Here is a 142,068-nt window from a genome sequence, read left to right on the forward strand (position 1 = left end):
GGACATTTATTCCTCCCGTTGCCTCAGCAGAGCAGCAAACATCATCAAAGACAGCTCCCACCCTGGTTTTGACCTGTTCAACCTGCTTCCCTCAGGGCAGTGGTGCAGGTGCATCAGCAAAAAGACCCACAGACTGACAACTAGATTCTTCCCTGAACTCACACATGCACCAACAACACAGTTCCACAATTGATTTCCTGCTATCCAAGGACTTTCCTCTATACACAGAATACACAACTACTATCACCACCAGTGTTGGTCAAGTTACTTGAAAAAAGTAATCAGTAACTAATTACTGATTACTTCCCCAAAAAAGTAAGCCCGTTACTTTACTGATTACTTATTTTCAAAAGTAATTAATTACTTAGTTACTTAGTTAGTTTTTAAAAACACAATTTACAACCTGAATAGGTGATAAAGCGATAGATCTTTCAGCCCAATTCTACTTTTTCTGCATAATCCATCATACAAAATGTAATCAAATGGAAAAGTCTCTTCTTAAAACTTGTTTTATTAGTTTTAATCTTTTAACTTTATGCATCAAGCAAAAATTAAGTTATATGCAACATTCTCTGACTGGAAGAAATTTGTTTAACATTTAAACCTATTTTCTGCACATTCCAGCACATAAAATAAAATATTTTTTTGTGTTTACACTCACTCTTTCAAATAGATGCAAGTAAAACACAGCAGAAAATAAATAAAGTCAAAGGCTAGTTGCTCTATTTTCACCTGTAAAGCAGGACCGGGGTAGGCGGAGGTTTACCCTGGTGCAGGTGTGCCGCAGCGGTCAGTTGAAGAATCCGCGAGTTTCTCTGTGAATTTCCCATTACAGTCGTAGTGCACTCGGCGCTTGCTTGGAAGTTAAGGGGGGTTTTTCGCTGTAAAAAGAAGTTTTCTTCCCACGCACAACGGACACTAATGTTTTTGTCACTTTTTATGGAATCAAACTCAAAGTAAGGTCAGTACTTCCACGCTTTAAACGCTGCACGCTCATACTCTCTCCCGTACTTGATATATGATCCATTGTTGATCTGCAGACAGCTGTTGTCAGGAACGTCGCACTCGCTTACGTCACTGTCATGAGACATTCTCGCAAAAAACTCACGGTTTTAGTAATGCAGTAACGCAGCGTTCCTACGGGAAAGTAACGGTAATCTAATTACCGTTTTTGCAATGGTAATCCCTTACATTACTCGTTACTTGAAAAAAGTAATCGGATTACAGTAACGCGTTACAAGTAACGCGTTACTGCTCATCTCTGATCACCACTGTGCAATATTTAATTTATGTGCAATAACCCAGGCTTTAAATATATAACCTGATTGGATATTTGTACATCTGCTATTTTTTGAGTACTTTTTGTAGAACTGTGCACCTTATGCCATTTATTTCCCCACATTTCTTCACTGATTAGGAGATGCTCTGTAGCTCATTGTACATGTGTATAGTGACAATACAGTGCATTGTATTCTATTCTATACGGCACACCTCATTTACCGATGTACACCAGGACTTTTTTTAATGCTTAAGTGCTTACTATCCAACATTCAAAGACATTAATACTGTTAAAATCTCCCAATTCTTTTAATCTTTGGGCTGAAGGAAGGACAATACTCGGTGTATAAATGCTCAATCAACAATTATTTATTTCCATATAATTCAACACTTAAGAGCATAAGAACCATCATGATGGGGAGACCTGCCTGCAGAGGGTCACAGCAAGTCTCAAAATGGTGACGGGTTACTCAGCTTCTTATAGCCTCTAGTGGCCCCCACCTAGTCGTAAAAGCCTAAACATTGACATTCTTTCTCTCACACGGCGCCTAAGTTATGACCTCGGCTCCCTGTCTTTCTGCTCTCTGTAAAGGTGGGGGTATGGAATGTGGTCTTCTCTTCTATTCTAGACACAAGGTCTTCTGCACACAACATTCTCTTCATGATTCAGCAGTATGAAATGTCAAGAAACCATGTAACACATTCAACAGTGTCGAGTAATACAGGTCAATCCAATAGATCTAATGATTTTCACACTCTTTTAAGTCAGAAGTATAATGCAAACTAAAACTACATACTGATCACACACTCTATATTAAGAGGTATAATATGATCTACAGCAGTATCATAATTCAACTACTTTGATTACAGATATAAGGTAACATATGATAACAGAATAATCTCACAATTCCCCCTTTTGATCTCTTTTTTAAGAGATCACCTATAACATACACTCCAGCATTGCAAGGTTCAGTTCTTCTTGGTCCTGAGGCCCTCTGTCCCCCTTTAACGGGTGGACCATATGTGGGATGACCTCTGTGTTTAGCAGTTCAGATGCAAGAAAAATTAGATTTACAACAATAACAGCAGTTACAGATGACACTCCCATCACTCCCCAATTCTCCCACAGCTTTATTTTGGTGCTACAGTTTCCCACTCCCATTTTTGGTGCCACCTTATACCTTTCAAATGTACTCAGACTAGAACCTCTGTCTAAGGAGCTTTTAACCTTTATTTTATTGCTGCAGCTACCAGTATCTTCCAGTTGGGTGATTCTCAGCTTCTTTCTTCGACCTCCGGGGTTAGACCACCCTTTAGTCGTTGCACAGATCAGGGGATTATTCTGCCCCGATTTCAAACAAAGATCTGTGTATTCTGGGGTCACAGCTGTGTCCCCCTTTTTACCAAGATCCTCTCGAACCTCGTTGGTCTGGTGTTCCTAGATTTTGGCCAACCCCTTCATGGTTATTGCTGTGTTTATGGGATCCATCTTCTCGAGGAGCCCAAACGCCATGACACTTGACCCCAGTTGCTGTCTCGGCAGTCCCTACGTCTGTCTCTGCTGTGAAGGTCCTCATATCTCCGTAACCTCGTCTGGTGTCTGTTCCTTTCGCTGTAAGAGACAGAAAACCAAAACACCTCTCTCCCCCGCCTTGATAATCTAATGTTGTTATCCATTGTTCCTCTAGTGATTCAAAGTTGGTTTAGAATCTCATGTTCAGGTCTCTCTGACCCAGGGACTCATTCTAATCCTAATTTATGTGTGTGTAAGCGTGTTGGCATTTAGCCCTCTGCACTCAAAGTCAATACCTACAATTTATCAGTCCGGACAGTCACGCTGAACGAAGCTTATGACCTTCAAAAGACTGAGTGTCAACTCATTATGAGCACATTTGCAATGTGTTTATGAAAGTGATTATAACCACTTAGTTTAGTCAAGAAATCAAAAACAAAAACAAATTAACCATTTTTTTTATTCTAACACATTATAAGCTTACCATACCTAAATTATTAACCACACAAATAAAGTCATAAAAATTTTTATATAACCATTGTTTGATGTTCAAACTCAACTTCCATTGTTTGATGTTCAAACTCAACTTCCACTCCCCCCTTTTTGACACACTCCCATGTGTCAATCCATCGGAGCTAGAAAATTAAAAGAGAAGGTTAGTGACATCATATCTCAGAACTCAAAATTAGCAACCAACGGGTTAAATCTGCAGTTCCACACTCTCATGTGAAGCTACCGTCTCCTCCTCCGGTCTCTCTTATCCTCCTGCTCCTGCAAAAACAAAACAAAGCGAAGCATCCACCCTTCTCTTGCCGGCTAGGTGAATTGTTTGTTGGCATTTACTAATCCTAAAGTTGGTGCAGTCATTGTCTCAGTATCAAGTCAGTCAAAACTTTTAGTCCGTCCATCACAGTCCAGTCACATGCATTCATTCACACCCATTCATACCAGATGTTGCTGATAATGGAGTCTCACGCGCGACCTATTCGAGCATCCATCACCAGCAAGATGACGTCATCATTTTAAAGGAAAACAATTCCTTGTTTTTTAGACTGGATTGACTCGCTGCAATCCTTTTAGACTCAGGACTTCTCACGTGATCAGTGTCCCCTATAAGTGAATTTCTCTCAAGCCAATTACAATCATGGAGAAGCACACTTTGCAACTGTTTACAGTAATAATATTTTATAGCGCTTTAAATCTCAATCTTTCAGGCCTGGTTTAAAGAGCTGATTGTTAAATCATGAACTCACAAAATATCACCACCGGTGGATCACACCTCTCAGATGTTTTTCCTCAGTGCACTGTAACAAAAACGAAAACAGATGTAACCAACAAAATACTAATAAAATAACACAAACTAGGGCCCGTTGCAGACATGTCCAAACATAAAATCATCCCTCTCTCGCTTAGAGAAAGAGCACAACCCAAAGCTCACTGATAAAATCAAGCTAGCGCTAAGCAAAACCCAAAAATCAACCAGAAATTCACAGGAACGTTTTGCTTCCTGCCAGGACAATATTGTGTAGGAATGAGAACCTCAGGTACCGTAACACCTTTTGTTCCTCCTTGAATTAAATTTCAATCACAGAAAATGCCGTGCTCCGACCTGAAACTTACACTATTAGTTCATCATTTTCACTCTGTGCCACTGTTCCTCACCAGGCTGTGTGAAGCACAGCAAAGAATTCAGTCAAGGCCTTGAACCATAAACAGACATCACGCACAGACATTGTTTTCATAACCAAACTGTTTCAGACCTTATTCCTTAAATCTACATAAATGTACTCTGGGTGACATAAAACACATTTTAAGTAATCAATGGTAATCAATGGCTCCTCATAAAAATTATGTATTGGGATGTTTGTGTGCAGCATTTTGCATATCAGCATAAGCATTTGTTAGCAAAGCATTCTTCATTGCATCAGCATGTATGTGTGTGTGCGCATCACTCTTCGTTGCACAAGCGTGTGTATGTGTATGTGTGTGGATCACTTCTCAGTGAATCAGCATTTCGATGTGTGTGTGTGTGTGTGTGTGTGTCATTTTTCACTCAATCAACGAGTGCACATATGTTCGTGTGTGTTTCTTTTCATCAGTGTATGTAGATGTGCGTGTGTGTTTGTGTTCATCACTTTCCTGTTCTGGTGTTTTGGGTAAACCACGGCCTGAAGCGTCCCCTGGGGTCCTGCCCTCCTCCTTTTCAGTCTGTTTGTGACCATTGCTGCTGCTGCTGCTCAAAGTTCAGTCCGTCCTGGTTCTGACCCCAATTGGGGCAGTCCTTTCTCCAATGTCCATGCTCACTGCAGGTGAAACCTGCATCTTCTTCTTCTGTGTTTTTTGTCCATTCTGAGGTGCCTTTTGACCTCAGTTGCTCCTTCGGTCTCGGTCACGCCCATTTCGCTGTTGTGTTGGTCCATCACTGTCCTGTACAGTGTTAATGCAGAATTGTTAAGATCAGCATCCTTGTGCTTGACCTTACTTTTCATTCGGGCTTGGCGGGCGTCTCGTCACAGCTCTGTCAGCTGAAGCTGTCTGAGAATTTTCCCCCGTGTAGTGAACCGGGCCTTAGGTTTAGTGCTCTCCATCTCTGCTGCATGAGATCGCCTTCCTGCAGCACTGTTGACATTTGCAGGTTGTTGTTGTGGGTCCAGCTGTTGCAGCATTTGGTCACGGTCACGTAGAGGGGAGAGCTGGAGTCCAGGTCAGCCTCGGCTTTCAGGGCCGGCAAAGCAGCCTGTAATTAAACATAAAGAGAAAAACAAAAAAAACAAAAACAAAAACAAATTGAAGTGTACGAACAGGAAAATGATGTTGTGTTGGCTGTGTTACAACGAGAGGGGAGAAACACCAGGCCAGGCCCTGTGTCAGCCTTCTCTCCCCCTTTTTTTTTTTTTTTTTTTTCTCATGATATAATCAACTCATAACCCACCAAGTTGACAGGACAACCTGCACATGTTCAAATTCTTAAGATCATGTTTAAACTCACAAAAGAGAATTTTCTTTCCGTCAGTAATCACTTGTGTTGTTCAATCATCAGAAAACATCTCACAATTTGACTGTTAACCACTAAATTTGTTATTTCATCACTAGTTGGTCATACCAGTCTCTTTATTTTCTTTTTCTTTGAAGTTAAATTGTTTAAATTCCAACCTTTATAGAAAGGTAAGCAGAGATTATTTGTGCACGTAGTGAATGCACTTTAGAGGGAGGGGGCGCTCTTAAGACTCTTCCTTTTGACTTCTGTGCAGCTATGCTGTCATGCCTCGAGGGCCTTGAGCAGATCTGCAGTGAGACCGGTATGTAGGTAATACAGCTGATGTTTTGCTTTCAAAATAATAATAATAATAAAAAAACATAATGGAGTTGGCTGTTTGTGGGCAATCTGATCAGAGACGGTAACCAAAACCCAAGATGAAATGTTTGCTGACTGAGGACAAATGTGTTGCATGCAGAGCTGTAATCAGTGCAAAGGATTCTCACATATGTTTGTGTATGATCAAAAGTGCTACATCAGGGCCATGCTGATATCATCTTTTGTGGATTTATTTCTGCAATCATACAGGTCCTGGGTATAAAAAAGGCACATTTTTCAAATAGCTTCATCCCACATATATAAATGCTGTTTTATTCAGAACTGGGAATTCTTAGTTGTTATGGGTTTTTAGAAACAGTGATATCAACACACCTCCATTGTTGTATTACAAAACAGGCTTGTGTTTTATCATGGTAACCTCAGGGTTATCTCTGGGTTTTCTTTACTTCAAAGGTGGTCCACTTCTTACCAGGGGTATATCCTTATGTTAACTTATCCTGCAATTCTATCCCAGTCCTCCTCCAAAACTACTTTGGAGCAGGTTATGTTTGCCATTAGCGATCAACAGATATCCACTTACCACCTACTGACCAATCATTTCTCTGGAAAACAGCATAGCTCTGTGCATGGATAGTAGGAGGGACTGAATTTTATAATAACATCTGAAGACTTTGTTTGTTACCAATGAGCATCAATAATAACTATGCAGATTCCTAGATCTTATTGTTTTATAAACATTATCACATCATCACAGAACAGAATAGTCTATGTTTGTATTTTCTATTTGTTTTTATTGTTTTACTCTCAGACCATTAAATACAACCAGTGCTGCAGCTGAAAGAATTAAGACTAAAACCATCTTTTAAACTTTTATTTAATAAAGTAATTGATTATAATCTCTCAGGTTCTCCCATGTCTTTATGATACACTTCTTGTTTTGGTACATCTGTTAACTTACAGTGGACAGCTGGCTTCTATGGCAGATTTTCTTCCCATTTTCAAATAGGCAAAACATACTCATAAGCAACTCTTTCCCAGTCTTACTGACCAAAACTTTTAAAGTGCATGTACATTTATATAGTATATTTAAGACTGAACTAAAGTAAACTAAACTGAACTTAACCTTTGCTCTTACAGAACACACACTCACACAACTGCTTTATCTGCAGCAGCTGTTTTACTTTTGGTTTTTATTATGTGTTTAACCTCTTCAGCTTTTTTGTAACATTGTGGTTTTATCTTCCTTTGTAAAATCACCAACAGTGCTGCTGGGACACTTTTTCATGTGAACCTGTCTGGTTATTAGCTTTCCAAGTTAACCTTGCAAGTTGGTAACCAACTTCATGTCACTGCTTCTCATTATTACAGATGTTAGGGTAAGTAAATCTAATTATTATTATTATTATTATTATTATTATTATTATTATTATTATTATTATTATTACTTCAGTTTTGGTGATGGCATTTCTACTATTTCAACAATCTTAAGTTGCTTATTAGTTTTAGTACAAAAAATGTATGTTTGCATGCTAATACATAAAAGTATAATGTAAACATCACTAATAAATAAATAAATATTAAATGATTAAAAGTATTGAATGCAGCATTATTCTGCTTTTGTTGCCTCTTTCATAGTGAAGTGAAACACTGCTGGTAACTTGAAGGCAACAACTTCTTTGAAAGTTATTTTTAAAGGTTTAGCATTGCTTTAAGTGCAGAAAGAAGCCACACAGGAAAACGCCCCTGCTTATTGCTTTTTACATTTGTCACTTGCCGACACAGTCAGCAGCACGGCATCATGGAGGTCAGAGCTATGTGCATCAAATTATGTAAGTACCACGTCTATTTCCACATAAAAAACAAAACTACAGTAGTTACAAGATGTTATGATACCCTCGCCAGCAGCTGTGGGAACCAAGAAGAGTTTTTTGTAATCTCTAACTATTTTTTTGTCTCTTCAGTGATCCTGCTGTGTACACATTACCAGGAAGTTGGTGCGTATCATACATTTGCTTGTTAATATGAACAATGTTTACTCTTTTCTGCTTGGGGGAGCAAACAATGTATGAAAAGTATGGAAAATAAATGATCTGTGGTGTTTCTAGTGAACGGGCTCATTTGGTACATGTAATTTGGTCATGAGTCACTTCTTCAGTTAATTTGCTTTCATTTACTTAAGTGTTATTTTTTTCATTGTTTAACCACAGCAGTTTTAGTTCAAGTCTAAACTGTACCTTTCTTCTTTTTTTTCTTTTTCTCAGATGCAGTTTCTCTTCGTATGGTTCCAAACAGACTGCAGTTCTTTGAATATGAATCAGTGACATTTTACTGTGAGGATGCTGTTTATTGGGAAGTTGTGCATAATTCCAAAGGGAAAATAAACTCATGCAGTCACACCAACCAGGGAAAAGCAGGATCATTGTGCATAATAAAAAGTGTGTATCCAGACGACAGTGGAGAGCGCTGGTGTGAGACTAAAGGAGCAAACAGAAGCAACAGCATCAACATTACTGTTACTGGTAAGTTTGCACCGAGACAATATTTTTTGTCAAAATTAGTTTAAATAAATTTCACAGCAACTAAATCTCAGATTCTTGTCATTCAGCTGGATCTGTGATCCTGGAGAGTCCTGCTGTTCCTGTGATGGAGGGTGAAGCTGTGACTCTTCGCTGCAGAAACAAAACTGCTTCCTCCAACTTCACCTCTAATTTTTATAAAGATGGAGCTCATGTTCACAGCAACGCCACAGAAGACATGATAATCCAAAAAGTTTCAAAGTCAGATGAGGGACTTTACACGTGCAACATCTCAGGAGGGGGACAGTCACCGGAGAGCTGGCTCAGTGTCACAGGTAAGACACTGAAGAGGTCACACCTTTTTCTATATTTCTTTTTAATGGCAGTACTGTTACAACTGCATCACTTTGTAATTTTGAGCTAAGCCATGTGCCAGGAGGAACTGTGTATGGTATCTTTTGTGTTACATTTTAATATAAGGTTGGTGCAGACGTGTGATGTAATTGAAATGTAGACACATTTTCAATCATTGATTTTTAAGCAAAGCCGTTGAATCTATTCGTGTTTTAGAAATATTATGAAATATAAAAAATAAATATTATGATATGTGCAGAATATACCTTCTGATATTATCAAATGTGAAGTGAAGTTATTGGGGGGTTTTTGAGTTTTGAATGCAGATATGGCATGTTTATGTTCCCCTTACAATTTTAACTCTTTAACATTTGTAACACAGCTCATTCAGAAAGTTCCAACGAGATTCCGTCACCATGTGTCACATCTTGGAAAACTGCCACTATTTCATTGAGTGCGCTGTTGTTGTTGGTGGGACTGCATCACCTTGGTAAATGTCGCCAGGGCGGAGGTAAAAAAAAACACAAACAAAAAACAACAAAAAAAACCATTTCACATAATTTTGTGTTCATGGCTTTTGGTTTGCTACAAGCAATGCAGTTCTGTTCATTCAGAAGTATATTATTTTAAGCACTGGAAAGACGGAATCACTGCAGTGTAACAATTGTTACATAGAAAATGTGCTAATTTAAAGTTTATTAAAAAAAAAGAGAAAAGCCATGTACTGATGAATTTGGGGGCACGGGGATTGTTGGGTTTTTGTTGTTTATTTTTTTGTTTTTTCCCCCTCCCACTGCAGTGTCACTCTGTCAGTCAACAAAGGTAGATGTCTCTCGCTCATTCGAGGATCAAACAGGTAAGAAAACAAACACTATTTCAATATTAATGTAATAGTAATAGTAACACACTGGTTTAATATCTAGAATAGAACTGAAATTTCCTATTAGAGGTCTGTTTTCAGGAATTAAAGTGACTTAAGCTAAATTCAAATGGGGCAACCTAAATGATTTAGAAATAGTCGTTGCATGTTCTTTTTTTCCCCCAGTTTCAACAGAAGCCAGTACAGTGAATGTAGTGAAAGAAACATATGCTGTTGTAAGACAAAGCAAAGGTAATTTATGCTGTATCTTTTTGTTTGTTTTATTTTCTATGCTTGTGTTTTCTCTCTTAATATTTATTTTCTTGTGTGGTAATGTCTGGATCTAATTTATTTATTAATTTATAATGGACAATATCATTTTTATGACTATATAATGATACATTTTGTTTACTTGCTTCTTCTGTTTCAGCATCGCTCTGTCAGTCAGCAAAGGAAGATAGTTTGATCGAGGATCAAACAGGTCAGAACACACAATGTTTTTAGTATTATTGTATAAAGAAATAAAAAAAATTACTCAGTGAAACCAATTCAGGGATTACCACTACAGCAGGCAGCAACCTGTTAAATGTCCAGTCACCTGAACAACAGAAGTACTGAACTCTCAGTGTCCACAGCTTGTCCTGAAATGCTGTAAAATCCTGCTGAAAGCGGGATTTTACAGCATCCTTTCCCACCAACTAATCAAACTCACCACCAGGTGGTGATCAGTTGATAGCTTAGCTTTTTCTCTTATTACTTACATTTCCAGACAATACAGACCCAAATCTGATCATATGACTGAAAAATTGATCATGGGTCTCGACCTGGATCTGCAAATTATGAAATCCCTTATGCTAGACCATGGTGTTTTTTATGGCCAAACTGTGATTAGCACAGAAGTTCATGAACAAAACACCACTCTGGTTCAGAGTGAGTCACAGTCATGCCTCTCCAGATCTCACTGCCCACACGAGAACTGATGTCTCTCAGTAGGACAATAGAATTGCCAGGTGAAGAAGCAACTTCAAGAAGGCATGGTACTCTGCACATATACACAGAATGACAGTTGAAACAACAAGAAACCCTCTGATAATCAGTAAGGCAGAAGAATAAACAATACTCAGTCCTCCACACTGCCTTTCACTGAAGACAACTCCATAGTGGAACAGAGCCAAGCCCATCTTTTAGGAGACTGCTTACAAACTCCAAACTGTGCATTGACACACTAGTTCAGGCTCTTTCACAACCAGAGAGTTGAAATTCCATGGCCCCTTAGCCAGGGACCACCAGGGGCACTGCCCTTTACCGCCTCCCAACATAAATTACACCCAATCCATACGACATCTCCTGCAGGTGGTGTGCCATTTGGGCTAATGAATTTTAGTGACTTTTCTTCTCAGCAAAGTGGAACTGCCAGGCAAATAGAAAGCAGAAACACCATTAGAGATTCACCTTTTTTGTTAGCAGAGGGCCCTGTTAGCAGCACCTTGCATATAGCGAAATAAATGTTTTATGAAATAAACATTTTGGCTAGCAACTAATTTAATTCCATCTGTTGCTGAAGCAGAACCGGGACCCATCACAAGGATGCCCTCAGCATGTACCAGCCAACCTGTATCAGCAGATCCCTTCTATTCTGTAATATCATAGGTAAGATTGGCAATAATAGTTCCTGATTGTCACATTCAGATAATGCGCAATGGTGAGTAAATACTACAAAACATAGATAACGAATATATATACACACACACACACACAGTGGAACCCCAACTTACGAAATGAATTCGTTCCCGAGGGTCTTTCCTAAGTCGAACATTTTCATAATGGGCAGAAATATTGCCGTTAAGTGCCTTCATAACTTTAAATTTTTCGATAAATGGGAAATTATTAAGTCGGGGTTCCACTGTATATCTTTGTGAGGTTTCTTCTTTTCAGAAGTCATGTGTAAGATGATTCTATCATAATACAAATGCAGAATTAATTCTTGACCCACCAGAGACGATAAGAACGCTAATGTTTCAGGTCAAATATATTCATTCTGTTTTTAACCCTAAAGTTAAACACTGGTGTTTAATATGCCCCAAAGCAATCTCTTTCCATCATTAAAAATAAATAAAGAAAATAAATGTATAAAATATTCTTTTTTGTAATTTCTGTGTGTCCTACAGGTTGCTGAGAGAGCTGAATAAAGACATAATTTCAAATAAGAGAGCGTGAAAACAACCCAGAATTGTACTATTTTTTTTTGTAACTGAAGAAGCTGTACACATTGTACATTGAGTTTGGTTTGCATGTCTATAAACTGTTATAGCTTGTGTGCATTCAGTTAAATAGACCCATGTGGTTCAAAGTACGTAGAAAGTTCAGTTACCAAGGCAGACAGTGTTCTGCTTTTCTCTATGTTTACATCTAATTAAAACTAACTTGTGGCTTCTGCTTTGTCTTTTCACATATGTATGAACACTGTTACAAGAAAAGACTGGTTGCAGCTCACAGGCACTCACTGTGGTGAACTGCTAATCTGATTGTTGCGTTGCCTTTTCTGAAACAGCTGTGTGGTCAGGAGTAAAATATGACTTTGTGGTTTGATATAAAGCATATCTTTAAGTAAAGTGTGGTTTAGTACACAGACAGAATAAGTTGTAGCTTGTTTTGTCTTCCAGAACTGTAATAACTTCAACTGTTCATTGAAGTCAAAGGTGAGACTATCTGCATGGCCAGTGTTAGACTGTGTCTGATAACAAAAGAGAGCTGATGAAACCATGAAAAGCCAAGAAAAGAATATGATTTTGATGGTGGAAGGTGGTGCTCAGTTCTCCGGAGCCTGATCTTAAGTAATTACAGTAAACATTTGACAATCTCTTAATTATTACATCAGAATTTTCCACCCACACTTCATGATTGATTTTCACACGAAAAAGAGGAAATAGCTCTCAAAAGACCAGAGTGGGGTCATAATGAAAAAGCTTATTTTTGACATATTAATGCTGTAGGGGAGTTAACAGAACACAAAGTGACATTACAGAGTTGCATTTCTTTAAAGTAGTAGCAGAAGAAATTTGTCCTGTGCAAACTGGAATAGCTGTGGTTTGGTTTAAAATCTAGAATCTTTTTTTAATTTAAATTAGACTGGATTATATTTGAAAAATATCAGCATTAAGAGGTTAAACTGAACATGTGGGTGGTTTATGTTTCTTCTCTCATATCATTTTTTTTTCTTTTTATTCAAACCATCATTTAGACTCTGGGTTTGCCTCTTCTGGCTGTCAAATGGTGGAGCAAAGTCACCAATCGTTTGACAGCCAAGAAAGATTGATGTACTGTTACCACCATTTTCTCATGACCACAGTCAACTTCCAGAAAATAGTGACCAGTGCAATTTGAAGCAAGTCATCCCCAAAGCGCTTTACACATTTAGTCATTCACCCATTCACACACTGGTGATGGCAACCTACATTGTAGCCACAGCTGCCCTGGGGCGCACTGACAGAGGCGAGGCTGCCGGACACTGGCGCCACCGGGCCCTCTGACCACCACCAGTAGGCAACGGGTGAAGTGTCTTGCCCAAGGACACAACGACCGAGACTGTCCAAGCGGGGGCTCGACCTGGCAACCTTCCGATTACAAGGCAAACTCCCAACTCTTGAGCCACGATCGCCACCTCTAAATGCCACATTGTTTCAAAAAGTGGGTACAACCCTTGGCCCTCACTAACACTACCATATCAGGGTTTGCACTAGTACAGTTCGCATTACTGGAAACAACTACCATGTCAATTTAACAGCCTGGAAGGGAGTTACCTATGACTCTTTCTCTGACAGCTTCCACTGTGACGGTTACTGGATCCTACTCAGGTGGGTTGGTTCTGTTCTCATATTGTTCCCCTGCCACTAAGAGTACACCTTGGATGGTTCATTAGAGAGAGAGTTTGTTCCCCTGGCTTTTATCTATATGGTTAGCTAAGGTTGTCATCAATGTTCCCTCTAATTTTTCATGTGTATGAGCGAACGCACAAACTCCCTGAGCGATCCCTTGGACCACTGTGAGCGACAGCAGACGTGTGCACTGTGGTCACGTCAGCATCGAATCCATCCAAGTTACATGGTTTATTAAAATAGTCAAATTACAGCATTTACATTTATGTTAGACTACTTTTAATTAACTGCTTTAGCCCACTTACAATGAAAATTAAAAAAATCTTGTTCATGACCTGTGTAGTATGTTAACACTATGGAAGTAAAAATAACTTGAACTACAATTTTGAAAACACAACTTCTTTTTTTTTATTTTTAAATAAAGCTCTGACTTGTATTATGAGTATGAGTCTGTGGTCTGGGAGAGAGTCTGTAACTCTGTCTGCAAAATACAGTATATAATGGCCAATGTTGGGCAATTAATTATATAGTTACTACTTCAAATAAGTTACTGAGTTTTGCAAACAAAGTTTTTTGCAGCTGTTTACCTGAAAATGCAGCCAAGGCGTTTTTTTAAATGAACATTTCAAACTATTTACAGAACAATGAGCTGTTCTGCATCAAATCTGATGCCACACAAATTATTTTTGCCACTCCAAAAAATAATTTCTGTCCACTATGAGATAAAGAAGAACAGCCTGATACCTGCAGGCCTGACAACAGGAGATGTATCACTCCTGTAACATTCAGCAGTCGCCTCATTGTTCTGACACACACAACAAACCTATTGACTACACTACACACTAACTACACACTAACTACACAAGATTTGCACTAAAGATCGCAAAACTTTCACATCTCAAAACACCGCCGTCACTCCTAAAACTTCCCCCCGTTTCTTAACAACTAGATGCCATTTTTTGATTGGTCGACATGGTACATTTTTCCACCAATAGGAAAGGGTTGGGGTTTTTTTTTGGTTTTGTCTTTGCTCACAGGCGGAGAGTGCTTTCCAGCGTTTTCCTTATAAAACGCAGTTTTTACCGTTTCTTCCCGCAGTAAATATAAACAATGATAGTATTCAGGAAGAAAACCAAACATTGCAGATATTTTTATCATAACTCTGGTTTTACGTGGCCTATCAACACAATTTAAAACTGGTATAAAGTCCACACTTTTTCCGTCAATTGTTCCGTCTGTCCTGCTCACATCTCCAATGGTTGTACACGTTGTCATTAACGTGGCTTCACTCCACATCAGCCATGGCGCTTTGCTAGCTAAAACACCGGTGTCGGCACATAAGGACGCTGTCATAGCCTGTCAACGATGTTGATTGGCTGCATATATACGAATGTGAATCGCATTATTGGCTGGACTATGGGATAAGGTGGCATCGTTCTAATCCTATACTGGAGCAGCCAGTCACTTACTGACTAACACTGCAAAACAGAATTGTTAAGGTACTTACTTTAATTTCAATTCAGGCTAGAATTTTTTTTGTGCGCAACTCAGATTTTTTCTGCGCAGAGACCGTGCCAGCAGTGCGCAATTGCGCACGCGCGCAGCTTAGAGGGAACATTGGTTGTGAGTCTTTTCTTTTCTTTTCTTGTCTTTTCTTTTCTTTTCTTTTCTTTTCTTTTCTTTTCTTTTCTTTTCTTTTCTTAAACACCCTTAATCCTCACCACTACTCCTGCGTTTGGGTCCCCTCTTCTCCACATCCACACAGCAACCCCTGACACAAAAGAGGATTACTCATAAAAGTCTAGAGGGCCTTGGTATGATCACCATGACCAGAATTAGCCTTTTGGGATTTACTCACCTGAATGAACATGCATCATGACAAAAATTGAAACTGCTCTATGAAGTGAATAGTAGTATGTAATATGCATCATAAAGAATGGTTTCTAATCTTTTAAAATTTTTATTCTCCAATTCCTGCAACTTTACAGGTTACAAAGAGACTGAAGACAGTCACATCTGAGAGAGTGACCCAGATAACCCAGATTTTACATATTGTTTTTGTAACTGAACAAGCTGTGTATTTTCAGCTTTGGTGTGCATCTCTATAAGTTGAGATAGCTTGTGTATGTTCCATTAGGTACAGCTGGATGCCAGACCCACATCATTGTGGACACATATAAAATTTGATTGTTAACAAAAGCAGCCATCTGTCTGTTTATAGGCTGAACTTAAAACAGGTTGTTCCACATGCTTTGTCCTACAAGTGTATGAATGCTGTTACAAGAAAAGAGTTTTAAAAAGGACTCACTGAGGTTGTCCACTCATCAGAAACATCAACTTTGTGGTCAACAGTGAAGTATACCTGCATAGCCTGAGCATATCCCTGATTAAAGTAAGGTTTAGTACACATACAAAGTAAGAGTGTCTTTAATTCAACAGTAATGCGAAAGTTTCAACTGTTCAATAAAGTCAAAGGGAAGTCAGTTTTCTACATTTGTGTGTTTGTTATTAGACTGTGTCTGAAATTAAGATTTGCAGGTTGAGTGAATTGGTGAAAGTATCATGAAGTTAAGAATGTGGTTCACATACTCGGTGGTAATACTTAGCTCTTCTGGGCTTACCTTCCTTGATTACTTCTATTTCACTTCTTAAAGTAAACTTCTACTTAACATGTTAAAAAGGTCTGTTAAAGTTTTCTATTAATGCCACAACCACCTCATGTCCGTCATATGCAAAATTAGAAACCTTTTTTTCAAAGGTCAAAGTGGGGTCATAACAATGAATGAGTGAAGCCTCGGCAGGGAATTTAGGGAGTTAAGCACAACACTGTAAAATATTTTATTAGTCAAACGTATTTTGTGAGATGAAGTTACAAAGTGACAATAAATATGCAATTGAACCAAACGCGTGACCCAAAATGTGCACTTGAAAAAAAACCCCAAAAGACTTTGTTACCTTACCCCTTTGTTGCTGTAAGTAATGACAAAACTTTTTGTACCTCACAACCCACACGGAAATATGTGCTCTGTGTTTGAGGGTCAAAAGCTTTGTCCAGCACTATAACTGGGCTGAAATAATGAAGGGTAGCTGTAGTAGTGCAGAGGGATTTGGAGCATGCATACACATCACATTTGATAATGGTTATAAGGATATTCTCTGGGCCAAAGGAAGTCCAAACATGATGTCCTCACCTAGATTTTAGACTCAGTAGAATAAAATGGAATAAAATAGAATAGAATAAACCTTTATTATCCCATGGATGAGAAAGTTTGGTGTTACACAGTTCTTATAGCAAAGGGAATATAAAGTCTAAAAGGAAGACACAAAGTGGTCCTGTATACATAAGCAACTAAAGTTCATATATACAGGTAACAACATACAGAAATATGTATAGAAAAATTGCATGGAGATATCTAGAAAATGTGCAGGGCTGTGTATAAAATGTAAAATGAACAAACAAGCTGGTGAGTAAGATGACCTAAAGATTGTTAAGCTGCATTATAGAGTCTGACAGCTGCTGGTAAGAATGACCTGCGGTAGCGCTCCTTCCTACACTGTGGGTGTAAAAGTCCACTGCTGAACAATCTGCTCAGTGCTCGTACAGTCTCATGCAGGGGGTGGGAGGTGTTGTCCATGATGGATGTTAGCTTAGACAACATCCTCTCCTCCCCATCCTGCTGGATGGACTTCAGTGGGCAGTCCAGGACAGAGCTGGCCCTCCTGACCAGTTTGTTGAGTTTCCCCCTGCCCCTCTCTGCCATTCCACCATTCCAGCAGACCACAGCACAAAAGATAGCAGATGCCACCACGGTGTCGTAAAACGTCCTTAGGAGTGTCCTGTTCACCCCGAAGGATCTCAGCTGGGAGATGTTTTTGTGTCTGTCTTTCTGATTCCAGGAGGGAGCAGACACAAGGTAAGGTCGGATATGGATAAAGAGGATTCATATGGAGACATCAGGATGGGTTCTGGAAGAAGACAGACATAATAGTGAACTGTTATTGTCGCAGTATAAAACTGAGGTCATCCACTCTGTGATGACAGATGGCTGCACTCACAGGGAGGTCCAGTGCTGTAACTTGTAATTTCAACTGCTGATCTTATTTCCTTCTAAAAACATTGGAACAAAAATACTAAATATTAATAAAAAAAACCTGAATACATTTCTGAAATCAAGGACTGAACGCATTTCACTTGAATGGAAATTATGTAAATCTCCATATATATTTATTTGTCTACTTTTTAAATTTTCTTTTCTGTCTTTTTGGGCAAGTGTTTCTCACTGACACAAGTCTCACTTGAAACACAAATATAACTCGCTCAGCTTGTTCTGTGTTCTTGGTGAGTTCTGTTGTTCCTTTGTTAATTTAATAGAAGATGCACTGTAAGCATAACCTTTATAAACATCTGCAAAGTACCCTCAGTACTGCTGCTTCTCTATCAACAGACTCTGTGGGAGGTTTGTAAACATGTATGACTTATCTTGTACTGAAATATGTGTCTTCACTATCGTGCATTAGGTTTTTTGATAATCTTTTTATGTTTTTTTTCATCCATCTTCTTCTGCTTATCCAGGGCCAGGCTGGATGGTAGCAGCATCCTAAACAGAAAAGCCCAGACCTCCCTCTCCCCAGCTGCCTCCTCCAGCTTGTCCGGGGGAACGCCAAGGTCGAGCCGAGAGATATAGGCCGTTTCTCAATTCTCAAGTACGCAAGTACGTACTCGCGTTCTCGGCGGGTACGTACTCCCATGCGTTCTCGGCGAGTACGTACCCGCCGAGAACGCGAGCACGGACTCGCGATATGTACAATTGGAACACCTGCGTACGTGATGATGTCACAGGTCCGGAGTTTTTACTGCCGTCCCCTCCTAATTTAACTGTGAGTAACATGTTATGAAGCTTAACTGTAATCACAGCCAAACCGGTTTACTCAGGAACAAATAAAACACTGAAATAAACCAAACATTAACATTTAGAAGTGATCTAAGTGACTTATATATCATTTTTAACCTCAGTAGTGAAACCTCTATTAATAAAAATAGTGTACATGTACATACGTGTACATACCTTAATAAAAACAAGCAGGTGAGATGTTAGAACGCTTTTATTTCTATTCTAGTGGACACTCAATACTATAGACAGCTGCTGGGGTTTCTTTAACCTGAGTAGTGAGAAGACCGCAAGCGGGAGGGGCGGGGGGTTGAAAACGATGTGCCGGGAGTCCGCTGTTGAGTTTTGGACGAAATGCATTCTGGGATATTTAGCTGTACAAAGTCCACACCGATGCATGCTCGATAAAACGGGCGGAGCGAGAACACATCCGGGACTTTTTCGCGTTCTCGGCTTGATGCGTACTTCGAATTGGAACAGTACTTGGTCTCCGACTGATGACGTATCACGAGTACACGAGAACGCAAGTACACATATTGAGAAACGCCCATAATCTCTCCGGCCTGTCCTAGGTCTGCCCCAGGGCCTCCTCGCGGTGGGACATGCCCAGAACACCTCACCAAGGAGGCGGCCAGGAGACATCAGATTTGAACATGTTGTTTCTGGTTCTCACCGGTTCACACTCGGCTGCAAACCGTTCCAGTGCGAGCTTGAGGCCACCACCTCTATGAAGCCAAAAGAACCACATTGTCCATGAAAAGCAGAGATGAGATTCTGAGACCACCCAAGTGAAAGCCTTCCACCACTTGGCTACGTCTAGAAATTCTGTCCAAAAAAACGAACAGAATCGCTGACAAAGGGAATCCCTGGCAGAGAAAATAAAGAATTCCCACATCAAAAATTGGGGATGAACTGTTTGATTATTGTAGGAAAGTCATAACTGCTCTACAGTGAGAGTTGGGAAATTTTAGTGTTCAATTTTTAATTTTTAACTATGCTACTATGCTAATATGGACCAACCATTTAGTTGTTGTGTGAATCAAATAACTCAGTATACTGATGTTAGGATTAGTGTAAATAATGTGAATCATCAGTGTTTTAAGGAAGAATAAGATGGTGAATGTTAATTATATACAGATAGTATTTAAAACACCATCAGACTGTCTTTCTGTCAGGTGACTTACCACAACAGCAGCTCTGCTGAAAACTATTTAGAGCGGTTTCAAATATGCCACAAAGGAAGAGTCTGTTGGTCAGTCTGCAGGAAGACATCATGGAGATCAGAGCCCTCTGCATCAGACTGTGTGAGCATTGTCTTTATCTCTACATTAAGGTTGAACTATAAAGACGTTGTCAGAGTCAGCAATGTTGTGATTTGAATGTTTCATGTAGGGGAAACATTTGATGACACCTTGGAGATGTACAAAGATTTTAGATGTAAGAGTCAAAAAGGTGTGAAGTCACATAATTGTATTTTTTATTTGTGTCTCTTGTTTTTGTCTCTTCAGTGATAACCATCATAATCATGCTGCGTGCACATGCTCAGAAAGTTTGTGAGTATCACTAATTTTCTCACTGATTTGAATGTTAATGTATTTTCATTTGAAAGAGAAAATAATTTAGAAAAAGTCAAGTTGCTATATTTTGGACTTATTTTGTAATTTTATGAATCTTTTTCGGTGAGTAAGTTATGATACATATGTTTTCGTTGTGTATCTAAATATTAACTTTATTTTTATTTACCATGTTGTTGTTCAAGTAAAGAGCAGTTTTCAATGATAATGATAATCTTCAATGATGAACTGAAAATTTCTTTTTTTCTCCTGTTTTTCCTAAATGCAGTTTCTCTTCGTGTTGTTCCAAACAAATTGCAGTTTTTTGAATATGAAACTGTCAGTTTTTACTGCGAGGGAGTATTTCATGGAAACATAGTACACAAGGTAAACGGGAGAACATCCCAGTGTAACAACGGTGGTAACAAAACAGCACAAGGATCGTTGTGCATTATGACAAGTCTTTATTTGAATGATGGTGGACAGCACTGGTGTGAGATTGAAGGAGGGAGGAGAAGCAACAGTGTCAACATCTCTGTCACTGGTAAGTTTGAATAAAGACAAATTTATTTTATGATTGTTTTAAATGACTTGCATAGCAAATAAAGCTCATCTCATGTCATTCAGCTGGTTCTGTGATCCTGGAGAGTCCTGCTGTTCCTGTGATGGAGGGAGAAGATGTGACGCTGCGCTGCAGAAACAAGATGATTTCCTCCAATATTGCAGCTGATTTCTATAAATATGGGCATCACATAGGGAACAGCTCAACAGCAAACATGACCATCCACAGAGTTTACAAGTCTGATGAAGGACTTTACAAGTGCAAGATCTCAGGAGGTGGAGAATCACCAGAGAGCTGGCTGTCTGTCTCTCTGCCATGTGTCACAGGTGAGAAACAGCAACGTTTCAAAGTAAGATTAGTACACGTGTGATATAAATGATTACTTTTCCCACACTTTAGGAAAAGCTGCTGAGTTTATTTGTTAGTACCATTTTTGAACTATTCTGGAGTATTTCCACAAAGTTGCTAATTTAAGTTACTAAAACCACTGGTCAGTCACTGTCACACTGAGGAGTTATATCTCAATCATAAAGGCAGTAACAGTAACAGAGGTGATAGTAAAGTGACAAAAGTTTCCCAGTTATTCGTTCAGACCTTTAAATCAATAAGCGACAAAATAAATATCGGTCGTTGTCCTATTTTCAGTTCACGTGAGCTGAGAAACAGATGCTTTCTTAGACACTCAGCATGAGATGAGAAGTTAACTTTGGTGATAAATACAGATATGAAGGTGAATAATCACATAATCAAGAATTAGCCAAGGTGATGAAGGCCAGTCCATTTAAGCTGTTCAACAGTAATTTAGCATGTGATAATATTTTAATCACCAAATTAGATATTTTTTTTTTTTTAAATGTGTTAAACAGACTTAAACTCGGCTGTGTCTCACACATGTGACCATCTGTGCAGCCGATCACACAGAGTCTCAGAGAGACCACTCGTCTAACCAGGGCTGCCATATTTACCTCGTCTCACGGACTGTGTTCACTGTGGCGATGGTGGCGCTGCTGCTGGTGGTGGTGGGACTTCTTCACTGTGGGAAAGTCAGAGCTAGAACAGCTAACAGTTCACCCAGATGTAAATGTAACTGTAATTATGACAAATAGAGCAATGAAAGGATAAAAGTACTTTTTGTGTTCCATGTTGATGTTTGTATTCTTTAAAATTTTTAAATGCTATGATTAAAATGATAAAGCCAGAAAACATTTATTACATTATATAATTTTATGGTTTTCCTGATTTATATGCTCTCGGTGGCAAATTGTATGGAAAAAAAATATGTGTTTCTGGGGGAAGAGTCAGACTGAATTTAAACAGTGTCGTGTTTAGTGTAAAGGTACTGTTGTATACTGCTGTTATTCTGTGTTTTGTTACTTCCTGTTTTATTTTGCTAGTCTTCGTTCCCTGTGCGCTGTCTTCAGTTTTCCAACTGTGTTATGGATGTTTTGCCACAATTGAAATAAAGGTCAGTTTCAGTCAGGTTCAGTCTTCTGGGTTTACATCTGGATCTATTTCCACACACTATGACAGAAAAAAGTTTAACACCATCTACAGGTAGGTTTTTGACCTGTGTTAGAGAAGTCCAAATGTGAAAACAAAAACACAGTAAAAACAGTCATGAAACACAGATGTACTGGGAAACTTGCCAGTCACATAAGCAGCCTCTCACATGTCACAGCTTCTCAGGGCACAATTTACATTTTTAAATTTACATTTGTTTGCTGCTTTGATCCTCATCTTCATTTGTAAATCACAAAACTGTACCCTTTGTCATCAAACACAGAAAATAAATGGTTCATTTCACATTCCTGTATGACTGTTTCATCTTTGGATGCAGATTAACACTTTTATTGTGCATAGAAACTCTTAACACTGTTCAGTTTTCACTGCTTGTTTCTGAATATTCTGTGTTGTAGGTGAAAACATTAACAAACTGTCACAGAGCACATGAGACTCTATGTTACTTACAGATACCGAATAAACTTAAAACAGCAGCAAGAGGTGAACAGGAAGCCAGCTGGACTCTGATGATACAGATGAAACTCAGGTGATTTTAGATGATCATTTTAACTGAAGCAAAGTTTCTGAAGGTAATGTGTGTGATATCCTGTGAATATTAGTAAGAATTTTCAGAGCTGTTGCTGCCACGCTCAGAACAAAAAGTAGTCTGCAAGTCTTCACAGGACACATGAGAGTATTGCTGCGCAGCGATGAAGGCTTACTGTCTGTGGCAGTCAGGACATGGTTTAGTGCAACACTTCTGTATAGCAGATAATGAAGATGATGATGATAATGAGCTTTATTTGTCACTTGCAGTCGCCTGCAGCGAAACAGGACCCTCTTCTGACCATAGACACATTACACAAACATCACATTGGGAAGACAGGTCAGAACAGGTAGCTTAAAGAAAAATAGTGTGTGCATGTTTATGTATATCCTGAGTTCAACTGAGAGAGTGTCCTTGCACCTGGTTAAGCGAAAGTAAACAGTCATCCAGCCAACCCAGGTGGCCTTGAAGGGTTTAGCACAGAGAGTACTAAACACAGTCCCGTTATCAGGGACAAGAATTTGTTGTTTTCAGCCAGCATTCAGCCGCGATGTGGGTAGCCACATGAGAGAAACGATGGTTGTTTGGGCTGCATCCAATTTCACAGCAGATTTAATGTCCGTCACTGGTCACCAGGTCTGTCAATTTCCTGTTGAAGAGCTGTGAGCTTCTCCAAGATCTTATACATGTTGCGTTCAATAAGCACAGTCTCAATACTCACAGCTTTCTCTGTCACTTCGATCATAGCAGCTAGCCTTGTAGGGTTCTGAAGAGCTGTAACCACTTTATTTAATCTTTGATAAGCCAGGGCTGAGCCAGCTCAGATCAGCAAGAACCCTGTTATCATGGTTCCAAATAGGTATAAATCTTCTATGTCCCCAATCAACAGTCCCACCAGACACACGACGTGACAATGCTGACGTGACAATGTTAACAACCCTCTAGGACAAAGTAGTGGCGTGTGTATTCGTGAGTAACTTAAAACTGCTTCATCACACACAGATGTATAATCTGTTTTACTCCTTAGTCGTTTCAGTTCAACTTTAAGCTGTGATACCAACACAGCCCGATTGTTGTCAATAACAGTCCAACACGTTTGTCCAAAACAAGCCTTTGCTGTAACTAAAAGTTAACTTATTAAGATGTTTTGTAGTAGAGCAATGTGGGAATATCATGATATGATAGAAATAGAATAGAAGAATGAATGCTTATTAGTGAATACCCCATCACTCTAGAGCTGTATTTTTAAGGTTCCAGAAGCAGGTGCATCATGTGGTGTCACTGTTTTCAGAAATGAAGTCATTAGATTAATATTAAGTCACGTTTGCAATTTTTAAAACACCTGCTGTAACTCTGGTCAACTTCAAAGTAACCACAGTGTTGCTGCTTCTCTATTAATGGATTCTGTGTGGTGTTTGTGGCCACGTGACCTGTGACTTTTTACAAACTTAAATCTTTCATTTTTTTCTGATTGTACTTGCATATTTTGTATGGCACTACAATGCTCATAGTGGCCACATACACACTATGTTGCTCTGCAGACTATTTAACTTTAAATCTTTCTTGAAACAGATGTTAATTTTGTGGGATGCAAAAGAGCTGCATTGCTCCAAAAGTAATGTAATATTATTATTGTTGTTTTCAGTTGTGAAACCCACTTGAGATCATCTTGGGTTGTTTGTGATCCATGAAGTGTGAGTTTGATTATGTTATTTGTATCATTTGGAAATAGTGACAAAAAATTCAACCAATCTGCAAATTGTTTTCTTTTGAGGGAGAGTGCATTTGTTTTTGTGTGATTTATAGTCTGCTGTAATGTTGTACATCAATATTTATGGTCAAAAGTCCAAAACTTGAGTTGAATATTTATCAAAATGCTCCCTGATAGTCAGAAATCCACATTTCTTCCTGTTCTGATGACCTTGTTTGCATTTGTGGGACTACTTCCTCATCCAACTGAAGTCAGGTGTCCTCATGTGCCCACAAACAGTTACATAACTCTCTCTGTTCTTACTTTCAGTTTAAAACTGCTGCTTTGTTTGGGAACTGAAAGCATCTTCATCTGAAAGGACTGCATTTATTTTTTCAAAAGTTGTGTTGATAGACAAATAACATTTTAAAATCATGCTCCTAAAACACATCAAAAGCATTCAAACTGTTTTGATTGTGAAACATCTCTAATTAAAATTTAACTGGTCATCATACTTTATTGGAATTGTTGATTCCTTGAAGAATCTGTAACTGAATGTGTCTCAGTGAGCAACCTGCTCACTTTTTAGCAAAAGCCATCATTCTTAAAGATTACAAAGCAGAAAGCTGTTTTATTTATTTATTTATTTGGAGAAGAATTTTATTAGTTCAGATCGTATAATTGTGACACACGATCTTCACGCTTGCTTTTGCTATATACATATACATGTCTGTCTGTATTCTCATCATGACATCAAGTCATTCAGCATTTTTTATAATTCCGAATACAGAAGCTATCTCTCGCTTTCCCTTTCGATCTGTGTACGTGAGCCAGAAACCCTTTCATTGCACTGCAGCATATGCTGAATTCACTGTTCAAGAACAAATAACTAAATGTTTAAAAATGTGGTCACACTACATGGCAATAATGTTTAAATTAACTTTGCTGTGACTGAAAATAGATTCAGTGTCTTTGGTGATTCGCTGAGTGCCCTGAGGATCACCAGCAGGGGCTTGTTCACTTTTGTTGCCTATTACAGAAAAGTTCATCAGACTGAGGATGTGATCATGGGAAACATGAACCAGCCTATAAATTGCATAAAAACATGACTAAGTCTGGACTGGTTCCTTATTCTGCCCACTGACAGTGAACTGAAACAGTGAGGCTTGACTGACACAAAAGCAGTTCAGCTTCTTTGGAAACTAATTATATAAAACTAGATTATTGCATTATATCACCAAAATGTTTATTTAATATTAAAATTATTTTAGTAAATGCTCTTTGCTAACTGCTGTCTCCAGTCTGCATCAAAACATGGAGTCCAGATCTCTCTGCATCATACTCTGTGAGTATTTTATCTATTTCCACAAGCTAAGTTAAAAACAAATTTACTCATAGCTGTAGGAATCAAAAAGTATCTTAGTAAATCTTTAGTTCTTTTATCTCTTTTCAGTGATGATCATCATGATTTTGCTGGGTGTACAGGATAAGGAGGTTGGTAAGTATCAGCTGTTTGCTTGTCTATATGAACATTATTTAATATTTAGAGGAGAGAGCAATTCAGAAGAAAAGTGGGAAGCAATAAAATTTGTTATTTTATTTAGCTTTTGAGCTTTTTTTCTTTCATTGTTCAAGTCTAGCACATCAGTTTTAGTAGTAAAACTAAACTCAATCTTTCTTTCTTCTTCAGATGCAGTTTCTCTTCATATTTGTCCAAACAGATTGCAGTTCTTTGAATATGAAGCAGTAACATTTTACTGTGAAGGAGTCGATTATTGTGAAGTTGTGCATAAATTCAAAGGGAAAGTAAAATCATGTAACAAAACGAATGAGAGGACAGCAGCAGGATCATCCTGCAAGATTAAAACTGCTTATACAGACGACAGTGGAGAGTACTGGTATGAGACTGAAGGAGGGATGAGAAGCAACAGTATCAACATCTCTGTCACTGGTACTTTTGCAGAAAGAATATTTAATATTTAACGATTCATTTTAATTCAGTTAATATAAAATAAATATCAAATGTTTGTTGTTTCAGATGGTGCTGTGATCCTGGAGAGTCCTGCTGTTCCTGTGTTAATGGAAGAAACTGTGACTCTGAGCTGCAGAAACAAAACTGCATCCTCCAGCTTCACAGCTGATTTCTACAAAAATGGATATCTCATCCATAGAGGCTCCACAGGAAACATGACCCTACAGAGAGTTTCAGAGTTAGATGAAGGACTTTATAAGTGCAACATTATAGGAGCTGGAGAATCACCAGAGAGTTGGCTGAACGTCACAGGTGAGATTGTGAGCTGTTTTAAAACAAGGTGTATACATACATCTGATATAATGATTGCTGATGTACTTTCTAAGTAAAGCTGTTAAATCTGTTTGTACAGTATGTTCCTTGAAATACTGACCAATTTAAACGACTGTTTTTAATTTGAGTAACAAGATTTTAAATGCATCTGTATCGAGAAGCTGAAATGAATATTTGGATGGTTAATCTTTCTTTTCTCATTTCAACTTCTCTGTGTTTTCTAACCATTGTTTACACTCTCAAGATGTAAATTACATAACTACTCCAGATGGTCACCAAGACATGAGCCATTCCTCCTCTGCTGCCACACCCTGGATCATTTGCATCATTTTATTTACTGCTCTGTTGGTGGCAGTGGGACTGTATCGCTTTGGAAAAGGTTCTTACTGGGACAGAGGTAACAAAAATAACATCAACATTATATTTCATTCATAACTTTGAGTTGTTTTTTTTGTGCTGCAAACTCACAATATGTAGTGTTAAGCCAAAACTGGATGTTTTCTAAGCACCAGTAATCTGGAGTCACTGCACCTTAAGTACTGTTAAATTGAAAAAACGTTCTAATTAATTACATTTTGCATATAACGTATTAAATACTTTTTACTGCAGCATTGTGTTGTCAGTCTACAAGGGTAGACTGTGCAGACTCAGCTGTGGATGGAACAGGTCAGAACATGAACATCTTACACATCAATTATTATTATTATTATTATTATTATTATTATTTGTGCCTGGTGATTCTGTCAGACAGATATGTTGATAGGTTTTTGCAGAAAGTGAAGGTTGTAAACTAAATGGCTTGAACTAAGAAATTGTTTATTTTTTTAATCTGTTGTTTCAGTCTATATAGAGGCCAGCACAGTGGATGCAGACAGAGCAACGTATGCCGTAGTAAGAAAAAACAGGAAGAGGAAAGGTATGTCACTGAGCAGCAATAGTTACTATGAAGAAAAGATTGCTTTAGATTTCTTGTGTGGTAGTTGTTGTATCCTTGTTTGACGGGCACGTGTTATTTTCAGATTTTCCACATGATATTTGCAAAAGTTCTGTTTCAAATGAAAACCACAAAGACTATAAGACTAAATTTCCTCTTTTAGAGATGGGCTCTGTCTAAGGTGATAGCTGCGAATTTACTCATGCATCCCAAGATGGTTACATGTGCATGAAGTATAATTTCCCACATGCAGTCAGTTTCAAACTACACTCAAGAACTTTGTATTTATTTTACTGCGTGACAAAGTGCATGCTCTTTTATTTATTCATGAAGAAAGTAATATAGTATGAAATAGTTCTAGCGCTACCTTTGCACAAAACAGCATAAAGCCAAAAACCTGTTAGTCCATTGTCCTTTTAGCAGTGCTTTAAAATTTCAAATCAAAACCAATGAATGCAGTGGAATGTGTATGAATCATCATCACTGATTTTACTTTAGTTATCCATCCCTTCACTTCCACTGTCTCTCACCATCAGAAGATGAAGGTGTATTGCCCTCTAGACCTGTTCACTACAACTACGCCATAAGGGACACTCAACCACAAGGTGAGACTGATTCTAATTCAAAGCTATTTTCATCAGTGGACTGAGATATTAGAAACATCACCCAGTAATTTGTCTTAGTCACGGATCTCAAACTCATTTTGCATTGAGGGCCACATACAGCTAACTTCGATTTCAAGTGGGCCAGATGAGTGAAACTTTCTGGTAAATTGAAGATTTTTAATCCCTGAGATATCTTAATATAATATAAAAAAGCCCAATTTCAACAGCACATCTCATTTTACATAATAAATATGTAACATTACAGAAAAATTTCTGGTAGATCACTTTTCCATTTTCCAAAGCTGTCCAGACTGTGACATTGGATTCTTCTGCCAGGCCAATGTGGCCCGCTGGCTATTTGTTTGAGACTACTGGTAACTATTTAGTCAAGTTATTTAAGTAAATTAATTAAAAGCTTGGGTTAATGACATATCTAATTTCACCTGTTAAATAATCAGAAGCAGGAACCAACACAAAGATGTCTTCAGCAGGAATCTACCGGCCTATAGCAGAGGATCCATCCTATTCTACGATACAGATGGTAAGACTGTGGGCTGTGATGCCTGATGCGCTGCATTCAGACAATAAGCAATGTGTGATTAAGACTGATGAATTTGGGTTTGATAATATAGATGCTCCCATGTTATTACATGTCAGTGGATTATCTAGAGTTTCTCATCTCATGAGCTATACTCACTCCCAAGTTTTTGTGTTAGATAATGCTGATATAAAATGCTGATATAACGTGTAGTAGTAAACCTTGATTTTATTACATAAACTAAGAAAAACTAATAGCTTGCGTCAAAAAGGCCACCTGAAGCTCAATGTGTAGTAAAACACGCCGTTTTCTTGTTTTAAAATATTGTTTATTTAAAATAATGTTTTTTTTATACTGTACTTTTAATGTCTTACAGGTTGGTGACAGAGCTGACTGAAAACATAAACACATCTGAGATAGAGTGAAAGTAATGATGTGACCAAGATTTATTAAATGTCTTAATTGGCACTATACACATGTACATTACATGTACCAATGAAAAAAAAGTCTGTGCATGTTCAACTGGATTTGATGTGCTCATGTATATTTTGTTGTAGTTTATGTGTATTTAATCATCTGCTTTTAGTTGCATTAGCTTTGCCTTTTTACACATACATGAATGTTGCTACAAGAAAAAAGCTCCTGCAGCTTTAAAATTGACTCGGTGTGGTCAACCGCTACTCTGTTACTTGTTTTCCAAAACAGATGAACCATGTTTGTGGTCAGCAGTGAAATAAAACCGCAAAGTTGTAAACTGAGCAATGTCTCTGACTGGAATGTGGTCCAAAAGCAAAAGTCAGAAGCTGAGTGAGCTCTGGTGACATTATGATAGTAAAAAACAGGATATTATTTAGTTGCTCTGATGTGGTGCTCAGCTCCTCTGTGCTTGGCTTCAGTGAGGCACAGTTAGTTGAATTTTGACAGACTACATAATGTCAATAAATGCTAATTTTTTGCATAATTTCCACCCCTAATTCCCAGTGTTTCAGAACATTTGACAAAGTCATCCCTGTCTTTCCAATAGGTTTTTGATGAGTGGGTGGCATTAAGAACCCATTCTCCCCCCGATTTTATGCTAGAAACGTTACTCGTATTTGTAACAACATCAAACCAAGGTTAAAGAGAGAGAGCAACATCTTTTTGTCTCTTTAACCCTCTATATGTGAGATAGAGGCATCTGACTCTCCTATTATATAGCAGCATCTTGAAGTGATCTTACAGCAACAGGCAGAATTTGCTTTTCAGGAAAAAAAATAACTAAATCTCCAAAGGTTTGGTTAAACTCATGTATGTAATATTTTTAGCCATAAGAGTGACAAATGTTAAACAGCTTTGGCAATCATCACACATGCAAAGATGTTCTCCCTGACATTTTTTGAATATGTCTGAATTAAATTGTTAAGCATGAGGATTCTCACATCCTGCTAAGAATCCATGCAGATGGGGGTGGGACTAAAAGCATGCTTCCTGCACAGACAACAGTGGAGAACACGTCCTGCTTTGGGACTAGTTTTCCATTAAAAATCTCTCTTTTGTGCTGTATTCATTTGCTTATTATGGACCAGTCTACCGTTGTGAGCACTTTTGTCTGCTGCAGATTGTTTTGTTTTTTTGTTTTTTTTAGTTTGTTTTGTTTTGTTTTTAAAAAAACAACCTTAGCGAAAGCCTACTTTCATTGGTGGTACTTGCGCTCCCTCTAGTGGTATGCGGGAATTCCTACAGAAGTTGGACTAGGTGGTATATAATGATGTGTTACGTGGTGGCTAGCTACACAGTTAAGGTTAGCATAACTTAAACACAGTAAAGGTTTTTTCCACTCAATAAAAGGTAATGTGAGGGTTCCCAATGGTTAGGGTCAAATGTAATCGCATGGCAGGATGCTGTAAACGGACCAAACATCAGTCAGGAGAACAACTGAGATAATCCATCCACAATACCAGGTTAGTCATTAACATACTGCTGCATGGGCTGGGCTGTAGTTACATCGTAAGGTTTAAAAACTTACCATTAAGAATGAAAATTGGCAATAAAAATCCACAGTGATCACTGACTTTTTTAGGGGCTTGTTCAGATTAAATAGAACAAGATAAAAAGCATTAAAACATAGCAGCCTTAATAAACACAGAGTATTTTGGACCCGGAAGCAGGGTAATAAAACCTCTGTAACTTTGTGAAAAACAAAAAAGTTTCTGTTTTAAACATCTTGTAATATAAATTTCTGTTTCTTTTACAACTACACTTAAAAAAAAAACCCAAAACAAACTAGACCGTATGGACAATGAACTACGAGAATGTTTACTGTAATTTTACACATTTATTTCTTACAATTAAGTCCAAGGAGTTGTGCTGATCAATTTCTTTCTTTGTCACAAAAAAAGAAAAAAAAATTAAATATAAGCATTTATTTACACTAGAAAAAAAGGGGAGTTTCATAGTCCAGCCCACTTAAGAACAAAGCAGGCTGTATGTGGCCTGCAATGTAAAATGAGTTTGACACCCCTCCTCGACAGCAAGATGACATGGAGGTCAAAGCACTCTGTATCAAACTATGTGAGTACTTTCTCTATTTCCACAATAATTCATTTTTGTGGTTGAGTTATATGATGTAAAAGTAAGTTTACTCGTAGCTGTAAAAGTCAGCAAGTATCTTAGTAAATCTGTAGCTCTTTTATCGCCCTTCAGTGATGACCATTGTGATTCTGCTGGGTGTACAGGATCAGAAAGTTGGTGAGTACCAGATGTTTCCTCGTTTTTATCAACATTATTTAACATTAGGAGAAGAGAGCAAATTAGGGAGGCAAAGTAGGAAACAGAAACAAGTTTTCTTGTGATCTCTTTTAATTGTTTTATTTACCGTTTTATTTGTTCACTGTTTGAGTGCAGTATGCCAGTTTTAGTAGTAAAACTGATTTTGTTCCTTTGTTTCAGATGCAGTTTCTCTTCGTGTTGTTCCAAACAGATTGCAGTTCTTTGAATATGAAGAAGTAACATTTTACTGTGAAGCAGTCATTAATTGTGAAGTTATGCATAAATTCAAAGGGAAAGTAGAATCATGTAACAAAACGAATGAGAGAACACCAACAGGATCATCCTGCTCCATTAAAATTGTTTTTAGGGATGACAGTGGAGAGTACTGGTATGAGACTGAAGGAGGGAAAAGAAGCAATATTATAAGCCTCTCTGTCACTGGTACTTAATATTTAAATATTAAATTTTTTAATAATTAAAAATAATTAAATTTAATATATTTGTAAATACATATCAAATGCTTGCTATTTTAGCTGGTGCTGTGATCCTGGAAAGTCCTGCTGTTCCTGTATCGATGGAAGAAACTGTGACTCTGAGCTGCAGTATCAAAATTGCTTCCTCCAACTTCACTGCTGATTTCTATAAAGATGGACATCTGATCTATCAAAGCTCTAAAAGGAACATGAACATCTACAGATTTTCAAACTCAGATGAAGGACTTTACAAGTGTAGCATCTCAGGAGCTGGAGAATCACCAGCGAGCTGGCTGAAAGTCACAGGTGAGACACTGAGATGGTTTAAAATACCGTTTCAACATAAACATAATTGGATTGACTGCTGATACTATTTTTAAGCAAAGTTCTTAAATATGTTTGTACAGTAGGCAATATTTTTGAAACACTGACAGATTTAAACACATGAAATAACTTTTTTTTGGAAGCTAACGTGAACATTTGGATGGTTTAGCTTTCTTTTCTTTCTTCAACTTCTCTCTTTTTTCAAACCATCATTTAGTTGCTCAAAATGTGAATTCGACAACTAATGCAGACAGTCACAAAGAGATGAGCAAATCCTCCTCTGCTGCCATACCTTGGATCACGGCCACCATTTTATTTATTGCTCTGTTGATGGTAGCAGTGGGACTGTCTTGCTTTGGCAGAGGTTACTGGGACAGAGGTAAAGAAAATAAAATCAGTATTATCTTTCATGCATAACTTTGAGTTATTTTTGTTTAATTTTGTTTTATTTTGAAACTAGCATCGCTAATTTCAAACGTCAATGTTGTTTGCTAAATGGCTGGAACTAAGACATTGTTTTTTATTCAACATTATAAGCACAAAATTACTTCTGTGAAGAAAAAGATTTTCATTTCACCATTTGTGTGGTGAAATGTGTGCATGCGTGCATGCTTTCTTGGACAGGTACGTGCTATTTATAAAAATGAAGATGTGACTGACAATTTGAGCTTTCAAATGTTGAGCCTGAAATGAAAGCCACATAGAATACAAGTCTAAAGCTCCACTTTTAGACATACACTCTATCTCATACATCTCAAAATGGTTACATGTGTCACGAAGTAGCACTTTAGACATGCATTCCGTTTCAAAATTAGCTGTAAACACTATATAAACTAAATTACTTTCATTTTTGAACAATGTTGGCATTATTTTGCGATACTAATTGTTTCACAATATATTCTTTGGCAATAAAAAAAGGAAAACCACTTGGAACAACCAATATTTATGACATTTACAAGACAGAGAAATATTAGATAGAGGTCAACAAAAGACAAAAAGACAATCTGAGATTTTCAGTCTCTCAAAACTGTAGAGTATTAAGTAAAAGCTGGGAAATAATATCTTAGCTTAGCAAAATACTAAAGTAATGACATGACCTTCTTATTGCTAGCAGATTATCATATTGTTCCCACAGTATTACCCTAGTTTTACTAATTGGTTTTACCTCATGTCTTTGGATTTATGTCCACATTATTACCCCCAGTTTTTGCACCCTTACTATCCAATTACATAAATTTAAGTGAAATATTATTTATCTGTAACCACTGTTGAAATGATAATATTATTTGGATATTAACTGGTTATTACATTGGTATTTGAGATTTAATAACTTAGAAATTACTACATTGTTACATTCTTGTTTTCACCTCGTTACCCTATTATTACCACTTGAATGATATGCTGATATATGACAGTAGGCACTGTGTGTATCTGACCTCTCACTTCCATTGCATTTCTCCATCAGATGATGATATTTTATATTCTACAGCCAATTACTACACGTTAGGCCTGGGTGAAACACAACCCAAAGGTGAGACTAAATATAACTATTGATGGCTTAGGTGCTGCATTCTGATAATATGTGATGGGTGTTAAATATGAAAGACAAGTTATGATAGGAGAGCTAATGTTTGATAACTACAATATTCATAGTTTTTCTGGAGCTGCCCTGAGAAGTTATTATTGGTGTGTAATGTCCACCAAAGCAAATTATTTCCATCATGTATTGTTTTTTTTCTTGCTTATCTTACAGGTTGCAGAAAGAGAACTGACTGAAGACATAATCGCATTTGACAGAGAAAACAATGAAATATCCCAAATTTGTCAGCAGTGTTGGAGTTTTCTTAATTATTTTTCTTCATTCCATCCATCCACCATTTGTCTTCCCTTTATCCTTGTCAAGGTCACGGGGGGGGGCTGGAGGCTATCCCAGCTACTATAGGGCAAGAGGCAGGATGCATTCTGGACATTCGACAGTCTGTCACAGGGCTAACACATAGAGTCAGACAATGATTCACACTCACATTAACCCCACTAACTGCATGTCGTTGGATTGTAAGAGGAAGCCGGAGTACATGGGGAGAACATGCAAACTCCACACGGAAACCTTCTTGCTACAAGGCTTTGCTAATCCCCGCGCCACCACGTTGCCCCCTTTCTTCATTACTTTTCGTTTCTGTATGTAATTTAATTACTCTCTGGAGACATGTAAACAAGTAGTGTAACACATTTCTAATGTTCTTGTTACTCTATAATATTACATGAAATGCTTATAATTACCAGTTAACAATATATACCTATAAGCTACAATCCCACATGAACAGGTAGAAACATGGGCTGCAAGACTGAGTACTCATCATTACTTTTGCTACCTGTTGAAGTTCAGAGTCTTGGGTTGGCAGTCACTCAGCTATATAATCACTCTGGGTTCTTGGCTAGCATTGCTTTAAGTTCTAAGCCCCAGTTCTGTTAGCAGTATAATGCAGTTGTTCATGTCTTGGACCATCACACTCTTCAAATTTTGTACAATAAAAACGAAAGCAATATCCATATTACTACTATAGACTGCTCCACCATTTTCCTTCTCCCAAAGATAAACTGAAATGAGCTGACTGTAGCAGAAGTCCACAAGAAGAAAAAGTAAATTTTATTTGGTGTTTTTTTTTTTTTGTCTTTCTGGCTGTCTGCCCAGTGTGCAAATGACAACATAATTGTAATTGCAATGTGATTACTGAATTTAGTTTTGTGTGCATATCTACAAATTGTTATATCTAGTGCATTTTAAGACATACCTGGTTGCCAGGAAAACATGGCTATATGTACATGTATGTTTCAAATACTAACAAATGCTTCTGTCTGTTATTTAGACATTAAACTCAAACCACCTTGTTCCATCAGCCCTGTCTCTTTTGCATGTGCATGAATGCACATGCTCACTGTGGTCATGCTATTCTGAAAGGCCCTGCTCTTTTGTTTCCAAATCAATTGCCCCAAGTTTGTGGTCAGCAGTGAAACAAACCTGCGAAGTTTGATACTGAGCTTGTCTTTAACTGAAATGTGGTCTAGTACCCAGGACAAATAAGTGGTGTCCTGTTTCGTGCTGCAGCAGCAGCTGCTCTAAAGCCAAAGATAATGATCTGACTTTCTATTTTGGTTTGATTAAACTGTGTGAAAGTAGAAGTCAGGAGCTGAGTGAGTGCTAGTGATGCTTCTTTAGTAACAAAAAGATAATTGCATTTAGTCATTGGGTTGTGCTGCTCAGCTCTTCTGGGCTTGGCCTCAGTAAGTTACAGTATGTTGGACAACATCTCCCACCCCATGCATGAGACTGTGACAGCACTGAGCAGCTCCTTCAGTGGGAGACTGCGGCACCCACGGTGTGGGACGGAGAGATTTTGCAGGTCTTTCCTCCCCACTGCTGTCAGACTCCACAACAAAGACTTTAACTGATTAAACACACACATGTGCAATAACACTAAGTGCAATAATCTTCCTGGCATCGTTGTATTTTTACTCAGTTGTATATAGCATTTGTATTTTATTTTTATCTTATTGTATATTTTATTCTATTTTATTCTACTGTACATAGTATTTTATTTTATTCTATTCTGTACAGTTGTGTACTGTATTTATTCTTATTTTATTTTATTCTAATTTTTGCTTCATAACTTTTGCACTGTCCACTTCCTGCTGTGACAAAACAAATTTCCCACATGTGGGACTAATAATAATAATAATAATGGATTGGATTTATATAGCGCTTTTCAAGGCACCCAAAGCGCTTTACAATGCCATTATTCATTCACTCTCACATTCACACACTGGTGGAGACAAGCTACTGTTGTAGCCACAGCTGCCCTGGGGCAGACTGACAGAAGTGAGGCTGCCATATCGCGCCATCGGCCCCTCTGGCCAACACCAGTAGGCGGTAGGTAGGGTAAAGTGTCACAAGGACCAGGACAGAGAGGCCGGGGATCGAACCGGCGACCTTCCGGTTACAGGTGCCCTTCCCACGGTCGCTAATAAAGGTTATAAAGGTTATCTTATCTTATCTTATTTTATCTTATCCTATGCCATGATTCTGTTTTCTGTAAAATAAGAAACATAATAAATTCTCAAAACATCAGAGCAGGGTTATACTGATGAATGGAGCCGTTGCAGTGGATTTAAAAGTAAATGTAAATCACACTTGGGAAAATTCCAAGTATACTTTTAATAAAAATGAGAAGAAGAAGAAGAAAAAGAATGAAAAGAAGAAGAATGTCACATTAAAGTGCATGCTGAAAATGAGTGGAAAGCAGCCAATGTTTAAAGAGAAACTGTGAAAGACCTTCAAAAAGCCTGGAGAACTATTGGTCAAGACCATTTTTGAAAAATACAAGAAAATCTGGAATTTTGAAAGAAGAATATGAAGAAAATAAGTGTGGCTCCAGACCTTTGCACAGTACTGTATATTTGGATGGGGAAAAAAAAAGAAAAAAAAACCCCAAAACAAACTAAATCTACTAAAACAGAATTTTGTATCAGTTTCTGTATCAGTTTATTTCTGCTGTTATGTAATATATAGCATTTATTATAGCTGTCTATGGAGACTGACTCACTTTTAGAGTCAACCTAGTGGACACTAGAGGAATTGCTGTCCATGGCAGTTTTCACTGGCTCCACATCGTAAGGAGCCGGTTGAGGTGGTTGGGGCATCTGACAAGGATGCCTCCTGGGCGCGTCCTGGGTGAGGTGTTCCAGTGTTCTGGGAATCCATCCTACCTGAACACCGGGCATGTCCCACCAGGAGGAGGCCCCAGGACACGCTGAAGAGATTAATTCTAATCTGCTTCTAAGTCTCTTTTAAACTGCTGGAATTGCAGCTACTAGAACACAGAAAACACACCATGAAACTGATTTGACAGTGATTTAGATTTGGACTTAAAAAAAAAAGAACAACAAAAAATGATGACCTTACCTGAGTACTCAGCTGAGGGAATCTAGTAAGTCTAGTAGTAAGATAGAGTAGCAGTGAGTCTTTATCTTATCTTAATAACTTATAGCTTCAACCCAGTGGAGCACTTTGCTCTCAGGCTGCTGTCTTTCTTGTGGTTCATAGAATGTTTAAAATTACAGTAATACGGGAGGCAGAGCCTTCAGCTTTCAGTCACCTCTTCTGTGGAACCAGTTTTGGGAGACAGACACGCTCTATGCTTTTTTAAACATTAGGCTTCTTTTCTGTGCCCTCTGCCTCTCACCAAGGACAAAGGGCTGGTCTCTTGCCTTTGCCTGGCCTCTCACACAGGATCAATTTATCATTGGAGACCCTGCCAGGGGGAAAAAGGCCCCAAACAACGTAGCCACTGGGATTCCTGGGACACCATGATCATGATAAGGTAGTGATTCGGGGGAAAAAACTCCGGTAAACACTGTGTATAATGCAAATACAAAGCAATTTCCTTGAAAGCTATTTTTAAATGTTTTGCATCACTTTATCTGCTGATAGAAGCCACACAGGAAACACCCCTGCTCACTGCCTTTGCACTTCAGCCTTCAATCTGCAGGAAGACGACATGGAGGTGACAGCTCTGTGCATCAGATGATGTAAGTACTTTTTCCATTTCTAAATTACATTAGTCAATTACAAATAAGTATAACAAATGTTATAAATATAATGAAGCTTGAAATTAAATGTGTTTGTTTGTTTTAATTCTGAGAAAAGTATTGTTTTTTTGCCCGGCTGTTACTAGATGTAAATTTCTGTGCCAGCAGCTGTAGAAATCAACATTTTTATGTAATGGAGCTCTCTTGTTGTCTCTTCAGTGACGACTCTTATGATCCTTCTTTGTGCACATGATCATAATGTTGATAAGTATAAAAAGAACTAATCATGGATATGATATGATTTTTTTTTATTTTTTTTGCATTCAAGGGGAACATAGACTCACATAGCAAAACTAACATGAGAACACCAACACCAGCACATGCACCATCAACAATGTTTATCCAGATGACAGTGGGGAGTACTGGTGTCAGGCTGATGGAGGGAACAGAAGCAACAGTATCAACATCTCTGTCATTGGTAACAAGGTAACGATATTTTGTGCTACATTTTAAATGATTTTAATATCACTTGAACCACAGACTTGTGTTATACAGTTTGTTCTGTGATCCTGTCATTCCTATAATGAAAGGAGATATGACTCTGTGCTGCAAAAAGAAGATGGCTTCTTCCACCTTCACAACTGATTTCAATTAATCTGGACGTCACATTCATTGGAGATACACTGAGAAATGCTCATCCACAGTGTTTCCAAGGACTTTACGAGTGTAGCATTTCACGAGCTAGAGAATCACCTGAGAGCTTGCTCAGTGTCACAGGTGTTATGCTGCTTTTATATTGTCTGATATAAGCAAATGAAGCAGGTGCACAAAATGTCCCCCTGTGTTTTTACTAGCTCATAATGCTAGATGTGTAACATTTTAAATATTGTCTTTATATAAAGAAGCTTGAATTAACATTTAGATATTTTATCTTCCCATTAAAATTGTTATCTTTTACACATTCAGCAACTAATCCAGACATTTACAAAGAGACGAGACTTTGCTCCTCTGGTAACATACCATGGCTCATTGCCACTACTGTATTCAGTGCTCTGTTGTTGTTGGTGGGATTGTATCACTGTAGCAAATGTTGCTGGGAGAGAGGTAAAGAAAACTTTGCACATACATTTTATGTTTATTGCGTTTGCTTTTCTGACACAATTAAACAAGTCGTGTTAAATTAAATGTAATTTGAATTACCTGTAAAACCCTGGAATTACTGCTTATTTCAATTGTATTTACTTAACTGTTGTCATATGGATTAAGTTTAATATGTGGTTTACATTTGAAAATGTTGATTTCCTTTTTGCTGGTTATGTTCATACATTTTATTTTATTATTATTTTTCGTCTTGTGCAAATTTGTTTTATCCATCAACAACAGTCGATGGTTCAGGCTTAGCCGAGGATCAAACAGGTCAGAGCACAAACACTGTGGCAGTATTGTTATTATACAGTGAAAGATGTATCATTTCAAATAGAAATTATGTTTTTGATTGTTGGATATAACATATAAGTTATGTTTTCAATAGGTTATATTTGATTTTTTTCTTATTGTTATTTTTTTGTGGGGGGGTGTTAGGCTTAGGCTACGTTCACACTGCAGGTCTTAAGATAAGATAAGATAAGATAAGATAACCTTTATTAGTCCCACACGTGGGAAATTTGTTTTGTCACAGCAGGAAGTGGACAGTGCAAAAGTTATGAAGGACAATTAGAATAAAAAAAATAAAAAAGAATAAATACAGTACACAACTGTACAGAATAGAATAAAAATAGAATAATATATACAGTAGAATAAATAGAGTAAAATATACAATAGGATAAAAATAGAATACAATGCTCAATTCCAATTTTTTGATCAAATCCGATTTTTTTGTCTGCTTGTTCACACTACAAATAAAATGCGACAGCAAACGCGCTCTAGTGTGAACGCTCAAAGCGGCCCGCATGCGCAAAAGAAAACGTCACACACAACGTGCTCTGTTTAGACCCAGAGCAAACAATATTGTTTGACTGATGGCCCTTAATATAAAGACTTCGGACTTTACGTTTCCCAATTTTTGCTTTAAGTTTTTTGTTATTTACATAATAATGTAAATAACCTAATAATTATCCTTATTGCTGTTTTAGAGGAGCGGTGCTTCAAAGGATAGTTGCAGATTTCTGTCAGAATCTGCAGATTATACAGTATAAATAAAATGTTCACATTTCTCCAACGTTGTCTTCCCAACAGTTTCACTGACATCTACACTGGATGGCCAGGAAGCATTCACGATGTCTTCTCCGGCGCTGATAATTGGCATCTGTCTTGTGTCAGTGACGTAAAAGACGGATTTAATGCGACACGTTCAAACAGCAGTCGCTTTCTAAAACATCGGATATGTATCGGATTCAGTACCACATACGAAAGTGACCCAGATCGGATTTGAAAATATCGGATTTGTGCCGTTCACACTGTCATACCATGATCGGATATGGGTCACATAGGGTCAGAAAAATCGGATTTGATGCGCTTTCGCCTGCAGTGTGAACGTAGCCTATGAGACACAGACTATTTATTAAGCTAAGTAAGATTTTCATGTTTTCATGTGCCTGACGTTTATTATTTTCCAGCATCTGCAACTATTGTGAATCCAGGCAGAGAAATGTATGCTGTTGTCAGAAAAAAAAAAACAGGAAGAAGAAATGTATTTTATAAAACTTTTTTCTTTTTGGTACTGCCTGCATCTTTGTTTCTATATGTAATGTTTATAAATGTGGAGATTTTAGTAATAATTTTCAATGTGTAGGATGGTTTTATTTCCTTTGTTGGGTGTTACATAAAAACAACCATAATTTCTCTCATACATGCAAAGTATTGAACAGCATTGAACAACTAACATTGCTGTTGTTTCTGTCCTCCCACACCTACTGCTTTTATCCATCAGATGAAGATTGACTGTCCTCTAGTCCCATTCTCTACAGCTTTGGCCTCAGTGACACTCCACCACAAGGTTTAGCTAAAACAAACAAACAAACAAACAAAAAAACAAAACATTTTAATGGTGGTTTTTGACATTAAGCAACATTACATTGAAATTTGCAAAAATCAAGATAAATATTGTTTTTTTATGTGTAAATTCTGGCTATCAACTGATGTAATTCAATCTATTTAAAGGAGAAGCAGGAACCAGCACAAAGATGTCCTCAGCAGGTATAAACCAACCCATAGTAGAGGATCCCTCCTATCCCATCTTCTCTTCTTGTTTTTTTTTTCTTTTGGAACTGCGCTTTAAAGTGATTATTTATCCTTTTCTGTATTTCTTAGGCATCTTCCAGAGAGCTCACTGATGAATGAATCACATCTGTCTGTGAGAGTGAATACAAACCCAATTTATCATGCATTGTTTTTGTAACTGAACAAGCTGTACATTCTCATGTGATTTGGATTATATGCATGTCTATAAATTTTATGAGTTGCCTGTATTCAGTTAAATACAGCAGTCAGGCAGACCTACATGGCTGTAAGTACATAAAAAGTTCAAATGGTAAGAAGAGCAACCGTCTGTTATTTAGAAGTTGAATTTAAACCAACTTGTTCCATCTGCTTTGTCTTTTAAAAGTTGTATAAATACCATTACATGAAAAAAGCTCAAAGTGGTCAACCACTAATCTGAAAATGTCACAAGTTTATAGTCAGCTGTGAAAGACACGTGCAAATTTTGATACTGAGTATGTCACTAACTGAACTGTGGTCTAGTACCCAGAAAGAATATCTGGTGTCTTGTTTCATGCTGCAGCAATATTTGTTCAATATAGTCAAAGAAAATGAAGTTGCTTTCTACTTTTGTTTGGTCAGACTGCGTAAAAACTGAGTGCGTGAGAGCAGCTCAGCTCCTCGTTGATTCCGTTGTAATTACTATATAATAAACTATACTATAGTAAACAAATAAAATAAAAATATGTACATTTTAATTAAAATACTGAACTTTTTAAAAAAAATTTTATGGGTCAATAAATTAGAATACACCTTTTTTATATATTTGTATATTTAAAGAACAGTTTTATTATAAAATCAGCTATAAAAGGTTTTTTTTTTTCACGTATTCCAAAATAATGCTAATGGATTTACCTTCTTTTTAATTACATCCAGAAAATGTAATTGCAATGACATTGTACTGTTACCTACAGAGCTCATAGCTCATAATTACAAGGATGTGAATATTGAAAGAATTAACCTTAATAAAACAGTAGTTTTATTGTGTATAATAATGTCATAATACTGATGTAATATAATATTACTATAGTTCATTTTGCTATATCTGTCCTTAAAAACATGTTTTTAAAGTCCAACTATTCCATATGAGCATGTAAAATATTAGAGTAAGGGGCTTGTTTACAATGAAACTGTAAATAAATTCAAAGGAAAAGTAGGATTATATAGCAAAACTAACAATTGCACCATTGCAAATGCTTACAGACAATGGTGGAGTGTGACAATGAAGAAGGGACGAGAAGCAACATTATCAGTTTCATTGTCACTAGTACATCTGCAGAAAGAAAACAATATTCTGAGATACATTTTAGATGTATTTAATATCAAATAAATATCAAATTCATGTCATATAACTGATCACACTCAGCATATCTCTGATGAACATGTGCAAAGTACCTGCAGTACTGTACTTGTCTAATAAAACGCTCTGTGGCTGGTTTGTGTACATATGTGACCTCTGACTTAGTTTACACTGAAATATCTGTCTCTTCTATGAAGCATTGTATTGTTTTTCTTTTGCTTTTATTTTCAATGTTAGGAAAACACATAAAAGCCAGATTTGATTTTCAAAGAACTCTCATGTAGGGCTCTCTGTCGCTGTTTCCAGCTTGAGTTTAAAACTGACATATTTACCGGGATTTCCAAAAAACTTGATCTCAACATGTGGATGAACTGTCTGATTAAAGAATGAAAGTATAAGAACGATTAACTCATCAGTGCTGTAAAGCAAGAATAAGAAGGTGAATGTTAATTTGCTACAAACAGTATTGAAAGCAGCTGTAGGCTGTCTTTGTATCAGGTGACCTACCACGATAGCAGCTCTGCTTCTCTGAAAATGATTGAGAGTTGTTTCAAATATGCTACACAGGAGTCTATTACTCAGTCTGCAGCAGGACATCATGGAGGTCAGAGAGCTCTGCATCAGACTGCGTGAGTATTTATACATTATACATTAAAACGAAACTGTAGTTTAGTGTAAGAGTTTGATAAAGTTAACAATGTTGTTAAAATGGTGATTCATGTAGAGGAACATTTTGGTGAGAACTTAGAGATGTGACGATAAATACAAGACTCAACAAGTTTTAAAAGTATTAAAATTACACAGTTTTTGTTTTATTCTTTTTTCTCTCATCAGTGATGACCGTCATCATCCAGCGGTGTGCACATGATCCGAAAGTTGGTGAATATCATAAGTTTGCTTTTTTATATAAACTTTATTTATCATTTTGTGTTGGGACCAGCAGACAGTTTCATTCAGTTCAAATTAGTTTAATTTACATAGCACCAAATTACATCATGTTTTCTTATGGCATTGTTGAATGACATCCAGCAGTTTGTTCATTCAACAATAAACTGAATCTTTCTTTTTCTTCTTCTCAGATGCAGTTTCTCTTCGTATTGTTCCAAACAAATCCCAGTTTTTTGAATATGAGTCACTTAGCTTTTACTGTGAGGAAAGTTTTCATGGACAAGTAGTATTTAATATGAGAGGGGAAGTAGAGTATTGCAAGAAAACTAGTGAGGAAACAGCTGCAACAACAACGGACTCAAAATGTACAATTAATCCTCTTTATGTAAGTGACAGTGGAGAATACTGGTGTGGGACAGCAGGAGGGAAGAGAAGCAACAAAATCAACATCACTGTTACTGGTATGATTGAATGACACCAGTAACATTTTATCACAAACAAACACAAGTTCAACATTTTAAAAATTTAAGTAATTTGTCGTTCAGCTGGTTCTGTGATCCTGGAGAGTCCTGCTGCTCCTGTGATGGAGGGAGAAGCTGTGACTTTAAGCTGCAGAAACAAGATGACTCCCTCAGAGTTCATGGCTGATTTCTATAAATATGGAGTCCACATCAGGAACAACTCAACAGGAAGCATGACCATCCACAGAGTTTCAAAATCTGATGAAGGACTTTATAAGTGCAGCATTTTAGGAGTTGGAGAATCACCAGAGAGCTGGCTGCCTGTGACGGGTGAGACACTGAAGTATTTATTTTTTGTTGTTGTTGTTGTTGTTGTTTATTTTGGTTTTCCTTTTTTTTAAATTTCAAAAGTAGTATTTTTAATTTCAAGAGTCTTGATGCATGCTACCAGTCTAGGTAAGGTAGGTAAGTCCCAAAAGGTTGATTCAAAGTCACCTGCTTTGTCCAATTTACTGTTAATGTACTGTGGCAGTACATATGGAGAAAAAAAGTGTTTGCAGATTTATTGTACAACTGTTCTAAATTACATTTAAATGTTAAATAATTATTCCATTAATCCTCCCTTTAATAATCAGTATTTGATTTACTTTATAATTTATTTTTAAATATACTCATGATTACAACACTTTCTGGAATCAGAGCAAAAGTTTGTTTTGCACCATCCTATAAACGCGTTTATTTAGTTTAGTTCATTAGTTGTGTATTTTAACATGGTAGTCTACGGGGATGGATTCACTTTTGAAGAACAGCTTGAGTGGACATTAAAGGTTTTGCAGGTTCTGTCAATTTCTCAGCCCTTGAATTTCCCAGAATTAGATGTAGATAATAAGTTTGAAACCAAGGTGAGCAAAACTAATTAATTAATTTCTATTATCTCTGCAGCCAGTCACTTGGAGATTTACCTCATCTTACGGACTTTGTTAACCATCATGTTGATGGCTCTACTGCTGCTGCTGGTGGGACTTGTTCACTGTGGAACAACTGGTGGGACAGTTACAACAACTAACTTGTATTCACCCACATGTAACTATAATTGTCATGATACAGGAAACAGTGCAGACAATGATAACGAGTAGTACAAATAGAAAAAGACCTTTACATGCTTCATTAATTAATTAATTTGAGACTTTTATTTTGGTTGGTTAGGTTTCTAGAAGCAAAGATCCCCACATACTTTGTGCCATAAAAGTGATTAATGATAATAATACAATAAAAATATGTAATAATAAGATATGTATAGATGTTTTATATGGAAAAATAATTCATAATGGTGTGTTGTGATTTTAAGTGAAAAACTTTACTTTTTTGACAGCAGTCGTGAGTGTCTGTGTGTGAGTGTGCAAGTGTGCTAACACGTGTTATAGCATGCTTTTATGGTTATTCTTAATTAAACTGCTTTTTTTGACAAAGCTTTTGTGACAAAAGAGGGCAGTGAAGATGAGGGGGACTGAAGGCTGCATGGACCGCTGGAAGACTTTAATTCATTTTATTTGCATTTGTTTAATCTGAAAAGGGAACATCACAAAGTGCAACACAATTTCACTTGAGGTGGCCATACCATAGCAAGACTTTCCGAGAGTACATCTTCAAACAGCAACCAGTCTGGACTGACAAGACAGTTTAGACTGATGGTTCGAACCCTAGGATAAGACTCCTCCTGAAGCCATCATTAAACTAAAAAATAGAGGTGGTTCTACCCTTTACCAATTAGAAAACTTGTGAATAATAAACCAATTTCAACGAGGCAGGTTCTCACTTTGACCAGTGAGAGATCAGGGGAGGCCAGGTTTAACCTGATCAGTGTAACACAGCTGTTTGAGGTGTTATGTCCCCCCACCGTCCCGACAGCTGTCCACCTCCCCTTCCTCTCTTGAAGCCAGTGATCGGTGAGAGACCAGAACCTCTCATCTGCCTGGATTTTAGCTAATGCCCAAGACTCTTGGCTGACAGTTGAGCTACCAAGCTGGGGCTCCTCCCTGAGGTGGTCCTACTCCTAACCATTACCAGTAAGATAGCCGGGGACAGTTTTAACACAGCCAATTAGGAACACAGCATAGATTACAGCCTTCTGACGAGGGGTTAGAGGTTTAGAATCAGGCAGAGGCTGAATTTGGAAGGTCCCATGGTCTTTGTCTGATAACCTTTCCACAATAACCACGTCCGATTCCGAGCTGATCAAAACAGATGCCAGTTTGCTGCTGTGCTTATGTTACATCAAGGTACATCTAGCTACTCATTTGTTTTTTTCATGCCTCTGTGAATCTTCTCGTCTGTTAGATCACAGGGTTTTATAGCACTTTTAATACGCTTTTGAATGTATTAAGCCTTAAGTTTAAGAACAATTGTCGGGTTGCAAATTTTGAAGCCAATATGGTAGCCATATCCCACGAATGCTGTGGAGGTCCAGCTTTTCAGATCCAATTGAAAATCAAATCACTCAAAAAGATTCTCTGGAAAGTAGAGTAGAATTCTTAGAACAGAGTGTCGTGGAATTGTGTAAATAAAGTCTGCAACAAGGAAAAAGCGGTGGTCATACTCTTTATTACTGCAAGCAGGAAAGCAAACACACGTCAAACATCATAGTTCACAGTCATGCCAGCTCTGCCCTCGGGACGTCTCAGCTCTCAGAAAGAAGGAGCAGACAAAAAGCTACCCGATGCATATCGGACTCATCTTATAAAGGGACAGTGATCCTCCCTCCTGCCATTGGGTACCCTTTCGTCCTTTGTTCTTTCTTTTCATCTTCCACTTATGATACATGTGACCCTACACCATAACTTTTCGTAAACCAGTCTTTTATCCATCATTGCATTGGGTCCCTTTGTCAGTTTTATGGCCAAAGTGAGTCTGAAAGTCTGCAGAAAGGCAGCTAACAGTTAATCACTTCAATAATTTTGTTGGGTGCGCAGGGCAGACATAAACTGCTATCTATGCTGAGTAAGGGTTTATTCTTCGCCTTCTGGCGTTTGAGGTGAGAATCATAATCCCAGGTACATGCCCTGCAAAGGCCAGGTTTATTTGCTATAGAGACATTGAGAGGGCTGTACATGTTTTGCTTCACAGCCCTTTAAAGGGCTGTATGCTTTTACCTTACAGCCCCAGAAAAGGCCGCAGGCCCTTGCTTTACAGCCATCCAAACAGCTGCATGCTTCTGCTGTACAGCCATGTAAAGGGCTGCAGTCCAGTTAAATGCAGCTGCATGGAGAGAAAGGGTCCATTGTGCATACCTCCCCGTTGCTTGGTGGGGCGTGGTTTGCAGTGCCGTGCGGACGCACCTGCACGGCATCCGCAATCACCCCCGCCGTGTTAAAACATGGGGACTCAGGGGTTGTTGTGTGTTGTGGTGTGATGCAAGTCAATAAAGATGGCTCAAAACTGTGACCCGTGGACTCGCCTTGCCTTATTCGTGCCACAGTTCTTTATTTTAGGTTCTTTTTAAGCTTTCTGGTTTCAATTCAGCTATTAGCTGGCTAGTCACAAGGAAATATGTCTTCCCCCTCTGTTTTACACTTTACCAGAATTTTGTCTATATAATAAAGATGGCCATTCATCACCTTCACTTTATACAACTCTTGTTCATAAAAACTACTGGTAATTAGTTCACTGTCATAGTCTTTGATCTTATACACAGGGGAATGCGATGTCGTCTACGCTAATTATTTCATCTGTGAAAATCTGTTTGTAGTGTTTATCAAGTTTTTTAACAAGTCAATCGATTCAATTTTTAAAAAAACAGTAAACACACACAAAATCTCAAAATATGACTTGAATTTGAGTGAAAACTTGACACCCCCCAGCGGGGCATGCAGCCTCCAGCTCCTATACGGACTGGAAGCCAAAACATGGAGTGGACCCAAAAACAGATTCAAGCCGAGAAACAGAACTTTGAAGCAAACAAGGGTGTTATTTACAACGAAATGAAGGTACAAGATGATAAAAATAGAAACTGTGAAATATAATGACTGTGAACTAACAACAAACTGAGACATACTAAGGAACATAGATGAAGGGGCACTATGAAGAACAACTAAGAACAAACTGAGACAGGCTGTGACCTACGAAGTAAGAAGATGGCGTATGGCACTACGTACAAGAGCGTAGGGGCTTTCAACTAGGCTGCCCTGGGACATGAGTGGTGGACCATGGGACTTGCCGAGGGGGTACAGTGGTATGAGAGAGGGTGGTGGAGAGGCGTTGAAACAGAGCGAAAACAGATTCGGTCCTAGACTGAGTTAATCTAAACTGTGGGATCTGAACAGTCTTACTTGTTTGCAGGTGGAGTGAGGGAGGAAGCAGGATGAGACCTGGGTGAGTCCAGTGGAATAATGATCCATGATTCCAAAGCAGAGCAGGCAGGGTGGCAGGCAGGTGAGACCGGAGAACACAGTCTTTACCAGCTGTTTGGAATACAATGGAGTCCAGCGTCCAAGTGAGCGAGGCTATTGCAAGTTTGTATCGTGAGTCAGGAAACAACTGGGAAGACAAGAACACTAAGGTGAGTACAAAGAATAATGAGCACTGCAAGAGACGTGAGGCCAAACACTAAAATGAGAACACACTAACATGATTATTGTCCCATACATAATTATAATTTCTATACATATGTTATTATTATTATATTATTATCATCACAATGTTTGATCATATGATTATTATTTATTGTGAAAATTGTGAGTTGTGAAATATAATATTTCTATGACATGTCATAAACGTTTATTACTTCCTTTGCAACAAATAATTTGACACAGCCGTAATTCACTCGTTTGACACAAAGTATGTGGGGATTCCTCTTTTATCTCCCTGGAAGAAGATCTTGCAGTGTTTCATGTTGCATGGCAAGGGGCAGAGTAGTACCACTGAAACCATTATTGCAAAAACATTCAAATATCCAGCTAGAAATGTACCAGACGGTTTATTTTTTCCCATGTTAATTTTATCCTATGTTAGGATAACAGTTTGCATTGACTGCCTCCCTGTGGACTCTATGTGTTAATACTAATATGTAGAATGAATAATAGAAAATAATTTGGGGTGAAAAAAAGTGACTGATGTTGTGCTGAATAAATAATAGCTAAAGAGAAATCATGGTAGTTGTAACACGGGTATGTCAAACTCATTTTTCTTCGAGGTTGAATGACTGAAACTCCACTTTCTCTGAATATAAAGTTTATTTAAGTGCACATTTAATTCCAGCAATATGTTAATATAAGATAAAGAACTTCAATTTCAAAAGCACATATCAGTTTTTCTACATGATAAATTTTGGGCAGAACTTTGTGCCATCAGAAACTGAATTTGAATAAGTTTAATTCGAATTTGCATTTCTCAGATTGAATCTGAATTGTAACTTGACTAAATGATTTTTAAAACTGAATTTGAGTTAGCCTAATTTGAAATCCAATGTATTGGTTTGAAAATAATCATCACTAAATTGAAATTGAATGTTATATTTTGAAAATGAATTAATTTGCTTTCAAACTGTATTTCATCTTTTTTTTTTAATTTGCTTTCCAGTAATTTCCGTTTCACTTCTCACCATTCAGTTTCAGTTCTAAAATTCAATTTCAGTTCTTAAATTCATTATTTGGGGATTTACATCTGGGTCCTTTGAGAAAGCCACAGAGTAATCCAGCACAGATTAATAGAACTACATTTTACCAGTGGACCCAAAGTGTTAATGAGGGGAATCTACAGCATCTTGAGCTGGACCTGGATTAAGACTTCAGAAGAATGTCCAGTGACCGGCGGATAAACTCTCAGGTTGGTAATAAATGTATTACATGTATAAGAACAGCCGTACAGTAACTTTTATGCTTATTGTAGTTGTTAGGTAAAAACGCTAATTAAGCATAGTTTGCCCTGGATTCAGCATTCATTCTATTATCACCAGGATCACCAGATTAATGACCTTTATAGCACCACATTTTAAAAACAGTGTTGCATTGTAATGATAAATTTTTATATTCTTAATATTTTTTTAATTGCCACTTGATGATGTCTCTGGCATTTCTTCTGTGGAAGAGCACTGTCTTTGTGATTGATCAGATGCTGCAAACACAACCTGTTTTATGTGAACGTACAAGAAACTGAGTTCACGATCTTGGTGTGGCTGCTTAACTTGATCCTAAGATACCCTGGGTATGCTGAACGTGCCTTGCCCACTTACCTTCCTGTTTCCACATCACAGATCTGCTACATGAACGATATCACGGAAAAGCATGTAATAGACACACTGGCCCACCATGTGTCTGTTAGGCTTTGTAAGTAAATTGCAGTACCATCAACAGATGATATGTCTTTAAATATATTAACTAAGCATTTCATGCTTAGGAGAGGCAAAGTGTGATATCAACCTGAGGCAGATGGGCTGATTCAGGAGTCATGCATGAATGTAAAAGACACGCTGTGTGAAAATTATCATTGCAAATTAAATGTCTGCTTCCTACTCTTAAGTATTTGTATTTGTGCCTCTGTCTGATGTACTCATATGTCCATAAACAATCAGGTATTCCCACTGATAAGTGCAAGCAGCTTCACCACAAGTGTATGTTCACAATTTTAACAACAAGAAAAATGTTGTGTACCGAAATAAACCCATTAGCTGTGCATTTTTTATTTAAACAATGATACCACTCTGGATTTTATACTAATACACACGTTTTCACATGTTACTGTATCATAGTAAAGTGAATGTGAGAAACATAAAATTATTACAAGTTGTATTAAAGGCAGCTTTTGTCTCTGATTTCACTCCAGTGAACTGAAACTGCAGTGTTACTAGGGCAGCATTTTTGCTTCTTCTTTTAAATGCCAAGTGTTGCATCAGCAGCACGAATAGGCCAAACAGAAACAGAATGTTGTTAACAATCTGGACGACATCATGGATTTTAGAGCTCTCTGCGTCAAACTCGGTGAGTACTTTCTCCACTTCCACATTAAAACTAAAGTGTAATAAATCTATACGTTAATAATGGTTTTAAACTACTATGTGGTTTTCATGTAGAGGAACCTTAAAAAAATGCTAAATAACAAATAGCTTTGTCAGCAGTTTTGCATTTAAGTATTACGTATGACGGTTCTTCTTTTATTTAAATTATTTTTTAAAGTGTAGCCCGTTTTTTTTGTCTTTTCAGTGATGAGTGTGATCATCCTGCTATGTGCACATGATCAGAAAATTGGTAAGTACTAGAAAAGTAAACTGACATGAACATTTACTGACTTATGTTTGGAACTCTAATTTGTGATTTAAAAAGAAAACTTTGTGGCTTGTTATATCATTGTCCCACAAATTTGTTATTCAAAAATAAAACTAGAAAAAGTAAATCTCTCCTTTTCTTCATCTAGATGCAGCTTCTCTTCATATCCTTCCAAACAGATTACAGTTCTTTGAATATGAAGCAGTGACATTTTACTGTGACGGGGTTGATTATTGTGAAGTTGTGCATAAAGTCAAAGGGAAAATAAAAACATGTCCCAATACTAAGAAGAGAACACCGACAGGATCATCCTGCACCATCACAAATGTTTATCTAGACGACAGTGGGGAGTACTGGTATGAGACTGAAGGAGGGATCAGAAGCAACAGTATCAACATCTCTGTCACTGGTATGTTTGCAGTGAGACAATATTTTGCGATTCATTTTAATCAAATTTAAATATAAAACTCCTGTTATTCAGCTGGTTCTGTGATCCTGGAGAGTCCTGCTATTCCTGTGATGGAGGGAGAAGCTGTGACTCTGAGCTGCAGAAACAAGTTAACTCCCTCAGACTTCATGGCTGATTTCTATAAATATGGAGTCCACATCAGCAACACCTCAACAGGAAACATGACCATCTACAAAGTTTCCAAGTCTGATGAAGGATATTACAAATGCAGCATTTTAGGAGTTGGAGAATCACCAGAGAGCTGGTTCAGTGTCACAGGTGAGACAATGAAGAAGTCTTTTTTTTCCCTCTTAAATGCCAGTAGTAGTACAACTGTATCACTTATCATTATACTAGAATTTATGGTGATTTTGTCTGACAGAAGCGAAAACAAAGAAGTGGGTTTGTGACTGACACATGAGTCAGCTGATGATCGCTAACTGCTCACTTCAGTCTCCTGCTTTGTGTGATTAAAAAGACTCTTTTATTATAAAATAATTCAGTAATTTTTTAAAATCATTTTCACAATTTTCTCTTCAGATCAAACGTTATATACCACTGTGAAAAAAATTATAATTATGTCATGGATAATAAACAACAAACGGGATAACAACTTTTGGACTACATATGGAGGGGAAATGTGCAGATATAATTTACATATAATTTTATACCATATTTTTTAATTGTTCATTTGCTGGGCTTTTTAAGAGTTTTGTAGTCTATGGGATTAAATTTACAACTTAAATGGACAATACAGGAACTGCATTTCTGCCAGTTTTTCAGCCCTTGATTTTGTCAGTGTTACATGTAGATATTAAGTAAATAACCAAGGTGAACACTGAAATAATTAATGAATTGCTTTTATCTCTGCAATCAATCACACAGAGACCAAGACAGACCCCTCCTCACAGCCCAGCTGTCATATTTACCTCATCTTACGGACTGTGTTCACCATCATAATGGTGGCTCTGCTGTTGCTGCTTGTGGGACTTCTTCACTCTGGAAAAATCGGAGCCACAAACCCTAATTTAAGCTCAATCCCATGAAATTGTAACTGTTATGATACATGTAACAGCGCAGGCAATGATTATTATGATTAACAGAAATAGGCAATAGAAAGCTGTCCTCCATTCTTCATTGACTGATAAATTAAACAATCCAAATATGCCATGTATTGTTTTGTAATTGAACTAGATGTGTCCATTTGCATTATTTGCATGTCTATTAATTGTTATAAACATGCGCATATTCAGGTAGATAAACCTGACAGACCCACGTGGCAGTGGATTCAGATCCTAACAAAAGCAATTGTATGTTATGTAAAATTTTAACTTAAATGAACTTGTTCTGTGTGCTTTGACTTTTTGTAAGTGTATGAATGCTGTCACAAGAAAAAAGCTGATGAAGCTTGACCGTTAATTGTGGTCTTTTTGCGGTCAGCAGTGAAATAAATCTGCAAAGTTTTACACTGACCTTTAGATTCTAGCAAAAGGGATTTTAGCGTAATCCCTTTTAATCCAGTTATATAGAAATATTTTCTTTTACTTGTTCTCTGTTAAACTCTATTAAATTATACATTTGGTATTCAGAGATCAGCGGCTCCTCTGTGTTGCTCTCACTCCCTCCTGTCTTGCACGACTCACACATACACACTCACACACTCACACACACACACACACTCACACACACACACACACACACACACACACACACACACACACACCAAAGTCAACCTCTTAGGTTTAATTCAATTTGGTTTCTTTATATTGCGCCAAATCACAGTAACAGTTGCCTCAAGGTGATTTATTTGAGTCCTGTCTTCAGATTCATTATTATGTTGTAAATTTTCTTATGCAATATACTGGTTAACTTAAGCATATTTAAAATTAATATACCTTGTTATATTCTGATCAGTATTAAGCAATTGAGTATAATTAACCAGTACTACAACCACATATACACTATGATTCTATCAACAGTCACAATATTTAATGCTATTTCTCTGATTCAGGATCATGTGTATGTGTTGTCGACACAATTCTTATCTCTCTGTATTCTTGCAGACAAAAAAAATGCCAAGCTGGAAAATAACAATGATTTACTATTAGCAAATATGGAAAATTCTATTACAACTCTATACAGCTCTAATACAACACACACCACGCACGGGGTTGCTGTGGCTCAGGTGCTAGAGGAGGTCAGCTACTGACTTGAAGATTGGTGGTTCGATCCTTGGCTTCCCCAGTCTGCATGCCAAGTATCCTTGGGCAAGATACTAACCCCAAGTTGCTCTTCGATGCGTCCATCAGATTGTGAATGTGTGTGAATATGGAAATTGCACTTAAGTACAGAAGGAAGTGCTTGTATGAGTGGGTGTGAATGTGTGAATGAGGCATGTTGAGTACTCCAGGAGAGTAGAAAAGCACTATATAAGAATCAGTCCATTTACTCATTTTTTTTAACCCATACAGCTGGAAATTAAGACCGTTTACCGCCATCTCAAACCTGATGACAGGCATGGGTTTAAACTGTGGACATAAATATTTTGTAATCTTTTAAACCAAAATACCTGAACATTTTATGTTTGTGCATCTATAGATGAGAATTTGTGTGTGTGTAAAAAAAGATTTGTGTTTGAAAAAAAAAAAACACAAGTTGCAAATGTTTTTTAAGGTCTCATTACAAATACAAAGCAAAAAACTATGTGTAAAACTGTGCTCAAGTTCCCTGGCTGTGTGTGAGTTTCAACTTACAAGTAAAAATTTTGACCCATTTTTTTCTTCCTTTCATTTGATTGGTCAATGTCATGTCAATCACAAATTTACCAAATCAATCAGAGAACAGATGGGTTTGGCTTTCGAAGAGGTGGCTTACTGAGCTTTCGGTCCTAATTCACACAAATTGTCATTAGTTTGATAAAACTGAGTGAAAGCAGAAGTCATAAGCTGAGTCAGTTTTTCCCACTTCCACTTAGCACTGCGGGCATAACCCTGATAAACACATGCAAAGTAGCCACATACTGCCACATGTCTGTCAATACTTTTTGTGGCTGGTTTGTGGACATAAGTGACCTGTGACTTACTTTGCACTGAAATGTGTTTCTACACTATCAAATATTATTTTCATTTACTATATTAGAGAATAAAAACCATTTTCTATTTTAGAAAAAACATGGCCACAAACAGATACGTAAGTCTCTTCACTACTGTTTCCAGCTTCAGTTCAAAACTGGTGTGTTTACTAGGATCAACAAAAGCTTCATCACAAAAGGTGGATGGAGTTTTTAAATATGGAAAACAGATAAATGATGAACTCATCAGTGTTATATCGTAGCTCAAGAGTTTGGAGTTCGCCTTGTAATCGGAAGGTTGCTGGTTCGAGCCCTGGCTCGGACAGTCTCGGTCGTTGTGTTCTTGGGCAAGACACTTCACCTACCGCCTACTGGTGTTGGCCAGAAGGCCCGATGGTGCGATATGGCAGCCTCGCTTCTGTCAGTCTGCCCCAGGGCAGCTGTGGCTACAACTGTAGCTTGCCTCCACCAGTGTGTGAATGTGTGTGTGAATGGGTGGGTGACTGGGTATGTAAAGCGCTTTGGGGTCCTTAGGCGGGACTAGTAAAAGCGCTATACAAATACAGGCCATTTACCATAAAGCAAGTCCAAGAAGGTGCAGGTTAAATGACAACAGCTAGTATTGTAGGTGGGTGAAGGTGCCATGATTACATCCCTCTCTGGTCTGTGGATGGGAAAAAAAAGAAAAAGATGTAATCTGCACAATGAGGAGGTTAGAACACCATTTTATACTGTATTTCTTTAGTTGTTCACAAGTTGTAATTTTAACAGTTTGGACATGCAGGACATACATGAGGAAATGCAGTTTCTGGGAATTTTCACCCCTTGATTTTTACTTAATTTCTGTTATCCCAGTCACTTGGAGACTCAACGCACAGAGTGAGGCAGACCCATGTTCAGAGCCCACTTGTTATATTTACCTCATGTTCATTCTTATGTAAATGTAACTTTTATGATATTGGAAACTGTGCAGCAAACGATGAATAGTAGCACAAACAGATTATTTCTATAAGTAGAAGCATTTGGTTTAATTAAATGTAGTTTTCTTTATATAGCATCAAATCCTAATGACAGTTGCCTCAAGGTGATTAATATTTTTTTTATTCTTTACTAAAAACCAAAATATGATCTAATTGACAAAAAATTGTTGTCTTGTTGGTATTTCCTGCATCTTTGTTTGTGTACGTGCTAAATATTCAAGGCTTGGGGGCGCTGTTCGATGGTGTGAAGACGTGTTTCCTGGGGCTCCACAAAGCAGTGACAAAAATATTGTTTTGAGATGCAGCCGCACTTTCTATATCAGCCCTGTGGGCAGCCCTGTGACCATAGCGGTTGCGTCCAGACAATCAAGTTCTTTCACTAAAAGTCCCACCATTTGTCCTTTCTTCTTTCTTTGCATAATGGCAGATAAGAGCGAGCAACAGCAAAAACGGGGTCAGGCCGATGCGGGTGGTTCACAGAGCCCGGAGCTGGGTCACGACTCTCAACGTGACGCGGCTATCACGGAGAGCAGATACGAGCGGGGTGCGGGCGCACCGCTCGGCGAAGTCACATTTACCAGATCATTGGAGGGCCTGAAACGGGACATCTGCGACAAGCTTGACTGCAAGATTGATAAAGTTACCCATACACTGCGGTCAGAAATATCATCTGTGAAGGCTAAGTTTAAAGCTGCAATAACCACCATACAGGCCACCGTTAATGCTCATGGGACCACCATTAAAGATTTGGAGCTTTCAGCTACAACCTGCAGTGACGACCTGACTTCTCTTCAATCTGCTGTAAGTGTCCTAACGGAGGAGGTCGGACAACTGCAAGCTAAATGTGAGGATCTAGAAGGAAGGTCAAGGCGCAATAATATCCACCTTATTGGCATCCCCGAGGGTTTGGAGACTTCCAACCCTAGAGAGTTTATTTCCCATCTCCTGCAAGATCTTCTGAAACTGAATGAAGCACCTCTGTTGGATCGGGTTCACAGATCCCTTGGACCAAAGCCCAGAGATGGAGCGCCACTTCGCCCACTGCTCATTAGAGTCCACTACTTCCATGTCAAGGAGCAGCTGCTACGTCTTGCAGGGGCAAACTCTCCTCTACTTTACCAGGGCAGAAGGATCTCCATCCTTCCGGATTTCACACCAGCCGTGGCTAAAAAACGTTGACAGTTTACTGGTGTCAAGCGCCTTCTACACTCTTGTCCTGGGATTAAGTTCGGCCTGTTCTATCCTGCGGAACTGAGGGTGACACTTCCAGATGGATTTGTACGTAAGTTTACTGATCCTGCGGCTGCCACGGACTTTGCCAATAAGATCCTTGGGGACCCTGCCTCTCAGGACACATAAGTGTCTTAGCCCATTAGGCTGATATGTCAGTAGTAATATAGCTATAGCTTTAGCAAAGAGCAGGTATTCCTTTAGAAATAAACAGGGATACTTCTAAAACTACATATTCTTAACTCTGCAACAGTTAGACAGAGGGGGTTACAGTTAGACCCCCAACAGTCAGCAGAAGAAGTTATAAAAAAAGAGCCATCCTTATCAAGAGCATCCCAACTGTAGTTCCATAGTTTTTCAACCTTTTTCATCACAAACAGTTTCCTTTATCTTATCTTATCTTATCATGTCAGAGGCCAACTGAAACTAAGTCCACCTATATAAAAACACCCCATCAGACATACAGTATTTTCCTCAGCACTTCACAACTGCCGCAAGGTATAGCGTTTTAACTTTTTATTTTTTCGGATCCCAGACACAGCGGTGTGAGGTAGTTAGCACACAGTATGGACATGTAGAAAACATCGTTTGTTTGGAACACATCAGCGGAGAGGTAGAATTCATCGCTGTTCATAAGAGTTTAATTTAATCAAACATCATTTTACGGATCTAAGTGCCTCCTCATCACTAGCCAATTCACCATTTTATTTAAATATCTGAATTTTCGGAATGATGATCCAAGCGGGACACAGAGGCTGCTGGTTTTAACACGCCAGAACGCAAATATTAATAAAAGTCTGACTATCCTGAGAGCCTAGCTGCAGCGACACCTTTCTTTCACACAGATTCCTGGATGTGCGTTGGAGCCGACTTTGCTACCCACACAACAAGTGAAAATCCAAAAACCGGCACCAATCCTTTGTATTAATGATCCCCCCCCCCTCTGTGTGTGTGTGTGTGTGTGTGCGTGTGTGAGTGTGAGTGTGTGTGCCCTCAAAGAAGGAAGGTCAAAGCAGGAGCTTTTCTCAAACGCATTACCAATCAGTTTATTTTTTACAAGAAGTGTAGCTCATACAATGGTATAAATGTATTCTTTGCAATACTTTATAAAAATGAAACTCTAAAGATTTTGAGTTCATGCACATTGTGAAGCAAGAATCGAAATCGAAATATTTGTGTCACAATGATTTCTATAAAAACATGTTGTTTATGGGCATAATGTGACAAATCTTTTGTGGCCCTATTAATGATCAATGGTAATTGAAGAGGAAGCTTGAACCTTGGCTCAGGACATTTTCATGACAAGTGACAGCGCAGACATCTACTAATGAGAGAACATGTTTTATCATCATAAACACTGTGATATGAAGCATCGTTAAAGTGTCACTTCAGTAATGTTGACTCATGTTTTAATAGATGTCTTTAAAACACTAAACTCTAATTTCTGTGGTTTATTTTAAGCTTACAGAATATAACATGTGGTAAGACGATGAGTTTTACTTCTCACTGTCCGTGTTATGTGCATCTATTTATCATGTATGCTACTTTACACTGTGGACTGTAAAATGTTTCGTGTTCATGAAATGTGTGTGTGTGTGTGTGTGTGTGTGTGTGTGTGTACACCTTAGAAGTCAAATAATACATTAGCCCCACTTTAAAAAAAACCCATAAAAACATCTGAATTTCATTTAGAAGTGAGATTCTCAGCTAGAAGCGTGTTTCCCCACTTTCACAATGCTGAGGTGTCAAATCCACAACCCCCAACAAATGGTTTGTTACACGCGGGTGTGAAGGACAAGCTTTACTTACACAGCCTCACACACACAGTAGATTTTTAAAATTTTTGGGTATGATGATAAAACATGTTCTCTCATGAGTAGATGTCTGCGCTGTCACTTGTCATGAAAATGTCCAGAGCCTGGGTTCAAGCTTCCTTTTCAATTACCATTGATCATTAATAGGGCCACAAAAGATTTGTCACATTAGGAGGACACGCACACACGCACACACAGAGAGAGAGAGAGAGGGGGGGGGGGAATCATTAATACAAAGGATTGGTGCCGGTTTTTGGATTTTCACTTGTTGCCTTTAATATGAACAGTCACATAAAATTCACTCCAATTTTTTGCCTTTGCTTCAATTAAGATGTTTCTTTAAATCTAAAACACCTTCCTTTTCAAAAATGTTTACTGACATAGTAAGGATGTAGCTAGGGAACTCATTACAGTTTTTTACAGACGCTAGGACACATTTTGCAATACTTAGGTGACTTTTGCAAAACTCTTCACACAATTCTCCTAACTGACCCTCAGCTTGGCAAAGCAGTTCATTTCACATTCAAAATGCACTACAACTACCAAAACACTTCATTCAGGTCTCAAATAAACTCATCCTTCCAGAACACTAGCAAAGGTTGACAGCCGACAAACAAACTTTGTCACCCACAAAACAATGACCTAAAAAACACTAACAACATGTAGCATTACACAGTGTTTTCTTGTGTAAAACAAGGACACATCTCTGTTCATAATTTCAATATATGTTACTGAATGAATCAGACATCATGCAGAATTCATTAATATTTGTTTATGCATTTTTATTTTTTTGCACCAAGTAATCCCAAAATACAAGAATTTGTATACACACCATCCACTGATACACATACAATAGTAATGCTAATCTACTCAGTCTTCTCCATTTGGCCACAGGTTCTCATCCACATCACATCTTATGTCATCTAGGGCAATACACCTAGGAAAGAATCTTCTGGCATGCCTGATCCATCCCTGGCAATCTTCTGCTGATATCTCCAGGCATCCAGCATTCATTGCATCCAGGAGGGACATTTGATCATGTGGATGATGGTCGTAAACCTTCCACCGCCATGAGGAAAAGAATTCCTCTATGGGGTTGAGGAATGGAGAGTAAGGTGGGAGGAAAAGAGACTCCATTCTGGGATGGGCTGCAAACCACTCGGTGACTGCACGGGAGTGATGAAATGCCACATCGTCCCATACAATTATAAATGTTGGCTGATTCCTTCTCTCCGCATCCCTTTCCTCACCTAGCACAACTCTTCCATAGAGATCATGCAGGAACGCAAGGAGCCGTTCAGTGTTGTATGGCCCAATTAGTGGTCTGTGTAACAGCAGTCCATCAGTGCATATTGCTGCGCACATTGTGATGTTGGCACCTCTCTGGCCCGGGACATTCACTGTGGCTCTCTTCCCAATCACATTCCTCCCTCGTCGCCGTGATTTGGCCAAGTTGAAACCTGCCTCATCCACAAAGATGAAAATGTGGTGTGTTTGCCTGCCTTCAATCTCCATGACTCTCTAACATAAATCCACAAGGCAACATAAACTGTTACAGTAGTAAATCTGTAAAAATTGTCTTTGGTGTGTTTGGTTTTGTTCAAAAACGGATCTGTATTTTATTGTGATCTTACCTGGACATACTGGTTCCTGAGTTGCTCGACATGTTCAGAGTTCCTCTCAAAAGGCACAGTGTACAACTGTTTCATCCTGACCTGATGTTTTTTCAGGACTCTAGAAATTGTTGTTATGCTTACACTGTGAATATTTGTGAAAGTAACGTTGTCTGCCAAGACTCTGTGTCTAATTTCAGTGAGTTTTATCCCATTGTTTCTGATGACCATATCAACAATGGCAGTTTCCTGCACATCAGTGAACATCCGTCCTCTCCCTCCTGTGAGAGGTAACCGTTGAGTCCTAAGCAGAAATACAACAATAATTACACAAAAGCTTATTTACTTCTGAAATGTGCAAATGCCCTTGCAGAATACAAGTTACCTGTTGGTTTGCCGGAAAACTCTAACAATAGAGGCCACTGTAGAGCGTTGCAGATTTGGCTGCACTCTCTGACCAGCCTCTCTCATTGAGTGACCATGATTTACTACATGATCAATTACAGTAGCTCTGATCTCATCTGAGACTACAGCTCTTGATCTTCCTCTTCTTCTTCTTCCACCACGCATACGTATTCCTCGCCCCCTCCCAGCCACTCTTCTTCCTCTTTCAGCCACTTCTCCATTTCTGGCTGGGTCCATGTTTACATCACAAAACAAACCTATTCAGCAGTTGTGTCCTTTTGTAATGAAATTGAAGGAGTAACACCTGTGTAGATGTTCATCTACAATGAGAATCAGCTGTGGCTGGTTAAACTGAATTTTTAGATTTAAAATATGTTTCAATAAAATATAGCTGTTGAATTTTGCTGTCTTATTCAGTTTTGCATTATGTTATTGTTTTGACCATAAGTTTAACAGTTTTGAAAACAGTATGTAAGTACATGCAAAATGTCCTGTATGTACAAAGATTTTTGGCAGTTGTTGTGTCTGAGTGAGAAAATAATTCATGAAATTTGAGAGATGTAGTCATTGAATGCATTTTGTGCCAAAACAATGATAACTGATCCTCAGTTTAGCCCACATAGACTTCTGTTGTGCTCACTGTGTGAGGAGTTTTGCAAAAGTGACCTAAGTATTGCGAAATGTGTCCTAGCGTCTGTATAAAACTGTAAGTATGAGCAACAATAGCTTAGGGACAGTTTCTACAATAAAGAGGAATTCATCATCTGCAGTTCATCAAAAAGTGGCATTATTTAGCACGGTTATACCATTGTGAAATTAGCTATGTAAATATGCTCAAGAGTCTATCGTATGTTTGTCATGCAATTAAAAATTCAAAAATATCATTTTTAAATCAGTAACTTTGCAAATTTAGAGGATTTGTTTTTGGATAACAAATGTGTCACATTTTAAACAGGGTTTGAATAATCAGCGCTAACACACAGACATTTATGCGCTGGGTATAACAGACATGCTTACCGTGTGAAAGGCCCGCGGATTTCTTGGAGCAGAGAAACACGCTGTATTGTTGCTTTTCTCTATTGTGTAAGCAGCGCCCGTAGGTCAGAAACGCTCTGTGTGGGTAGCAAAGTCGGCTCCAATGCACATCCAGGAATCCGTGTGAAAGAAAGGTGTTTCACTACGGCTAGGCTCTCAGGATAGTCAGGCTTTTATTAATATTTGCATTCTGGCGTGTTAAAACCAGCAGCCTCTGTGTCCCGCTTGGATCCTCATTATTCAGATATTTACCAAACCTTATGTTCTACTATTGGGCATGTAGTATTCGTATTCTCAGGTACTGGCTACAGGGGCATGAATAATGCCCCGGCATGGCCGAGCTTGGAGATTTCTTCCTGTGCCTTATCCTCTTTACCAGCCCTGATTTATGCCCAAAAGGAGCCTCCGAGTGCAGGCTTTTATAATAACTCTATTGTCAAAGTTACCTTGAAAATATGGTATCAATTTCGTTGTTATTTTAAGTTGACCCTTTTTTTTTGAAAAATCCCTCTTTTCAGCCTTCGTTAGTTGATGGTGCTTTTTATTTGTAGGCCTCCTTGGGTATAAAGTCTTTTTCTGACCGTTATATTCAAAATACATTTGCCTCCTTTGAACAGCTCTCATTTATATTTGGCCTTCCAAAAAGTCACTTTTTTTGCTACTTACAAATCCGGAGTTTTGTTAAGGAGAAATCTTCCCAGTTCCCATCTAGACCTCCTTGTCATGACTTTGACAACCTTCTGTCACCTCCCCCTCCATCACAGGGCCTGATCTCTTGTCTGTAAGGGAGAATATGTTCCTTTGGCAACTCTTCAACTTCAGCTATTAAAAAGGCATGGGAGCAGGATTTGGGATGTGTGATTCAGGAAGACTTTTGGGATAAAATTCTTCACCGGGTCCATGGCTCCTCATTGTGTGCCAAACACGGGTTGATTCAATGTAAGATTTTGCACTGCGTACACTGGACTAAAGCCAGACTAGCTCAAATATACCCCAGCGTTAGCCCTGATTGCGACTACTTTCATCAAACACCTGCCTCTCTAATACATATGTTTTGGTCATGTCCATCCCTCAAACAATACTGAGTTAATATTTTTCTGACTTTTTCAAAGATCATCCAGCTAACCCTCCAACCTGCGCCCTTAACTGCTTTGTTTGGGGTTCTTCCTGATACAGTTGCCTTGCCGACGCCCCAAGCGGATTTGGTAGCATTTCTCACCTTGTTGGCAAGACGCAGAATATTGTTGTGTTGGAAATCCCCTTCTCCCCCATCCTGGGAAATCTGGATCAGAGATATTTTGCATTTTAGCAAACTCGAAAAGATTAAATTTACCCTGCGTGGGTCTACGGCCAAATTTCTTAAGATCTGGCAACCCTTTTTTGACCATGTTCAGACTTTGCGGTCCCGCAACGCTCCCAATTAGCCAGCTCAGACTTTATTCTATTTTATTTTACCTTAAAATACAGACTCTATTGTGCCTGCGCTTTATGATGGCATTTATTTATCTACTGTATACATATTTCTTTTCTCTTACGGATTTGACTTATCTCTAAAACTAAGCTGATCACTCATTATGTTTGTGCTTGTGTTTTTTTGGTTTGTTTGTTTTGCTTTTTTGTGTCGGTGTGGGGGTGTGGGTTCTGAAACTCTCCACATCTCTCTTGTACATTCAGGAACTGCTATCTAACTGCCAACTCCAGGGTTTACTATTTGGATTATTAGATTGGATCCTTTTCTTTTTCTCCTTTTGTATACCCACTGGTACTCCTATAAGTATGAGGTGGGAGTGTATGTTTCATATTGTTTTATGTTCTTCAAAAAGAAAATGGCATATTGTTCAATTTGTCTTTTGTAAAAATGGATGCAGAAAATTAAATAAAAATATCTGGGAAAAAAATATTCAAGGCTTTGTGTTTTGGTTTTGTGTTGATCATTTTATTGGTATTCTACATTTTTCAACTTTTATCCTAAACCTCCCGTTTTATTTTGATAATAGTTCATTTTATGTTCACGTGTATATTAAACACAAAAGATACAAACTGCTTCTCTTTTAGAGATCTACTCTAGCTGAAGGTTGTGAGTTACAATAGTTGTATATGGGATGCTTGACAAAATTTTATTTTCCTTGCCTTCTGTCTTTACCACCGGCACACACTCAACTCTGGAGTTCTGACATCCAATGTAACTGTATGTTTACTCAATCTCCATTAATGATTGTATATAATCTGAAACATACATAAACACACACTCCCTCATGCTCATACACTGCAATACAGCAATGATCTAAGAAAATATTGGTATCAGACAAAATTCACTCTAATGATACCTCCTGTCTTCTCTCTCTTGCGCTATGTGATCACACAGATCATATTTGTTGCAAATTAGTTCAATACTGTGTCATTTACAATAATTTAAATGTTTCCTCTTCTATCAAGCAACTTAACAAGTGTTAAATAAGTGACTTTAATAATGCCCAATAAATACCAAACAATAATTCCTAAGCATTATTAGTTTAAACATTGACAGAAATCACAATACACTGACATTTTAATGGTTTTAAACATGGTATCAGGTACATATAAACGCTGTTAAACTTGGAACCTTTTTGTAACTGAAAATATATCTTGCAATATTTCATGACAACCAGCAGATGGCAGAGTTGGGCGGCTACTATAGGGCAATACTTACAAATAGCTCTGACAGCACTAAGCAGCTCCTTCAGTGGCAACTTGCGGCACACACAATTTGGGATGGAGAGCTTTTGCAGGTCTTTCCTCCCCACTGCTGTCAGACTCCACAACAAAGACTTCAACTGATCAACCACACACATCCACACATGTGCAATAGCAATAACACTAAGTGCATTACTCTTTTCTGGCATTATTGTCTTATACTCAATTGTATCTAGTATTTTATTTTATTCTATTCTATTCTGTTGTGTACAGTATCATATTGATATCTTATTCCAGTGTTTTTCTGTAATTTTTCTAGGCAACTTTGCATTGTCCTCAGCTGTAACAAAACAAATTCCCCACACCTGGGACCAATAAAAGTTATCTTGTATTATCTTATTCTCTGTTGCCTATATTGTAGAGAGTTGGGATGATAAAATAAATTTAATGTTGGAAATATTATATTTAGATTATATTACCAAAATGTGTCTCTATTCTCATGAAGGACATTAGTTCACTTTTGTTTACTAGCTCATCTTAAAATTACTGTTGGGTAAGCATGACACATGGTCGCTCCACCTCAGATACATCACAAACCAATAAAAGAAAATCTCACTAAAAGTAATAATAAGATGCAATTAAGATTTCTGCCTCTTATTTTCTTTGTTGTTTTCTTTTTTCCCAGTCCTGTCCAGCAGTGTAGCAATCAGAATTGTTGTCTGAAGGCCAAAGAAATGCCCAACAGATTTATTTCACAGGTGGATAATTTTGGCTGTTGCTATACTTGTCCACTATCCATATTTTATTAGAACTGAATTTGATTTTTTTTTTTTGAGTTATTAAAATCACACAAGATGGGGAGAAGGAAGAGAGAATCAGGGAGAAAGTTAACAGAAGGAGAGGGATAGAGAAAAAAACTGTTTGCTTGACCTCCAGCTGAAAAAAAAAATGTGCGAAAAAAGCAACACAGCAGGAAATCCACAGAAACAACCAACATATGTATAAGTAACAGTAAATAATAAATATTAAATGTTATTGAGCAGAATACAGTATTATTAATACATGACATGTTTAGATTCAGCAGCCGACCAAGATCAAGTCCAAGAGTGTTTCTGTGCATGTCAGTTTGTACACCTGTGTGAACATGTGAGTGTTAAGCGTGCTTGTGTTCATAAGGTTTCTCCTTTTAAGTATCTAATAGTAGGTGTGGGGAGCCACAGTCCTGCCCCCCAGGACATGAAGTAGGCATGGAGGAGACCCCGGCCCCAGAAATCCAGAGGCCTGCCAGACCAGGAGGATAACAGCAGGGGCAAAGCCTTCAACATGGTAAAATGGAGAGGTGGGCACCAGAACTACAGGTGAGGCTAAATAAACAGACTGTCTGGACTCCGTTCAGTGTGCCCAACCCCAAGGCCCTATATGTATGTGTAAGTAATGTGAGTATATAAGTTGCAGAATAAAAGTGTGGCACACAATGTCAAACAAAGGAACATCTCTCCTGCACCTCAGTGAAGCATCTGCACCTCAACGGCCTACATGTGGGGTGGTGTGATGGAGTGGGAGGAGGAAAGCATTTAGGTATGGGCTTCTCCGTTTCCCTGAAATCCACCAAGGCCCCTCCAGACTGGGGTCCACAGCAGCAGCACTACAACACCCCACAGAGCTCAGGGCAGCCTGCACCACCACAAAGGAAAACTGCAACCACTCCAACATTCAGTCAATTCCCACACTACATAAGACACCAGACATCCAGGTTGAGTTCATCCTGCACCCTTGCTAGATCCCCCCACCCCCGCACCCACCCACTTGTAGAGTGGACTCCTCAAGAGCAGAGATGACATGGTAACATGGTAACAACCTCCCTGCCAGTTAAAGCTTCACCCAGTTCCACTTATGCACCAAAGGCCTCGTGCCAGGGCACACCAACCAGACCCAAACCGTCAAGAACCTCAAGTCCCCAAGCCCAATCCAGACCCACCCAGGAGCAGCGCAGCTACCAGGTTGCAGCTACAACTTTGTCTGCTGGCACAGTCAGACCACACAGCCCTGCTGCATGCAGCTGGAGGACGGAATTGTACAACCCTTGGTGGTCTTTGAAAATTGACTTTAGTAAGTTTCAATTTCTTTTTTAATATAGATTAAATTTGTTGATTTAATTTGGGTTCATCTTTCCAAAGTAATTCAGAAATTGATGATTCCAGAGACCTAAACCAGTCTGGTGATGGTTTACTTGGGATAATTGAAAATAAATAGTTCATTCTTGGCAAGACCATCATTTTTCTTGAAGCAACCCATCCCATGACTGATATGGGCCAGAAAATTTTGCACTTTTTTAAAAGGTGGAATATGGTTTGATTTTGTTAAATCTGAAAGCTTAGGAGAAACATTCATATCTAAATATTTAATACTTGAGATTGCATTGGGTTGGAGGGTTATGAAAAGAGCAATTACTCTGAAATTTTACCCATCATGTTCTACAATCTTCCAAACATGGAAAGGACTGCACTGAGACAAGTTCAGAAGAAGCAGGGGATTCATTAGTTTTGTGAGGAGGAAGGTAATGTGTGTTTTAATCACATGATTCATATTATACATGTTATACGTGTATAACACATGTACATCAATGTTTGCTATTAGTTGTTTAACGTTAGCTTGCCAGTTAAGCCGCTGTTACGTCAAGTCTTTGTTTCCCCGGAAACACTTGAGTTTTATTTTGCGAATTCTATTTTCAGTAGTTTTTGTTTGTTTGTTTATTATTTTTGTAACATTTTTTTTCCATTTCCGTTGTCGTTTTTTTGTGTTTCTTTTGTGTGGTTTTGCACAGTTTTTCTATTTGCTGTTTTCTTCTTAAGTTGCTGTCCATCTGACCTCTCTGGACCAGTCAGTAGCTAACCAAAATGTGACTGAAATTAGAGTGTCAATGATGCTTAAGCTGTAGAAAATGGGTCTAGAGGACAGTTCATCTTCATCTGATGGAGAGAAACAGTAGGGGTGAAATGACAAATAACAACAGTGATATAAATGGTGAGGATTTGTTTATTATTCACTGTATTCATTACCTCCCAATGACCTTCTGGGAGAAGGGAGAGGGCCTCCGTCTTGGAAGAAGATCACCTTAAGGTTCCAAACAGGTGGAATCCTTTTATCCTAATGGATAGGAGGAGCTGTGAATGAGGACCTGAACAAGAGGATTGTTTTTGCCCATTAATCAATAACAGGAACAGCACTGTCACAATAACAACCATGTGTTAACATGCTGATGCATGAAACTAAGAAGGCAGACATGATAGATATGCAATGACTGCAAGTTGTATTAAAAGCAGCAGTTTGTTTTCTCCCCTTTGACAGTGATCTGAAACTGCGGGTAACTTTAATGTAACATAGCTCATTCAAATACTATTTTTAAATGTTTAGCATCGCTTCAGCTGCAGAAAGAAGCCACACAGGAAACACCCCCTGCTCACTGACTTAACGTTTGTCAGGTGTGCACATAGTGAGCAGCAAGACAGCATGGAGGTCAGAGCTCTGTGCATCAAACTGTGTAAGTACTTTATTCTTTTTCTACATTAGAGCTAAATTATAAATAGTTTAGTAAATTTAATAATGAGCTTTAGATGTAATACTTTTCTTTTTTTTAAATTTCAGAAAATATTTTCTAATTTAGTTGTGCCATCCTGAGATGTTATTATTATTGCACTGTAGGCCTCAATAATTTGTATAATCTATCTCTATTTTGTCTCTTCAGTTATGACTCTTGTGGTCCTTTGTGCACATGGTCAGAAAGTTGGCAAGTATCAAAAAAATGCTTGTTGATATGGATGTTGTTTAATATATTATATATATGTGGACCAAATATATTACAAGTAGGAAAAAAGTATTCTTCTGTGATCATGTACATAAAGAGTTATGGTGCACATTTTCAGTTCATTTTCCTTTTTTCCTGAAATGTTGTTTTCTCTATATTTAGATAAAAGCTCATCAATGAGTCTTTTCTTTTGTTCTTTTCTCAGATGCAGTGTCCTTTCGAATCAGTCCAAACAGACTGCAGTTCTTTGAATATGAAGCAGTAACATTTTACTGTGATGGGGTCATTTATTGTCAAGTTGTTCATAAATTCAAAGGGAAAATAAAATCATGTAGCAAAGCTAACATGAAAACACCAACAGGATCATACTGCACCATTTCAAATGTTTATCCAGAGGACAGTGGGGAGTACTGGTGTGAGACTGAAGGAGGGAACAGAAGCAACAAAATCAACATCACTGTCACTGGTATGTTTACACATACGGTAACAATGTTTTGTGATTTTAAATGATTTTAATATCACGTGAATCACAGACTTGTGTTATACAGTTGGTTCTGTGATCCTGGAGAGTCCTGCCATTCCTGTAATAGAGGAAGGAAATGTGACTCTGTGGTGCAGAAACAAGACGGCTTCTTCCAACTTCACAACTGATTTCTATAAATATGGACATCCCGTCCATAATAGCTCCACAGGAAACATGACCATCCACAGAGTTTCCAAGTCTGATGAAGGACTTTACAAGTGCAGCATTTCAGGAGTTGGAGAATCATCAGAGAGCTGGCTCAGTGTCAGAGGTGATTTGAAGCCTTTATAACCTTCCTGTTGTGTTGTCTGATTGTCCGTCCCTCAGGTTTTTAGAAGCTTTTAATGCCGGATATGTAACATTTTAAACATCATCTCAGTATGAAGAAGCTTGAATTAACATTTTATCTTCCGCTTAATTTTAAACATTTAGCAACTAATCCAGACATTTGCAATGATACAAGACCTTCCACCTGTGATGCCACACCTTGGATCATTTCCACAACTGTATTCGGTTCACTGATGTTGGTGGTGGGACTGTATCACTTGGGCAAATGTTGCTGGAAGAGAGGTAAAAAAAACAAAAAAAAGAAAACAATTGCTGCTACCTAAATGTTTTTACATGGATTACATTTATTGTGGTTAAGTTTAGTTGGTGCATAACGTTTGAAAAAATCTTCTTTCTCGATGGCTGTGTTGATACAGTTTTTTTTTGTTGTTGTTTTTTTTTTTCCTTTCTCCTGTCCATCAACAACAGTCAATGGTTCAGGCTCCCCCGACGATCAAACAGGTCAAAACACAAACACAGTGGCAGTATTGTCATTATACCATGAAACTGAAGGAAACTAGAAGATATATAATTTGAAATAGAAATGCTCTTATTGATTATTTGGATATTGTATTGAAGTTATGCTGAGTTTATTTTTTAATTCATTTATTTTTTGATAGGCTGAAGCTATAGACTATTTATTAAGCTAAGTAAGAGTCAGTGCCTGTTTTCATATATTTTGCTAACTTTTATTATTTTACAGTTTCCACAGCAGCCACTATTGAGAATCCAGTCAGAGAAATGTATGCTGTTATAAGAAAAAAAAACAGGAAGAAGAAAGGTATTTTATAAAACGTTTTAGAACTTCTCTCTAAATTGACAAGCAGGCAATTATAATTAGTTTTCTTGTTGCTATGACCGGCATCTTTGTTTGTATATGTAATTATTCATACATTTGGAGATTTTAGTGATAATTTTCAATGTGTAGGATATTTTTATTGGCTTTGTTCCATGTTCCCGGCCAGGCCCCATGGACTAAGGCCCAGCCACCAGACGCAGGGCGGGGCCCCGGGCAGGGTGAACTGTTCCCTCGATTGTCTTTTCATAGGGGTCTTCTGAATCGCTCTTTGTCTGGTCCCTCACCCAGGACCAATTTGCCATGGGAGACCCAACCACGGGGCAAAAGCCCCCAGACAAGGACATTGTAGGGCTGTCTTGGTTGACACGTCTCTGTAATGTTGCGTGAAGATCAGGGGCAGTACCCCTGGACTGGCAGACCAGGGTGGTGGCCCCCGGAGGGTGTGTTTCAACTACAGGGGATTCACACTCCTCAGCCTACCTCGGGACGTCTATGCCAGGGTGCTGGAGAGGAGAGTCCATCCGTTAGTTGAACCTCGGATACAGGAGGAACAATGCGGTTTTTGTCCTGGTCGCGGAACACTGGACCAGCTCTTTATCCTCTCGAGTATAATTGAGGGTGCATGGGAGTTTGATCAACCAGTCTACATGTGTTTTGTGGACTTGGAGAAGGCATTCGACCGTGTCCCTCGGGGGGTCCTGTGGGAGGTGCTCTGGGAGTATGGGGTGACTGGCCCATTGTTACTGGCTATTCAGTCCATATATGACCGTTGCAGGAGCTTGGTCCGCATAGCCGGCAATAAGTCAGACTTGTTCCTGGTGGGTGATGGGCTCCGCCAGGGCTGCCCTTTGTCACAGATTCTGTTCATAATTTTTATGGACAGAATTTCTAGGCGTAGCCAAGTGGCGGAGGGCTTTCACTTCGGTGGTCTCAGGATCTCATCTCTGCTTTTTGCAGATGATGTGGTCCTGTTGGCTTCATCAGGACCACATCCGTACCTCCAAATCTGAGGCCATGGTCCTCAGCTGGAAAAAGGTGGATTGCCCACTTCGGGTCAGTCCCAAATGGATGAGTTTAAGTATCTCGGGGTCTTGTTTACGAGTGATGGGAGAAGGAAGCAGTGCTTTTCTGCCAGAGACAGTATTAAAATGAATGCTACTTGTCTGATTATTTGTCTGAATTTTCTTGTGTTCCACAGTCTGCTTTGTGTACTTCCCATTCTGTATTTTCAAAGAGGCAGAGGTGCAGGTTGCTTCCCAGTCTGCTTCCAATTCGGCACCTCTGCCTGTCAGCTCGTTATGGGCTCTTGCTCTTGGCCCGCGCACCTGTGCTGATTGCCACCACCTATTAATGATCAGTCTGGGGACCTCTGTAACTATTTAATGCTGTGGCACGGAGCAGTTAGTTGCAGGAACGTTGAACTTCCCATGTTTGTTCTCCCACCTCATTCTTAGAAATCGCTCTTTGTTTACTCACCTGTGTAACTAACCTGTGCCCTCTCTATACAGATTTCCCCAGACCTGGTGGTGGACGCTCCCGTGTGATTTCTGTGTACGGCAGCGTGAGTCGAGATCTGGATGAGAGTGGCTGAAGAGGAGTGGTGGTGATTGTGCTGTGTGTGGATTTCCTTCCCTCTTCCCCCTGGACCCTAGCTGTGTATATATATATAGATAGATAGATAGATATGTATATCACTGTGGTTTACCCTTTTTCTAAATAAACTGTCACCTTTCTGCTTACCAGGACTCGTTCTGTGTGTGAGACTGTCCATTAGCAATGACACCTATGCTGAGGCTAGCAAGGAGCAGGCCCATCCCTCCACCCATACCCGCTTCTCGGGTGGGGACAGCTGGTGTTTAGCCAGTCTTAGAACCCAATGACAGTGCTCTGCGCTGCTGGCCACACGGCCAACCTCCTGAACTGCTCTGTGTAGGCCACTGGCTACGTGGCCAGCCCCCTAAACTACTTGTTCTTTGTTTGGAACTCTAATGGTCCTAATGACCCAGTGTTTTTGTCTTTTTGGACTTTGTTTATTATTGTGCTGAGCTATGTGTCTTATTCTTTATTTGGTATTGTTTAGTTTCCTTCTGCTTGTAGTTTAATCATGTGTATTTCTAGTTCTTAGTTACTTATTTATTTAGTCTGTTCTCTTTTGCGTCCTGTTTGTCTTGGTCTTGACTCTGTTTGTCCTCCCCAGCATCTCCTGTGTCAGTTAGTTGTATCTCACTGTAAAGTCTGTCTTGTCACCTTGTTTTGTCTTGTTCGCCGGTTTCCCATTCATGTCTCTGTGTATCCGTCCGGTTTCTGTCATGCTGTTTGTCCCTCACTCACTCCCCATTATTTTGGTGGAGAGTGAGTGAGTGACAGTCTTTTTTCGTGTGCACATGTTCAGGTGTTTTCCCTCTGCCTTGATTCCCTCTTGCATATACATGGTCTTTCTTTCTCTCTCTCCATCCAGTGTTACAATCTCGTTCTTGCTCCATATTTTGCCTCTTTGGATCTCCGAGTTCTTGCCAGTTAAATTATTGAAATTTAACTTATAACTTATAATATAAAAATAATATAAATATGCTATAATATACATTTAACTTAAGTTAATTATTCGAATAAAGCTGATTATAAGTTCAGTTCAGCCTTTGACTCCCTCATATTGGGTCCACAACTCTTCCTGCGAAACACAGCATAAGATGGCAAGTTTGCACTGAAATGTGTGTCTTCACTATAAAGCATTGTTTTTATCTTCTGCAGTAGAATAATTTTGTATTCAAAATGTAGAGTAACTGTTTGATTAAATAAAGAAAGCAGAAGAATAATGAACCCATTGCTGCTCTAATCCAAGTATAAGAACAAGGTTAAACAATACAAGTTTCACTAAAAGCAGCATCAGACTGTCTTTGTGTCAGGTGACCTGCCACAACACCACATCTTGTTCTCCGAAAACTATTTAGAGTTTTTTCAAATTAGTCACACAAAGAGAGTATGTCGGTCTGCAGCAAGACATCATGGAGGTCAGAGCTCTCTGCATCAGACTGTGTGAGTACTGTCTCCATTTATACATTAAAGCTAAACTATAAAGATGTTGGTAACGTGAAAATGTTGTAATATTTTGAAGCTAACATACTCAGGACCCTTTTGGTGGCACATTAGAGATGTAACAAATACGATTTTTAGCCGCAAGATTCAACCAGTTTGAAAAGTGAATATGCTAATTTATATTTGTGTTTCTGGCTTATCAGTAATGATCATCATGGTCCTGCTCTGCCCACATTCTCAGAAAGCTGGTGAGTATAATCTGTTTCTCACTGATATGACCATTATTTTCATTTTTAGTTTGAAGCAGTAGGCAGTTTAGAAGAAGTAAAAAAGGGTGTGCCAGTTTAGCTCAGAGTACAGTGTCACAGGCTGGCGTTCAACTTTGGGCCCTGTACTGCATGTCTTGTCGTTCTCCCCCCAGATTCGGGGTTTAATCCCGGGAAGATAATAGCCGATTATGTTATGTTATGATCCGGTTATGCTCTTATCCAGTCATGATGAAGATTTTATTTGCTGTTATGCTTTCCATTTGTTTTACTGTAAGAGTAACTCCAGACGTTTTTGAATTCATCAGTAAACTGCATCTGTCTCCTTTTCTTCATCTAGATGCAGCTTCTCTTCATATCTTTCCAAACAGATTACAGTTCTTTGAATATGAAGCAGTGACATTTTACTGTGAGGGGGTTGATTATTGTGAAGTTGTGCATAAAGTCAAAGGGAAAATAAAAACATGTCCGAAAACTAACAAGAGAACACCGACAGGATCATCCTGCACCATCACAAATGTTTATCGTGATGACAGTGGGAAGTACTGGTATGAGACTGAAGGAGGGATCAGAAGCAACAGTATCAAGATCTCTGTCACTGGTGTGTTGGCAGTGAGACAGTATTTTGTGATTCATTTTTATTACATTTAATATCAACCTAAATCTCATGTTACTTAGCTGGTTCTGTGATCCTGGAGAGTCCTGCTGTCCCTTTGATGGAGGGAGAAGATGTAGCCCTGGGCTGCAGAAACAAGACGACTTCCTTCAACTTCACAACTGATTTCTATAAATATGGACTCCACATCAGCACCAACTCCACACAAAACATGACCATTCACAGAGTTTCAAAGTCTGATGAAGGATATTACAAGTGCAGCATCTCGGGAGCTGGGGAATCACCAGAGAGCTGGCTCAGTACCACAGGTGAGACAATGAAGAAGTCTTTTTTTCTCCCTTTTAATGCCAGTAGTATTACAACTGTATTTGGTAAGTCATGTCATGCTATAAAGACACTTAAGTTATTTCTATTCTGTCAGACAAAATCAGCAGAAATTTTAGTCTAACTCATGGGGATTAACTAACTTTGTCCTCTAGTGGATATTGGAGGAAATGCATCTCTGGCAACTTTTCAGCCCTTGAATTTAGCAATATTAAATGGAGATCCAAGGTAAATAACCAAGGTGACGACATATACTTAATTCATTTCTATCATCTCTCCAGTCGATCACTTGAAAACTCATCACACAGACGCTGAGACAGACCCGTTCTCAGAGGCCAGCTGTCATATCTACCTCATCTTACGGACCGTGTCCACCATGGTGATGGTGGCTCTGCTGCTGGTGGTGGTGGGACTTCTTAACACTGGGAAATTCAGAGTCACAAAAACTAACTCAAGTTCAGTCTCATGTAAATGTAAATGTCATATTACTGCAGGCAGTGACAGGAATGATTACAAGTAGCACAAATAGACAATAGAAAGATGTACCTCATTACTTTACTTTACCTCGCACTCTATTTTTAAGCTTTTAGAAGCAGATACATCATGTGCTGTGACTGCTTAGACACAGAGTGGTTAGGAGTGTTTATATCTATATATACACATATATATACATATACATATATATATCTACATATATATCTACATATATATATCTACATATATATCTACATATATACATACATACATATATATCTACATATATACATATACATACATATACATATATATATATATATATACATATATATACACATATATATATATATATACATATATATACACATATATACATACATATATATATATACATATATATATATACATATATACATATATATATATATACATATACATATATATATATATACATATACATATATATACATATATATATATATATATATATATATATATATATATATATATATATATATATATATATATATATATATATATATATGATTTTTTTTTAAACTGTTGGCAGTGGTCAAAATTTGTGGTCTGAAATTCGTGCATGTCAGCGCTCACTGCATCAAACTCTGGGAGTTCTGTTTGCATTTTCATTATCAATTTCAAATGTAGAGATAACAATTAAGTGACAATTAATGTTGTTAAAATGCTGTGATGTTGGTGACACCCCAGAGCCAGACCATGTGAAGTTGGGGTCCTGAGGGTAGTGCCGCACTCCCCATGTTAAAAGAGAGACAACACAGAACATTTTGCAAAAGGCAAAATACAAAAAAAAAAAAAAAAAAAAAAAAAAAAAACAACACAAAAAGGGAAACAATTACAATTTTAAAAATGTCTTTATTGAAGAAATGTGTGATAAGTAATAAGTATTCATTATCCAATTTATATTGATGCAGAGACTCATACCTCTCACTGATGAATGTAGTCATAGACATTTTGAACACTAATCAATTTCCTAATTGCCCCTCATGAAGAAATTATTACCATTTAAGCAACATTTGGAGTATTATAACCATGTACCTGGATGATGGTGATACGTTGGCCTAATATGAACCTCTGTAATATTTTTGTGTCTATAATTGAGCTATTTGTATATATTGAAGCTATATTTTGTAAACTTTCTAATGTATTGCAATATTGAATTAGTTCACTCTGTTACTGTTAATGTCTTGGAGCAACTGTAACCCACATAGGGATTATTAAAATATTATAATTCTGGTTCTATTTTATTTCCAGCCATTCACACAAACACTGTTTTTGTATCTAACATTCATACTCTGATGAACACAGACCAAGTCAAGCATTAGGATCTTTCCCAAGGTCACCCCACTGACTGCTACATAGATTGGAATAAAGAACAGTATTCCTATGCCTTGTTTACTTACTGATCCCATTTATCAGTTCAACTTGCACTTGCACTACAATCAGCTGATTTTCGTTCATATCCCAGAGAGAAAAATAGTGACACTTTTTACTACTATTATAAGTAGCGTAATGGTGAAGTGCAAACTGGACAAAAAAACTGCATTAAGCAGTATGTTAACATAACTTGGTTCTTTGCAACAATCTATACAGACAGCATGCAATGCTTAGCTAGCCAAGAAATAAAAGTGATACTAAAGCTGAGTGAATGCCTACCCTAGTCCAGCAGCCAGACTGTGAACTTAAGCAAGTAAAGAATGGATGGGCCGCCTGGCTCCAGTTTCCATTTCCACTTGTTCTTGGTTCTGAAACAGAAAGATTGTGGTGATCACTTTGTGCTGGTTTTCATCTTTGCTTTGTACTGCTGGCTTTGTGTTCATAACTAAATACCAAAGACAAATATCATATGTGTGTCCTCATTAGGATAGGGATTTGTGTTGGTGTGTAGGACTGTAGCCTATAAGTTTATATTGTTAAATAGTAATTATGAGACAGTATGTTTCAGGTTATTTTACAGACAAATGCATATTATATTCACTAATGCACCACATTGCTTTTAAGAAAAGTGTTTTAAATGTGTAATATTACATTTTTCTGAGTAATAGCTCCAAAAAGATGTGAAATACCTCCAGCATACACAGCCATCTAACCATACAGCAGGTAACTCATTTGCAAATGTAATGTCTTCCACATGCTGCTTAGTGATGGTGGTGACTGTCAAAGTGGAGCCAATGAGAATTGATAAGAAAATGGATAAGGGATATTTATAATGGAATTGGATCTGCAAAATTTTAGCAGTGGCTGCCTTGCTACACTTTAATATGCCGATGTGCTGAATATTGATAAAAAAATAAAGAGCTAAAAATAAAATAAAAATAAATAAAAAATAAAAAGCTTAAAAAAACATGATTGATATATTTGCAGCTGTTCCTAAAGATAAGATGAGATGGTTATTATTCTTTATTTTTTATTATTCTTCATCATAGTCAAAATTGTACTCAGGGTCAACAAGCATGTAGTGTTTTTCAGCCTGACGAAAGTGAATGCTGCCAAGTTCATGATTTACTGCAGGTGGCAGAGATGGTTTGAAATGAACACATACTGCCATCAATGCAAAGGGACCCACTGGAAGCATTAATTTTCCATCATTTGTATCCTGTTGTTGTTATGGCCCTCCTTGTCCTCCAGGCGCAGATCTGCCTTTGTCTATCAAGTGTATTTGCATTCCTCCTCTAAAGTGGGTGTGTCCATTCACCTTCCAGCTGACACAGCTGTCCTGAGACTGTACAACAGGAGTTTGACTTATCTGTGTAACTTCAGGGTTCTCCTCGAGCGTTTCTGTACTACAAAGATGGTTCAGTTTACCAGTGTAAATTGCCAAAATCACTTAAGGAACTTAAAACTGTGGGTTTTTTTTGTTTGTGTATTAATTTTGTGATTTAGAAAAATATAATACTAGCCTATATAGTATACTTGATTCTAATCCATTGCATCGTCTCTTTTACTTTAGTGCTATTTTAGCTACTAGAACATAGAAGGCACAGCAAGTGTACCTGTTCTAGCTACAAAATTAATGTTGCTTTGATTTGCAATAAACTTAAGCAATTTCCACCTCACCATCCGATCATGTCTCTGATATTTCTTGAGTGGAAGAACACTGCCTTTGTGACTGATCAGATGCTGCAAACACCACCACTGTCATGTGTTTCCACATCCCAGATCTGCTGCCTGAGCAACTTAATATCACAGCAAATCATGTAATAGACATGCTGGTCCACTGTGTCGTTGTCACACTTTGTAAGGAAGTTGCAGTACCAGCAACGGGCAATATTTTATTTCAAGCCAACATGAAAATAAACATTTAAGAGACACTCCTAACACATTTACATCTAGGTTAATAATATTCTGATATAGAATGAGCCTGAAATGTAATTCATACCATCCTTAGTAAGTAAGAACGTGTTGGTTTTAAACATATAATCTCCTCCTGCTGGTACTGCAACTTCGTATCCATTTCACACTTAGGAGAGGCAAAGTGTGACATCCAACTGAGCCAGATGGGCTACTTCAGGAGTCAGCCTGCTTAATATGCACCTGCAATTCTACTGGAGAGCTGAGAGAGTTTTAGAGATCTGAGGCTTCTGAGAGACTAGAGATTTATCTGTGAAACTAATTAGACAGTGATTTAGATTTAGACCTGATAAAGAAACTTTTGATTAGGTTACCTGAGAGTTGAGTTGTGGGAGTCTAGTTACTCTGCCTTCCCTGTAAAATACTTGCACTCCAGACGTTATGGAGGTCAGAGCCCTCTGCATCAAACTCACCGAGTACTTTCTTCATTCCCAGATTAAAACTAAAATATAAGGAATCTCTTTAAGTTAGTAAAGTTTTTAAATTGCTGTGTTTTTTTAAAAAAGTTTCATGTTGAGGAACCATAACAAAATGCCAAATAACAAATACATTTATCAGTAGCTTTAAAGTTTAGCACTTTTTTGTCTTTTCAGTGATGAGTGTGATGATCCTGTTGTGCACACGATCAGAGAGTTGGTAAGTACTGGCTAGTTAAACTGCATGAACATCATTTCATGCAATTTGAGATTTATTATTTTACCCTGTGATTTCATTTAGTTTGCTCTCCCATTTCAGTTATTAAAACAAAAACAAAACAAAAAACTAAAGTGAATCTTTATTTTGACTCAGATGCAGTTTTTCTTTGTGTTTTTCAAAACAGATCACAGTTCTTTGATTATGAGCCAATAACGTTTTACTGTGAGGGATTCTCTTATTATAATGTTTTACATAAGTTGATCCAAGTTAATTCAAAATGCTGCAGCAAGAGTCCTGACAGGGAGTAGAAAGAAAGCATATTTCTCCTGTATTGGCTTCCCTTCATTGGCTTCCTGTTAAATCCAGAATTGAATTCAAAATTCTGCTCCTAACATACAAGGTCTTAAATAAGCAGGACCTATTTTATTTTAGTGAATCAAAAGTACAATGGGAGGCAGAGCCTTCAATTTTCAGGCTCCTCTTTTGTGGGGCATACACTATCTCTACTTTAAGATTAAGCTTCAGACTTTTTAGCTTAAAACTTTAAACCTTTTTGCAATGGCATATAGTTAGGGCTGGATCAGATGAAGTATCTTCATCAAAGGCATTTATTTCTTCATTAAAGTTAATGTGGTGAAATTTCCATCCATCTTTTTCCACTTACTCAGGGCAAAGTTGCAGCATTCTAAACAGACAAGGCCAGACCTCCCAGCCACCTCCTCCTGCTTGTCCAGAGGAACACCAAGGCGTTCCCAGACTAGCCAAGAGATATAATCTCTCCAGCATGTACTGGGTCTGCCCCAACTGGGTCTGTCAGAAATGCCAGGAACACCTCACCCAGGAGGCATCCTTATCACATCCCCAAACCACCTAACCTGCTTTGACTCTAGTCTGACCTCTCCCTCTCTAAGGCAGAGGTCAGCCACCTTTCAGAGAACGCTCATTTCCGTCATTTATATCCTTTATGCCGGCTTGTACACATACACGAGAGACACAAGAGTTCTTTTTTACTGCTTTTTACTGTGCTCCTCTTAACATACACAGGTACACCGTACAAATGGTGCACACAGTAGTCCAATACATTATAGTTCAACATTAAAACACATGACAATATAAAATTCCCAAAATATAAACAAACACACCAGTGGACAAACCAGTGTATTTGGAAACTAAGGACTTATTATTTCTTCCTTAGCTTGATAATCACACGGTTAGACAGTCACCATGAGCAGCTTCTCTGACCTTTTTTCTAAACAGAAGTGACCTTTGCCCTTACCTTAAACTTACTTAAATCAATTATTTTGCATGTGTCAAATTAACAGTATACTAATCCCGTATACAAATAGGAACATTTTAAACATGTTAAACATAAAAATAAAAACATAAAAAATAAAATGCATTAATGGCATTAGCATTACAAGAGCTCTGCCTGGTGGTGAAACACTAGCATTTCAACAGCTGTTACATCCTTGATCTATTGTTTTCAGTCACTACCCAAAGCTCATAACCTTAGATAAGTGTGGAGATTTAGATTGACTGGTTAATGTAATTAAATGTAGTAACCCAATTAAATACAGTTGTTCCAATTTAAAAGCAGTGCAGCTGGATTTGATGTGCTTGTGTATAATTAATTGTATTTCATGTGTAGTTAATCATCTGCTTTCAGTTTCATTTGCTTTGTCCTTGTATACATATATGAATGCTTTTACAAGAAAAGAGCTCCTGCAGCTTTCAAATGCACTCAGTGTGGTCAACCAGTGCTCAGAAGGTGTCATATTACTTTCCCAAAATAGAAGAACCAAGTTTGTGTTCAGCAATGAAGTAAACCTGTTTGAGACTGAACATGTCTTTGGCTGAATTGTGGTCGAGTACCCAGACATAATAAGTGACGTCTTGTTTCATGCTGCAGCAGAAGCTGTTTAACAAAGCCAAAGAAAATTAAGTGCCTTTTTCCATTTGTTTGGTCAAAACTGAGTGAAAGCAAAAGTCAAACGCTCAGCGAGTTTTGGTTACATAATGATAATGAATAACAGGATATGGTTTAGCTGTTGTGATGTGGTGCTCATTCAACATGCATAGATGCTCTGTGTCAGGGACCAAGTAGTAAAGCAGCATAGAGCACACAGGTGTTTAGTTCAAAAATTAAAGTTTTTATTTACCCACAAATGTGAAAAAATGATTAACAAATCCAAAGCTTGGACAGACAAATAAAAGAGGTCAACTCAATAAACTAAACTCAAAATAACAACAAACAAATCTCAAACATACAAGAGCCAAACTGACCTCTTGAATTGACATATCAGGGAACTTTATTACTGGTTTAGCTAAACTATATAACACACGACGAGAAGACAAAATGACTGCCACATAACCAACCAACACAAAACAATGAAATAAACTCTAAACACCTTCCAGGCAATGAAGCATGTGGTTCAGTCCACTGAGGCTCTCAGGAGAACTTCAAATCCCAAATCAACCCTTTACCACACCTTTTGGCAACCAGTAAAACAAAGCCAAACCACCAGGTATCTCAAACAAAAAAAAATCGGTATTAATACAACATAAAATATAATTTAACCTTGCAGCATTGATATGTGTGCACTTCATATAAACATTGCAAGGTGTGATGGAAAAATGAGCTAATTTAATAATGAAATAATATATTGGACGAGTAGTGACACGAACTACTGGTGTGAGTCTTACCATGTGTGGCTTACCATCACACTCTCTCTAACATTTTTTGAGTATATCTGAATGGAGGTGTGACTTGTATTAATGTAAACCTGAACTATGTGTGAATAACAGAATTGCATTTATTTATCTATAGCAATGTTAACTATCCTGTGATGAAAAATAGCTTCAATGACTTTGGTAATTCCTTGAGTGGGCTGAGTACCGTTGAAAGATGTTTCAAATGTTCATTACTTCTGTGACATATCTCAGCACAGTTCACCAAACTGTGCACAGGAAACATGAAGCAGTCTACAAGCTGCATCAAACACAGCATTAGTCTGAACTGGTTTTTTGTTCCACCCACTGACAGTGAACTGAAACAGTGAGGGTTGGCTTAACACAAAAGCAACTGAGCTTCTTTGGAAACTGTAAAATTATATTGTGTCATTGCATAAAGTCATAAAAATATTCAATTAATATTAAAATTGTTCTAGTAGATGCCCTCTGCTAACTGATTTTATACGTCAGTCTTCAGTCTGCGGCAAGGAGACATGGAGATCAGAGCTTTCTGCATCATACTGTGTGAGTACTTTCTCTATTTCCACATTACTACAAACGCTAAGTTAATAATTCTGTAAAAACACATGACTTTGTTTTTTGTTTCTTTTTACTTTAAGACAAAAACATTTTTGTGACAATGAATTTATTAGTAGTAGGATTCAACAGGTATCTTAGTAAATCTTTATCTCTCTTCAGTGATGACCATCATGACTCTGATGGGTGTACAGGATCAGAAAGTCAGTGAGTACCAGCTGTTTGCTCATCTATGTGAAAAATATTAAACATTTCAGAGGAGACAGCAATTTAGTCAAAAAAGTAGGAAGCAGCACAACTTGTTCTTTTGTGAACCTCTTCTGCTCTCTGTTCTTGATTCATCATCACAGGAATTGTGATGCAGGTTTTTTAATTTACTCTTTTTATTCTTTCTTTGCTTAAGTCTAGAACACCAGTTTCAGTAGTAAAACTTTAAAGCTTTCCTTTTTCTTTGTTTCAGATGCAGTTTCTCTTCGTATTTATCCAAACAGATTGCAGTTCTTTGAATATGATGCAGTAACATTTTACTGTGAAGGAGTTGATTATTGTGAAGTTGTGCATAAATTAAAAGGGAAAATAAAATCATGTAACAAAACAAACAAGAGAACACCAACAGGATCATCCTGCAAGATTAAAACTGCTTATACAGACGACAGTGGAGAGTACTGGTATGAAACTGAAGGAGGGACGAGAAGCAACAGCATCAACATCTCTGTCACTGGTACTTTTGCAGAAATAATATTTAATATTTAATTATTCATTTTAATGAATCATTTTAAGTTAATATTAAATAAATATTAAATGCTTGTTGTTTCAGATGGTCCTGTGATCCTGGAGAGTCCTGCTGTTCCTGTGTTAATGGAAGAAACTGTGACTCTGAGCTGCAGAAACAAAATTGCATCCTTCAACTTCAAAGCTGATTTCTATAAAGATGGACGTCACATAATTGGTAGCTCCACAGGAAACATGACCATCCACAGAGTTTCCAAGTCAGACGAAGGACTTTACAAGTGTAGCATCTCAGGAGTTGGAGAATCACCAGAGAGCTGGCTGAAAGTCACAGGTGAGACACTGAGATATAGATGCCATATGAATTACTGCCCATGTTCTTTTTAGTAGATGTAACACTGTCGACTAGATTAAAAAAAAATAAGTGGATCAAGTCAAAATTCAAAAAACATGTTTAGTGTCATCTTCCGTCAGTATGGAATGTGACCTCATGTGGTTGGTCGACCGGTTGCTGCTAATAGGGACAGAATTGAAAACTCAGAAGAAAATAACAGCACTAAAAAAAAAACTCAGTTCGACTTCCGTTCATTCCTGGCTGCAACAATGAGTTTTACATTAAGAAACTGTCTATTTTCACTCTGTCTCTTTAGCAGTAATGGACTCTTCATTATTTCAGTAGCTGCATTGAAACAGGAAAATCCATTTGTTAGCCGTAATGTTCAAAGCAAAGCATTTTTTTAAATGACTGTGTAGAGGAGAGCCTGTTTGAGCCAGGTGACAGGTTGATCACCAGACACCTTAAGTATAGAACAGCATTTTTTGTAGTAAAACTTTAAACTAAAGTTTTCCTTTTTCTCTGTTTCAGATGCAATTTCTCTTCGTATTGTTCCAAACAGATTGCAGTTCTTTGAATATGAAACAGTAACATTTCACTGTGAAGGAGTCAATTATTGTGAAGTTGTGCATAAATTCAAAGGGAAAATAAAATCATGTAACATAAGTAATGAGACAACACCAACAGGATCATCCTGCATGATTAAAACAGTTTATACAGACAACAGTGGAGAGTACTGGTATGAGACTGGAGGAGGGACAAGAAGCAACAGAATTAATATGTCTGTCACTGGTACGTTTGCAGAAAGAATATTTAATGAGTCATTTAATTTAAAATGTATATATAATAAATAACAAATGCATGCTGTTTCAGATGGTTCTGTGATCCTGGAGAGTCCTGCTGTTCCTGTGTTAATGGAAGAAACGGTGACTCTGAGCTGCAGAAACAAAACTGCTTCCACCAACTTGCCCGCTGATTTCTATAAAAATGGACGTCTTATCCATAGAAGCTCCACAGGAAGCATGACCATCCGGGAAGTTTCCAAGTCAGATGAAGCACTTTACAAGTGTAGCATCTCAGGAGCTGGAGAATCACCAGAGAGCTGGCTGCAAGTCACAGGTGAGACACTGAGATGTTTTAAGATAAGTATATACGTACATGCCATATTGATTACTGCTGATGTTCTTTTTAGTAAAACTGTTGTTTGTAGATTTAGATAACTAAATCTTCCCTGGCCATTTAGAACATTGTAGTGTAACTGGAAATACTTATTTTAATGGATTTGGATGGTTAATTTTTTTCTATTACTTCATATTTTTAGTATTATTTTAACCATTGTTTACATTCTCAAAATGTAAATTCCACAACTAACGCAGACAGTCGCCAAGAAGGGAGAGATTTCTTCTCTGCTGCATCACCTTGGATCATTGCCATCATTTTACTGACTGCTCTGTTGGTGGGGATAGTGGGACTGTATTATTTTGGCAAAGGTTACTGGGACAGAGGTAAAGAAAATAACATAATTATATTGTATGGATAACTTTCAAAAGTGTATGTATGTATGTATGTATGTATGTATGTATGTATGTATGTATGTATGTATGTATGTATAAGAAGCAGTACATTGGACTAATAATACTACATAATTAATCATCTTTATAATTGTCTCAGGATGCATTAGTCTGTAAGAAAAGAAAAACCAGAATACAATTATAAATTATGAGATTTGACAACCGCATCCAGACAAAGTAATAAAAGAGAGAAGTCAAAGAAAGACAGAATCTGAGATTTTTGCTCTCTTTCACATGTTGAACATGAGCCAGGAAATAATATTTTAGCCGAGCACAATGACAAAGTGATAAAATATAAATGAAAAAGAAAAAAATTGTTAAGAGCAGCTGATATTACAGAACTATGAGGCACATATCACAACAATAGCTGCCACTGTATATTGTAAGGTAAAGACCCTGCAGTAATACAAGGTCATTATCAGTGATGTTACATATTTCCTCTCATTCTGACTGTGTTTCTCCATCAGATGAAGATATTTTATATTCTACAGCCAATTACTACACGTTAGACCTGGGTGACACTCAGCCCAAAGGTGAGACTACTTGTAATTATTGATGCCTTATGTGCTCCATTCTGATCATGTTTGATGGGTAGTAAATATAAAAGACAAGTCATGATAGGAGAGCTAATGTTTCATGATTAAAATTTTCATACTTTTTTGGGAGCTACGAAAAGAAGTTATTATTGGTGTGTAATGTGTACAAAAGCAAATGGTTGCCATCATGTTTTGACATTTTTTGTTTTTGTTTTCTGCCTTTTTTGGGGGGGAAGGTGGGGGGGTCTATTTTTCCTGTATATCTTACAGGTTGCAGAAAGAGAGCTGACTGAAGACATAATGACATTTAATAGAGAAAAAAAAATGAGGTATCCCAGATTTTTCAGCAATGTTGGAGTTGTTAGTCAAACAAATAATTCTATTACACATTACTTGTTACTTTTCTTAAAAGTAGTTCAACATGTTATTTCATTACTCTGGAGAAATTAATTTGCCCAATACTTATTATGTAACTTTCTCTTTACTCTGTAAAATTGCCAAAAAATGAAACACACAGTAAAATGTCATATTTTTATGTCACATAATTTAATTTTTATGTAATTAATGATTTTAGTACAGCATTGTGTTACATAACTAAACACTGAAAAATTGAATGTGGTTATGGCAATGTGAATACTTTATAATGCATTATACCCAACACATATTGTTTTTGTAATTGATTAGTAAGTAATACATTGGCATCGGTTTTTGGTGTGCATGTCTATTATTGTTATAGTTCAAATGGTAATAAAAACATTATCTCTGTTATTTCAAAGTTAAATGTAAAGCATGTGCACTTGCTCATAAACAATTCAAGTACATGAATGTGGTCAACTGCTAATCTGAAAGTGTCGCCTCTCTCTTATTTTCGAAAACATATGCACCAGGTTTGTGGTCATCAGTGAAATACACCTGCAAAGTTTGATACTGAGCATGTCTTTAACTGAAATGTGGTCTAGTATCTAGGACAAATAAGTGGTGTCTTATTTCATGCTGCAGCAACAGCTACAGCTCAGCAAAGCCACAGATAATGATCTGACTTTCTACACTGATTTGGTTTAACTGTGTCAGAGCAGAAGTCAGGAGCTGAGTTAGTGTTGGTGACTCTATGGTAACAAAGAAGATCATTTCATTTAGTTCTTGGGTTACAGTGTTCAGCTCCTCTGGGTTTCGCCTCAATAAGTCACAGTAGGTCGTATTTTGAGAGATTTTAAATGTAAGTGCAAACCAAACTTCAACCATTTTCTAACAAAGCGAACTTACTTTAAATAATAATAAGAACGACAAGAAGAATTTTATGTTGCAGTGCCTCACTGGTGTCCATGTTATCTTTGAAGTGTCTTTACATGTAGAGTGAGGGGTAGTGCATTGTGGTTTGCATGCACTCTTAAGGACGAAAGTTTCGTGTCTCTGGCTGTTTCTTTTTTATTTTGCTTTTTTTTATAAGCCACATATGCATAAGGCCAGTCTCACAGCGGGATTTGTTCTGTGGTTTGGTTTTCAACAAAAAGAAAGACCAAAGTGTGAGATGTTTGAGTTTCCATCTGAAGCAGATTGCCACACTGCTTTCTGGTGTTGGTTTGCATTCTGATGTTTTAATTCATTTCAAAGCCTAATGCTTACCCTTGGCCTATGCTGAACAAAGCTAAGCATCAGGCATTTGAATTTGAATTGTGTCTCCTGGGCTTTACTCAGTTTCTATGTGATTTCTCTTTTCTCATCTGATTTAGTGCTCAGCTCAGATAAAATAATTTTTGTGGGTGATTTTTAATATCCATGTAGTTACTAAAAAAATATAGCCTCAAAGTGTCATGTAAAGGCTGTGTGCAGGCAGGAGTAGTGTAAGGAGGATCCACTGTGCAGACCCTCGGAGGCGGAAAGTAAACTCAAACTTAGATTTATTGCTAGATGGCAAAACAGAACCAGCTAAACTGAGAATACAAAAACTAAACTGAAAATACAAAAAACTAAGCAGGCAGATGGAACACAGAGCAGGGAATGAGGGTATGATCATAACACGGACAGAGGAAAACACAAGGCTTAAATACACAGAGGGAGCAATCAGTGAATGAGAGACAGAAGGGAAACACAGCTGGGGCAAATCAGGGCTAATGAGACAGGGGAAGCAAAACAAGTATTATACTAGTAGTAATATCGCATCCACCATCTCCTGCTTGCATATTTCTGAAAACATCTTAGTGGTGTGGCAGCCATGAGTGAGCCAGCCCTGCAAACCCTGTGGATGGACGATGCAGTGGACAGTGGGAGGAAGCATCCTAAAGCTCTTTGCAGACCACCCTGTGTGATTCTCCACTCGCCAACCAGAAAAGACAAACCGCAGGTCTCAGTTGCAGCACCCCATGCATGTCTGATCTTGTTTCGGCAGATTCAGCAACACTGCCAGAGACTTCCTGTAATCTACTACAGCTGTTAAAGAAACGGTCCAGGAACAGGTCACTCAGGTTAATCCTGTGTGAACAACTGTAAATATTGTTTTTCTTTCTTTAAATATTGTTGTTTAACTGTTATTGTCATTTATTTTATTGTCATCAAATAAATATCCATGTAAAATTGTTCAAAGTTAGCGTTATGTTCAGATATGTTACAAATACCTGTAAATAAAATGAGTTCAGTGACAATTACTGTTTGTTGTAATCAGTTTATTAATAACATAAAACTTTTAAACTAACAAAACATATAACAATGTAAAAAATACATTCAAATAAATACATTTCCCATTTTAGAACTGATCTTTCACAAATTGAAAGCAGTCTGTCCATCCTCTCCCTGCTCTCCTCTCCTCAGCCTCTCTTTGCTGCCTCATGTCCTCTCTGATGATGAGCAGCTCATCATCCCTGTCTCTTTTCCTCTTTCTCCTCATAGCTTTTGTTTTGGTCACCCATTGACTCCCTCTCCTGACCCTGGTTACTTGCAATCCTAAAGGCAGAGGAAATCAAAAAATGACAGCAGACAAAAAAAACAAAAACAAAAAAACAACACAGATCTTAGTAATTGCACATTTATTAACTTGTGTTCTTAAGAATTATCTTCTTGATAACACACATACGTACTTTGTATTTCTTTAGGTTATCCTATTTCTCTCTGGCCTTCAATAGGGTGACTTTCCCCTGCAGGCCCATCTTCTCCAGAATTGTCCTGATCACACACAACAAATAAGAGAAGAGAGGAAACCATGGCAACTATGTTAATCCCTGCAAAAGTGCAAAAGTTTTCACAGCAGAACACAAGGGGGATACTGTCTGGACATCACAGGTTCTGTACAGCAGCGGAAACAGCACAATAACAGCTGCAAAACACAAACAAAGTTAACGATTAAAATGTTACCCCAATTAAATATCTGTTTGATTAAGCTATTTCAAAATCACGGCTCTAAAACAAGTTCCCTAATATACCTACAATATTGATCGATTTCCCCGCGCCCAGTCGATCTAGAGCTTGATCAGTTCTTCCATTAAAAGTTGTGGCCACACTAATAAAGTCCAACAACATGAATTAAAAAATGGGCACCTACAATAATAAATTATCCAAAAATGGCAAAAGTCTCTTACCAAGCAATATACCCACTCGCACCAGAGTGAGTTAATCGCCTCTGGAATTTCCCATAGAAGAGCGCTGACCTCATCCCACACACCCACTACCTTTTCAAAGCTCCTCTGCCAATCACCTGGCAGAAAGCGGCAAACTGCCAGGTAACACTTGTTACAGTATTCTTATGACTATGATGTGTAAATTGGTTTATTCTTGTACCTCCATGCCACAGTGGCCAAAGTCTTTCCAGTAACTATGGTTCCTCCATAGTTATTGGAGACCCCTTCTGTGGACTGGTACTTGCTGGATATGAAGAGAAAATTGAAAGGAAGAGTGGATCTTGTTTCAGCATTCCAATTTCACAGGTTGAATGAATACCGAGTGTATTCATGTGTTCACAGATGGTGCTTAAAATCCGGACAATGGAATTATGGGGTTTGGAATAGCGGTCCCATCTAAAAATATTGGAATGAACAGACGCACTTCGGATGGACTGGCAGTGTACACGGTTGAGATGGCAGCAATTTAGGTAGCGTTGAAATGGATACAGTATTCAAAGATCAGTCAAGTGGTAGTATGTTCTGACTCGGCATCTGTTCTTTCAAGTCTACAATCATTTTGTTCAAAGACAAGGCAGGATATGCTGTATAATATCCTGGAGACTTTAAGGAGTAGTGGCAGCAGTGTTCACTTTCTTTGGGTGCCTGCTCATGTAGGAATCAGTGGAAATGAAAAAGTGGATAGATTGGCTAAAGGAGCTTTGAATAAAAGTAGGATTGAGATGGAAATTAAAAGCAGCAAATCTGAAGCAAAAGGTATTGTTTGGAGGCAGGTTGTTAAGGAGTGGCAGAAGCGGTGAGATTCTGGGAGTAAGGGCAGGCAATTGTATCATATTAAGAAAGAGGTGACAGGGCTTAGGGTGCTTAGGGGTAATAGGAGAGAAGAGGTGGTCATTACCAGGCTTAGACTGGGACATTGTACATTACATAAAACACTAGAGATGGTAGGGGAACATGAGACGGGGCTTTGTGGAGTCTGCCAGGAGGAGGAGGAGACGGTAGAGCATGTAATACTGCGGTGCAAGGGTTATGATGTGGAGAGGAAAGTTCTGCAGGATAGAATGAAGAAGTTGGGAGTTAGGGAGTTTACTCTGAAGAGTGTGCTGGAGGATAGTAGGGCACACATAAGGGATTTTGTGGGGTTTCTGAAGGATATAGGGGTTTATGAAAGAGTGTAGTTTTGTTTTGTTTTGGGTTTTCTTGCAGACTCTACACTCTGCCTATGTATTGTCAATAAAATTGAAATGGTTTCAGATTTTGCTTCTTTTCTTGGTGTCACTCATTTTCATTACTATACCTTTCTAATGTGACCATGTTGTCTCTTGTTGTTGCCCCTGGCTCTCTTTCTCTCTCTCCCTCCTCCTCTGTTTGTGTACTACTGCTGCTGCGAGTGTAACTACAACCCCTCCCCCCTCTGTTCAGCGCAAACATGAGGCACAAACACATATTGACCAATCACGTGCAGCATAAAGCGAAAAAAAGTGAGATAGAGAGGGTGAGAAAAAGAAAAAGAAAAACGCAGCTCCCATCGTTCACTTCAAAGAGCCAGTTCTAAGAGCTGTTTCGTTCGCGGCCGACCCATCACTACTGGTGTGAGACTAGAGGAGGGGCAACAAGCAGCTTCACTGGTATGTTTCAGTATAGGCAGAAATATGTTGTCATGATCAAATACAACATGTTATTATTTTACATCACTTGTTTTGAGATGGTTCTGTAATCTTAGAGAGTCCTGCTGTTCCTATGTTGGTGGGAGAAAATGTGACTCTGAGCTGCAGAAACAAGACAACTTCCTCCACCTTCATCACTGATTTCTACAAAGATGGACTCCACATCAGGAGCATCTCCAGAGAAATCATGACCATCCACAAAGTTTCAAAATCTGATGAAGGACTTTACAAGTGCAGGATTTCAGGAGCTGGGGAATCACCACAGAGCTGGCTGAATGCCACAGGTGAGACACTGAGGAAGTCATAACTTTTTTCCCCTTTTTTAATGCCAGTAGTATTACAGCTGTATCACTAAACACACTCTTTAATTTCAAAAGAATTCACTATATTTTTGTCATTTACACAATTTTCTCTTCAGATCAGATACAAAAAACCACCAAAAACACCACAATTCTGTCATGGATAGTAAACACCAAACAGGCTAAAAACATGATTACATCCCCCTCTCGCCTGTGGATTCAGTTATGAGAATACATAAGATAACCAGGGTTGATCTCACCATGAGAATGAAATCCTAAAGAAAGCTAGAAACAATGTTTTTATTCAAGCCCGTAAACATATTTCTTTTGTTGGCCAATCGTTGGGCATTTGAACAGTTTGGCAGTCTGTGGGGGTTTGTTCACCTTTGAACAACTCAAGTGGGCAATAGAGGAACTGCAGGTTCTGGCAATTGTTGAGCCCTGTGCCTGTATGAAATGTAGATATTAATTAATTAAGTAACTAATTGAATAATTAACCAAGATGAACACAGCTAATTAATTCTTATCATCTATGCAGGCAATCACACAGGAACTGAGACAGACCCCTCCTCAGAGGCTGGATGTCATATTTACCTCATCTTACGGACCGTGTTCACCATCATGATGTTGGTTCTTCTGCTGCTGCTGGTGGGACTTCTTCACTGTGGGAAAATCAGAACAACTAATTGTTTACCCATACTGGAAACAGTGCATCATATGAGTAGCACAAACAGACAATAGAAAGTTTTAAGAAATAGACATTTTAGAAAAAAAATTTAAATATCATGCCTGTAAAATCCCACCATAACTCGATAACCTCTGAAGTACCCACACCACTGCTACTTCTGTATAAAAGACTGTGATGCATTTGCGGATAAAAAAAAAAAGAAGCAAATATCTGCAAACATCTGCAAAGTCCACAACTTTGTGGTGGACTTTGGAACACAAACAGTGTGTCAGTATTGTTATCATATAATAAAACAGAAATGACCTATTTGATTGTTTTAACATTTAATCATACTAAAAAAAACTTTTTAAAAAAACCCCCAACAAACTGATGGCCTCAAACTAACAGGCATCAACTGTAACTAATAGTCTGTACATTTGTTTGGTCGAACTATGTGAAAGGGGAAGCTGAGTGAGCATTGGTGATGTCATTTCTGCTATTTTTCCCATGTCCACAAACATGCTTACAGCTTTTGTTTAAAACTGTTGTGTTTACTGAGATAACAGGATGACGTCACGCTGTGCGCAACGTTATTGTTCACATCAGATAAATTTCTACAATAAAAAAATACTGTTGCTTTAAATCTGACTAGCTGCAGTTTTTACATACATATACACATACAGTCCCTCCATTTACAAAGACAGAGGCTTCAGAGTGAACTTCGGACGTAGCTCTCACTCCCCAAATCCCGACATCGGTTTGAATAATCCTTTTTTTTTTTTAAATTAAATTTATGTATGCTGTATGGCATTTTGTTCATTCCTAAGTTGGCAGTCTACACCAGCCAAAATAGTGTTTTTGGTTATTAACATTTGATGAAGGCACTTGAAAAGTAACACATAATTAGCTGCCTTTTCAGAAAAACACAGAGACTTTTCAGAAGTACTTAAGGTTTTGTGAGGGTACAAAACCCTACTCTTTCCCGCACAGGCTTCTAGACTCCTGATTGGCCAACATTTCTACACGATTAGGATTTAGCATGTTTTTGACAGCGTTTGACTTCGTTTTTGGCATTTACATGTGGACGGAGACATTTTTTCGAAACTGCACATTTTTTTTAAAAAACAACAAAGGAAAGTCTCTGTTTTCAAAAATACCTGTGTACGTGTGGACGTAGCTTAAATGGCTACAAATAGTCTTGAAGGCTTCGTCAATCTTTCTGATAATGATCTAAATCACTGACATTTGACCTACCACAACAGCGGCTCTGCTTCTCTGAAAACTATTTGGAGTTTAATGTTTGTGGCTCTTTATTGCATTTTTCAGCCTCCATACAGACAAGCATTGTCAATGCAGGCAAAGTAACATTCACTAATATATGAAGAAACGGGAAGAACAAAGGTATTTTAGGAAGTTTTGTTTTTCAAAATATCATAAAATAATGTACTTGAATTCAGGTTTAGTTTTCTTGTTGATATTGCCTGTCTCTTTGTTTCTTTATGTGTTAATTATAAATATGAAGAATTCTAGTGATAATTTAAGATTCTTGAACTTATGCTTCCAATAATAAACACAAAGAATACAAACCGCTTCTCTTTTACAAATGTACTCTATCTAAGGTGGTGGTTGTGAGGTTCCCAATACAACTCAGAATGGTTACATAGTGCATGATGTGCAACTTCAGACATATACATTCAGTTTCAAAATTAAATTTGACATAATAAGATAAGATAAGATAAACCTTTAGTAGTCCCACACCTGGGAAATTAGTTATGTCACAGCAGAAAGTGGACAGTGCAAAGTTGCATCAGCAAAAATTAAGAAAAACAATGGAATAGAATAAGATAAAAGAATAACATACTATATAAAATAGAATAAAATACTATTCTGTTGGAAAAATTACACTTAGTATTACTATTAATAATTTTCAAAATGCAAAAACCACAAAATAAAAAACTGCCTAACCCATAATTTTGCTATTTGACAGAACACACCTACAAAAGGAAAATATAAAAAAGAGAAAGCAGTCATTTTTGAACTGAGTTACGAAAAAAGCAGATTTCCTAGATTTCTCTGATAGCTGCTGTAAATGATATGAAATGATGGTTTTCCTTAACAGACAATTAATTGCATGATGTTCTTTCAGGAATGCTTTAGTAGGTGCATGGTGCAGATGTGTCCTTGTGGTAAATAAAAGGTTTTCAAAAGTCATTGCTGGACACAGACGCTAGCTATTCTAAATTCTCAACCCTTTAATGTAATTGCTGGGGAAACAAAGTAGTGTGACATTATGACAACATCCTGGGCCTCGGTGAAACTCAGCTACAAGGTGAAATTCACTGTGAGTAAAAGCTATTTTAAATTGGACATGAAATGTATAAAGGCTAATATACACCACGAAGCCCTTCTCTCAGAAACAGATATGTAACACTGCCTGTGTAGCTTGATTTAAGAAGTAAGTGCTTAACAAGTTTTTAGAAAATGTTTAGCACCATCCCATGCCAGTACAGAATGTGTTGTCACCAGGGTGGTTGCAGCTAATAGACTTATACTAGTTTATGTTGGCTAACTAGTGACAGAACCAATAACTTGGTGGAATATAAGGAAGCTTATAAATAAGTTTAAACAGGATCAATTTTTGTTCTGCCTCTGGCTGCAACAATGAGTTTTATGTTAAGAAATCATGAGTATAATGTCCACTTTACCACTTACTGCTTATGTGGTAAGGACAGTGTGGGGGAGTCAGGTGAGAGGTGGTTCACCGGCCTGACAAGCTGGAGTCAGAAACTCTTTCTTCGTTTGGCCGGATGTACCAATCGGCACAATCAGCTGATGCGATCAGGGTTTTTTTACACAATAAAATATTAACTTTTCCCAAGCACAAGCAAACAGTTTACAAGATAACAGGTTGCTACATGCACATCGCACCACAAACATCACAAAGATATGTCTTGATGCATTCTCAATCATCCAGGAAAGTAAATCTGACCTGCAGTCAGCTGAGACTGAAGAAGTCACTTGGATGAGTGACAAAACGTTTCTCCCACAAAACGCTACGTCCAGATGAACAGATTCAACTTTTGGAGATCACAAAGATATGTTTCTTGCCAATCAGGAATCCCATTAGCATCTCCGCAGGGAAAATAGGTTGATGTGTGCAATGGAAAAAAAACAAAAAAAAGTCAGACTACACCTTCTTGGTCCTGTGACTCAAAGAGGCTCACCTCCACACAGTCTTCATTTATAAAGTCCTTTACAAACCCGAAAATTATGGCGATCAGCTGGATCGGGACTAATAAAGGTCATCTTATCTTATCTTATCTTATTTTGCTGTTTCAGTGCAGCTACTCAAAAATAACGAACCACTTACAGCTAAAGAGACAGACACAGACAGACACAGTGTATAATAGGTTTCTCAACTTAAAATTCATTGTTGTGGCCATAGGCAGTACAAAAGTGAAATATATAGTGCCCTTATATTCCACTGAGTTACTAGTTCCCTTACTAGTCTCCTACACATTCTGAGCTGGCATAAGATGGCACTAAACATGCTCAAAAAACGTTAAGCACTTATTTCATAAATAAAGCTTCACAGATAGTTACATCTACATCTTTTTTTAAGACAAGGCTCCATGGTGTATATTAGCCTTTATACATGTTGTGTTTCATGTCCACTTTAATGGTGCCATTATTAAGCCATACGAGAAATATCACCAACTGATTTCTCAAGTCATTTATAATAGTCTAATATAAATTAAGTAAGTTAGGATTTTGTCTACCAACTATTATAATTCCACCTGTTGACAAACCAGAGCCAGAAACCAGCACAGACAGGGGTTAAAGATGTCTTATGTTCTGCAAACAGATAATATACAAAGGGTAATATAAAAACTCAAGACAATTATATAGAAATTTGGTATTGCTTATATAGACATTTACATGTTATTTCATGTGAATGCAATATATAAAGTTTGTGAGTTGTAATCACCCCAAAGCTCATGTATAAAACTATATCGCTAAAATACAAATGTGGAATTAATACTTTTTGCACAGAAAACAATAATAAATCTGTTTCTTTTCAAAGATATTCCTTTTCATTTGGAAACAGCTTTATTTTTGTTCTCGCCTTCCAATGTATATTACGGAGAGCTGACTGAAGACATAATCACATCTGAAAGTGAAAAATTTATGATGCATTGCTTTTGTAATTAAGCTACTTATTGTCAGTCGAGTTTGATACATGTCTATAAATTGTTATAGCTTGTGTGTAGTCAGATAGAGCTGACAGGCAGACCCACATGGTTACCAGTACATGTATATTTCAAATGCTAACAATAGCTTCTGTCTGTTATTTAGAAGCGAACTTAAACTTGTTCCATCTGGTTGGTCTTTTTAAAAGTGTAAATGTTGCTACAAGAAAAGAACTGCTGCAGTTTGACCATTCATTGTGTTCACCTTGTGGTCAGCAGTGAAAAAAACCCTCCAAGGTCTGAAACTGAGCATGTCTCTGCATGAGAATGTCTCTAACTGAAGTGTGGTCTAGTACCCAGACATAGTAAGTGGTATCTTGTTTCATGCTACAGCAACATCTGTTCAATACAGCCAAACCTCAAACCTTTCTCAAAAGGTTAGAGAGGTACCCTGATAACAATCATTCATCATTCATTCAAACATGAGGTTGCTTATCATAACATTGCAAATGACTCTTTTCTAGGGAGATCATTGGGAAAGCCTTTACATGTAGCCTGAACAATATGATCTGAATGGATAGTGCATTGTTGGTGTCACAACGGGCCAAAGGCCTGTACCAAAACTGAACCCAAGTTAAGCAACCCAGAGCAGAGGCAGGAAAATAATTTATTTTTATTTATTAACACCGTTTATTTGGCTAGATGTAAAACACAGAGAAGTCATTAAGCATAACAATGTGGCAACAACTTGGTGAGTGGACATGACAACCTGAGGGTGAAAGTGTAGACTACGGAGGTGAACTGGGGCGTAGCAGGTCATTTTTGGTGGTAGCACTGAGGAGGGAGGACAAAGAGGGGTTAGTGTGATTTTGGCAAATGGCCCTAGGTGAAGGTGTGTATAACTGAACTGATGGCTTACTTGCAAGAGGAGTTAGGAGAGCCTTGAGGAAAGGTGACAAAAGTCTGGGTGAGCAGAATGAGGGGACATATATTATTTCAATAAGGAGAGATCACTTTGAAGAATTAAACATGATTTGTTAAGATAGAGAAATTAATCTATTTGGAAATTAGATTTTGATGACCCATGATGGCAGAAGGAGGTGGGGTGCATTTGTTATTCTGGATTATTCTTTTGGAGGTTAGCATAGAGACGTGGTTAGCATAATAATTAGTGGTTTGATCTACCTGTGACTAAACTACAAAGCCAGGTCAGAGATGACTGTGTCCCTTTACACTAAGAACTCTCTTCAGATGTCTCTTACTTATACAATGTCTTCATAATTCAGGCCAAGCTCAAAATAAAAATCTATGAATCGCTCCAACGGGTGTGTCCCTTTCACTGCTATGGTTACTTCCAAAGCCTCAGTGCTGACCTGAAAGTGCATGGACTTAAATTAAAAACTTTTTTTCCTCCAATATCCATTGCAGACTAGATACTAGGGATGGACCGATCCGATATTACGTATCGGTATCAGTCCGATACTGACCTAAATAACTGGATCGGATATTGGAGAGAAATAAAAAATGTAATCCGATCCATTAAATATCAAAAAAGCACCTCACAAAACTTCGGAGCAGTATGCGTCACGTGATAGAGCGGCTGTGGCGTGCGAGACCTGTCAGCGGTCTGGTTGAGGATTTGTAGCCTCGCTACCAAACCGGCATTTCATCTCCGAGGAAGTTATCCCAGAGAGAAGTAAAGCAAGTGTGTAAGTTCATCTCTGAATGTTTGTAAAGCATTCCCACGTTAAGCTTAACAACCGATATATGGAGCGACTGCCTCTCTCTCTCTCTCTCTCTCCTGCTGCTACTTCAATTATGAAGTGGGGGGATCTAGCAAAGTTTAGCCAGGGGGGCCGATAGGGCATTAACAGGGAAAAGGGGGCACAAAGACATACTTTTCTTTCTTATTCTCATTTAAAATGTCTAGCTTTTAATAAATAATTATCTGAATCTTACACCCAAAGTTTTAATCTGATGTAAAATGTATAGAAGTCCATTAATGTATATAGTAACTGTTAAATCTAATATACCCTAGTAACCTATAGTACTTTTTCCTTTGGGAACCATCTATGCAGTCTGCAATTCTGTTGAAGAAAGATGTTGAATTGAATTATTGTAGAAAAATAATTGATTTCTGTGCATTTTTATTTATTTATTTATTTATTTATTTACACGTGCATTAAATTAAAGTTGATTACGTCAATTAAGCATCACGCAGCGGAGGGTGGTTCCCTATTTTTTTTTGCTGGGAGTTTGCAACCCTATTAGGTAGGTTGTTTAATATTTCTGCTAAGTACTCTTTAAAATACCAGAATAGGGAGGATGGTGCAGGTTTAAGTTTATTAGATTGATCAGTGTTGCTGAACTATGAAATATTTTGGGTGCAGTGTATTGTTTACATACAGGTTTAACAGAATAGCTTTAGTGGGTTTTTTTTTTAAACTTGAGTACGAACTTATACAAAATGCAGCAAGATATTAAAAAAACAGTTTTATTGATTGAAAAACACACTATATCGGATTCATATCGGTATCGGCAGATATCCAAATTTACGATAACGGTATCGGTATCGGACATAAAAAAGTGGTATCGTGCCATCTCTACTCCATACTAAACAATACATTTAGTTGTATAAACCTACACCTAAATACACCACAAAAAAGTTGATGGTGAAAATGGAAATTAAAAAAATGGGTTTACAGGAGGAGGTCCTATCCTTCAACAATAACCAAACGTGTCTCCTAAAATTAACTTTTCTTACATGTGAAAAAAGAATTTGCAACTTTGGAATAATCGAGAAATGTTCTAATTCTCCATATCTGCATTTTATTCTTTTAAAATTCTGATCATATTGAGGAGTTGATCAGTGTTTCTCACTAAACATTGGTCTAACCTGATCTATATCGGAAACACATGTTCTTCAGTTAGAGTCTGTCTGTTCCTGTGATAAACGCCTATGAGCCAGCAACATTTTAGCATGAGAGGAAACAGAAGCAACATTATGAATTTTGTTATCACTGGTGCAGCTGCAGAAAGAAAACAATATTCTGAGATAAAGTTGACATGTATTTAATATCAAATACATATCAAATGCATGTGATTCAGGTGGTTCTGTGATCATCACAAGAGCCTTTCTGTTCCTGTGATGAAAGGAGAAGCTGTAACTCTTTCCTGCAGAAACATGATGATTTCCTCCAACATGACAGCTGATTTTTTTGATGGTGGCTCTGCTGTTGCTGGTGGTGATGGTGGGACTTCTTACCTGTGGAAAAATCAGAGCTACAACAACTAACTCGTCCTCACACAAATGTAAATGTTATGACGTATAAAAATGATGCAGCCAATGATAAGAAATACAGTGATAAAAACCAGTAACATCACATCTTGCATAATTTTGCTTGTTGATTTTGCTGAATGTCTAATTCACTCTGCATTCATTTCAAAACCTCTTTTTTTTAAGGTGGTGTGAAAAGTTTATCTGTCATTTTGGCCATATTTCCCATAACCCTATATAGCATAACCCTCATGAACATGTGCAAAGTACCCACAGTACTGCCACTTGTCTATTAAGAGGCTCTGTGGGTAGTTTGTGAAAAACATGACCTCTGACTTAGTTTGCACTGAAATGTCTGTTTTTCTTATCAGTGTTGTAAACCAAGAAAAAGAAGATGAACTCTAAATGGCTACAAATAGAACTGAAAGCAGCATCAGGCTGTTTTTGTGTCAGGTGACCTACCACAACAGCAGCTCTGCTTCACTGAAAACTATTTAGATTGGAGATTGTTTCAAATACGCCACATAGTCAGTCTGCAGCAAGACATCATGGAGGTCAGAGACCTCTGCTTTAGACTGCGTGAGTATTGCCTCAGTTTATACATTAAAACTAAACTATTAGCTTTAACAAAGTCTCATGAAGTTGTTCAAATGTGATGATGATTCATGTAGAACAACCTTTTGGTGAGACCTTAGAGAAGTAACGATAAATAAAATTTTGGCAAAATGAGTCAAAAAATATGAAAAGTCAAACATTTTATTAACTGTTTTGTATTTTTTGTCTCATCAGTGATGACTGTCATCATCCTCCTGTGCACACATGATCAGACAGTTGGTGAGTACCATCTGTTTGCTCATTGATACAAACTTATTATTTTGTGTTTGAAGGAGTAGACAGTTTAATTCAGTGCAAATCAGTTGTGTTGATATACCACCAAATTACGACAGCAGTTCTCTGAAGGTGATTAGTTTAGAAGTAGACCACGGAAAAATATATGTTTTTGATTTTCTTAAACAACCTACTGTCATACATTTAATCATCACAAAACTTGTGATACACATTTCATTTGCTATCATCCTGTTGTTGTTTTTTCCCCCCAGATGCAGTTTCTCTTCGTATTGTTCCAAACAAATCCCAGTTTTTTGAATATGAGTCAGTTAGTTTTTACTGTGAGGGGATCTCTCATGGACATGTGTTATATAAGATGAAAGAGGAAGTAGAGCAATGCAACAAAACCAGCAAGAAAACAGCAGCTACAACAACAGGTTCAAAGTGCACCATTCGTCCTATTTATGCACGTGACAGTGGAGAATACTGGTGTGGGACAGCAGGAGGGCAGAGAAGCAACATTATCAGCATCACTGTCACTGGTATGATTGAATGAAGGCAGTAATATTTTGTCACAAACAAATACAAGTTCAACATTTTATAAATTTAAGTTACTTGTTGTTCAGCTGGTTCTATGATCCTGGAGATTCCTGCTGTTCCTGTGATGGAGGGAGAAGCTGTGACTCTGCGCTGCAGAAACAAGATGCTTTCCTCCAGCATCGCAGCTGATTTCTATAAATATGGGCGTCACATAGGAAGCAGCTCAATAGGAAACTTGACCATCCACAGAGTTTCCAAGTCTGATGAAGGACTTTACAAGTGCAAGATCTCAGGAGGTGGAGAATCACCAGAGAGCTGGCTGTCTGTCTCTCTGCCATGTCTCACAGGTGAGATACATTTTTGTTTTCCTTTTCTTTAAGTGTCATTCTGTTTTAGTCATTCTCAGCTGATTCATGCGTCAATCATAAATACATGATTATATTTTCTATTTTGTCATTCTCCTATTTGTGTGATTAAATAATTTGCTAGTTACATTTTTTCTGACAAAATCAATACAAATCCATCTTAAGATCACTGCTTTTATTTTGCACATAACTGTATGCACATACTTTTTCTCCATATGTAAATGGCCTGACTCTTAAATAGAGTACTCAAAGTGCTCTATATAACTTGCCCAGTTCGTGTATATGTACACAAGCACCCTTTTCTATGCTTAAGTGCTTTCTAACATTTACACTCTTAAAGACGCATTGGAGAGCAAATTGAGGTTAGTATCTTGCCCAAGGATATTTTGCATGTAGACTCGGATTGAAGCACCAACCTTAACCTGCAGATGACCTGCTCTACCACCTGGGCTACAGTCACCCCCTGCATACTGCCACAGTGGTTATTAAAACAACAGAGGAAAACTTCCATGTTCCTAATAGATTTATTTTCATACATGCAAAGGCACTGGGAGCCATGCACATTCAATCCCAAATGAAAACATGAACAATTTTGTCTTTTCTTTTGTATTTTTTTTAACTGACAATGAAGAAAAAGAATATGAGGTTGTTCAAAAAATAGCAGTGTCTGCATTTTCATTTACAAACTGGAATATTTACAGTATAAACTGAAAATAAAATGAGGATTTCGCCTTTTCTTTAAGCACTGAACTAATATTTAGTTGTATAACCATTATTTCTGACACTGCTTTACATCTGTCGGGCATGAAGTCAACTAACATTTGACCCTAACAGAAATTGCAGCCCAAGCTGACTGGACTACACAGATCTTCTGCATTCTTGGGTTTTGCATCAAAAACAGAATTGTTGAGGTCATTTACAAATTCTCATTCACACTGAGGTCCGAGGATTAGGCTGGCCACTTCATGATATCAATCTTTTTGGTCTGCACCAGGATGTTGCCCGCTTGCTGGTGTGTTTGGGGCCATTGTCCTTCTGAAACACCCATTTTAAGGGCATTTCTTTCTCAGAATAAGGCAGAGGTTCCCAAAGTGGGGTCATGCAGAGCCATTGCAGGGGGGACACAGTATAAAAATTTTTTAAAAAGAAAAAAGAATGCTTGGAAATTTCTAGCATAAAAGATACGTTTTTGACGGGGCTCCCACACAAACGCAAAGCAGAAGATGAAGCATCGCCAAGTATGTTTCTAAACCAACTTCCTTCCAAGCCAAATACTAGGAAATGTGATGAAGCAAATCTTGCCTTTCGTGCAAAGATTTTCTTGTGAAACACAGGTGGGCCTAGCAAAAAAAAGTTTGGGAACCACTGGCATAAGGCAACATGAACTCTTCTGAAACTGGTCCATGGTGCCTGTTATGCGATAAATGGGCCCCACAAAGTATCAGAAATATCCCAAAACCATTAAGCTTACACCTCCATGTTTTATGGTCTTCACAGTGTACTGTGCCTTGTATTCAGTGTTTGGGGGTCTCACAAACTGTCTGCAGCCTTCAGATCCAATAAGAACAATCTTGCTCTCATCTGTCCACAGAATATTGCGCCTCTTCTCTTTGGGCAAGTCAGTGTAGTCTTTGTTAAACTGTAACCTTTTCAATACATGTTTTTTTCAGCAGTGTTACTTTGTGAGGGTTTCTTGCAAATAGTTTGGCTTCACATAGGCATCTTCTGATTGTCGAAGTACTAACAGATAAACAGAGATCTTCTTTGATCTCTCTGGAGCTGATCATTGGATGCTTCTTTGCCATCCTTGTTATTCTATGATCTATTCTATGATCTTTTTCGCTGTGCAGCCAATTATTTTGTGCACTTCATTGTGTGTTTTCCCCTCTCCAATCAACTTTTTGGTCAAAGTTCTTTCTCTCTTAGTGCAGTGCCTGGAATGACCCATTTACTCATTGAGCAAAGGCTAAAACCAGCAAGTACAACATCTGCTGCCTTCCTGTTTTAAGTAAGGGCCATGATTGAGACCCCTTTCTTCACAGATTGAAAGACCTCCCTAACTGAACTCCACACTGCTATTAGGTTGAACACACCCCTTTCATTGAATGAGTCAATTACCCCAAATTAGCATGCATGTCATGTCTGTTAAGTCTGGTGATTGGCCATGAATTTGTTCCCATATTGTATCATCATTTCTGCCAAAACCATTAGTTATATTAGACTGCTATTATTTTGCACATAATTGTATAGATTTTAAATGTTAAATAATTATTTTGTCAATCATTAATTTAATTAATCAATATTTAATTTGATGCATAATTTATATTTAAATATGATGTATAAAAGGTGAAAATAGACCAAAAGAGTGCTTTGTACTTGCCTATTGACATGTTTGTGTAGTTGTTCATTAGCTGGGCATTTTAACATTCTAGTCTTTGGGTATTGATTTACTTAATTCAAAATGACATTAGATGAAATGCAGTTTCTGGCAATTTTTCAGTCCTTGAATTTACCAGAATTGCACAACGTTAAGTAACTAACAAAGGGTAACGCAGCTAATTAATTAAGTTCTATTATCTCTGCAGTCATTCACACATAGACTCGGGCACACCACTCCTTACACAATTTTCTCTTCAGATCAGACGTCAAAAACCACAAAAAACACCATGGATAGTAAACCAGAGTTGATCTCACCATGAGAAAGAAACCCTAAAGAAAGTTAGAAACAATGTTTTTATTCAACCCCATGAAAATATTTCTTTAGTTGGCCATTCATTGGGCATTTTAACAGTTTGGCAGTCTGTGGGGGTTTATTCACCTTTGAACAACTCAAGTGGGCAATAAAGGAACTGCAGGTTTTAGCGATTGTTGAGGCCTGTGCCTGTATGAAATGTAGATATTAATTAATTACGTAATTAACCAAGGTGAATGCAGCTTATTAATTCTTATCATCTATGCAGGCAATCACACAGAAACTGAGACAGACCCCTCCTCAGAGCCTGGATGTCATATTTACCTCATCTTACGGACCGTGTTCACCATCATGATGGTGGTTCTGCTGCTGCTGCTGGTGGGACTTCTTCACTGTGGGAAAATCAGAGTTGCACCAACAAATTCACCCACATGTAAATGTAACTTTCATGATACAGGAAACAATACCGACAATGATGCCAAGAAGCATGAAAGAAAATAGAAAGACACTAATGTACTTCATTCATTCTGAGTGTTTTATTTTTAAGTTTCTAAAAGCCATCATGTGCTGGGACAGCTTCAAGAAATGAAAACATGAAACAGTCATTTTGACTTTTGGAAATATTTTACCAAAACTCTGCATCAGCATTAGCATCTGTAAAGTATCCACATCACTGCTTCTTATCTATAAAAGTGCTTTTGTGTACACACATCTGAACTGTGACTTGCTTTGTATTGAAAAATTTCTCTCCACCATCAAGTGCATTTTTTTTTTCATTTTTACTTTTGAAATCATAAAGCCCAAAACAAAAAATATATATTTCATAGTTTTGTATTTTTAATACCAATAAAATAAAACCTATATGTGTTTGGTGTCAAACTGTATGACGCATGCTTGGATCTCCCTGGGAGAAAATCTTGCAGTGTTTTATTATGTTGTGCAGCAAGGGGCAGTCTAGGATCGCTGAAACATGCTGCCATTAATTGACATCTTAATACAGACTGTGCCGCATTTATATAACATAAGGTTTTTGTTCACTGACAAATTTTTAGTTTTTATGTTTAGCTGAAATTTCTATAATAGACAATGAAAAACAGGATCTTTACTGTTACGTTTTAATCTATTACTTGAATTTAAAAAATAATTAAATGGCTGTGTGGAGGTCTTTATCAGGAGGAAAAGCTGTAAACCTATTAAAAAAGATCCCTCACAGTTAAAAGTTAAAAAAAGCCCTTCTTCACATTTTCCAAAGCCCTCCAGCAGTCCACAGTGAAGTCTATGCCAGGGTGATTCTGGCCTCTGGGGGCAAGTGAAGAAAACTTGCCTGTGCTCCTGTCAATATGCACTCTAAGAAATAAAATGTTGTATTTACTCCACCCAGTTATGTCAACCTGTTCCACACAAGTGGGTTAGTGAAATATAAAATGTATGATACATTTAATTTGAACAAGAAATTTTAAGTATATCTGATAACATTTGGATAATTAAATGCAAATCAAAAGAATCATGTTGTATTAGCTGAATATCATAATGTTGATCTAACTAACCTTGTTGACTTAAATTGAGAGGACTAAATAAAACCTACTCAACCAAAACAAGCTCTACTTAAAGAAATAACATGTTGTATTTACTCCACCCAGTTATGTCAACCGGTTCCACACAACTGGGTTAGTGAAATGTAAAATGTATGATACATTTAATTTGAACAAGAAATTTTAAGTACATCTGATAAATCTACGCACCAAAAACATGCTCTACTGAAACTATAGGATTAAATCACTTTAACAGAATTGCAACTTACTCTATTTAACGTCTTGATGCATTCTCAATCATCCAGGAAAGTAAATCTCCAAAAGTTGAATCTGTTCATCTGGACGTAGCGTTTTGTGGGAGAAACGGTTATAAGGTTTGGGGAAACCTGCAGTCAGCTGAGACTGAAGAAGTCACTTGGATGAGTGACGAAACGTTTCTCCCACAAAACGCTACGTTCAGATGAACAGAATCAACTTTTGGAGAGATACTCTAAGTTTGTAAATTAAATAAATCGAACACAAGTTTGTTCAGTTAACCTAACTTTAATAATACTTTGTGTAAAACTTGTGTGTAAACACTTTGAGTAATTCAAATGCTTTTAGATCTTTTTTCATAAACAATCTTTACATATATTCAAGTGCATTATAAGTGCAGAAAGACAAGATACAGAATGTCATGCTAAACCGAAATGATTAAAACTGGAAAGTGTTGTGATTCCAACATTTTTAACATTAACATGACTTATTTTAAACTGGGCTACAATGAAAATCCCACAATACAGCCCTACAAACAGCAGGTAGAAATTACTTTAGTGTCATTTTTGTCCATATTTAGAAAAATAACCTTTGCTTCAAAACTTAAACTGAAGTCCAAAGTTAGGAGCAGTCTTTTTCAGTGTAGTTGGATGTTGGTAAAGGTTCAAGAACAAAGAACGCAGAAAAGTGAAAGGCTTGCAGAAGTTTGTGCGGCAATTCAAACGGAACAGTTTATGAAGTGCAAGGAGAAGGGTTCGAGAACCTTAAAGTTCAGTGTCCTCTATAGTTCAGTGCAGGCTGTTTCACTCAAGCAGTTTGTTTTTCAGAACCTGCACCTTCATGGATAGGTTGTTCCCATCCAACTCCATCAGCACCTTCTGAAGAAATTCAAATGTGTATTTCAGGTGCTTTGGGTAGCTCAGATTTAGACTGTAGATTAGTCCAAGCAGGAGGGCACACCCCTTTGCCACATCACTAAGAGCTTGCAGCACAGTGCATCCTTCTATGATGACACCAATGTCCTCAGGTGTATCTGCAGAGTCTGCTCCTTCATGTCTGACAACATAGATTCCCAAAGTCAGCTGCTCCGTTTCTCTGCTTGCACCAAGATCCACATCCTTTAAATAAAAAGAAAAGAAAAATATAAGTTAACTGCATACATATACATATGGACAAGTAAGTCCACCTTCCATTTCCTATCCCAAATTTTAAAAAAAGGAAAATAACTGATCGTTTTCCTTTTTTAACTTACTAAGAATTCCTTGAACAGGTCATCTGGCTTTTCATTTAAGTAGACACAGACAGCTTTCAGAATGCATTCCCGTCGAACATCAACGCTGGGATTCTGGTGGAGATAAGAACTCAATATGAGGGAAGTTTCCTATTTTGGTTCCTTTCAACCTCTTTACAAAACAAAGTCAAAAATATTAACACATAATCCAGCTTATCAATTATATCTTTACGGCAAAGTAACTGATGTAAAGACTTCCGCAGGGGAACATACTGAAAAGTCTTATTGGAATATGCTTCAAGTTTATACTCAACAGGTTCCACAACTTCAAAATATTCTTTATAATATTGTTTACGTTTAAATGAGGTGGAAAGCGGACCACCCTTCGCTATAGCTTTCACCACAGGATTATTTGCATTAATGGCAAGGTTAACTTCATTAATTATTTGAAAGTCAGCCTGAACTTCGTGCCTCCTGAATACCTCAACAGCGGTTGTGTTTGAAATGGGCACTACAGCGGAAGTAAAAATGAAGTGTAATTCTTCCAACAATTCATCAATGGCAGAGCTGGGTACATGTGAAAAAATCTCTAATTTGAGCAAGACAGCAGCAAATTTCCTAATTATGGTTTCCTGCAAGTTCTCATTTTCAGCTTCAACAAAACTAGGACCACTGGAGTTAGAGTGATTTTCTCTATCATCTGTTAAGTGTTCCTCAGATAGCTGATCTTCATTTACAAACCCTTTCAAAACTTCAGGTTTAAAGTCTTTTTCTGTGCAATTTCCATGTTTTCTATTCTTATGCGATTTGAAAGTACCATATATATTAGTTTGAAATGAACAGTTTTGAAAGATACAAGTGACTGTCTCAAAACACTTAAGATAGTTGTTTATATGGGAGAAATACTCTTTAACTGATATCAGTTCGCTTCCAGGACACAAGGAGCATGTAAAGATAACTGTTTCTCCTGATCTACTTGAAAAATCAATATGACATCGACTCAAATGTGTTTTGAGAGCATTCCATGTTTTAAATGAACAAGGGCATTCATAGTATGTGCATGGATATGAGTGTCTTTGACCATAATGGCCATGCTTTAATCTGTAATGCTTTAGTAATTGGTACCTTGTCAAAACACTTTCAGCACACTGTCTGCACTTCCACATTTAAAACCTAGAAAAAAAATGAAGTTTGTTATAACTGATTTTTTTTTTAAAGAGCATAGATTTGTTTATTTTGTACATGTTCCATTGATACCTCAAATACTTACAACCACATCTGAGCCACTTTTGTTGCATCTATTGAGAGACAGAACTAGCTAACCAACCTAAAATGAAAAGGGAACACACAAATTGTTACTTTGATGAGCAATGGAAACTGATACAAGGAGTTAAATGCATTATATATAACAGTATTACACATTATTCTGCACTTCAATGACAACAGATGAACGCATGTCTTATACTTTACAAATCAAAGTGTTAATCGCTCAAATCCCTGAGTTTGACACTAAACCAGAAATCAACATGGAGTCGAATTCTTTCAAACAATGTAGGAACTTAATTGATCCATGTTTCTAAAACACACTATACATACATTTCATTCTTCAAACTACAGGATCGCTGGCGCTCCCGGCGGTCATTACTGATGTCAGGCAGCAGGTGCGGTAGATGTTGGGAGTAATTTTAAAACTATCAGTCTTAGTAGGCAAGTCTCACCTTAACAGGAATCGCAAAAGATTTTGGAAAATTACACCGAAGCTGGTTCAGCAATATTTGTTAAATGTCTTCATACTTCTAACACGTGAGAGAGGTATACAAGCTAGAGCAGCGGTCCCCAACTTTTTTTGCGCCACGGACCGGTTTATTGCTGACAATATTTTCACGGACCGGCCTTTAAGGTGTCGCAGATAAATACAACAAAATAAAACTAGTACCGGTACTGAAAAAAGAAGATTTATTCATAACACACATGAAAAGACCCAGGAAAACCGAGTTAACGATAAAAACGATAAAAACGATAACAAAATAACGCTGAAAACCGATAAAAACCCTGAAAACCATACATTTCACACCTGAGCCTCAACTCTCATGGTCCGTTACCAAACGACTCACGGACCGGTACCGGTCCGAGGCAGCGGGTTGGGGAGCGCTAAGCTAGAGTGTTAAAAAATTTACCAGGCATCATTTGTTTAAAAAAAATGCAAAAGTATTCCCGAAATTGTCAGATGTTTATCAGTTAGTATACATTAATCAAATTTGTCATCCTTAAATTGTTGTACTTACCAAATAATCCTCAGATGGCGATGGATTCTATCCAGGATACTAAGCACATGCAAGTCTCAGTTGAAAATGGCGGATGATCAAACTTCCACACTGCACATGTGCAAACTCAGAAGTACGGAGAGCCTATTAGGACAATCCTCTTTAAATTAAAGTGCTCTTCATTTTAAATGAACTTTTTACGTTGGATTTAATTTACTGAATTTTTTTGTATTGAAATATTGTGTTGTTAATTAAATTCAAAACAACAAACTTGTGTTTAAAGTTAAAAATCAATTGGTGGCATTAGTTTTAACATAAAACATTTACATAATGCTAACAACATCAGTGTGTCATTTCTTAGAGTGTGGGAAGCCCAGGGGTATTGTTGTGTTTTGCAGTGTGTCATTTCATGTTGGTTGCAGAGTGACATGTTGCTTGTTTCTGTATTGTGCTGTACATGAAGACATTACCAGACCATGCGAAGTTTGTCATAGCATGTGAGATTTCATCTTACTTATCAATACGGATGAAAGTAAAAATAGCAGCACAGCAAGTCATATAGAAATGAGTCAGTATTACTCAGTGCTCAGTCTAAAAGAGCATTTACAATAAAATTTGGCTTACTGTTTTTTCACTCTTTATTAACAGTTCCAACTTTACTTTGTTGTTTCTCTGATGGAATAAAGTGAAGTCTGAACTAATTACACTCTGATTTGGTGTTTACTTACTTCATGTTTTATTCAAACTTTGAATCTGAATTTTTTTTATTGTTTTTTTTTTATTTATTTACTAGGTTGCCTCATAAAGGGTTTGTTTTGGACTGAGATTTGGATCTGTAGTTAAGCATAATGAACTCTCCATACAATTGTTATGTGTTTTGATTTTATCAATAACAGTCGAATCTTTCTGCAGGCTCGCTGTTCTCTGTGTTCTGATTCGTCCAGGGCCAGGGGACGCAGGTGGAGAAAAGAGACAGGTTGACCAATCAAAGCAAAGAGCCTTCTACACCATCACAGTTATATCATCCGTGCTTTATCTGTAGTTATCAGGGCAATTGCTGCAGTGGAACTTTTGTGTTTTTAAAACTAAATACATTTTTTAAAAAGAAAAAAACCCCCAAAGGTAGCTTTCTTCACAACATTCACTGCCATGCAAGCAGGACCTGTTTAGCATAGTTGGTTTGTCCTCAGTTGGTCAGTTGCAGAGGTTGTGACAGTGTCTGCTTGTAGTTTTAGTTCCTAAATGTAACTGAGCTGCAAGTGAAAAAGAATGAAAATAGTGATTAAAGCAAACTTAGGCCTGCTATCTTGCACATGTAGGGTCCTGTTGTGTGGTTGTTGTTTGTTGTGAGTGTGTCTGGCTGGCAGCTGGGACGTTGCAGCCGAGGTGTATTGTAACAGCAACCAAGTGAAATAAAAAGGAAATGTCAGCAAATGGAGAATTTTGGTCACGTCATGCCTCATTCCAGCCACAGGTAGACTTTAATTGTATTGTTTGCTTTTCAGATTGTTGCACTTATCTGGTGGTTTTATTTCATATATTCAAGTGATGGAGTGTAGACTGTTTGCCGGGGTGTTAGGAGGTGTTTTTGAGTGATTGTACATTTGCTTTAGGTGATTGCTAAGATTTAATGGTGGGTTCATGACAGTCCTGCTCAGGTGGAGCAGATGCTGCAGATGGAAAGACTGTGGTCTTGGCATGTGACTTTTCCACATTGGCAGCAGGTGGTCACAACTCTTCTGCTTTTGTTGGAGCAAAACTCGCATTGCCTCCTGCTTTTCGTTTTAGTGCCTGAAGAGGGGCCTGCAGCAGCAGCAGCACCGTGCGCACTTCTCACCAAATCTGCTGCGAGTGATGAGCGGTGAAGGTAGCCTCTCTTCGCTATCTGTGGTTGGACTAACATCTCTCCCACCTCCTCAATGTACAGCCTCCTCTTGTGTGATTTGGCCTGCTGCCATGATGGGTCAATTTCATTCCACAAGACGTAGCCATTGTAGAGGGAGACATCAAGGAGGTGGTGGAATAGGGCCAATGGCCACCGTGCTGAATGAATAAATGTGTGCGTAACTGATGGGTAATGACACCTACCTTATCAAAGTTGTCGACACCTCCTTTACATTTGTTGAACTCTGTTATTATTTTTGGCTTTCTCTTGGCATCATCGGTTATGGATGGATTCTGGTGCTTTGTGCTCAGCAGGAGGACGTTTGTCCTGCGTCCAGGTTGATGTAAGACACCAGGGTGTGCGTCTTTGTGAAGGCGAAGATGGAGGAGTGCACCTCTCTCCCTCTTGTCTGGAGCAAAATTGACAGAAACTCTGGCTTATTTTTTCGAATTGTGCCAACCAGGGCCATTTTTCTCTTTAGTAGCTCATCTGCCAGAGGAAAGGAGATGGAAAAATTGTCGCAAGTGACGGCGTGTCCCTGGAGCCCATCTGTCATCTCCAGGACCACCCTCATCCCCTGGTTGACTTCCGCCTGTTTGCCAGCTGCTTTGCCTGTGTAGACTTGCACTTTCCAGGTGTATGACGTCTTGACATCGCATAGTGCCCAAACCTTCAGGCCATACTTAGCAGGCTTTTTTGGCATGTACTGCCTAAATCCGTACCTGCCTTTGAAAGGCACAAGTTGCTCGTCCACACACACGTCTCTGTCCGGGCAGAATAGCATCTTGAGGCGGTGCACCCACATGTCCCAGACTTTGCGTATTGGAACCAGTTTGTCACCACGGCATTGGGGTCGGGAAAGTTTATCATCGAAGCACAACACCCTGGTGATGTGAAGAAAGCTTTTTACCGACATAGTGGCCCGAAAAATCAGCCGTCCGGTTTTCTCACTAAAGAGGCTGCGCAATAACTCATTTCTTGAATAGTACACACCGGACAAGATCAGCAGTCCCACATAAGCCCTTATTTCATCTGTGTCCACGTCTCTCCATTCTTCGATCGTGCATCTTCTTTGTAGATTTGTCATTGACGCAATGTGCAGCACCATTTCATCTGTGAGAAACAGCACAAAGCTGGACTTTAGGTCGCTAATTCAGGCAGTGGCATTGTTCTGTCCTCACTAGATGTGGGCGTGATTTAGCTTATCCAGTTCGACAGACAGTGAACAGAATGAGAAGAAGAGAATGCTTTGAACTGAGATTCTTCTTTACTTCGAACTGCATCTCCAGTTTACATGCCATGTTACTACGGCTTCTCATACATGGTATCCCTTATCCATTTTCATTGTCTCTCCTTTCTCTTTTCTTTTTGTAAAACTAAATAAACACAAAACAGATAATTACCTTCTCATTCACTGAGCATACATAATGTACTAATTGAAACTTAGTTTTCATGACAACCAGCAAAAACATAAATCTCAAGGTTGCCTGAATTAAACATAAACATCACCTTCAGTTAACTAGCATTAGTGATCATAGCAAGTTAGCAAACACATGCTAATATACAGTCGCTAGCACACAAGTAGCTTTACAAATGAGTAATGACCACACAGCTGAAATAGTAACTCAGTATACTCACATTACACATGCATCACAAATCAGATAGTTAAGGTTATAGTACGTAATGGAAACTTACAGGCATGCGTGGGCAAAGGTTTCACCTCCACTGAGCACTTGTAGTAAACTAGCTGGGCATAACAACTTCCCAAGTACCAACTGTGGCCACAAGAGGGTGCCAAATCATACACACAAAAGCATATTACCACATTAAAGTTATACCAACACAGGCATACTGTGTGGGTCCCGGGATAAGTCCCTAGGCTGCTGGGACATAACGGAACATCTCGGCATTTGTGGGAGCCCACATAATTCTTCTGTTCTTAGACGTCCACTCTGCTGGCTCTTCATCTCTCTCTCCGCTCTCATTGTCCGACGACACTCCTCCAGATGAACTGGACTCCAGCTCCTCCGTTCCCACCTCCGATACATTTCCTGCTTCATCCCCATTATCTTCAGATGAAGACGCGGAGCCATCCTCGCGATCAGGGTCCAGCACCATTTCCAAAACCTCCTCAGTGCTATAGTACCTTGCCATTGTGAAAATGACTACTCCCGCGCTACAGCTCATACTTATAACCACAGCTTTAGTGCAGCTGCATAAACAACCCGAGCTTGCAAACAAAACTAATTTGGTTTTCGATTCTTGGTTTTATATTTGATTTGTTTGTACTGCAGTGTGGCCTTCAAAGGAGAAAAAACTTTTGAAGTTAGACGCACACTCTTTTCTGAGGTTAGACACACACCTTTATTTTTTTTAAGAAACACATGCCATTATCCAACACTGACAGTGACCCACACTTATCATTTGAACAGAAAGACACTGCTGTAAATGTGGGATTTTCCTGCAGGTGTTAAATGTGAAACAATGGCGCCACCTGGTGGACAAATAATAAAAAAAAAAACAATTTTAAGGCCCGGACTCCAAAGTGTCACCGTCACTTAGAGGACTGCATTAAGTTATAATAATCGTGCAATGAAAAATAGCATTTATAATGGTTTTCAATGGGCCAGAAAGTTTTTAAAAAAGTAAAAGAAATATTCTGCTGTATTTGACTTTAAAATGGATTATGTTAAAATGAACGTTCAAGTGAGAATTTGCTAAAGACAAATCTAATGAATGAATTAAACAATGAATGAATCAAAATTAAATGAATTATATTCCTGTGTTATCAAATGTTTAAATATGTTAGAATTTCTGTGTTTAGAATAATGAAGAAAATATAATGAAGTCATTTTAAACTTTAAACTGTGTGTTAGATCATGAAAGTCAGAGAGAGGATGGTAATTTGTCGATGGACATCAGGTGATTAGATGTTAATAATATGTCTATATGTCCCCAGAGGTGAGGTTATGTGTTAGAGGTGGTATAAAAGTGGGCTGTAAAAGACGACCTCTGCAAACTGGTTGTATATTTTTGGCTGTCCTCTCTGCTCATTTTTGCTGTGTTAGATGGTTAATTCAGAAGAATTTTGGGTTACATCGTACTTCTACTAAAAGCCCAGAGAATGCTGCTTTCCTTTCTGTGATTATCATCAATAAGTGCATCTATGAATCCAGGAATGCTCATTCTTTCTTCAATCTTCCTCCAATGAAGATAAGAACAAAATCAGCATTAGCTCAGAGTAAGTTAAGTAGATAAATATGATACATGTAATTTGATTATTTTTTGTGATTGTTATCATTTGATTTTGCTTTGCTCTTGCAAAATTGCTTTAATAAAATATCCTGCAATTAAAGTCTAAATTGTGGATGATCGCTTTTTAACCTTTTGTGAAACAGTAAAGGTAAAAATCTGACTAGTCCTGTTTATTAGTGCAAATAACGCTTAAAGATTACTCTAGCCCTTTAATTATAACATTCCGTTGAGACCTGCTGTCCAGGCCTTCAAAATTAATTCCAGAAAATACAAGTGCCACCGGAGCCTCTTGGGTCCAGGGTATAATTGGCAGTTTTCAACTACTTTTGATTTTACCTCTACAGAAACTATTTCCTTGGCCTTGTTTGGTATCATTCTTTTCAGCACAACCTCACATGTCTGAATTTACAGTTATGTTTTCATTTTGACATACTGTATTAACACAACTGATCTAAAATCAGACCAAAAACCTAACATCCGAGTAGAAAAAGTTACATTTTTTTACTGTAACAGCCACACACGTTTAATGAATCGCATTTCATAACTTTAAATGCAAATATAAATGGTAAATTTTAAAATCCTATGCACAAGTTTTGCAAACACCAAAGTTATTTGCAGCCATTTACCTTTTTTTTAATAACCATTTCAAACTATTTACAGAACAATCAGGTGTTCTGCATTAAATCTCTCTGCTGGCCTGGGAGCGCCTTGGTGTTCCCCCGGATGGGGGAGAGGGAGGCCTGGGCTTCTCAGCTTGGGCTGCTGCCCCCGCGACCCGACTCCAGGTAAAGCGGAAGAAAATGGGTGGATGGATGGATGGCAATAGAGAGAGAGCGGAAAAGCGAGTGAGAGAGAATATTGAGATGTGGAAGATTTGTGACGTTTCGCATGTTTGGAGTGTGCAGTTAGTGTGTTGTCTTGTGTAGTTAGTGTCGTGGTCCTGGGTCGGTGACCCAGCGCTTTAAGTTAATTATTATCATTTTCTAGTTTATTCTGATTTTGTATTAGTTCTTTGGGTTTGGTCGTCATGTTTATTATCCCTACCTGTGTCTTCCCTCTGTGCTCCGTTTGGGTCCCCGCGTTTGTGTTGTAAAATAGTCCGTGTGTTTCCTGCTTTACTTTGTAGGTCTGTGTCTCATTATGTCCATTAGTTCCAGCTGTGTCCCCTCCTGTGTGCCATTACCTGATGTGTTTATTTATACTGTGTGTCTGCCTGTGCTCCTCGTCGCGTCGTCTGTGTTTCCTAGTGAATTCTCTGTGTTAATTCAGTGTTTCTCCGCGTCTCTCTGCCCAGCCTTCTTTATCGGCCATCTCTGTATATCTCTCGGTGTCATTATGTTATCTGGTTTGTTTGTTAGTTTTACCCAGTTTAGGTTTATGTTCAGCTCTGCCCTCACCTTTGTTATTTTTCACTGTAAATAAAGCTCCACTCGCATTTCCACTGCCATCTGCATCTTGGATCCTCATTCATTCAAGCACACGACTGCCGCCCCAGCTGTGACAGTTAGTGTGTAGTGTAGTGAATGGTTTTGTGTTGTGTGTCAGAACAATGAAGCTACTGCTTCACAGTTGCTGCCAAAAAGCCAAAAAGCCACCAAAGGCAGATTACAGTGTCTCCAGGTAGAAAACAGGAGGAGTGTCTACCTCATGATACAAGCCTGATACCTGTTGTCAAGCCTGCAGGTATCAGGCTGTGATGTTCTCCTTCATAGTGGACAGAAATTATTTTTTATAGTGGCACAAATAATTTGTGTGACATTTTATATATAATCCCTCCAGCGTGTCCTGGGTCTGCCCCGGGGCCTCCTCCCGGTGGGACATGCCTGTAATACCTCGCCCAGGAGGCGCCCAAGAGGCATCCTTGTCAGATGCCTGAACCACCTCAACTGGCTCCTTTCGATGTGGAGGAGCAGCGGCTCTACTCTGAGCCCCTCCCAAATGGCCGAACTTCTCACCCTATCTATAAGGGAGAAGGCCAGCCACCCTTTCAGAGGAAGCCCATTTGCACAGCTCATGACCATAGGTGAGGGTAGGGACGTAGATTGACCGGTAAATTGAGAGTTTCGCTTTTACACTCAGCTCTCTCTTCACCACAACAGACCGGTACAGCGTCCGCATCGCTGCAGCCACAGCACCAATCTGTCTGTTGATCTCCGGCTCCCTTCTCAACCCGTTCTCACTCCCGACGCGTAAAATACTGACGATTTGTCACGTCCCTTAACTTCTCATGCTGACGCTAAAGGTACCCTTCCACGTTTTTATGTGACGCTGTGGGTTGTCAATTCATTCCAATATGATCCCGCTCGCGGCGATCAGAGACGCTTCAAGCAGAGGCTCCAGCCATCTATTTACTCCAATAATAACCCCGTCACGGCGAAACATGACGCCGTGAAGCACAATCTAACTATAGAACCGGGGACCCTCTCCGCGAACGGGTTTTTCTCCCGAATTTAATGCTTTCTTTTAATGACATCGTTAACATTTCTCAACAAAAAAACATGAGAGTATCACTGATAATTCAACAATAAAATCGCTTCATGTTGTGGCCATCACACAGTGTTTTCCAAAGTGATTCACGATCTGAAAGTGCGCAGATTTAACGTACATAATCCTTTGTTAGGTTTATTATTTTCATTTCACACGTAAAACACATTTATAGATTAATTCACCACTCCTGTTAGTTTTGGATGCGCTCGGCTCCAACCAATCAGACGCAACCGGTGTAAGCAAAGGATGATGGGAGAACGGAGAGACCCGTTTATAAGAATAAGAAAATGAGGCGGAACTGATTGATTCTAATGCAGGTATGTAAAAAATACATATATTTAAAGTAATACCTTGAAGTGTGTTTCAAAGTTTGTTTTTCGTAAAAGCTTCAAACAAACAGAGGTGACTGATCTCGGAAACGATTTAATGCATTTAAAAATGGCTACAGCTACCGTCAGCATGCTTGCTAGGTAACCTACCTACACGTGGCTACTGCAGCATTAGCCATTTAATCAAACGATGGATTAAATCTATTACAGACGTTAAAGGACTTGTGTGTTGCAAAATACCCTCACATGGTGCGTAAAGCAGTTTTTGCGCTAAGAGTTCTGCTAGCTCGTTATAAACGGCTGATGCTAACGTTAATTGCTAACGTTAACCGGAGCACCAAGACTGAAAATCATTTGAGTTGCGTTAGTTATGTGTTTATGTCACTGAGTTCTGCAAAATCTCTTTCCTCTTTAGCTTGAAAATGAGTGATTCAGAGGATCCCGAGCTGGAGGAAGAGCTTCAGGCTGCTGACGAACTCCTTCAAGATATGCAGGTAAAGTAAACGTTATATTATTAATTTTTATTAATTTTATTTTATTTTATTTTAATTTTATTTTATTAATTTTTTTAAATAAATTTTTATATATGTGTATATACAAGTTTATGTCAAATTAAGTTGGTTAACTTAAGATGTTTGATAATCTTTGCTTTAATCATAGACTGTATTTTAGGTGTTCCCTTTGTTCCTTGTTAATTGCATAGAATGATGCACAGAGTGAACCTCAGCCAAGACCAGTGCGCTGGAAAAAACGTGACAGACAGGGAGATTTTATTCCTCAAAGACCATCAACCAGTCGAAGTACTACTTGCATGCCACGTGGTCAGTGTTCACACAACCATTGGTTTTATCTCACAACTTGTTTTCACCAAAGAATTTCAGTAATTAAATATTCTTCAATCTCTTTCCCCCCCCCAGTGTCCAGAGATCAGCATCAATGTCCACGTGAAGAAACTAGTTATGTTACCAGTGTCAACCCAACAAAAGGTACTTTACCTTCTTGTATATATTGTGATTTCTGTTTACTTTTATATTTGTTGTTATAGTTGAGTTAGGCAGGGCTTTTGTGCAGTCCTAAGAAACATACTGCCTAGGGTGTTTTTCACTATGTGGAAGAGATTCTTCCTTTCTTTATTTTTTTTCTGTTAGTGTATGGAACTGAGGTGCTCCGTCAGGAGCTCCTTCAGTTGTTGGAGGATGGAGAAGAGGACGCAGCCATGACTTGTGAGACGTCATCTGAGTCAGCTGCTACTCACTGGGCGATTAGAAATATGGTGTCCTCGCAAAAGTGGAAAGAGGCCAGGCCTTGTCTTATAGACAATATGTTAGCTACTCTGGATCCACAGTCACACCGTGTGTGTCAGTGTGGCAAACAAGTAGTTGTGAGGTGTCTGGACTGCCTTCCTCTTCCATTCCTTTGTGCTGACTGTGATATTGCAGTTCACACACGCTTTGTCCTGCACAACAGAGAGGCAGTAACAGGAGGGTTTTTGCAGCCTTCATCAGAGTTTCACAAGCCAATAGGTACGGTTTTTAAGTCTTATGCGTTTCTTGCTATGTACTATGAGTGGGTGCTGTTATTGTATATTTATTGTGTATCAGTTAATTTCCAATTCTTTTTATATATATATATTGTGTGTTTTAATGTTAGTTCGGCTGTTGCCTGTCCAAAGGCCAGACCATGTGTGTGACTGCCCAGCAGGTAACGTTGAGGTTTCACCCGGCTCAGTTGTGGCTCTTGTAACCATAAATGGTAAGTTGCCCTTTTGTCACACACTACATACACAATAGATGTGTTTGGAGGTTTAATTGCAAATTGTGCATTGCTATCTTGGTTTGAATTGCCCTCGGCCCGCAGTATGTATGTATGTGGGCACCTGTCAAAGGTCATTTGGATTTACCAGATCAATTTGAAAACAACATGAAATCTTCACAACATGAAAAAAATGAATGGTTTGAGCCATGACTGAATTTATCCTTATCCTTTCTAAAGGCCGTTATAACCTTGCACTGCCAGTGGTGAGATGCACCAGCTGTGGCCTAATGTGGTCCCCCTCAGTTAAGGACATCCTGGGTAGTGGATATTGGCCTGGCACCTTAAATTTCTGCACCCTGTTTTCAATGGATGTCTTTCAGTCTTTCTATGACATTAAGAAGGCTGCACCAGGTATGTCACTTAAGGCATTTGTCAAAATGCTGGATGAAAGAACAGCCCATTTTGGAAGGGTGAGTTTCTAAATTTGTTTAAGGAAATTGTGCAAATCAATGTTTATGATGACTGTCCTTGAATATTCTGTTGTATGCCCTCTATGTAAAAGACTGGCCGAATATCAGCTGATGCCTTCAGTAAAAGTTTCTTGGAGTGGAGTGCTGTAAAGTTTGAGGTGGACAGGATGTGCAAGGAGCCATGCTTTAGCTGCCCTGCCTGCACTCCAGACATGCTTGCCGTCTCAGTTGATGGAAACCGTAAGCTTTATCGCTTTCAATCTAATGCAAGGTGCGTTATGCATTGTGTACATAAATCAAATATGGATTTGTAGAAAAATGTATTTTAATGTTTCTTTTCAAACAACTGTCACTGTGTTTGTTCAGCACTTCAGAGCAGGCGAACTTTGAAGGTGTCTTCATTGAAAAAGATGAGGACGTTGCTGAGTTTGTGAAATACATCCAGAGACACACAAGTCATGTAAGATACACATATATATTAGTGCTGTTAGCGTTAATCTTGTTAAAATGACGTTAATGCCATAACCATATACACATACGTGTGTGTGTGTGTGTGTGTGTGTGTATACATATATGGATGGGTGGATATTTATTTTATTTTTCTCTTGGTGTTGTCGTAATACTATTTACTTTACTTTATCTTAATGTATACTTTATTTGCTTTATTTTATTTGCTTACCCCCTTTTTCTCCAGAGGAAGTTGGCAGCTAACGTCCCAGGACATATTACGTTCCTTTGCTCCGATGTGGCCTGTAAATATTTCCCCTATTTAACCAAGGTGGCTCAGCAGTGCCCTGAGCTGAGGAACCTCTTGTCAATGCGTCCTTTTCTCTCCGTCATGCATGCAAAGGCTCACACTTGGAAATGCGAGGTATACTGCAGCTTGTAGTTTTGGATTAGTTTGAGACATTTTGTTATAAGGTTGAATGAATTCAGCAGTCATGTATTGTGACCTCCTTTCTATAGATCAAATGGGGAGGTGCGTTTCAGGATGGGGCCGGTTCAACAGTTGGAGAAGAGGTGGAACAAGTAAACCGTTTCCTGTCTAGGGCGGCCATCACAACGAAGTACATGTCTAAAGCAGGTATGTGTTCGTGTGTGAGATTCCACTCAGTATCTTGCTCATTAATTCTTATTTGTATACTAATTGAAATGCAGGGCGAACAGACATGCTGACCCTCCTGGCTTTGGGTTGGAACAAAAGGAAAGTGGAACAACTGGGCCGCACTTTGAGCCAGAGATATCTAAAGGTGATTTTTTTTTTTTTGTTTTTGTTTTTTTTTTTTTGTTTTTTCAAAAACCATTTTAATGTGTGTGGTAATGGGGGGGGAAACACCTGTACTCTAAAAACATCAATGTGAATGACATTTATTAATGTATTCTTAGATCATAAGGATCCTTAGAGAACAAGTGGAGAGCCTGAATGCGACCAAAAATGAGCTGGGTGTGGATGACGACACACTGCAGCAATGGGTGGCCGATGTGCAGAAATGGGCTGAAGGTGAGTCTCAATATAATGCACTCATGTATAACAATAGGACCCACCATGGCCTCATTAAAGAACTTAAGGTAGAGTTAATATCTTTCTGACAGTGTCAACAAACAATGAAAAATAAGTTTTGTAAAAGCAGAATTTATGGCAGAGTTGTTGCGTTTCATCAAATTGGATTGAACCTGGGTTGAAATGATGTCGTACTAGTTGGTTTTATAAACCTGAACACCGACATACTTGTTATCTAATGATAATGCAGCACATGAAGGCTACAGATGTCTTATAATGAATATCATCAAGTCAGTGATTACAGAGTCCACTGTAGTTTGGTGACTGTTACTCATCCTGTATTCTGATTAATATTCCTCTCACTTAGAAACTGATCAAACTGATGGCAGCCTTGGAGCGTTGCAGGCACGAATAGAGGAGCTTGTCGTCATCATCAGAGTGCGAACACAAAGTCTTTACAGACAAAATGGTGTCCCAGTTTCTTTGAAATGGACCGTTTGATACTTAATTTGTACAGCTACTTTGTAAACAGAATAAAATCAGATCCAGGTTTGTTTAATCTGGATGTGATGCGTGTTCTAGCAAACAAATTGATGAGTGTAGATTAAAATGTAAATATATACATTATGTGAAGGTGTGAATTTTTTATGATCATTTACAGATAGCAACAAGAGCCGACACAGAATTCGCAAGGTCATCTTAGTTGAGAAGAAACGCTTGGCGGCTGCTGTTGACGACTACAACAAGCTTGCTGAACCAACAAAGCAAATCGTATCCAGTGATGCCCTCATCCAGACCGATATTTGGCCCTGGCAGAGCACAAGTGAACGTAAGCTCTTGATTTATAAATATCCTTTTTAAACAAACTCCCAGTATCTGAGCAGTAGTTGAATGTTTGGTTCTTGAGTCATAACGTGCTACTATGTTTTCCCATCTGATGTTGTTAAACTGTAGCTGCTGCTGACCTCCAGACAAAGAGAAAGGTCTTTGAGAAGGTGATGGCTGTGAGGCGCCTGAGAGAGGAGGAGATGATCCTTTGCAGGGAGATGTGGCATCACTGGACAGTGTTGCGAATGCGATCTGTGGTGTTGGGGACAATCTCCTCAGACTGTAAGCACTTTATTTATTTATTCATTTTTTGACGAATCAATTGAAAATAAGAGCAGATGCTAAAGTCTTACTGGATCTTTTACCTATATCTAGATTGCTAGCTAACACTGCCTTCTCCCTTTAAAAAAAAAGTTTAATTACAGGATCCTAATTCCTTGTGTTTATGAGGTGAGGGGGTTTTTTTTGTTTTTTTTACTTCACTCATATTTATTTGTTTTGTTCTTTTTACAGCCTCCCTTGTTGGCATGTCGGAGGATGCACAGAAGGGACTCTGTAGCCTGGTTTTAAAAAAACAAAGTGAACTGAAAGCTGAAATGCTCAAAGTAAAGGACATGTACAAGAGAATCCTCAGCCACCAACCACTCCTGGAAATGGACTCGGAGGAGGAGGAAGACATTCCAGACGATGCCACTGAGAGTGATTTGAGCACTTCTGATGAAGACTGATTGTGTCATCCTTGATGTTATTTTTGGTAAAATAAAAAGTTAATCACATCTCTGTTTAATGTGATTTTTCAACAGACATTTTACATTTTGAGGAGAAAAATGGAATTTCCTTGGTGCAGTTGTTTACCCATAATCATGCTTTCCCATGTAATTTAATGACTAGTGTACATGTTCAGATAGACTAACATAATTTAATTTATGGGATGCTTTCTGGGCTGCTCAAATTATCACAAAATTTAAAAGCACGAGGCAGCACACTCACAAGTAAATTTTTTGTTGAGTGTTTTGTCGAAGAAATCAGCAAGTACAATTGATATGTTTGCTGTAGCTGTGTGTGTGTGTGTGTGTGTGTGTTAAGCATGCCAGCACACTGGTGAACTGACGGTCCCCGAATGCACCCGAGCCACTGACTCGCCCCAGAGCAAATGAAATTGCTTATCTAGAAAGACAACCGTCATCAAAGAAGTAAAAGAGTAGGAAACAAATGGTAAGGGAAGGTACTGTGGGGTAGGAAAGAAAGGCCAGAGCCGTGCAAAATGACCTCCAGCAGGCCACAAATGTGCACGTCTGCTCAAACGGTCAGAAACGGACTCCAAGAGGGTGGTATGAGGGCCCGACTCCTGCCCTGTGCTCCTCACAGATGAAAGCGGGTTCACACTGAGCACTTGGGACAGAGTCTGGAGACGCCGTGAAGAACCTTCTGCTGCCTGCAACATCCTCCAGCATGTCGGTTTGGCAGTGGGTCAGTTTTGGTGTGGGGTGGCATCTCTTTGGGGACCGCACAGCCCTCCATGTGTTCGGCAGAGGTAGCCTGACTGCCATTAGGTACTGAGATGAGATGCTCAGACCCCTTGTGAGACCATATGCTGGTGCGGTTGGCCCCGGGTGCCTCCTAATGCAAGACAATGCTAGACCTCATATGGCTGGAGTGTGTCAGCAGTTCCTGCAAGACGAAGGCATTGATGCTGTGGACTGGCCCACCCATTCCCCAGACCTGAATCCAATTGAGGACATCTGGGACATCATGTCTCGCTCCATCCACCAACTGCAGCACAAAATGTCCAGGAGTCTGGGAGGAGATCCCTCAGGAGAGCATCTGCCACTTCATCAGGAGCATGCCCAGGTGTTGTAGGGAGGTCATACAGGCATGTGGAGGCCACACAGACTAGTGAGCCTCATTTTGCCATGTTTTAAGGACATTACATAAAACCAGATTAATGATTCTGTATTGCATTGATCAAGGAACCAACCCAATAGGAGCTAAAGGAATCCTCTTGATATTACTTCACTCAGTAAGTTTATATTATCTTTAATGTGCATTTTCTGCATCAGTTTAGAACATAACATGTTAGCGCTCCCTGGTCCTTTTTGGAGACAGATCCTGAGACAGCAGGCAGCTATGGAGAACTTGTGTCAGCTGTGGTAATTAAGTAATACTTTGATTTAATATTGATTTCATGACAACTATCCTCATACACATATTCCTGGATATATATATAATGACATAAGTAAAACTCCCATTTTAGAATCATTGCCTTCTTTGATCTGACTTATTGCCTCAGACTTTGGCCCTGTGTCCCCAAAAGTATAGAAAATCCATGACACTGACTAAGAGGCCTTTATCATGTTATAAGTAAGTTTGGTGTAACAATGGTTGAACATGCCAAATCAACCCACAACATACTGCCATTCCCCAGCTGTAACCTGCATATGCATCAAACCAAAATCCAGTATCATAGCCACATGATAGACATAAAGATGAGGTTAAAAGGGTTGTATCATTTTGCCAGATAGCTTCATCCCCAAAAAGATAAACATTCGTCAAAAACCAAAGTTTGTGAATATTTGCTGTATTGCCAGGCCTAAACCAACCTGTTAAACTTATCAAATTATTGTCATAGATACAAACCTATTGATTGAAACAGAATAATCCATTCAAGCCTCCATCATCATCCAAGATCACTGTTACTATTCAGATTATTTTATCTCTATTTTCCTCTAGAATGTTTTGAAAATCAGCATTTTCAATAGATCAATAGACTTTTTAAAAGTTTATTTTGATCCTATTGTTTACTTGTGTAATTGCATTTTTATTGAAATTATGACAGGAAAACCCTTAATCAAATTGTATCTTTGATATCTAATAATAATATTAACAATAATGTTACATATGTAATATGTACACAATAATAATTTGCAAACAAACAAGAAAAATAGCAAAAAATGTCAATTTCTTTTCTACTACCCTGTATATAAAAACCACATATGACCACAACTCCAAATGTGCAATTGTCACTGCATCTAAACATGACATATTGCAAAAGGTAGAAACATATAATATACAATATGTTCTGAAGCTGGTACTGGTGCAGTTAACTTTGCTTTATGCTCCCATACACAGTAGGTGTTATTTACTTTAACTTGTAATATGTTATAATAAGCAAGTCACTTCTATATTTATGAGAATGTAGACAATAATGTTGGCTGATATGTAAAACTATGAGATATTGAGTGCAGAGAAGATATTATTGATCGATCAGATTCATGAATGTGTTAGGTACAAAAGCCACTTAGAGAGTGAAACAGAGACTGGCACTGGTTGAAATGTATAGAAAATATTTTATTTTGAACTTTTATGCTGAACTACAAACTGTGAACTGTGCCATCTCTGCGACCTGTGGTGCCTGGTTTACTGTGTGTAAAACTGCGCCGGTTCCCATGTGTCATCCCACACTTTGCCACTGTCAGGAGAAAAACATAACAAACAACAACCACAACCACACACAAAATAGGATAATTTAGGTTGTGACATATGACAATTTTTTAGGATGAAATATCTTCTATATTCATGTCATACTTTATACACCTTCATTGTAATATAAATTAATCAAATCAAGTCAGAGAGTAATAATATATGGAGTAGATGTCAAGCAGGACCACAGCAGCAGCCACGATCCATCGGAACCTGCTGGATGAGAGAGCACAGAAACTCCAGGGAAGAAGTTTAGTTAGTAACATGCATGAACTGCATTACTGAGACATGTACGTTTACAGATGGTGAGGGAGAGGGGGAGAGTTTTTAGTAAAAGGAGACGTGACTGCATCTTCAACCAATACTGAGCCTGCATAACCCTGAAAGAGACAGACAGAGAGGGGGGGGGGACACTAACCCCCAGCAGTCTGGTCCTATGACAGCATAACTAAAGGCTGACCTGAACCAGCCCTAACTATAAGCTCTATAAAGAAGTAAAGTCTTATGCCTACTCTTAAAAGTGTTGACCATGTCCACCTCCAAAACTCATAATGGACTTTGGAGGTGGACTGCTATCAAGCTCCTCACAGAAGAGCAGCTTGATTGCTAAAAGCTCTCAATTTACTTTAGTCCAAATACATGAATTCAAATTGAGGTGATAACTATTTATCAACAATATGAATGTCTGTTCCCGTTGTTACTACATACCATGTTAAGCAGGGCTTCCACTTGACTTTAACTTCTTCTTTTTCCTGAAAAACATGATTTAAACAAACAGTTAATTAAGAAAGACATGCAAGTTGCATACAAAAAGGAGCTTATAAACATTTATGTACTATTGAATGGCTCAATATATTATACAATTAGTTTACAAAAACATAAGAACCACTACAATGCTTGTACTGCCAGCATCGAGTGCATGTCAGCAAAGCAACACTGCTTATATTGTGGCTCACAAGCAAAAACTAACTGAAGCAGATGTTACTGAATGGGAAGGAGCACCTCCACATCAATCACTCCTTCTGAGCATGATGTCAGGAGGACTTTAAAGAACGTAAACACCAGGAAGGCAGCATGACCAGGTCATATCAGATGGTATGTTCTTATTTAATGTCCTATTTGGAGCAAAATACAGACTCAATGGCTGAATTAATGTAGATTCATCAAACACAAAAGCTTATGGATAGTCAGTCAGGCACAGTTCAAATCCGGGAAGTCCAAAGATGCAAACAAATCTGCACAACAGCAGGCTAAATTACTTACATTTACAACTCTCCTGTCTACTATCTCTTCATATTTGAAAATTTTCTGCGTACGGTGTTTTCGGCATTCTGAAAAATAACAAATGAAATATTTACATGAGGTCTGTAAAACTGGAGATAATGCAAACATTAAGAAAAAGAAATCTTAACAAACTTAACGAACCTGTCATGTGTTTCGTACATTTACAATACCATAACGTCTAACCTTTCCTTGTCCTTTTTTTGATTGGGAGATTAGAGGTGTACACCGTAGAAACTGAGGGAGATGCAGGATGTGGAGATGGAGAGGAGGATGCAGGAGGAAGCAGAGACGGAGAGGAAGATGCAGGAGGAAGCAGAGACAGAGAGGAAGATGCAGGAGGAAGCAGAGATGGAGAGGAAGATGCAGGAGGAAGCAGAGATGGAGAGGAAGATGCAGGAGGAAGCAGAGATGGAGAGGAGGATGCAGGAGGAAGTAGAGACGGAGAGGAAGATGCAGGAGGAAGCAGAGACGGAGAGGAAAATGCAGGAGGAAGCAGAGACGGAGAGGAAGATGCAGGAGGAAGCAGAGACAGAGAGGAAGATGCAGGAGGAAGCAGAGATGGAGAGGAGGATGCAGGAGGAAGTAGAGACGGAGAGGAAGATGCAGGAGGAAGCAGAGACGGAGAGGAAGATGCAGGAGGAAGCAGAGACGGAGAGGAAGATGCAGGAGGCTGACAGAGGGAAGATGTTGGTACAGGCTCTAAATGAAGAATAAATTCCTCGTTTAGAGCCTCTGGGTCTGGGACTGGTCCAGCATCCACATTGTCAGCAGAGGATGGTCCAGCTGCTGGTGTAGAACTTTCAGCAGGAGGTGAAGCTTGTAATTCTGCAAAATTTTAAATATTAAATATTCATTAAAATGGGTTGAAAAAATGTACAGTACACATAAACACATAATAAGTAGTGATTTGCATGTTTTCAGTTAATTTTTTACTAAAGTTACAACTTGTAAATATTGGCATCAAATAAGTCATCTCACATACTCACTGACCCAAATCATTCAGTACAAGTTCCCTCCCGGGTAGTGTGACATCTGTAGTGCTTTTCTACATTGTACATTAATAAATTAATGAGTGTGACTATAAATCCAGATAGCTAATGAATTTTTTCCTCTGATGACACTACTTACCTGAATTTGTAGTGCATAATATTTGACACTTAAAGCTAGTACTGTGACTTAAGAGTTTTGTACAATGGTGATGCTAACTACCTAAGGAAGGTAATCAGGTAACCTCTTAAGAAGTATATAAGTTATTTAAGAATCTTGGTGTTCATATTGGTAACATTATATAACATTTGTTATACTAGAAAGTCTCGAAGAGAATTATCAGGTCTGGTTTTCGTGAAGATTTTTAAAATTACATTTGTATATACATGAGTGTGAAAGACCATACTATACACACACACACATACAAAATTGTTCAGGTGGGTAACACCAGAGGTTCAGTATGGCTAGCTTTGGTGATGTGAACGCCACATGGGGAGGTAATAAGGCATATATAACACTATTTTCATGTTAGCAACAGGACATGTAGGGCAGCTGTCACCTCACAGCAAGACGGTTACTGGTCTGAACCTTGGCTGAATAATAGAATAGAATAGGACAGAATAGAGTAGAGTAGAGTAGAGTAGAATAGAATAGCTGGTGACTGTTAACTATCCTCATCCTAACCATCTTGTTTGTCTCTGTGTACCCCGTGATGATCTGCTTTCTTATCTAGGGTGTACCTATGAGGATAGGCTACCTGATAAGGACACCTGGTTACAGATAATGGACAAAGCATATCTTACTTCTCAGAAGGTGTTCATAAAGCTTCCTCATCTTCATGAGGATGTCACGTGCAGCACCTTCCGCTGGTTCGATCTGAGTGATCACGTCCCCTACTATACGGCCCTTACGGTCAAACTGTCCAAGAAACAGAATAGGCTGGTAGCCCAGGGCATGTAGTTTTGAAACCTGCAAGAACAACAGAGAAAAACATATGCAGCCAGTCTTTCATGTAAGCAAATTGATGTTTAAGTTTCACATCTTTGCTGTTTTATTGTTGTAGATAGTTAAAAAGTATTTATGGTGACCAAACCTGTAAATGTATGATAAAATCCATCTTGAAATGTTTTGTCTCTCAGTTAATAGCCGATTAAATTAAAATTCAGAAGTAGCTTAAATAAAAATAGTTTTTAACAAGTTTTTCGTGGTTTGATGTCTTTAATGTGATGATGTTATTCTGATATGAATAACTTTTTTATTTATGCTCTTTTATGTGTATATACCTGTCTTGTTAGTTTCTTACTTCGTGATATACAAGAAAACATTGACAACTGTGATTAATAAAGAATTGTCTAGCAGACCAACCGCTTATTAGATCAGAACTTTTAAACTTACTGACAACTGGGCTGAATTAACCACCCTGCTCGCATTTCTGTTTTTTTTAACAGAGGCAGCCCAGTTAATGTTTTTAAACTGTTCTTGTTTTTTTTTCAATCCCTCCTTTACGTTCAGGCTACCCAGGCATCCACTGCATGTCTTCCTGTTGCAGGTGTTTGGAGCCTGACAGGAAGGGCATGGTTTGGTTTTTGGTTTTGTCATGTCTGCAAATGAAAATGAAACATGTAGGGATTATTTCAGGTCTGCTTTGGTTAAATGATTACAAAAATAATTTATGACCAAAGAAATAACTTATATTACGAGGCATTATTACACCATATTTAGAAAAAAAATCGATTAGAGATTAAAGTCGTTAATATTGAGTTAATTACGTGAATAGGGTTAAAAAAAACTGAATTGATTAAAGAAAAGATACATTGCTAAAATAGACCAGTACTAACATTAGCTGGGTGGCTAAGCAAGTGTCTTACACATGGGAATACATCACAAAGAAAAATTAAATAAACTTTTGCAGAAGTAGTTCTCTTGGTACACAGACTGCTCTGTGAAAACATTTCAAGTTTAATATCTGCTGATTAATATTTCAGTGAACATGCAAATTACCCACAGTTTATCACAACTTACCTAGCTAAGATCTGTCTCGTATCGAGTCGGAAAATTCCTGCAGGACCGTGAGTTGAAAGATACATTTACTACGACTCCCAAGATGCATTGCAGTAAAAACCATCCAATCGCCTTGCTTAAGATCTGTTGACGTGTCGCTAAAGGCGCGCTGTAGATAAATATTGCAATTTGTAAAAGATAAAATAAATAAAAATAAATTTGCAATTTGTAATTACATAATTAAACACTGGGCCAGTTTATTTTCGTATTATCGCTGGTTATTATTTTAGAGTAAATAAAGGAATAACGGGTAGCACCAAGCTGTTGTTATCTTCATTTCCATAGCAACGGCGGTTGAGGATTATGGGTAGTGTGCAGTTACGGGATTAGTTCGCTGTCTGCATAAATTGGTCTGATTGGTTGGAGCCGAGCGCATCCAAAACTAACAGATCGCACTTTCAGATCGTGAATCACTTTGGAAAACACTGTGTGATGGCCACAACATGAAGCGATTTTATTGTTGAATTATCAGTGATACTTTCATGTGTTTTTGTTGAGAAATGTTAACGACGTCATTAAAAGAAAGCATTAAATTCGGGAGAAAAACCCGTTCGCGGAGAGGGTCCCCGGTTCTATAGTTAGATTGTGCTTCACGGTGTCATGTTTCGCCGTGACGGGGTTATTATTTGGTGTAAATGGATGGCTGGAGCCTCTGCTTGAAGCGTCTCTGATCGCCGCGAGCGGGATCATATTGGAATGAATTGACAACCCACAGCGTCACATAAAAACGTGGAAGGGTACCTTTAGCGTCAGCATGAGAAGTTAAGGGACGTGACAAATCGTCAGTATTTTACGCGTCGGGAGTGAGAACGGGTTGCCCTTCTCCCATCACTCGTGAACAAGACCCCGAGATACTTAAACTCCTCCACTTGGGGCAGGGTCTCGTCCCTGACCCGGAGTGGGCAATCCACCCTTTTCTCTCTCTCTCTCTCTGTTGCTGTCACTCCTAAAACTTCCCCCTTTTCCTAAACAACCAAATGTCATGTTGCCATATCATTTTTGATTGGTCCTCATTGTACATTTTTCCACCAACACGAAAGGGCTGTTTTTTGTTTTGTTTTGTATTTTTATTTTTTGGTCATAAGCAGAGTGCTTGCTAGTGCTGTCCTGTGTGATGAAAGTATTCAGGAAAAAACATGCGTATATATTATTGATCATGAATGTATTTTTACGTGGCCTATCAACACAATTTAAAAACTGGTATGAAGCACCTTTTTGCTTTGTTATCTTGAAGTCATCATGTTTGGTTTGCCACGACTACTTTATTCTTCCTCAGTCAAACAGCAGCACTCATGCAATTGTTTTGCCCCTTTAGCTCCAGGTGTTGTGCCAGAAAGTGATTCCGTGGGAGCGCGCGCAGCTGCTTAAAGCTGTAGCACTGCGATTATTTACGTAGACAGTTACTTCCATGCAACAGATATAACGTACGGTAAGCTGAAGACAGCTTTGACCGTCTGTTTGTTGAAAAATAGTAACACAACCGCACCGCATTTTCTTGTTAGTTATGGTGACGGCGTTGTGACAATAGGAATATTAGTTAGATTACTCATTACTGAAAAAAGTAACGCTGTTAGTGACGCCAATACTTGTAATGCCATTATTCCCATCACTGTACATAAATACATTTATCATGACAGTATATTGTACAAACATGAAAAGCATATTGTTAGAACAAAAAGGTTTTCTCATTATAACGCAATATAGCTCTTTTTTTCTTTGGCCTGGGTGACACGCTTCCATAAAGAATGGAAATGATAAATCTGCTCTATGTACACACAGGTGACATGACACTGCTTAATTTGAATAAACACCTACTTTTAATTACAGGCCCTTTTTAACACTAATGAAGTGAATGAAACATAAACATTAAAAATCTCTAACACTACATTTTCCACATTGTTCACAGTCCAAAGTGCATGTTACTATATGTCACATATAAAAACTGAATCTAAACCAGTTGCATCAATTAAACAAACTGCTTGCTAGTTTTGGTTTGGGTGAATATAAGAATTCTATTTTCACTACATAAAGTCTCCACATGGTTAGAAAATACAGATGTACCCTACTATACTGCTCTGTGACCCAAATGCTGAAGTATATTTGCTGCTGTAATTTACATTAAGTGTCACCTAATGATTCATGCAAAAAGCTCACATAGTTCTACTGCTGTGTCAACTGTGAGCACCCTGAACACTAGCAGAAGCATCAGCGCACATTTAGAGTGAATAGCAGTCAGTCAGTTTGGAGACGTGAACTAGAGGAAACAATTCAACCATAAGGTGCTCAATTAATATCTTTTATTATAGTGACAACTTAATTTTTAAATGCCTTCTTTTTCATACATATTTAAGCTGTTATGTATCTTTTTAAACTAATGCAACTGCCATAAAAACAGATGAATCTTGAAGATTTTGGGGAATTTTAGATGATTCCTTCTGACAGCAGCACAGACAATGGATGCTCTTCCATAAATTATTCTGTGTCAACTATAGGTTACTTAAATTTTTTATAAATGTTATCCACTGTACAGATGTTTTTGTGTTTCTTTATGTGTGATTAGATCAGACTTCTTGTTAATACTTGCTTGTTGATTAGGTAGATCTAAGAACTTTGACTGGGATTACATAATTATTTTATGTCATGGAAAAGGGACACAATGTGTTTTGTATTGGAACATACACTACTAGTCAAGTTCGGAGACACCTTCTCATTTAATGGTTTTTCTTTATTTTACATTGTAGATCTTCACTGAAAGCATGAAAAGTATGAATGAACACATGGAATTATTTCACACCTTTTTTGTTTACTGCATAGCTCAAAACATGTTTTATATTTTATATTCTTAAAAATGACCACCCTTTTCTTTGCTTACTGCTTTGCACACTCTTGGCATTCTCTCAATGAGCTTCATGAGGTAGGCACCTGATTTTCCAACAACCTTGAAGGAGTTCCCAGAGATGCTGAGCACTTGTTGGCCCCTTTGCCTTCACTCTGCAGTCCATCTCACCCTAAATCATCTCAGTTGGGTTTGGGTCAGGTGACTGTGGATGTGAGGCCATCTGGTGCAGCACTCCATCACTATCCTTATTGGACAAGTAGTGCTTACACACCTCCTCCTCCATGCATCATGGTGGGAACCATGCATGCAGAGACCATCCGTTCACCTTTTCTGCGTCACACAAAGACACAATGGGTGGAACCACAGATCTCAAATTTGGACTCATCAGACCAAAGCACAGATTTCCACTGGTCAAATGTCCGTTCCTTGTGTTTCTTGACCAAACGAATCTCTTCTGCTTTCCTTAGTAGTGGTTTCTTAGCAGCTAGTTGACCATAAAGGCTGGATCCGTGCAGTCTCCTCTGAACAGTTGATGTAGAAATGTGTCTGCTACTAGAACACTGTGTTGCATTTATCTGGTCTCTAATCTGTGTACCAAACTGACCTCTGCACTACAGAACTAATGGTTCCAACCCCATTAAGAAGGCAAGAAATTACATAAAATTAACACCAACAAGGCCCACTTGTGATGGGAAACTATTTCAGGTGACTACATAATGAAGCTCACTGAGAGAAGGCCAAGGGTTTGCAGTGGTGTCAACAAAGCAAAGTGTGTCTACTTTCAGGAATCTAAAATATAAAACATTTGGTGATATGTATCTATTTTTCTTTGTTACATAATTTCATATATCTTGGTTTATATATTTGCTAAACTAACTGGTCCATGACTGCCTTAAAGTACAGTTCCTTAATACGATGCATCATAGCGGAACTTTCAATCCGTCCCCTGTCTGTCTCTCTAATTGTTTTTTTTTCTCTCTCTTCAGACCTACAACATACAGCAGATATGTCACTTAACTCCACCTCAAACAATTTTCTGGACTATTTTTGCTCCTACAAGTCACCGAAATTCATTCCATTCTATGCATTGAGATTCATCCTCCTGCTCACTATTTCTGTTCTTGTTTTTTATGTTGGTCACCAAAGATGGCGAAGGCAGCGCTCCTTTAAAACAGCAAGCCACTCTGACATCTTCACCTACCATGTGGCTGCCATGGAGCTGATCTGGGTCTTGGGGTGCTTCCTCATCTATTATGGCACATACACTAATCACTTAGTGAGTGAGACTGTAGGTTCACACGCTTCTCGTTTTACTTATTATGGAGAGATATTTTTCCACGTCCTGACCTGTGTAGAGCGTTATATGGCTGTTGTTCACCCCATCACCTACATGAGTCTAAGAAATGCCCGTGGGGTCAGGATCAGAAACATCAGCATCGGCTGTGTTTGGCTGCTGAGCTTAGGAATGACATGTGTTAAAGTTTTGTTACCTCCTAATTACAAAACTGCGCCACTGTTCTGCATTTTGGCTTCCTCCATAATAATCATATCTTTCTGCAGCCTCTCTGTACTCTGTGTTCTGATTCGCCCAGGGCCAGGGGAAGGAGGTGGGAAAAGGGAGACGTTGGACCAATCAAAGCTGAGAGTTTTCTACACCATCACAGCTATAACCTGCGCTGTGTGGCTATGGGTTGTTGGCTTTCTTGTATCAAATGCTCTCAAGCAGTCACTTCTGCTGAGCAGCACTGGCAAGTGTTCAATGTTGGTGTATATGGTTTGGTTTAACTTGCCCAGCAGTTTGGTGTTACCTCTCCTGTATCTGCATAGGGCAGGAAAACTCTCATGTTGCTGTTATACCAACAAGTGAAGACAAGGATTGAATTTGAGCACACCAGAGACTATAGAGTTACATGGTTTAAAAACAAATAGTATGCTAAAACATACAACAGCTTCAGTTTTATTATCATAACATGGGGGCAAGTCAAGTGTCCTACCACACTTAAGTTCCAGACGTAGACCCAGGAGAATTAAGAAATTAATTACATTTGCCAATAAGTCTTAACTGGTGGTTAAGATCACTTGGCAAATCATTGTAATTGAACACTTGCAGGATGTGATCTAGCTTTAGAACACTATTTTTCTTATTGTTCTTGAATTACACAAAGTCAAAGTTTACAAAGCTTTCCAAATGGTACACAGAGTATGATTCTGAAACAAAGTGGCATATTAGGCTTCATTATGAGACTCAAGTTGTCTCAGAAAAGCCTACTAGCATCCTGACATGAAAGTGCAGTTTCATGTCAGGATGCCAGACAAATCAATAAACTCAGTGGGTAGCCCCGTAGCTATGTACACACCAATTCCCAGTTTGTTGTTAAGTGATTGCTATCATGTTGCATGCTGATTACAAAGGGTTTCAGAGCTAATACTTTCCTGCATCCATCCATTCTTTTCCGCTTATCATTGTCAGGGTCGCGGCTGGGCTGGAGCATATCTCAGAAATTCTGTATCACAGAAAAATGAATCATCACAAATTGAATCATACATGATCGTAAAATATTTCCCTTTATTTTTTCCCAAAAATACATATGATCAAATTGGTTTTGGTGGCTTTACTAATATAGTTCTGATCTTTTGAGTATTTTTTTATTCTGTAAGTTCAATGTTATGTGTTTATATCAGTGTGTTTGGGTTGCTTTTTAAAGAAGGGAAACTTCCATCATAATCTAATTCTTGGGAAGAAAAGCCATATTTCATCAGCTGCACACAAAAGAAAGTGATTATAAGGTACATACTGGGTTGATCATGTGTCGTTATGAAATGTGGCATCATTGACATGCTCGACTATCATAATTATGTTAAAACTTTTCTGGGTTCTGGGTTGATGGAACAGGTTAGCCACATTGATTTTGTTTGTTTTTTTCTTTGTTTGAATGGGGAAAAATGCAAAACAAACTAAATGATTTGTCTTCCAAAAGTACAGCCATTATTCTGTATGTGACATACAGAATAATGGCTGCTCTCCATGCAAATGACAGCACAAATCATCTTTATTGTTTGTACGATGCTTGTTGGTGCTTTGTGTTTGCTTATATGATTTATTATATAACTTGCCCAGAAGTTAAATTAAGCTTTAACCACACACGTTGATGTGATCTTATCGAACTGTGTACTCGCATAAGGCCTGCCACGTAGTAATCATTCATAAGCCTGGAAACTTGCGGGCCTGAAATATGACAGAACATTCTCTTCCCAATTAGCATATTGTTGAAAACACATGATTGTACCAAATTCCCTAGATAGGGCTGTTTAAGGCAGGTTGTTGTGCTTTTGGATCCTATAGGTGTTTTTAGTTGTACTGTAGTAATTGTTCATTTTCTTAACTTTTTACAGAATTATTGGTCACATATATTTCTTTTCACATTCAGATTTTGAAATATTACAAATAATCAGTGTATGACATTTTCTCTGACTATGTTGATTATTTTCGTTGGCAAGCTAAAAGTATGTTTCATTTCCAATTATCCATTATCAGTACATTCTTTATTTGCATTTGTGTTACTAAAAATGTGTATGAATCAATCTATAGTTGTCATGATATTTATGTACAGCAAAAATTAATGTGCACTGAGGTCCTGTTGGCTGTACATGCTGCAATTTATATTTTGTCGTGATAATGTATTGTGATAGCGTGCCCATTTTATAAGCCAAACACAAATTACCAAGTCCAAGTACATAGTCAGCACCCATGTCACTAGTGCTTCTCATTACAGCTGCTTGGGTGAAAAATACATACATTTTACCAGCACATGTTCTAAGCAATTAATTATACATTATAGTGTAATATACTGTATGTATATTTGTATTTTAAACAGTACTGCAGTGTAGAATACTTTTCTGAAAATAAGTAACCAGCTGAAATCATGAAAGACAGATACTAAAAGTAAAAAAATAATTTAATGCATCTTATTTGTCAATGCTTTTATCCAAAAGCTCATTTGCTAGTTCTGGGAACTGGTAGCTAATGTTGGTGTCCAAATGGCTGAATGAAACTCAAATCCATAGGGGCAATTTCTAATTATATAGTTATTATTATTGAGGGCTGTAGGAAATCATATTATTAGAAAATGGGCCTGGCTACAAATTATTACCCATGCTAATGCTTGCTAATGAAAGCTTTGCCTAATTCCAGCTTCAAGACAGATTGTGTTTAGCTCTGTGCTGTGTGTGATGAAGATTCTGTGGCTGGAAGAGCCGGATTAGGTGTTTTTGTATTTACAGCAAATATTGTAAACAGACTTCTGTTGACTGAGCTGGTAGATGTAGGGGTCAGACGGCTTCTTCTCTTAAAACCTTTTTCTCCTGTTTAGGTAAGGGAGACAGGTAAGAGGCCTGTATTTTCTTTCAGATTTTTTTTTTTAATGATAGGTAACTTTTTTTTTTCTTTTGCACTTTGGTTCCCCCTAGACCGAGGGTTAACAGGTGGTACACAGTGGATCTATTAAATTTGACATCTCTGAACCAATGTTTCATAAGTTTTGTCTTTCCATGCATCACACCTGCATCCCATTAAGTAATATCTGTAGGAGGGCTGCAAATTATTGAGAATTTCCATTGCACCTCACATGAGCGTATCTTAAACACTACTGAGAGTTGTCTGGTATCCATCTTTTGATTTTTTTTTTATGCTGTTACCAAATAAAAGCATAAAAAATATCTACATTATCGACTTCCCAAATGAGGGCTCTTATCATCGGAACTTTTTCACTGGCTTTTTTATCTGTGCTATTTATCGCCTTTTCCAAATTTACAGGCACCAATAGAGGTTCACGAAGTTGTCATATTATTTGACGGTTCTCACTGTATGACTTGACCTCAACCACTGCTTTGTTATTCACAACTCTACTGCCTCCACGTCACCACCCCCATTATCATTTAAGCCTCCATCATTGCAGGTAGCAGTAAACTTTAAAGCAATGATTGCCAGTCATCCACTGCAACATGTCCATCTGATGTTAGAGCCAGACCTTGGTGTCTGTAAAGAGGGTCTGCTGATGCTTTGATTTAAGACAGGAAAGAGCCACTGCCTTAAATGCCTACAAATGTTTCATCAGGGAGAGTGTATGTAATTGATGCCATTTTCAAACATATGTATTATTTGTATATGAAAGCCCTACACATCAGTGTTTTACCTGTATTCTGCTATTGCCCCAGTGAGTTACAATAATGTCCACTGGACATTAATGGGAGACTAGAGAAATAATGAGAAAGAGTTATTATTGAAAATCCTCTCAAAGCATCCTTCAGCTTAACATTAAATACCTGCCTAAAACTACTTACACTTAAAGTATTATTTAACTCTAAGCTGAGTAAACATGAAAAAATACACTACTGTATGTTGTGTACCTTGACACGTAAACAGTTAATACTTATTTTGAATTTACTTCAACGATTTTAAACACTTTCACTTCACAAGTATTTTGGAGAAAGATAAAACTGGCATTTGAATACTTTTTATCCTCAGTGAAAAAGGTTGATGGACTATTGCTGTCACCAGGCAGGACTGGCAGAGAGCATGGACACTCAACTTTATGAACATTATTGAGAATGAGCCGATGTAGAATTTTCAAATTGATATCATAGGCACATCTACTAAAAAATTTTGACAAGTTCGAATCTCAGTGACCTCAGTGACCTCTGACCTTGAGGTCAAGGCCACTGAGATTTGAACTTGTCCAAATCTCAGTGACCTAGACAGATGTCACATAGGCTTTTCAACTGATACCATAAGTGTGTTTTTTTAATATTTCAGACAAGTTTGGCTTCAAGGTCAAAGTCAGAGGACATGTTTCCTGAAAATCTTGTGAATTAAATAACTTGAGAAAGAAGCGATGTAGGATTTTCAAATCGTTACCATAGGTACTAGGAGAGTGAAGGTTAGCAGTGGGCACCGCCAATATATTCAATGTCTGTCAGAAGGATTAAGACTTGGGAAAACATTAAAAGGAAAAAAAACACAATTTACATTTTTATGGGTTACAGGTTGAGTCATGAAGTGATTTAAAAATTCCATTCAGTTCTTACATCACCTTTCAGACAGCAACTGAATTGTTTCACTGCATCACAACAATTATTTGTACAAAAAAGGGGGACAATGAAATTGATTTGAAATTAATTTAGTGATTTTACACGATTTCCCTTTTTCTATCAGACAACTGAAAAAATGTGAATAAGGGACTTTAAAAATGGCCGGTAATGTCAAGCACTTTTTTGTAATCATTATTGTTTTAACCACATCACAAAAATCACATTAAATCCATATTTTAAAAGTTTTAGTGGCAGTATCAGGTACATGGACACAATGTCGCACTGCTTGTAGTCTTTTTGCGCTTGAAGAAAAAAAAAATAGCAGTTTTTTATGATGCACTGCCGATCGCAGAATTGGACAGAAATGGTGTCAGGTGAATATCAAGGCCATTTTAGTACAACAAAATCACTGCTATGCTCAAGAAACCGGTTTGAGATGATTTGGGCTTTTATGTGTTTTCCTGCTTGAAAGCAACCATCAGAAGATGGGTAGACAGTAATCATTTGGTACTACGGAGCTCAAGGTGTGCAAAGAAAATGTTCCCCACACCACTGCATCAGCAGCAGCAGCAGCCTGAACCACTGACACAAGGCAGGATGGAGCCAAACATTTATGTTATTTATGCTAAATTCTGATCCTGGAATTTCTGTCACTGCAGAAATCAAGACTTACGAGAGCAGAAAACATGTTTCCACTTTGTGTCATTTTTATAGGTAATGGTGAAGTGGGACATCAGTTTCCCATATTAGATGAATAATATAAATGACAAGGACACGGAGCCGGCAGTTTTTTCTTTTTGTTTTGTTTTAATAAGACAAATCTTTAAGTCACGTTTATGGCTAATGTTATGTTAAGGGCATAACAATGTGTCCTTAAAATAAGAAAGATTCACACAAATGATTTATTACTAATGAGCATGTTTTAACTTGCTAATATATGAAAGTAAGAAGTTTGACATGAGAAATGTTATATGATTGCAAGTTGTGTTGAAAGCATCATTAGTCTGTCTTTTTCTCACCTTTAACAGTGAACTGGCTGCGGCACCCACGGTGTGGGACGGAGAGATTTTCGCAGGTCTTTCCTCCCCACTGCTGTCAGACTCCACAACAAAGACTTTAACTCACCAAACACACACACCCACACACACATGTGCAATAGCAATAACATTAAGTGCAATACTCTTTCTGGCATTGTTGTATTATATTCATATTGTATATAGCATTTGTATTCTATTTTATTCGTTTGTATATAGTATTTTATTTTATTTTTATTTTATTTTATTCTATTTCGTTGTGTACAGTATCTTATGGATATATTATTCCAGTGTTTTTTTCTTCTTCTAATTTTTCTATGCAACTTTGCACTGTCCACTGCTGTAACAAAACAAATTTCCCACATGTGGGACTAATAAAGGTTATCTTATCTTATCTTATCATAGAGGTCACAGCTATTCACATCAGACTGTGCGAGTACTTTTTCCAATTGTAAATATAAACTAGGCTCAGTGATAAATATAATGTGCTTTCTGGACAGTGAATATGTCTGAACCTGTATAGGTAAACTGATACCACAACCATAAACTAACTTTAATGTTAGTGCTTCTCAAGTTCTTTTCATGGATACTTCTGGGTTTTACCCAGAAGTAGCCATGGATTTCCATACAGCCACCATATATCAACCCTTCTGAGCTAAACTTACAACAGAATGATAGATCTTGCCTCTCTATCTATGCAGTGTACTGTAATCTTTACTATTGTAGGGCAATCAGCCCATTTAAAACAGTGTAAAACCTTTCTTAGGCATTTACATTGTTTTTACTGTCCCCACATCAGTGATTGGGGAAACCAAAACAGTCAATCACATTTAACTCTGGAAGAACAACCTCATTCTTAATGTGTTTCAAGCATGTTTGAGACCTATCAAAATCCCTCAATGAAATGTGATGAACCCAAAATCCTACCTTTAGGGTGTCAAACAATGTGTCAGAATTCAGTGCACATGTCAAAAGAACTCACAGTTATTGGTATTGTTACGTTTACTCCTAAAACACCTAATGCACTTACGCATCAGGAACTAACATAGTAGAAAAACAGTCTAGGTGCCCTACAAAATGTACACAAGTAATTATTAGTCAAGTAGCTCTGAAACATACATGCTATAATTAAACCAGTCACTTTTACTCAGGCTCAGGACTCTAAAAGAATTTGTGATGTTCAGAGAGTCAAGTGAATGCATATCATTTGTAAAATGATTAGAAATGTCACACCAACGACCACAACCTAAAAACACACCAAACCTTTTCAGGCAAACAGCCTGACTGTTTAATCAGGTGTTGTCTGCATTCATTCGCTGATCCCACGTAGGCCTCGCTCTGTATGTCACTGTTGGAGCTTGGCATGCCCTTGTTGGAGGAGGGCAGTCTCTACACCCTCACTCTCTCATTCCAGCGCAGCTGTAGGTTAAAAGGGAAGAGGACGTCTTACAACCATTTTGTCTTCTTCAACGTCTAAGGCAGAGATCGTTCTTAACCTTTATGGTTATTGCTGTGGTTCTGGAATCTTCTCATGATGACTAGCAGGACCCCAAACAGCACGGCCCTTGACCTCAACCACTGCCTGGGCTGTCAGCTATGCCAGGAATGGTCCCTGCTTCTCGCTGGGTCTCTGAAGAGTCTGATCAGCACCCAGTCTCAGTCTGGAGATTCCACCCTTGGGATACCTCCTTTACTAGAAGGGAAAACTTCTAACCATTGGGAAACATATCAACCATTATCAAACCACATTTTCCTTTCAGTTCAGTTAACTTTACATCAAAACCTTGTCTGAACATGGGTGGTACTACCTGTAGAGGTTTAATACCTGTACATGAACTGTTAATCCCACAAATCACAGTAAAAATCATGGAAAACATAGAAAACATTGTTACATGTTAAATCTGGACTCCCTCCTTTTGACACATCGTCTCTCCCATGACTCAACTCACCAGAACTAGGAGAATAACAAAAAGAAAAAAGTTAGATCATCTCTCAGGCAATATCAGGGCTTCTTCTCTGGAGTAGCTTCGCTCCAGGCCTGTAAACCTGTGTTAGAAGATGTTAGTGTGGTTTTCATGTTAATTCTTTTTAACTCCTAGCACCACCTGGAGCCTGCATCCACACCACTATTGCCTGGAAAACAAAATCTGTGAGTTAATATAAACTTCACATTTGCAAACAACTGCAGATCATAAGAGTAACAAGGCATCCCACACCACAGACACAAGTGTGCCATGTGCCGTTTATTCCCCCAAATCATTAAAAACACTACTGTTGCCATAATTTGCCCAAATCATTGATCATCCCAAGTGTTTATTCAAAACTACTGTAACCAGTGACTGTTAAGTAATGTCACTTACTTGTTTTAACACTATGAGCTCAACAACTTAAGATGAATAGTGATATGATAATGCACCCAACACGAAAATGCTTTGTAATCACTGCACATCCTGCTTCATTTCACTCATGTCTGCCTGTGTGATGCCAAAACCCTTAGAGGAAAAAAAAAACATTAGCCAGTGGTGTATCCTTGCAGTTTGGGCCTGGATCAAACAGATTCCAGAGGTGCTGCCGTAAATCATGAAGTTAACAATCTGCTGCAGTGAAAGGAGGGACACTGATTTCAACACAGTATATTTTCCACATTTTATGCACATTTTCCCACTGTAGCATTTAACATTTTCCCAACAATACAGTGTGATACCATAACCAACAAGCAGCCAATAAAACCACAGTTTCCTTCACACAAAAATCAGTAACACAGAGAAGTTGCAGCTAAAGGGTTAAAGTGTACAGGGCCCACACACAATGATGTGAATCTACAAGTCTCCCCCTCCTCTGGTCTCTGTCATTCTCCTGCTCCTGCAAAAACAAGCAAACAAAAAACACATACATCCACCCTTTTTTACTAGTTGGGGTGGATTAGGCATTAGGAGTGACTAATCCTAAAATAGTTATAATCTTTAGTCTCAATTTCAAGTCAGTCACACTTAGTCCACATCATTAGTCCAGTCACAGTCCAGTCACATGCAATCATACCAATCATTGCTAATAGTGGAAACCCATGCTCCAATTTGAGTATCCACCGACAGCGATATGACGTCATTACAAAAAAAAGAAAAAACAATTCTATATGATTTGGGGATGGATTGAATTGCTACAATCCTTTTAGACAAGGACTTACCATCTAATATGGTCAGTGTCCTAGGTAGGTGAATGCCCTCCAAAGCACATTGTAATCTGAAGAAGCTCACCTTGTATTTGCTCTCAATTAAATATTTTATAGCGCTTTTAATTCCAATCTTGCAGGCCTGCTTAAAAGAGAGCTGATTATTAAATCATCAA

At 38.2% G+C, this 142,068-nt stretch overlaps 10 protein-coding genes and 3 long non-coding RNA genes across 25 annotated transcripts; 11 read left to right on the forward strand and 2 right to left on the reverse strand.

The window, feature by feature from the left end:
• Positions 1 to 7,392: 7,392 nt before the first annotated feature.
• Positions 7,393 to 12,534, forward strand: LOC100708020 (low affinity immunoglobulin gamma Fc region receptor III-like). Of its 2 annotated transcripts, none has more exons than XM_025903191.1 (11): positions 7,393 to 7,483; positions 7,890 to 7,936; positions 8,069 to 8,101; positions 8,369 to 8,626; positions 8,713 to 8,958; positions 9,360 to 9,488; positions 9,777 to 9,833; positions 10,023 to 10,088; positions 10,267 to 10,317; positions 11,404 to 11,486; positions 12,005 to 12,534. In XM_025903191.1, the coding sequence occupies exons 1-10, from the start codon at positions 7,476 to 7,478 to the stop codon at positions 11,484 to 11,486; spliced, it is 978 nt and encodes a 325-aa protein (XP_025758976.1). In that variant the 5' UTR covers positions 7,393 to 7,475; the 3' UTR covers positions 12,005 to 12,534. The 2 variants fall into 2 exon arrangements, with proteins under 2 accessions (XP_025758976.1, XP_019209435.1); XM_019353890.1 differs by having other exon boundaries at positions 9,369 to 9,488.
• Positions 12,535 to 19,783: 7,249 nt separating this feature from the next.
• On the forward strand, positions 19,784 to 21,821 carry LOC100708291 (low affinity immunoglobulin gamma Fc region receptor II). The gene is made up of 5 exons (XM_013264451.1): positions 19,784 to 19,904; positions 20,109 to 20,153; positions 20,443 to 20,697; positions 20,781 to 21,041; positions 21,625 to 21,821. Exons 1-5 carry the CDS (start codon positions 19,829 to 19,831, stop codon positions 21,819 to 21,821), a joined length of 834 nt encoding a protein of 277 aa, XP_013119905.1. The 5' UTR covers positions 19,784 to 19,828.
• Positions 21,822 to 25,604: 3,783 nt separating this feature from the next.
• LOC106096549 (uncharacterized) lies at positions 25,605 to 29,571 on the forward strand. 5 transcript variants are annotated; one of them, XR_003216428.1, is made up of 11 exons: positions 25,605 to 25,797; positions 25,906 to 25,950; positions 26,143 to 26,403; positions 26,491 to 26,736; positions 27,002 to 27,154; positions 27,367 to 27,423; positions 27,599 to 27,673; positions 28,228 to 28,296; positions 28,577 to 28,670; positions 28,758 to 28,837; positions 29,211 to 29,571. XR_003216428.1 is itself a non-coding variant. In XM_019353900.2 (11 exons), the coding sequence occupies exons 1-11, from the start codon at positions 25,767 to 25,769 to the stop codon at positions 29,229 to 29,231; spliced, it is 1,110 nt and encodes a 369-aa protein (XP_019209445.2). In that variant the 5' UTR covers positions 25,605 to 25,766; the 3' UTR covers positions 29,232 to 29,571. The 5 variants fall into 5 exon arrangements, 4 of the variants coding, with proteins under 4 accessions (XP_019209445.2, XP_025758958.1, XP_025758959.1 ...); XM_019353900.2 differs by having other exon boundaries at positions 28,599 to 28,670; XM_025903173.1 differs by having other exon boundaries at positions 27,026 to 27,154; positions 28,599 to 28,670.
• A 1,763-nt stretch (positions 29,572 to 31,334) lies between these two features.
• LOC106096535 (low affinity immunoglobulin gamma Fc region receptor III-like) lies at positions 31,335 to 34,357 on the forward strand. Its single transcript, XM_019353895.2, has 7 exons — positions 31,335 to 31,384; positions 31,517 to 31,561; positions 31,763 to 32,023; positions 32,116 to 32,361; positions 32,597 to 32,758; positions 33,845 to 33,910; positions 34,133 to 34,357. The coding sequence occupies exons 1-7, from the start codon at positions 31,354 to 31,356 to the stop codon at positions 34,153 to 34,155; spliced, it is 834 nt and encodes a 277-aa protein (XP_019209440.1). The 5' UTR covers positions 31,335 to 31,353; the 3' UTR covers positions 34,156 to 34,357.
• A 3,499-nt stretch (positions 34,358 to 37,856) lies between these two features.
• On the forward strand, positions 37,857 to 39,114 carry LOC112843920 (uncharacterized). The gene is made up of 3 exons (XR_003216475.1): positions 37,857 to 37,965; positions 38,294 to 38,451; positions 38,556 to 39,114. It is a non-coding gene; the product is annotated as an uncharacterized LOC112843920 (long non-coding RNA).
• A 1,613-nt stretch (positions 39,115 to 40,727) lies between these two features.
• LOC112843911 (uncharacterized) lies at positions 40,728 to 41,844 on the forward strand. Its single transcript, XR_003216472.1, has 3 exons — positions 40,728 to 40,960; positions 41,125 to 41,160; positions 41,275 to 41,844. It is a non-coding gene; the product is annotated as an uncharacterized LOC112843911 (long non-coding RNA).
• Positions 41,845 to 43,369: 1,525 nt separating this feature from the next.
• On the forward strand, positions 43,370 to 45,568 carry LOC112843897 (low affinity immunoglobulin gamma Fc region receptor II-b-like). Its single transcript, XM_025903224.1, has 4 exons — positions 43,370 to 43,402; positions 43,603 to 43,872; positions 43,957 to 44,202; positions 44,815 to 45,568. Exons 2-4 carry the CDS (start codon positions 43,707 to 43,709, stop codon positions 45,006 to 45,008), a joined length of 606 nt encoding a protein of 201 aa, XP_025759009.1. The 5' UTR covers positions 43,370 to 43,402; positions 43,603 to 43,706; the 3' UTR covers positions 45,009 to 45,568.
• A 3,971-nt stretch (positions 45,569 to 49,539) lies between these two features.
• LOC102079566 (low affinity immunoglobulin gamma Fc region receptor II) lies at positions 49,540 to 52,730 on the forward strand. 5 transcript variants are annotated; one of them, XM_025903217.1, is made up of 7 exons: positions 49,540 to 49,692; positions 50,120 to 50,192; positions 50,263 to 50,843; positions 51,066 to 51,110; positions 51,277 to 51,537; positions 51,610 to 51,855; positions 52,462 to 52,730. In XM_025903217.1, exons 3-7 carry the CDS (start codon positions 50,813 to 50,815, stop codon positions 52,620 to 52,622), a joined length of 744 nt encoding a protein of 247 aa, XP_025759002.1. In that variant the 5' UTR covers positions 49,540 to 49,692; positions 50,120 to 50,192; positions 50,263 to 50,812; the 3' UTR covers positions 52,623 to 52,730. The 5 variants fall into 5 exon arrangements, with proteins under 5 accessions (XP_025759002.1, XP_019209444.1, XP_025758999.1 ...); XM_019353899.2 differs by having other exon boundaries at positions 50,689 to 50,843; XM_025903214.1 differs by having other exon boundaries at positions 50,120 to 50,843.
• Positions 52,731 to 59,540: 6,810 nt separating this feature from the next.
• On the reverse strand, positions 59,541 to 60,950 carry LOC109198410 (uncharacterized). Its single transcript, XM_019353844.2, has 3 exons — positions 60,669 to 60,950; positions 60,305 to 60,587; positions 59,541 to 60,191 (listed from the first exon to the last, which is right to left on the reverse strand). Exons 1-3 carry the CDS (start codon positions 60,923 to 60,925, stop codon positions 59,541 to 59,543), a joined length of 1,191 nt encoding a protein of 396 aa, XP_019209389.1. The 5' UTR covers positions 60,926 to 60,950.
• A 6,952-nt stretch (positions 60,951 to 67,902) lies between these two features.
• On the forward strand, positions 67,903 to 71,719 carry LOC102082124 (Fc receptor-like protein 5). The gene is made up of 8 exons (XM_025903196.1): positions 67,903 to 67,937; positions 68,142 to 68,183; positions 68,407 to 68,667; positions 68,750 to 68,995; positions 69,157 to 69,294; positions 69,481 to 69,513; positions 69,755 to 69,832; positions 71,359 to 71,719. Exons 1-8 carry the CDS (start codon positions 67,907 to 67,909, stop codon positions 71,439 to 71,441), a joined length of 912 nt encoding a protein of 303 aa, XP_025758981.1. The 5' UTR covers positions 67,903 to 67,906; the 3' UTR covers positions 71,442 to 71,719.
• A 1,117-nt stretch (positions 71,720 to 72,836) lies between these two features.
• On the forward strand, positions 72,837 to 74,696 carry LOC109198426 (Fc receptor-like protein 5). Its single transcript, XM_019353896.2, has 5 exons — positions 72,837 to 72,883; positions 73,087 to 73,131; positions 73,490 to 73,750; positions 73,828 to 74,073; positions 74,371 to 74,696. Exons 1-5 carry the CDS (start codon positions 72,853 to 72,855, stop codon positions 74,607 to 74,609), a joined length of 822 nt encoding a protein of 273 aa, XP_019209441.1. The 5' UTR covers positions 72,837 to 72,852; the 3' UTR covers positions 74,610 to 74,696.
• A 30,499-nt stretch (positions 74,697 to 105,195) lies between these two features.
• Positions 105,196 to 108,646, reverse strand: LOC109198433 (uncharacterized). Its single transcript, XR_002059229.2, has 5 exons — positions 108,463 to 108,646; positions 107,448 to 107,504; positions 107,303 to 107,350; positions 106,199 to 106,291; positions 105,196 to 106,064 (listed from the first exon to the last, which is right to left on the reverse strand). It is a non-coding gene; the product is annotated as an uncharacterized LOC109198433 (long non-coding RNA).
• A 7,114-nt stretch (positions 108,647 to 115,760) lies between these two features.
• On the forward strand, positions 115,761 to 121,727 carry LOC102077695 (uncharacterized). 4 transcript variants are annotated; one of them, XM_025903091.1, is made up of 17 exons: positions 115,761 to 116,385; positions 116,813 to 116,891; positions 117,101 to 117,218; positions 117,315 to 117,383; positions 117,546 to 117,920; positions 118,048 to 118,149; positions 118,390 to 118,622; positions 118,715 to 118,893; positions 118,989 to 119,082; positions 119,317 to 119,493; positions 119,589 to 119,706; positions 119,781 to 119,872; positions 120,009 to 120,123; positions 120,491 to 120,592; positions 120,785 to 120,952; positions 121,078 to 121,233; positions 121,465 to 121,727. In XM_025903091.1, exons 2-17 carry the CDS (start codon positions 116,820 to 116,822, stop codon positions 121,677 to 121,679), a joined length of 2,385 nt encoding a protein of 794 aa, XP_025758876.1. In that variant the 5' UTR covers positions 115,761 to 116,385; positions 116,813 to 116,819; the 3' UTR covers positions 121,680 to 121,727. The 4 variants fall into 4 exon arrangements, with proteins under 4 accessions (XP_025758876.1, XP_019209426.2, XP_025758874.1 ...); XM_025903089.1 differs by lacking the exon at positions 115,761 to 116,385 and adding an exon at positions 116,448 to 116,538; XM_025903098.1 differs by lacking the exon at positions 115,761 to 116,385 and adding an exon at positions 116,449 to 116,646.
• Positions 121,728 to 142,068: the final 20,341 nt, after the last annotated feature.

The sequence above is a fragment of the Oreochromis niloticus genome, linkage group LG3 (assembly GCF_001858045.2).
Source record: "Oreochromis niloticus isolate F11D_XX linkage group LG3, O_niloticus_UMD_NMBU, whole genome shotgun sequence".
Lineage (NCBI taxonomy): Eukaryota > Metazoa > Chordata > Actinopteri > Cichliformes > Cichlidae > Oreochromis > Oreochromis niloticus.

Excerpts from the sequence above, each read along its gene's own strand:
- LOC100708020 (XM_025903191.1), top strand. Across the intron at positions 7,937-8,068 it reads AGCTATGTGCATCAAATTAT|TGATCCTGCTGTGTACACAT; the intron begins GTAAGTACCACG and ends TTGTCTCTTCAG. Across the intron at positions 10,318-11,403 it reads TTTGATCGAGGATCAAACAG|AACCGGGACCCATCACAAGG; the intron begins GTCAGAACACAC and ends TTGCTGAAGCAG.
- LOC112843897 (XM_025903224.1), top strand. The coding sequence starts at position 43,707 with ATGAGAGGGGAAGTAGAGTATTGCAAGAAAACTAGTGAGGAAACAGCT. Across the intron at positions 43,873-43,956 it reads AATCAACATCACTGTTACTG|CTGGTTCTGTGATCCTGGAG; the intron begins GTATGATTGAAT and ends TTTGTCGTTCAG. Across the intron at positions 44,203-44,814 it reads GAGCTGGCTGCCTGTGACGG|CCAGTCACTTGGAGATTTAC; the intron begins GTGAGACACTGA and ends TTATCTCTGCAG.
- LOC102079566 (XM_005460574.4), top strand. The coding sequence starts at position 50,813 with ATGGATTTTAGAGCTCTCTGCGTCAAACTCG. Across the intron at positions 51,538-51,609 it reads TATCAACATCTCTGTCACTG|CTGGTTCTGTGATCCTGGAG; the intron begins GTATGTTTGCAG and ends CCTGTTATTCAG. Across the intron at positions 51,856-52,461 it reads GAGCTGGTTCAGTGTCACAG|AGACCAAGACAGACCCCTCC; the intron begins GTGAGACAATGA and ends TCAATCACACAG.
- LOC106096549 (XM_019353900.2), top strand. The coding sequence starts at position 25,767 with ATGGAGTCCAGATCTCTCTGCATCATACTCT. Across the intron at positions 25,798-25,905 it reads ATCTCTCTGCATCATACTCT|TGATGATCATCATGATTTTG; the intron begins GTGAGTATTTTA and ends ATCTCTTTTCAG. Across the intron at positions 28,297-28,598 it reads AAGGGACACTCAACCACAAG|CTGTCCAGACTGTGACATTG; the intron begins GTGAGACTGATT and ends CATTTTCCAAAG.
- LOC102077695 (XM_025903089.1), top strand. The coding sequence starts at position 116,495 with ATGCATTTAAAAATGGCTACAGCTACCGTCAGCATGCTTGCTAG. Across the intron at positions 117,219-117,314 it reads TACTACTTGCATGCCACGTG|TGTCCAGAGATCAGCATCAA; the intron begins GTCAGTGTTCAC and ends TCCCCCCCCCAG. Across the intron at positions 120,953-121,077 it reads CTGGCAGAGCACAAGTGAAC|CTGCTGCTGACCTCCAGACA; the intron begins GTAAGCTCTTGA and ends GTTAAACTGTAG.
- LOC109198426 (XM_019353896.2), top strand. The coding sequence starts at position 72,853 with ATGGAGGTCAGAGCTCTCTGCATCAGACTGT. Across the intron at positions 73,132-73,489 it reads CCCACATTCTCAGAAAGCTG|ATGCAGCTTCTCTTCATATC; the intron begins GTGAGTATAATC and ends TTCTTCATCTAG. Across the intron at positions 73,751-73,827 it reads TATCAAGATCTCTGTCACTG|CTGGTTCTGTGATCCTGGAG; the intron begins GTGTGTTGGCAG and ends CATGTTACTTAG.
- LOC106096535 (XM_019353895.2), top strand. The coding sequence starts at position 31,354 with ATGGAGGTCAAAGCACTCTGTATCAAACTAT. Across the intron at positions 32,759-33,844 it reads CAGAGGTTACTGGGACAGAG|ATGATGATATTTTATATTCT; the intron begins GTAAAGAAAATA and ends TTTCTCCATCAG. Across the intron at positions 33,911-34,132 it reads GGGTGAAACACAACCCAAAG|GTTGCAGAAAGAGAACTGAC; the intron begins GTGAGACTAAAT and ends CTTATCTTACAG.
- LOC102082124 (XM_025903196.1), top strand. The coding sequence starts at position 67,907 with ATGGAGGTCAGAGCTCTGTGCATCAAACTGT. Across the intron at positions 68,184-68,406 it reads TGCACATGGTCAGAAAGTTG|ATGCAGTGTCCTTTCGAATC; the intron begins GCAAGTATCAAA and ends TTCTTTTCTCAG. Across the intron at positions 69,514-69,754 it reads CTCCCCCGACGATCAAACAG|TTTCCACAGCAGCCACTATT; the intron begins GTCAAAACACAA and ends ATTATTTTACAG.
- LOC109198410 (XM_019353844.2), bottom strand. The coding sequence starts at position 60,925 with ATGGACCCAGCCAGAAATGGAGAAGTGGCTGAAAGAGGAAGAAGAGTG. Across the intron at positions 60,588-60,668 it reads GTTTTCCGGCAAACCAACAG|GACTCAACGGTTACCTCTCA; the intron begins GTAACTTGTATT and ends ATTTCTGCTTAG. Across the intron at positions 60,192-60,304 it reads TCAGGAACCAGTATGTCCAG|AGAGTCATGGAGATTGAAGG; the intron begins GTAAGATCACAA and ends GATTTATGTTAG.
- LOC100708291 (XM_013264451.1), top strand. The coding sequence starts at position 19,829 with ATGCCACAAAGGAAGAGTCTGTTGGTCAGTCTGCAGGAAGACATCATG. Across the intron at positions 20,154-20,442 it reads TGCACATGCTCAGAAAGTTT|TTTCTCTTCGTGTTGTTCCA; the intron begins GTGAGTATCACT and ends TCCTAAATGCAG. Across the intron at positions 21,042-21,624 it reads CTCTCTGCCATGTGTCACAG|CCGATCACACAGAGTCTCAG; the intron begins GTGAGAAACAGC and ends CCATCTGTGCAG.